The 144179-nt window shown below is 42.4% G+C and overlaps 2 protein-coding genes across 6 annotated transcripts; both read left to right on the forward strand.

The window, feature by feature from the left end:
* The first annotated feature begins 4650 nt into the window (after nt 1-4650).
* LOC139760542 (uncharacterized) lies at nt 4651-77952 on the forward strand. 5 transcript variants are annotated; one of them, XM_071683861.1, is made up of 13 exons: nt 4651-4669; nt 42121-42654; nt 53018-53072; nt 59935-60061; nt 60210-60286; nt 61696-61875; nt 66499-66516; nt 69234-69356; nt 69703-69793; nt 69962-70112; nt 73690-73873; nt 75102-75309; nt 76062-77952. In XM_071683861.1, the coding sequence occupies exons 2-13, from the start codon at nt 42152-42154 to the stop codon at nt 76211-76213; spliced, it is 1869 nt and encodes a 622-aa protein (XP_071539962.1). In that variant the 5' UTR covers nt 4651-4669; nt 42121-42151; the 3' UTR covers nt 76214-77952. The 5 variants fall into 5 exon arrangements, with proteins under 5 accessions (XP_071539962.1, XP_071539961.1, XP_071539960.1 ...); XM_071683860.1 differs by lacking the exon at nt 4651-4669 and adding an exon at nt 19823-19955; XM_071683859.1 differs by lacking the exon at nt 4651-4669 and adding an exon at nt 32184-32487.
* Nucleotides 77953-82666: 4714 nt separating this feature from the next.
* On the forward strand, nt 82667-118637 carry mib1 (mind bomb 1). Its single transcript, XM_071684276.1, has 12 exons — nt 82667-82852; nt 84509-84650; nt 89295-89466; nt 89789-90023; nt 93037-93162; nt 98776-98930; nt 109397-109571; nt 112370-112514; nt 113790-113890; nt 114141-114281; nt 117481-117678; nt 118482-118637. The coding sequence occupies exons 1-12, from the start codon at nt 82751-82753 to the stop codon at nt 118635-118637; spliced, it is 1848 nt and encodes a 615-aa protein (XP_071540377.1). The 5' UTR covers nt 82667-82750.
* Nucleotides 118638-144179: the final 25542 nt, after the last annotated feature.

The following is a 144179-nucleotide window of genomic DNA, read 5'->3' on the forward strand; positions in this document are numbered from 1 at the left end:
AGAGAGTTCGACGGTGTTACCCTCGGGTAGGAGGGCGTGATTTTTGCTCTGACGATTAAAGGTTACGTTATCATCATACCCAAGGGATATTGCGTCGTGGTCGAGATTAACGAACTGTAGCAGATAAGCTGACGATTCAGATTAGTGATGACATGGAACATTATTGAAGATTATTTCCTTTAGAGCATACTGATTCCTCTTCTCGGTATCCTGGCGTCGGCCACAACCCATCGCCGACCAATATTCTTGCTCGCCTCCAGTGTACCGTATATCATGCCACTTTTAAGAGACCGAGAAGAAATTGTGCCGTATAAGGTGGTGGTCATCAGATAATGACCTCAGTCTTGGAGGATCTAGTCCCAGTTGTTTCGTCTTTTTTACGCGTGCGAAGCGACGGCCACCCGCCTGTATACGGCCATGGTGTCTTTATGGGCTAGGGATGCCGCGCAGATGCAGACGACACCCGCATTGTTTACTGCGGCGGGGAGATGACTGGCTTGTCCTGTGTGTCCTCTGGCTGCCATCTGCCAAGTTGGTTTGTTTCGTTGTTTCTCTTGCCTCTCTTTTACTTTACTTTTCTGTAACTGTGTCCGTTGATAAGTTCATTTTCATATATATACTTAACGCAGGTTCCAACTACCCTGACATACTTTTATAACCTTCATATCCTCACAACAGGACTCAGGAGCGTGGGAGTGGTCTGCTGCTGGCGTGCGCTCCTCCAGTCCGGCTCCCACCACGGACACCTGACTGACACTTTCAGGGCACGGCGGCTGATAACCCGCCTCCCCGCCACGATCCAAGGTAAACTTGCGTAATGCCTCAGGAAGTACTTATTGTCGCCCTGCTGGTACGTAGCGATTGAGAGTTTTTGAACGTGTGCTTTGTTTCACTGATTAAAAGAAAAGTATCCAATTTGACTGAACCTTGGAGATGTGAAGTTCATCCCTCGGTTATTAAAGATACCCCGGACAACGGCAGAGTTCGACACACACTACGGAATAAAACTATTTCAAGAAACACCATCTGGTATTCTGATAAGTACCTTCCGTCTAAGTCTGGGGCCAGGAGAGCTACGTGTACTTGGTTCGTCATCGGGTCATACGATGAATTCGGGTCTTTTGATTCTGCCTTCAGTGAAGGTCCAGTGCACCTAGGTCTCCTGCTGCAGGGTGTTCTGGATCCTGCAGGGTCATCACTGGAACTGAAGCTGCGGTGTTCAAGTTGACTGCGTATCTGACGCACTAAAGTTATAGAATCTTTAATTGATACGCAGTGCCGATGTCCGCGGTAAATACACCAACCACAAAGAATTTGCACAGAACATATGCAAATCCGAGTTCTCCGCGGTGGTTTTGTTAATAGCAAACATGATTGATATGAATCACAAAATCTGTTCTTACAGAGATATAAATGGTGTTCCCGTCTCTTGAAACACATCAACAGCTCGTTGATGACCCCTTCTACCCTAACATCCTCCCCTGCGCTATCCTCTGCAGACTTGGCAGTAAACAGCCCTTGTTACTATGGAGCGTAGCAGAACAAGACCCGCTAAAGTGAAACGCAACAGTGCAACGCCTGCTACCATGGAGTATTACAAAACCTGCTGCACTGGGACACAGCAGTACAAAACTTGCTACCATAGGACACAACAGTACAAAATCTGTTACATTGGGACAGAGCAGTGCAGCACCCGCTACCGTGGGACAAATCAGTACAACACCTGCTACCACAGGACACCGGTAAAAAACCTGTTATCATAAGACGCAGCAGTAAAACATTTGCTTCTGCTTGAACTGCCGTTTTCGTATTCAGAAAGCTAGGCTTTCTGCTTTATACAATAAAAAAAAGAAAATGGTAATTCGTTGAAAATTTTGAGCGTTACTTTTACCCTCTGTCATCGTTTTGTACAGCGAATGCTTACTATCTTATCTACATTCCATTTAGTGTAAGATTTCCGTTGGTTCATACCCCGAAGTAAACAATCGAAAATTAGGTTGAAAACTATCAGTTCATTTTATTGATGTGAATAAAAAGCATTCCAGTGTTAATTAGCAAGCCTTTAGACGTAAAAAGATTAGTTTTTAGTTTTGTCCTTTTGTGTATTAACGAACCATTTCATTTATAGAATAGATTAAGGTTGCATAGCTAATGGTAAACGAGGACAAGTATAAAACGTACAGTGAGCACAATACATCGAACTAGGAGGATAACAGGGACACTTTAAAGCCCTCGTCCAGTCAGTAAAGTAGTAAGACCTATAATGGTACTGGTGTAATACAAATTAAGGTAACATCGGGTGTACAAACAGAGCATCAGGCATTGGTTAAGCTAAAGATTACCTTTATAACTGCTGACACTGTTTTGGAAAGTGAAAACAACTTATATGTTTGGTGTACAATATGTAGGGTAAAGTTTATCTAGCAGTGATAAGGGGTTTTAGAGTGCATCATATATACATGGTACATAATTTACAGGACACAGCGGTACTGACATGGTTGCTGTTAACTGCCCAGCCTAGTCGATGAAAACCATTACTTAAGAAGCAGTTTTCACTGGGTAGGAAGTAACGTCTTACCTAATATAATCATAGCAAACGTAATTGACCGAGCACCACTTATGTATAGATAAAATGCTCTCTCCAATAAAGTAGAGAATAGATGATTTGGCTTGCTCTTAGATGGTTTGGGTCTGTTTCGATCGTTTTCATTTTTTGACCAGCAAGTTGGTAGCATCTTTCAATCTTCCTTAAAAAGATATTAGTCCATCTTTGACCATTTCCCTCACAGTTATGTGAGCGGCCAGGTATGTGTCATGTCGCTGTGATCATATTTATTCCTGTGTTAGGCCGTTATCGCGGTTGGAGAGGCCAGTATGGGAGAGACTGATCGTTATCAGCGAGGTGTAACGTACATAAAGCAAGCGCGGCGCCGGAACCTGTTTAGTGGCAGGTTAGTGCTGATCCTTCCTCCCACATCACCTGCTTCATTCTCACCACCGTCAGGCAAGTTGTCCGTTCCGTACTCCTGTGTCAGTTCACGACTCGTATTCGTCTCAAGAGAGTTACACATACTAAATTTATCAAGGGTCAACTTTCTGTGGCAGATAGATTTTACCTCTAACTTTTTAATTCTAGGGTGAAAAAAGATAGAGATAAAATCCGGCTCGGCTCCTTTCTGTGCTCCATCTTTTTGGAAAATACAGGAAGGGAGAATTCCCAGCGCTCCTCCCGTTCCCGCACCTCTTGATCTACGAGAGAGAATCAGCAGCTATGAACGCCTGTGTAAGGCCTGATTCCTTTGTTAGTTTGATTCCTAAATACTGCTCATGGAAAGCTGTGTAAAACCAGAGGCAGAATTATCGTTCTGTTGATATTCTGTCCCATCTACGAAGGTTTGTTTACTTAAGTGTACATCGTAGCAACATTTACGGTGTTGTATGATATTGAAGTATAAAGTCAGACCTATTTCACTATCTGTGCTGACTACACTGCCCAGATGGTCTCACTTCTTAGTGTCGTAAACTGTAGCTGGATTGAATCTTTCGTCACATCCTTCCTCTTCTCGAACAAGTGAACAAATGCTAAGAAAGGTCTTGTACAAATTCCTTGACCTAGTAGAATGTAGAGGATGTCTCTTGACCAGGGCCTCTGGGATACATTGTTTGATATTATAGAGATGGCTGGACTTGGAATTGGATTGCCTGTTTTGCATTGGTCATAACTCTTGCATCGGATAACTTATGCTCAGACTTTCTTTTTCTTAAGAATCCATGTAAATGCTGCAAATACAACTCTGTAAGATTATTTTCTTGTTTACGTACAGACCAGTTATGTATGGGATATACTAACCACTCCACGTAAGATAAATTTGGGTATTTGTAAGGGCGATCTCACAGCAGAATTATGCGACAACAGTTTGGAATGTTTAGGGAGAGAATCAAATAACTCATTTGCCTTTGTTACTCCTTTTGGCTTCTAGAGCAATGGGAGCCTCTTATGATAGGGAAAAATATGATTGTTATAGCTACTTGTGTTTCAGTTTTCGAAGTAAGAATTAGATTGTGATGAGAGAAAACTAGATATTGACCATTAAAGTGAAACGATCCAGCACGAATCGTTGAGTCAAGTTCCGTGACTATGAGCGTAAGTCGGGCAGGAAAAAATGAAATTTTCTTAAAGGATGATTACATTTATGTATGTGTTTATTATTGTGTTATTGGCAGGTTAGTTTTTTCTTTTATTACTTTTAACTTTTTGAACGTTTTACTCTTACCAAATATGCGTAAATTAATGACTCAATTGAATGTTGACTGCTTCTTGAGTTTCGGTGCTTCACTTTCACCTTCTTGGTATGAACTTCGGTAGCGTTGGAACTTTATCGTCTGGTGTGCGATGAATTCCTTCCAGTTATCGTCCATCCTCGCTTCACACGATCATCGCTGGGAATTCTTGCCGTGACCAAGACACGTAAATATTACAGTGAAGTGTTCAGCAAGTCAGACCTGGCTATGTTCGACAAATTCACATCGATATCTTTGTGATGAATGAAGGAGAGTGGATCACAGTGCATTACATGGCCATTGTTGGTTGCCTAACTTTTGCCTCAACCTAGACAACGATATAAACGTTCTTGTTTACTTTCAAGGGTCCTCTAGCCTCCTGGATATGGTGAGAAATGTTCGTGTAAATTTGTCTGCTTCATTCTAGTCCAGACTTTTTAATTTTTTGTACAATATTCGAAATTCTGGACCGTACATTTTTCTTGATTTTTAAATCCCCTCACTTTGTTAGATTCATTTAAAAGGTATAATAGTGGAATGGCTGAGAAATGAAACACCAAATCGTACGTTCGGGATAAAGTAGGAGAAATGATAAAGAGGATCGATCCATAAGTTTTCGGAGCGAGTCAGTTGATGTAGAGTTCAGACTACCTACTTTTCTGGAGGCTGACGGGGAAGAGTTTGGTGCATCATGTTCGAATGAGGAGTGGAGAAATTGATGGGGGATTAAAAAGTGGGAAAAATGATTTACTTTCCGTGCTGCACCTATATGCAATGTTACCAAGGATTTTTTTGGAGGAAATATTGAAAAAAAAAAAAAAAACATTCGTTGGAGGGGAATGACGACACAGCCTTCACGAAACAGATTTATGTACAGCGCAGGGCATATGATGCTTGTTCCTTGGTGTTAGAAGCATTCATTCATGATTTTATGTGGCGCATATAAATTTTGGTATATTGACGGTTTAGCTACGCATCTAAACTAGCCTTGGATAGCAAGTGATTTGAAATGGTAGTGTTGTGTTGACAATACAAGAAGAGCGGTATATGATATTCAGCACCATAATTTATTTGACGATATTAAGTAAAGCGGTAATAGTGATGGTCATGTATATCAGGGAAACTAAGGGATAATTGTAAAATATAAAAAAAACACGTAAAAAATAACAGAACCTATGATAACTCCATTAAACCTCTCGTAGCAGCTGAGACATGTAGTTGAAATATAGCAAAATTAAAGTGGTCCACGTCCGGTGCCGACATGGAATGGCTACTTCTTGGTAGGTGTAGTGGTGGCAAGATAAGGTCTTGGCCGCTCGGTGTTGTGCCTCTTGATATTCGTCGGCAGGCAGCAGTGTGCTTAATCTTTGATATGACTGGTATACTTTTACTCGAATATTGGAATATTAAGGTAAACTCCCATGATAGGAAAGAGATTTACAGGGGCTCTGTTGGTAATCTACGAAAGTTTCACGTGCAGGTGCATTACCTACATTTTCCATGATATAACCCATACAATTATCGACTTGTTTACTGAGTGTGCTTGTTTTTTTTCCGCTACACGGTATTGTTGGTCTATTTCGACTATAATATTGAAAATTTAGGCATACTTGGTCCCTAAATGAGGCTTTCGTAGATCAGTTACATATGCCTCAAATTTCTGTACAGTCAGAGCCGTCCCCACTGTAACTACCTCTTTGTCCTTTACGAGGAGTCTTACACTCATGTGGCCTTTTCTTCGACTTTCTCTGTCATACAAATTTCTAGCATGAATCCAGTTTACATTCACAGTCTCATAATTCAGTATCATATTCATCCGCTACCCAAATGAAAAAAAAAAGTTCTCGACCCATTGTCTCCTATCCCTGCAGCACCTTATAACCTTTTTGTTTACATTTGCTCTTGCCGTTCTCCTTTCGCACACTCTCCCAAACTCTGTCAACAGATTCTGGAGTTCCTCTCTGGGAGTCTGCCACCAGGGACGTATTATCTGCACACAGCAACCGATCTCCCTCCCACGCCACCTCCTCCACACCCCCAATCCATCCATAAATTATACATTAGAATATGTATTACTTGCACGTGCATTACTACTTATTTAAGCCAGTCTCAATAGAAATTAGTTCACACCAGATTCTATGTATAGAATACGGATTATATGTAAATTCATCTGGTGTATGTACACCACTTGATTTCATATAAAAACAGACGAAAATGTATAGGAAAGTCACCAGTGGCATACAGATTTGGTAAGAATCTTTAACAAATAAGTCAGGTGTCCGGATTGAATAGGCATTCGTACCTGGGGACACCTAATTTGCATAACGAATTGTAAGCGAGCGCGAGCTGAAGGCATATTTGGTGTGAGGTTGACCGGAAGCCGCTGGCGTTGCCTTGACACCCAGCGCCTCCCACAGGGGTAGGTCAAGAGCAGCCTTCACTCCGCATCCCTGACGTTAAGTCGTGCTGCTCTGTTGTAAAATCCTTAGCTCGGAAGCCTGGTATATCAGGAAGTGTGGCATCTTTATTGTGATAACTAGGAACGATATTTCCATAGAGCAGCGGACGTTTGTTGTCGCTGGCATTTGGGTACGCTATTGCTGGCGTGGGGTCAACGGAAACTTGAGCATGTTACCTCTGTCCAGAGTTAAGCTAGAACTCTGAGTGGTGTATAAGAATTCACTTGGTTAGGTGCACCTTCATTCTTATGGACAGACAAGGAAAAAAAGATAATTGTTAAGGATTAATTTCAGAAGAAAGAAATCGAGTTACTACATGGACCAAAGGGAAGTTTCTCTTTCGTCGGTTCTCGCACATCTGACAACTCTCATATCTGTAAAAACACAAATTAGTCATGATGTTATTTTGTTTGTTCTTTGCCATTGTTGAAACTAGCCGAGAGATATTACGTGACATTGTGCTAGGTGACGTAATAGTGTAGCGTTGCTGCTCTCAGCCACATGTAAATACAGCCTATTATCTGCCTGTGTAAACAGAAGCCACACGAGGAAATGTTGAAAATGATGCAGTTTCCTAAGAAGATAATCACACAGATTTTTACACGAGTGGTTGATTATGATCAAGAGAAAAAAAAAGGTAGTTTAGAGCGCTTTTGCTTTAGTTTATAATTTTCTTGATTAGGATACTACTTGTTGGATAATCTGAAATTGTGATTCATTCCGAATAGACGATACCGAGGACATTCTGGACTGTATGATTTTAAGAAAGGTTTATACCCCGGCTTGTTCCTCAGTAGGGCAGCGGTCGCCAGTGATCGCCAATGGCCATCAAAATAAAAATGTTTATGGTTTTGAAGTCAGGCAGCTGAAAGTTCATCAGGGATCAGCTGCAGGATTCGGGAAGTGACCTTCCGGTAGGGAACACAGTAACAAAAGATGTGTCCTCATGTTGGCTCTTCAGTCACCAAATATATCTCAAGCACAGGAAGTGGTCTGTGGGCAGGCGTTCAGGGCGACCGCCCTCCCGCCGGGTATAAGGTGGCAGAGAGGTCACGATGCCCATCTCGTCCCTCCCACAGGTCCTCCCATGGTGGGAGTGTGACGCCCACAAACACCAGCATGGTACCCCGTCTATAAGTCCGCCCACACGCCTGCGCGTTACCTTCCCTTTCCTCTCGCCTCACGGCCGCACTTTGTCGTGCTTCCACGCCAAGGAAAATCTATACGTTCCTTGCTACACGACCACCCACACTCTGCGCACTACCCTGCCGACATACACCCTACTACACTGCCCTCCTTACACACCCACCCACACGATCGTGTCCAGGCCCGCCTACTGCCCTCCACACGCCGGCCTTCTTCAGGGCAGTCATGATGAAGGTCGCCACTTGCCTACATCTTGAACGTATCAAAGTGTATTTTTCATCCTTGTGTATATTTAGGGGTTTTGCTTGTGTATAAGCGCTTGGCTGTACTGATTTTGTGTGTGTCATATTTCTATAGTTGTAAATGTACAGACATGGGAATACGTATGCTTATAGCCTGTTTGTTTGTGTGTGGAGGAGTGTGTCGCTTCTGTGTATGTATGGACGCAGCGAATACAATGGTAATGGAAATAATCGTGGTAAAGATAATATTGAATAAATTGTAGACAAAGACGGAAAATGGAGAGAAATTACGTACAATAAAACAAGAGGACGACTATAAGAAGAGGAGAGGGTTACATACAGACAGTCTCACAACGAATTTAAAGGTTATTGAAGATATTCGCAGCGGTTAGAATAGGTCTGTTTCAGCAACTTGTGCGATCTCAGACGTGCTCATGTGGTTGTGGTGCGGGATCATGTGTGTGTGATTATTCTTTTTTATTGGGAGGGAGTCTTACACACATGCCCTGTGTGTGTGTGTGTGTGTGTGTGTGTGTGTGTGTGTGTGTGCGTGCATGGACGTGTGTCTCCTATAATATGTATGTGCGCTTGACCATCACCCTTCAGCTCCCACGGACGTGTTCAGGAATCTGTGTCAACTTCCCCCCCCCCCCTCTCCCCCCTCCAGTCTTCCTTCCTTCCCCTCGCCTCTTCCTCCCGCCGCTTCAAGATGGTGGCCAAGGCGCTTTCATGATGGTCTTTTTACACGATAATCGTTCTCAGACAGAAGATTGTTGTGTGTGTGTGTGTGTGTGTGTGCATATTTTTTCGTGGCATACGAGGAAGGCAAACCTTGAGTACGACGGTACGAAGTTAAGTACGACAGTGCGAACCCTTGAGTGTGATGACGTGCTCTTGACCTGAGCCTTAGTAAAAAGGTCGTTGTTCATGACTTCGCAACGGCTGACCTGTTTGATAGGCTCGGACTTCAGTCGCTGCTTAACCGTATATTATTCATGGCTGATTTGGTATGTAGTGTTGTGGCTGGCTACTCACTTGAACTGGTCAAGAGCCCACGTTGTCTATCAAGTTCTGTTTAACTCTTCATTGCACCGCCGGCAAGCGTGTTTACGCCTGCTGGTGAGTGTGTTGCAGCCCCTACCACACAGCAACACTTGTAGGTTTAAGTGCATCTCTAAATCAGCTGGATGCTAAAGCTTTCCCTGTGGTGTTGGACTCGACATGCATCAGTCCATTAATCATCTCGTTGACAACGGTAAGGCAATGCTAGGCTGGCCTAGTATTGTCGTGAAGCAAGACGTAGTCTCTTCCTTTGGTAGAATGACCAGATAACTGCTATGACGGCAGAGACCCCGTGTTTAAGGCCGCCGTGCCCATAGGAACGAGATTCCATCTGATACTAGGCCACACCCGAGGCCGTTTCCGAGGTAACTCTGACGACTGTAAAGCCTCAAGTGCCGCGCGTGAGGTTGTGTTCAGGGTTATACGTGACCATGCCTTCAATTCACGTCAGAGGCCGCGTATGAGGTAAGACTTGAGTTCTGAGTATGGCCTTGGGTGCTGCTGTAACTCGCTGATATACAGAAATAGTGAAACTGTGCTGGTAGCAGTGGCAAAACAAAGAATAAAATGTATACCCTTGAAGCACCGAGAAGGCCTGCAGCTAGGCCAAGGGAAAAGTTCTGCAACAGAAACTCGAACTATCGTCAGACATTCCAAATTAATGCAAGGACATGACTAGGTTGTTGCCTGCACTAGGTGTTGTAATAAAGCAGGTTGTTACTGGGTGTTTGTGTATATATATATATATATATATATATATATATATATATATATATATATATATATATATATATATATATATTCTTTTCTTTCATACTATTCGCCATTTCCCGCGTTAGCAAGGTAGCGTTAAGAACAGAGGACTGGGCCTCTGAGGGAATATCCTCACCTGGCCTCGTTCTCTGTTCCTTCTTTTGGAAAATCAAAAAAAAAAAAAACGAGAGGGGAGGATTTCCAGCCCCCCGCTCCCTCCCCTTTTAGTCGCCTTCTACGACACGCAGGGAATACGTGGGAAGTATTCTTTCTCCCCTATCCCCAGGGATATATATATATATATATATATATATATATATATATATATATATATATATATATATATATATATATATATATATGTATATACATATATACGTGTTGGGTGTCCACCGTTTGATTGCCATGAAGCCAAAATAAGCATTGTGCACGTCAACTGTGTATAATCTGAACAAAGTATTGTCCCGGCCACCTCACTCCTGATATACAATTGCTTTCGGCACTACGTACGGCTAGTCACTATGTACGTGTCATGATCTACACCAGTTATACTGATATGCGATAGTTATACAGTCGTACTAGGTAGCGGGCTGCCTTCGGGATTAGTAAAATGAAGGATTTACGAGTAACCGATTTGATCAGGGCTTGACTGTTTCTCCATTCCTTGATCATAAGCAGAACTAAACTGTGGCTCGCCTCCCTGGCGGACTTATCATCGTAGTTAGGTATGTTATGATGTCTGGCACGACGATAAGTCAAAGGTAAAAAAGAACTCGCCACGCTTTATTGTGCAGCAAGAGGGGGGGAAACGTGGCACACGGTATATTACACTGGAGTATATGAGCCTCCCAAGCTTCTGTGTCAGGGTGTCTCCATAGCAATACTTGAGTCTGTGTATGAGGTCAAGTGTCTCAGGTTAAAGCCGTCAAGATGATTGCTGCACCTGACAGTATAACGTGAAGTGTTACGTCTGCTGACGGGACTAGGGGGCTGCCCTGCATCTATGTTTAACCTCAAGTGCCATGACGCACCCTTCTCTGATCTCTCAAGGTTCTCCTAAATGTGTACTTCATTTTTCTTTTATCCCTTTTTGGCGGAGATTTCCTCTCCAGCAAGTGAACCGAGGCATTCGCATGTTGACTACAGTCCTCTGGTCAAGTGTAATGCCTTCAAACTCTTATTTATGTTCCGTCTCTTTTAAATACTCCTCACAGCTGTCCTGCCTCCTTCGATGATTCTGTAGATCCACCCCTCAACATAGTTGAACATATTGAGTATCACTGTATCATCTAACCTTAGGAACCGCGTATCATACAACTTGCTAACTCTCCTTTATGGAAACTTTGTATGCCCTCTTCTGATGCCGTAAAATCTTTTCGTCTGATCAGTCATTTGCTTCGATAACACAAAGAATTGGTTTGTTTGTTTTTAGACAAGGTGCTGTTCTTGCGTCCGGGGAGGCTTTAGCTCTGCATACGTACAAGACAGGTTCGAGACTAAAAACGGTCCGACTTACCAACTTGACTTGCCGTGACTCGCTCAACATACATTGCAATGCTGAGTAACTTTTCCCATCCTATACATTAGTTCTTTGGTTTTTACTGGAGAGAGCTGGCTGCTTGTGAGCCTCCATCATTATCAAGACCACTTGATACTGAGTTACATCGTTGCTGTGTGGCCGTTAGCTACTTAAAGATGGACCGCTATGATATCTGTTCCTTTCCGACACGTGACGTTTTAGGAAGTCTCTACATCCTCTTTTCTTTCCCTTCTTGAGAAGCAGATTTCCCTCCTTAGAACTCAAAATCCTTAAAACATATGTCCCTTTCTCACCTTATTTGTCTTTCTCATTAACCCTATATCCTAATTTGGACTTTTGTCTGTGAACAGTGCTTTATATATATATATATATATATATATATATATATATATATATATATATATATATATATATATATATATATATATAATATATATATATATATATATATATCGTAAGGTCAAGTGTCATTTAGGAGGCAGAGGTGACAATTTTTCCATTATGCTGGAGGGTTGTTGGGCGCTCACAGCAGGTGTCATTACGAATGGACTGATAGTATCACGCATATATAGACGAAAAGCTAAGTCACCATATTTTCCTTATATAGATTTATGGTATGTAGAAGCTTGGCGGTAGTAATGGTAGATGAATGATGGTGGTGGAAAATGTGCTTGGCGTATTGTGTGGCTTGATTTTCAAACCTGTCATGACTCGGATCTCTGCTTTGTCTGTCTTGGTTGGAGGTGACGGCCCACGTTCGGATGTTGCCTATTCTGCTGGGGATTTAATGTTATAATTAAGAGACATCTTCGTATTGTTCAGTCGGCCTGCTCTCACGTGCAACGTATATGCTTTAGAAATATCGTTTCAGCCTCGATCTAAATACTCTGTGGTATTTAATGATTCTGTTTGGAGAGAGAGAGAGAGAGAGAGAGAGAGAGAGAGAGAGAGAGAGAGAGAGAGAGAGAGAGAGAGGTGGGGAGGGGGGAGAGCTTAATCATGCTTTTTGTAGTTAGTGAGAAAGAGGGTGAGGGATGGGGTTGGAAGGGTGAGTAAGAAAGCCACGTCCCGGAAATTAACCTAATTAGATAATCACTGTGCCAGACATGGTATGCTGCACAACATACAGTATCACTCTAGTTATCCATGAGACTTCATTGCTATCCTCTCACTCTAGATGGAACTAAAGCCTCGTTGTATTATACAACGCATCGACTATACACATGTCTCTTTGTTTCCTGATTGGTTCAGGCTGTCATTTCACGCAGTATTGCCAACAGAAAGATCACAACACAGCAGTATGGTTTTCACGTCCAAGATAATGAAACTGTATCTGATATTGTAATTTTGGCTCCATATTCAGTCACATACAAATAAGACTGTATTAACCTGTGAAGTAACGACTATGTTATTAGGCATATGTCGTGAATCTTCCAATTCCAGGATTCCTTTTCTGAGGCTCCCGCATCGCCTAGGAAGTCAGCTGCGTCCATCGTTCGGAAGCGTAGTGTTATGATTAGACAGACGTTCGTAATACGTACCACATCTGTGTCGACATTCATGGTGTGTACCGTACCCGTGTGGACATCCTGGTGTGCACTATATATATGTGGGCGTCCTAGATGTGTACCATACGTGTGTGGACGTTCGTGATGTGCACCATACCTTTGTGGATGTCCTTGATGTGTACCGTACTTTCAGACATCCATGATGTGTATAGTACCTGTATATGTCTGTGGTGTGTACCATACCTGTAGATGTCCATGTTGTGTGTCATACCTGTAGACGTCCATGGCGTGTACCATACCTGTAGACGTCCGTGATGTGTACCATACCTGTAGACGTCCGTGGTGTGTACCATACCTGTAGACGTCCGTGGTATGCACCATACCTGTTGACGTCCGTGATGTGTACCATACCTGCTGACGTCCGTGGTGTGTACCATACCTGTAGACGTCCGTGGTGTGCACCATACCTGTTGACGTCCGTGATGTGTACCATACCTGCTGACGTCCGTGGTGTGTACCATACCTGTAGACGTCCATGTTGTGTGCCATACCTGTAGACGTCCGTGGTGTGTACCACACCTGTAGACGTCCGTGGTGTGTACCATACCTGTTGACGTCCGTGTTGTGTACCATACCTGCTGACGTCCGTGGTGTGTACCATACCTGTAGACGTCCATGTTGTGTGCCATACCTGTAGACGTCCATGTTGTGTGCCATACCTATAGACGTCCGTGGTGTGTACCATACCTGTAGTCTGTAGTGTGTACCATACCTGTAGACATCCGTGGTATGTACCACACCTTTGCACACTAGCTAACCATGGATAATTGTTTTTCAACGACAACAATAACGAGAATACTTACCTTGACTAAGAGTTAAGTATGGTAGTTACATTCTTATCCGAGCATTTTTGAAAGACGGTGACTGTTAAGAACATATAACCCGTTAGCTTCTTCATGCGTGGGTGTAATCGAAATATATATATATATATATATATATATATATATATATATATATATATATATATATATATATATATAATAACTGAAGTACGCAGAATAATTTCGTGTATTTGTTTCCTTTAAATTATCTTCCTACTGTTGCGGTTAAAGGGCCAGAGCTGACATTAAACATCACAGGAAGTGGTTTGACCCTGAAGTTTGTGAACGAACTCGCGTGTTCTGATGGTGTAGCCAGAGGACTCGTAGCCCGTCCTCAGAATTTTGTTGGTCAGCCAGGTACTGAACGTTGTGGACCATCAAGTAAGTGCCTCGGGGAAAACTTTGCATGCGGTGAGAGACAGCATTCTCCATGATAAGCCGCTGGATATTTTCGCCAAATCTCAGGAAGAACTAGTCTGTGTTTACGGCAGATTGGTATGTATAGTTTAGTGATAAACCTCAGGCTTATGGCGTGAAGCTGCATTTCCCAGGTGGATGAACAGCTGCGTTGACTGTGGATCGACTACCGCGACTAGGATTTGAACCGATACGCTCGAACCTCGGGCTAGCCTGTGAGTGCGCTACAGTCAGGAACGCCAGCTTCTACACCACGGAGGTCCACTTAAAGAAGCACAAGGATCTAATTGAGAAGATCCAGAGCAAAGCAACAAAAAAAGTACTTGATTTAATGGCTGACCTAAAGAAAGAGGCTACAGACACTTGATACGCCCAGCATGGAGTAAGGAGCGACCTAATCACAGCCTTTCTATGTCAGTTTGATGGCGTTCACTACGTTCATTGTGATATGCGGTGACAGGGCTAACTAAAAGGCAAAGCAGAAAAATACTAAAGAAACCTGTTGTAAAGGATGTAAAGATAAAGCTTCAGTAGTAGAGTGGTAGTAGTGAACAACAAGAATAAGTTATATGACTAAATGTTAAATGCTGGCAATATACGTGAGTTTAAAAACATAACTAATGGGAAAGTTCAAAGATGTTTCTCACCCACTAGTGCAAAACTCTCAATCCGCTCTGTACAAACAGTTAGACACACACATGTGTAGATTTATAAAATCTACTTTAAAGACTTGCAGCCTTGTAAAATCACAACCACTGTGACAACAACGTGCTTTGCCGTCCTGAGGTAGCATTTCAAGGTTTCCTTTGTTATCATTAACTTCAGATACTCAAATGTACGCAGTGTCATGACGCATTGAGAATAGTTCAGAAAGTATTTAAAAACTTGACACATTGCTCACCAACGGTACATTGAGCATGGAGCTAATATTGTGATTACCCCTACATCTCCAGCTTGTCCCCCATTCCACCCATTAATTTTCCGGTCATCGTTTCGCGAGGTGGAAAGTTAACACCACATTTCCCTTGGCAGGAGAGAAGGCAGGCTGGACAGCATCACCGGGTGGCATGTGTACGTACGTAGCAGTCCCGTGGTGGCTGGTTCGGGCACCAAAGGGGTTTCATTGCCCGTTATTACGCAGGAATCTCGCTTGACATCAGGCAGGCAAACGTGTTTATTTTGTTTTCTCCTAAGTAAAACCTACATAATCAAAGTCTGTAATTAAATCGAGAAATATAAATGTATTTTCTGAATTTATTACTGGAAATAGTTTTCTGGGGTAAAAGTATTTATCGTTTTTAACTTAACCCTGTTGCCTTATAAAGTGTTGTGAAATATAAGTTACTTTTCCAATGAAAATCAGGTATAAACTGAAATCCCTTAGCTCTTGGCAAACGTAAAGGATAATATGAAGTAAATATCAACCATCAGTGTGAGGCCCCGCACGCAGCGAGACGCGACGCCACCCACCTCCCGACCAAGTTTCTTTCCAGTATGAATGAGACCGTTTGAATATTCATGGTATATATAAGCTTTGCTAAGTATATATAAGCTTTGCTAAGTATATACATAAGATTTATCTGGCTACACAGACCACAATCATTTTGCCCACTCGTTTTGTTTTTTCACATATCACGTTCGATTCGCTGTAATTGAGGAAAGCAATGCCTACGTATGTAAATCCTGGGATAAAATATCTCCGCCCCCACGTGTCACCACTCGGACGGCCGACATGTGAGAACCAGCGGACCTCACCCTGACATCATTTAGTGATCGCTGTATTTACCCATGTTTAAGCCGTTCACATTTAGGATGTCGTGTTACTATAGCCCCGAATGTTGTGGTGATGAATAAAGATGTACCATAGCCTTCATTGTCAGCTTCACACACATGACTTCATCATGCGTCAGACACCAATTTACATGGAATTTATGACCTGAAAGTGAAGGTACTGGCGCCTCCTGCTTTGGCCTCCGCACTCCCTCCAAAGGCCATCACAAACATAAACCTTACAGTTGAGTTGGTGTTAACGGCACCAGCTGGTGGTGACGGCGGCCCTAGGAGCCAGACCAGAACCCAGTGACACATGGCAACGAGGAGGTAGTGCATGCTGTACAGGTAGCGACCGTTCTTACCGGAACCATCACAGATGAAGTGTGCGGCAAGGATGACTGGATTGTGTTTGGGTCCATCGTTGTGGTGTCGCACAGCTGAGGCGGGAAGTAGCTGGCCACAACTCGCGTCGTACCACGTCACATATGCATTGTTGATTATATCATAAACTAAATATGAAGCATATTTCCCCTTTTCATGTAAGGACTCGTGCGTAACGTCCATGAGCCAGCCTGGTGTCTGCGTGTCTGGCAAGACAAACAGACGAGATAATTTGTAAACAAACCAGCGTCACTGCTTGACCATTTTGTCAGATGATTTATGAGCACATTCAGGTCTGGTGAAGCTCAAGGTTTATTGATTTGTCACCAGCAGTAGGAGATAATGGTAATGAAGCAATAAAGTTTGGCTGAAGGTAACCGCTAGTGCTTATCGCTGCCGGTTTGCGAGACAAATGTCATCGGTGACTACGTATCCTGAAAATGAATTATTCCTCCGAGGTGTCGTCTAAAAGAGATGAAGAGAAACAAAACAGCCAACTCGAGACACCAGTCTGTACACGTCAAGGCCACAAAACGCAGTAATGCTACACAAACATCGGAAATTTAACCCCAGTTCAGACACTTGAGGGCATGTATCGTCAATCAAAACTATTCAAAACACACGACTGAAAACCAATGTATTTTTGCCTCAAAATATAGTCCCTTCTCACTCCGTCAGGTAGTAAAGGATTCTTGACGTTCATCTTACCTTTCCAAGTCTACCACGTCCTTGTCCTCCTAGTGCTACTTCTGAAGGCAGTGCTAATCTTAGTTACATTTTCAAAGGATTCAACTCTTAACCTGGCTTCAAGAGTCCTTATTGCTTAAAGCTTGATTTTATGATCACAATCTTTTGCCTCATTTTCAACACAAGAAGGACCCCATCAAACTAGACTCTACTTCGGGCGGCATTCCTACTCTGGTTCAGTTGACTGTATTCAAGAGTTGCTCCCAGACGTGTAGAGGTTTTTCAAATGTTCATCATCCCACTTCTCTTATCCCTTCCTTCTGCAGACTTACAAACGTTTATGCAGCCCATTCCTTAAAGGTTGACAACTTCGCTTTCATAATGACTGTCGTTTTTATAATGACTGCAGGCTACCACCTATCACCTCAAGTCATCTATAGCCTTAGAAAGTGTCATGGACAATCCATGAACTCGATCTCCCTGAACTTATATGGTATCAGGTACGACCACTAGGTTTCACAGCAGCCAATCCTTGGGCAGATTTCCGTTCTTTCCTCACCGAAAAAAAATTAGACTCTGAAATTTGGTGATTCCTTTCTTCTTGTCCTGCTCATCTCTAAAACTTGGGCGGACTTTGACTTCACATAATTTCCAGATTTAGGTGTATCTTATTTGGCTGTATTCCTAAATCTAGTTTTCCCACTTTTTTGTGTGTGCAGCCGGATGACTGACGTTAGAAAAAAAAAAAATCCATCATCACTACATCTTACTTTTACTTTCTATTTACGCCAGAATTTTAGAATTGACCATGAATCACAATATTACCTAAAGTGAACTTGCTCATTTGTCCCTATATAAAAACTTACATTTACATGTTCGTCCCATTCCCCTTTTCCAGTTGTTCCTCGGTAACTAGAGTATTATGCTTCGCCCTCGCATGGATTATTGTAAACATCCGAGGGTTGTGCATCTTGGTTCATCTTGAATCATCCGGTCCAAGGCTCCACCCTTATAAACGACCCAGCTGCCATTTCTAGCCATCCTGCTTATCGTGTTTCTGATTATGTTTCTGTTCTTTCCTGCTCTCGTGACTACTTTTGCGGTCATTTTTTTTTTTTCAAAATCCGAGATTCATTGCTGGATTGTTGAAGTCCGGACGCATTATTCAGTTCATTTTTTGTATCACTGTTGTTCAATCTCCATATAACTGTCGTCCCTCCAATGATTTATTCCCTTCTCTTTATATAGCTGGAACTTCATTTGTTGTACATCTTCCCCACCCGTAGCCCTTTCAGAAAGTAAACAAGTAGCTGTCGCCCACCTGAAAGCGCAAGGTAAGCTTTGTATATAGAGGGGGAAAATATAAATTACATTTCGATCATATTAGATGAGAAATCAACGTACAGATACACTCATCATGTTAGGTAAGTGGGAACTAAGCTTTAGGATTTTGAATTGCACCTTTGTTGAAGATGGCCATTGAGTACATCAATATACATGCCTTCAGAAAGCTTCATTTATATACTAAGAAGTTTAGAATATTCAGGCGCCGGTAAAGCTTTCAAACAGTAATAACTAAAAGCACGTAAAAAGTTCCATCCCTCACCCCTGACAGCACTGTTTGAAAATCTATAAACATGTGCTCACAGTCTGTGATGGGCAACCAGAGAGCATCATATTAGTTTTGAATGTGAAGAGTATGTTGGCTGGCAACAGTTCATTGCCTTGCACACTGTGGGTCAGTAAAAGTCAACCTCAGGGCTAAACGCTTGTGAAACTCTGTGACCCGACGTTCGGGGTGCGGCCAGGCGGCAGTGTTGCTAATCAAAGGCTGGAGGTTGGCAACTGCTAATCGGTCATGGGAGGATGTTAGCGTCGGTGACATGGTGTGTGTGGATGGTTGCTGAGTTGCACCGTGGGTTCTACACGTTACTTTCCCCAGGCCAAGGGTGGACAGACGGAAGCTGCTTGCCGTGATCATAATAGGATCCAACTCAAAAGTATGATTTGTCGTAAAGGGCGGTAATCTGTAACAGCTCTACCCGTTCCGAACGTAAGAACATCATTATGTCTGTTTACGTTACACCGGGAACGGGCGGAGAGGTACATCAACAGCAGCAGAGCAGGGGAGGGAAGCAGTCAATTGAGGCAGTACTGTGAGAACCAACTTCACGTAAGCTGTAATCACTCCGCCTTGGCAGATTTCACCCAGCATCATTTACTTACCCTTATCAGTTGAAGTCTATCTGTACCAGACGGTTAATAAGAATAACAGCTGCAATGCTTGGTTGCGGTTTAATGAGGAGCAGTGTGAGGTAATTACCAGCCTCGGGAACCAGTGGGCGGGGGCGGCATGAATCATCAGTTCACTATAAACATCCCATGGTATGCTGGACTTGTCCGAAGCTACACACCCTTCACACAGTGAGACATTTTCTCAGACTATTACACACAGGATCGGCCAACTAGTTACAAGTATTTCCAGGAACCTACGACTACAAATTTGATAGAGGTAAACTGGGAGGCTGACGCTGCGAGAGAACAGAATACAAAGAATTGGTTCCTCATTTTTACACTGAACGAGCCAAAATACACAAGGTCGATCTAATCTGTTTTCCTTCGTTTAAAGAAATTTCCCTACAGATACCAAGGTTTCTGAGAAGTGAAGAGTTAGTAAGATGGTCGGTGTTCCCCTCATAGGCTGGGGTGGTGAAGCGGCGTCCGTCACCACGCGGCTTCCCGCCCGCTCCTCAGTACCGCCTCTGTCTGTTGGCGAGCGAGGGACACTGCCCACACCGCCGGGACAGCCTTGGCGCATTATAATAGTGAGAGTTAGGGACAGTGATTTCAGTGAGAGTCACCACAAGTCTGAAAGAAACGATAGATACTGAAAGTGTTGCGAAATAGTTTAGTAGGAAGTGTGGTGATAATGTTTGCAGGAAAAAAAAATTGTTTATTGGGTTGTTGGGATAAGACGGTGGGTGTTGTGATAGGGTTGGAAGAGGGAGTTGTAGATAGGTTGAAAGTCATGGGAGGAATGTTTCTTGGGGATGGATGTATGTTGGGACTGGTTCTGAGACACGGCTCGGTGTGTACCCGACATACAACGCGTGCAGAGTTGAGTTGCTCTCATGGAAAACAAGCAATAAAAGTTTGTTCACAGTATAATGTACCTATGAGTCAAAGAGTAAGGCTATAAACGAGAGGTGTGGGGTCTGGATGGGTTAGCAGGAGAGGGTGAGAAGGGGAAAAAAAAAACTACTGGGTGGTGAAAGAGAAAACGTGCCCACCGCAGCGACCCCCCCCCCATCCCACCCCCCAAGGAGCACACGGGGAGGCAGAGGTGGCGGCGGTGGGCAACGTGGCGCAGCAATAAGGTGAAGGAGAACGAGGAGCGCTGTAAAGAAAGTTAATTTAGATTTCTAAGAGAAAATATTTGATAACGCGTGTATGGGCATGGGTACGTGCCAGCGCCCCTATGAAGTGTGTGTGTGTGTGTGTGTATTTTTTTTTGTGTGAGTGAATGCATAAACGTGCGCGGTACATTTAAGCCAGGTACCCATTCATCGGCCATCACCGAGTGGAAGGATGGAGTCAGCTACCTTATCTGGGAGTCGAACTTTGGGCTCGTGAGATTCATGAAGCCTAACCTCTGCACTACGTGTGTGTACATGAGATAATGCTTGACAGAGAATACGTACTCTAGTGTTGGGAAAAAAAAGAAAAAAAGGATGGGGGAGGTATTGACGATGACTAGTAATAACAAGGGTGGCGTGGGGTTCCCCGACCAACACAGCCCAACTGTTTGATTGTTGACCCTGCGTCAGTGTGAGGGTGGGGGGTGTGCATTGGTTGGGAGGGGAGTATAAGATAATGAGTGTTGCCACTGAGGGGAGAGTGAAGGGCAGTGAGTCCTGGTTGGGAAGAGAGAGGGACAGTAGAAGTTAGTGCAGTATTAGAGGTGAAGTAAGTTGGCAGTGAGTGCTGGTTCGAGTAGTGTGTTGGGCGGGAGGGAGAAGTGAAGGGCAGTGGGTACTAACTAGGAGGAGAGAGTGAAGGGCAGTGCAGTGAATGCTGGCTGGGATGGAAGAGCGAGTCAGTGCTGGCTGATAGATCTGAAAACACACACAAACACCCACACACTTACAGACAGGTTATAGAGGCCATTCATATGTCCACCATGGTAGAGAGAAGAGTGAGGGGAGACTTGATTACAGCTTTTAAGTTTTCATACGTTTGATGGCGTCAACAGTGAACAGGTTTACTAAATACGCAGAAAAAAGGGGAACTAGAGGTCCTTAACATGAAACTAAGCAAGAATCGTGTTCGAAAAGATGTCAAGGAGTGCTTTTATAGTCAGATATATATATATATATATATATATATATATATATATATATATATATATATATATATATTTGTGTGTGTGTGTATTAGTAGTGGTCATTAAACCAACAAATTCGACAAATATACGTATTGGCACCGATGAGTCTATGACTATTATGCTGACATTGTTTCTCTTTCTTTGTGAAACTTTAGTACTGGATTTATTCGAGGATGGCCACGGTACGGTGGGGTAAATTTGGTTGTGTACGTCGGAAGGGGCAGAGCTCAGGCCTCCTGGGTAGGGGTTGGATGTGATTAAATGGTCTTAATTTTAACTCAATTTCCTTGCACTTACATTGGCAATTTTTTCTCCTTTTTGGCATTTCTTATATGGGAATATCGACAGCCAGGGCCATTAAAGTGTCAGCGTCGTTACAACTCTGTTTTGAAAAAAATTCAGCTTATGGTGTAGGAAATAATTGTAATACCAAAGTTACATTTATGGTTGGTTCGTGGTGGAAACAGGAGAAAGCTCTCAGACGACTCCAGGGCTCCGACCACCTTTGACTTACTGAAATTGATTGACTTTCGTTTGTCAAACCTGATAAGTGTATAACTCGACATTTGAATAAACTTTTTTTTCTATGGTAAAATTCCATAAAGTGGGAATAGAGAAGATAAACTAAGTACCGTTTAAACGCACAGATGGCATACAGTTTGTCGGCAATATAACCACTTCCTTGTTGAGAATGTTAAAAACGAATTCATTCAACAGCTTCTTGTTTTGTTGCCTATCCGTCAGCTTATCGAGGAATGACTGGAATGTTCTTCTTCCCCGGCTGCGGTTAGTCAGTTTCCGTGTCAACGGCGGCCAGGTACACTGGCAACCTTGTGATGATGACAATAACATTGGGCTTCCCTTAACGTAGCCTTCACCATTCTCCGATCCCAGCTTACCATTGAGTCGATATTTCAATTCAACATTTAAGTGATAAAGTTAAAGGTGTGGGTGGTGGAGACTGACTGTACATTCGCTTGTTTCAAAGTCACATCCACAGCTCGGACGCACGTGGCTGCTCCGCCAGTCAGCAGGTGTTCTGGTTCATGCAAGTGTTAGCGCAGGGGTGTATATTCTCGTATGTGTCCCTCTCATAGTGTTCGTATTATTTTGTGCGGCATTACGGCAAATTCGTTTACTATGTACGAGTGAGGTGTCAACAACGTAGTACCACAACGTAGTTTTTGTTATTCGTCTGAGTGTAGAGTGAGGTGCCAGCTGGTTGAATCAGGTTTGAATTAGATACCTGTATCATGGTCTTAATGTGTGTACGTTATTTGTCAACTTGTGTTTTTGTCAGTTTCATAACTGTAGAAATTTGGATGAGCATTTAAAGATGTTCGCAGGGGAACGGTGATGTTACTGTGTATTGTGTAGCTTAGCAAAATCTGTGAGTAGATATCATTGTATATGCATACGTGAGTGTTTATCGTGTATATTTTAAACAGCATTAAGATTTATTTCACATGTTGGGCACAGTAAAATGGTAATTCCCATCTTACCAAAATAGTCAGGTTAAAAGAGCTTTATTGTTTGCCTACAATATATTGCCTCTTTTATTCATTGTATTCCGATGTTTAGTGCTCTTGAGTTTTTCGACGACGAGTTGTATGTTTTTGGCGTTACACATGACCCAGCGGGAATAAAATATATCTTTACGATGATAGAGTAAGAGCGTCTAATTTGCAATAGGTTATATGCTTTTCAGCGTTTAAAACATACCCTCATCACCGAAAAAGTTGAAAGATACATTATCTGTTGCCATTAAGGCGCAGTAAACTATATATCTTTCAATTTTGTGGTTATAAGGGCGATTCTATTTCTTTTTTTTAGAATTCTCTCAAAAATGAATGAAAGAGTTTTTGATATTCAACTATTTAATCGTGGCATCTGTTGTAACCTTGATCAGACGTCCCAGTCACAGTGCAAATGAAGTTCTTTAACAACTTCACCCGAAGCGAATTAACTGAATATGACTTTGCCAACTGCCTACATTTGTCATCATCCTTTCTGAGAAGTTTCAGATTCCATTCGTCCGAAGTCATTATTATTTGAGTTAGTCACGTTACCCGGATTACAGAGAAGTCAAAAGAAAGAAACGCTTCTAGACTTTATGCCAAGAAACGAACAGAAAACCATGTTTGCTTCCTATAAACCCGATTAGCAATTCTTTGAAGTTTGAGAATTTGTTGGTTAATGCTACAAGGTATGCGACCAGCTACTAACTGTGTAGAAGTATTATGGTGACTCACACCGTAATAAATTGTGTTGTCTTGGACAGGTGCCAAATTCACAGGGAAAACTTGGCTGTTAAACTTGGATTGCCGTCTTCATTGTAAATCTAATAACTGTTAGGAAAACGTGTTTGTCGGTTTCATAGAAATGTACTAAGGCTAATACTTGGGATTTAGACGTGAAACTTTCCGAAATCTACCGCGTAAAGACCAGCGGCGTCGCTAGCCACTACCCTTCCAATCTATTTTAAGAGCACGTCCAGTCCTGGTCCAAGTTAGGGGTCAGGAACAGGAATGGTGTGGTGTATTCAGTCTCTCCATTTAGGATTTGATGAGTATTAGACATACGAAATGTTATGATCAACATTTTTTTTTTTCGTATGTGCCGCTATGCTCATTTCTTCTTTTTTTTCTTTTATGGAGGGAGGTGGGGGGAAGGAGGAAGTTCGAGTGGGCACGCCACAGATTCTTTTTCGGCAGCTAAGACACCTCTGCTAACGACAGCTTATATTGAAGATGTCAACAGAGAATGATGCTTCGTATCGACTTCCAACCATTGATTTAAAGCCCCCCGCCCCCCCTTTTTCCCCCTGTTAGGTTCCACGGCCTCCTTTTTATTTTCATCATAAATTCTACAGACAATCTGGATTATTGTCAATACCATTTCCTTGAACTTCTTGAGCCGACTGTTTACTATCCGTCGAACTATTTGTAGCATTTGTGGTATCGTTCCAGTTCAAGGACACCACAAGATTATACATTATTGATTTCGATGAAACGTATACCAGTGGACTCGGAAGTGATGTTGGCCGGGGTAGAGTGATGTCAAGCATTATTATGTCAAACAAATAAATGAGGATAGTGAGGAGGGGTACACCTAAGTGAAATTACTTGAAGCCCAAAGAAGATATTAAAACCTCATCCTAGGGGACGATGTGTATCTTACTTTTCTGTGTTATTGTCGAGATGCAACCAGCGACGTTGTCTTCATCTTCTCTCTGCCTTAATAGTTGCATGTAGATGGAGGATGTAAAAACACACGGCAAACAGTATGTGAACAAATTACCCAGCACCAATAACACTTTTTATAATGGCATCGCAATTAGCTTAAATATGGGTTGCTAGGGTAAATTAGGTGGAAGTTTTCATGGGTTCTCTTCATTCTTAGACGTGTTTTATTTACTTTTCCCAACATATTCCTTAACCATCATAGCTCTCTCCAAAAATATTGCTGTGATAGAGAATGAATTCATCATGCTCTCCTGGTTTTAATCACTTGTACTACATATAAGGAGTTCGCCTATATGAGTCTCTTCCGAATCCTTATAGTGTCTGTGGTGCCCCTAAACAGGAACTATATTGCCAGGGTTGTCTGTAGTACGATGAGCGTTGTGCCAAGCGCTACCAGAATCTCTGCCCACATGATGCTGCTGTTCTCCCTCCCCCAGCCTGAGGTGCATGGCCAAGGACGCCCACCTCACTCTGGGTAAATCTTTCTCTTGTCGTGAGGCTTTTATTAAAGGACTTCTTCTCATGGAAGTGGGTAAAAGAAGAAGAAAATTAAAGGACATCAATATGCCTTCATTTAATAGAAGCAATGATTCATTTTCAGTTCCAAGTGGAATCGGGAAAGCAGTTTTGTTTGTCTTGGTTCATGTTAATCACGTATCAAAACGAACATTTCTTATTTCAAAATTGTTTAATACAAGGTTTACACTGCATTGTGTATATTGTCCCAGGGCGACTGATGTTGTAGCCGAAGCTTGGATAGGAGAGGGCAGTCGGGTTCGCTTGCTTGATATTTCGATATCAAAACCATTTGATATACACACATTTTTTTTTCTTGCGTTGTGCTATCAGGACGCAGAACGTTGTCACACACGTCTGAAATGTTTTTTTCTACTCGATCTTTACTTGTGTCTGGAAACAAGCCTTGTGAGAACCATTAGTCGGTCTACTAAACAGGATGTCTTAGTAGCGAGGCCCAGCACCGACCCCTCCTGGTAGAGGCAATGTGGGTGCGGCAGGAGCCATGAACCTCTTGCCCACCTGACGAGGTTGGGGGAGATGGTTTTTGTTCTCTTTACCCGATGTAGTTGTTTGATAGCTTGATCTGATAAGCAAAACTTCATTTATTGTCCGCTTCTTTCGTAGAGGCACTAGTTTGATTGGAGATGGTGTATGCACAGTCATCTTATAACCCACGGAATGAAGTAGGGGATGAAAGTTTTCGCCGACGGTGTTTACTACAAATGTAGGCGCAATAGGGTATTCCCGGGAGCATATGACAAAGTGCGAGTGGAACTTCTCCTAAGGTGGCGCCACATTCATCACAACTTCGTACTCGTTGGGTATCTGGTAGTCCGGCAGCACCAGACCGCGTCGGTAGCCTTATCTCTCGCCGTTTATGAATACGTGCTAAGAAATTACCATCCTAATTTCAGTGGACGTCTGGTTGCCACGGAATACGTTCTTTATTTCCCCTGGCTGTCATGCGGTACTTAGTCATATTCATTAACTCCTTTCCACCTTCCGAATGCTGCGACAGTACCTTCTTGTCTGTCTTGACAACTTTATTGGCTGTGCTCGTCCGACAACTTTATTGTCTTCTCTAACCGCAGTACCCGGGTTGCGTCTCTCATCATCGGTTATCAACCGACGCCAGCTGTGTAACGTTCCCACTCGCTCATGGTATGAAATTAACTACCACGTCTGGCAATTGTCTGATTGGTACCCTCATCGTTAAGATATTTGACCACATGCCTCAGGTTGCCACTAATGAAGGTGCTTTTCAGTCACAAAACGTGATAAAACGAACCTGTAGATTGTACGTGCGACGCTGGTAATTTTCATTTGGGTTGATCTTGGAAAGTAGGCGGTTATTTTGAGTTTTACACGCCACAGTTATGAGCGGAAGTTTAATGACAGGTTGTGCACTAGGCTGTGGATTTGAGGGTGTGCGTTGACCTTGGTGATAATCAAGCATAGCCACGAGAGTCATTGGTGGTCACGGCCATTGACCGTGCGGCGCTATTCAGAATGGTTTACGCACGCCTGAAACGTGTCACGCCTTAGTTTGATGACAAGCTTCAGTGGTATTTCAGAACATATGACACACAAATGTTACTGCCTGTCAATTGTATGTTATGAATGTATGTAATTTTTTCAAGAGAACATTGCATACATATATATATATATATATATATATATATATATATATATATATATATATATATATATATATATATATATATTTAGAATCTCCGCGAGACCACTTTATATGAAAGTGTCCTGGTGTTACCCGGGACCTTTTTAAAGACTTGTGCAGCCTAAGGTTGCGCTTCTACCAGTAACAAGGAAGTGTAGACTCCTTTAGAATGAGAATTTCTTTGACGAGACTATTCCTAACGATATAACCTTTCCAAAGGTGTTTTTTTTTTCTTTTCTTTCTCACTTGCGGTGTAACCTCGAGCAGGCGGAGTCTTGTAACACTTTATATCACCTGAATCCACCAGCATGTGTATACACCTCGACTGGAGAGTCACCTTCAGCAGGATTGCAAGATCGTCACTGGACTGAAAGGAGCGCAGACATGTCAAGGAAATTCTTGCTCCAAGGGAGTGCATCACTCCTGCGTGGAGTGCAACCCTGAAGCTGCAGGAACCCCGTAAAAGGGGTCCTGGGGTTGTATATGTATTTATATTATCATAAAACTCTAGGAACCCTTTCAGACTCTGTAGGAGGGCTCCTCATGCAGAGGCTCCTGCAGCTTCAAGGATGCGCTACACTTAGCAGGAGGGACAGGATGGATTCCTTGAAACGAGTTCTTTGACGAGACTACGTACTTTGTTTCGTTGACTGATGATGGTATAGCTTCGCAAAAGGAGACTTCTCTCGTTATGTAACCTTACTCAGGCAGTGTCAAGTAATATATATATATATATATATATATATATATATATATATATATATATATATATATATATATATATTTGCCTTTCATAGCATTAGCGAGGTAGCGCCGGGAACTGACGCAGAAGCTGCATTCGCTCACATCCATCCTCCGGCTGTCATGTGCGATGTACTGTGACTATAGCCTCCCATCTAAAAACAGGCACCACAGACCTTTCCATGGTTTCCCCCGGCCGCCTTACACGCTCTGGTTCAGTCCATTGACACACACACACACATATATATATATATATATATATATATATATATATATATATATCCCTGGGAATAGGGGGGAAAGGATACTTCCCACGTATTCCCTGCGTGTCGTAGAAGGCGACTAAAAGGGGAGGATCGAACCCGGGACCGCTGCGTGTGGCAGGCTGGCTCTTGGAGTTTTGTATGTTATGTGGAAGTGCGCGTTCATTTGTCCTTTATGTGTGTGTGTATATATATATATATATATATATATATATATATATATATATATATATATATATTCCAAAAGAAGGAACAAAGAAGGGGGCCAAGCGAGGATATTCCCTCTAAGGCTCAGTCCTCTGTTCCCAATGCTACCTCACTAATGTGGGACATGCAGGAGATGCGTGGGAAATATTCTTTCTCCCTAATCCCCAGGTATAATATATATACATGACAGCTAGAGTCTGAGTGTGAACGAATGTGGCCTCTGTTGTCTTTTCCTAGCGCTACCTCGCGTGCGGGGGGAGGGGGTTGTCATTTCATATGTGGCGGGGTGGCGACGGGAATGAATAAAGGCAGCAAGGACGAATTATGTACATGTGTATACATGTATATGTCTTTGTAGGTATATATATGTATTCGTTGAAATGTATAGGTATGTATATGTGCGTGTGTGGACGTGTATGTATATACATGTGTATGTGGGTGGGTTGGGCCATTCTTTCATCTGTTTCCTTGCGCTACCTCGCAAACGCAGGAGACAGTGACAAAGTATAATAAATGAATAAGTATATATATATATATATATATATATATATATATATATATATATATATATATATATATATAGTGATTATAATCATTAATATTCATAGTGACCTTGACTGTTTTAAGTGTCGAGAAAGTGGGTGCAAGTTTATTCACGTGTGATAGTGAGTCACCAACCATATACTCTCGTTAGCTAGCTAGCACCAGGAAACAGACGAAGACACACATCTGCTCACATGCACATATATATACATATATGCATATGCTCGTACATATATCTATACATACATTCATAAATACATACATACGTGAACAGGTGTGTGAAAGAAAAGAAAAAGTAACATCCATTCTCCTCTTCCTCACACCCGATTGCCGCCCCCCTTTGTCAGCAAGGTAGCGTCAGGAAACAGATGAAGAAAGGCTACATCTACTCACATCCATACACGAGGTGTCACGTGTAATGCACCGAAACCACAGCTCCCCATTCACATCCAGGCCCCACAGACCTTCCCATGGTTTAACTCTGACGTTACACATCCCCTGGTTCAGTTTACTGACAACGCGTTGACCCCAGGACATTCTTCGAGTTCTCTCTATTTCCGTGCACGCCTTCACCCTCCTGCATGTGTGCAGTAATGGTTTGAACTTACGGAGAGAATGAGTGAGGAGAGGTTGACAAAGAGGATGGAAGTGGAGAGAACAAGAAGAGACCAAACTGGAGATAAAAGGAAGGAATGAAAAAGATTTCAAGCTATCAGGGGTCTGAACATGCAAGATGGTGAAGGGTGTGCTCGGGTTAGAGTGAATTGGAACGATGTAGTATACAGGGGTCGACGTGCTGTCAGTGGATTAAACCAGAGCATGTGAAGTAACCTAGTAAAACCATAGAAAGGTCTGTAGGGCCTAGTTGTGGATAGGGAACTGTGGTTTCGATGCATGACGTCGGGAGAATGGATGTGTGCGAATGCGGCTTATCTTCGTCTGTTCTTGGCGCTACCTCGTGACGCCTCAAACTGCGAACAGGTATGAAATGCACACACACACACACACACACACACACACACACACACACACACACACACACACATATATATATATATATATATATATATATATATATATATATATATATATATATATATATATATATATATATATACACGCAGGCGTTGTGGACTCCATGTGGCAGCGCCGCGAGTAAAAACTCACTTTCGGTGATGTGCATCATCAAGGGTACATCTCGTCGAAGAACCTTTCACTAATGAGCCCTTCCTTTCCTTTTTACTGATTAAAGTGCTGCCTTTGTTGTCTTTTCCTAGCGCTACTTCGCGCAGGTGGAGGGGGATCATTTCATGTGTGGCTGGGTGGCGACGGGAATGAATAAATGCAGCAAGTATGAATTATGTACATGTGTATATATGTATATGTCTGTGTGTATATATATATATATATATATATATATATATATATATATATATATATATATATACACGTTGAAATGTATAGGTATGTATATGTGCGTGCGTGGACGTGTATGTATATACTGTGTATGTGGGTGGGTTGGGCCATTCTTTCGTCTGTATAATAAATAGATAAATATATATATATATATATATATATATATATATATATATATATATATATATATATATATAGTGATTATAATCATTATTATTCATGGTGACCTTGACTGTTTTAAGTGTCGAGAAAGTGGGTGCAAGTTTATTCACGTGTGATAGTGAGTCACCAACCATATACTCTCGTTCTCTATATTAGGCGTCATATACTCTAGCCACTTCATTCTTTTCCGCATGGTGTTCACGGCAACATTGTGGTTAGGTTCTCCATCGTAAACAAGACCACATTTCTACAGCCCTCCGGTTCTCTCTATTCTTATCCCTGGGCTCAACAGACTTGCAAGGTTAACATGTACATAAAAAACTGAATCGGTCGATAACCAGCCGTGCCCTCGTCAGGGGTATCATGGCCCGCGGCAGGTTGTAGGGCTGCCAAAGCCTAGCAGTTGTGGCATGGTGGGTTATTGCTAGCTGGAGCTGCCAGGGTAAATTGCATGGGGAGTAGTGCGGCAGTAGTGGGGGATGCCACTACTCGCCAGGTTTATTCCAGAAGTTGCCGGGTGTGATAAGGTCTTTCGCGAGAGCTTTACGAAGTCAGTGGTTACAGATAGCTGAGGTTTTAGGTGTGTCATGACTGATCTTGACGTGCTCCAGGTACGGCTTAGAGCGCCAGCTGAAAAGTGGGACGTAGCGAGCGTTGTGGAGGGGAGGCTAGAGGAGGGTGAGGGAGGAGGGGGACTCGCCACATGCCACCATACAGGTTGACTTCCGGTGCGAGGTGATGAAGATGGCTCGCACTGGTCACCTCGTCCAGCGTGGGAAGGTCGTTGTCACCACCATTGGTGTCATTAAAGCCATAACTATTCCCGGCTGCAATAGTTGCCCTCACCGTCACATCAGGAAGTATACACCGCTTCAGTCGTGTTTATTTGCATACTCCCAAAGTTTATGGTTCTCTTAAAATGTCGGGTACAAAACCTGAAAATGAATATGGGATTATTCACAAAATATTCCCCTGGTCTCGATCATTATCCGCTGAACTTCAGACGTGCTAACCCCTCAGTTTGTTCTGTCGTCGGTAGCTTTAGAAGTTGCAGCAAACTTTGTATAAAGTTCTTCATCTGCAGCCGTTTCTGTAAAGACTGGAAAAAAAATCGATCCCTTTGAAAAATAATGGCAAAATTTATGTTCAAAATCGTGTTTGCATAACGACATGATATATCATGGCCGCCTTTTCCAAACTAAGAACTGGATGCGTGTAAAAACATGGTAGCTGTTCTCTCTGCCTAGCCTTAACCATGAGGCGCCAAGTGCCTCCGCCACACGCTATTGCCCCAGATAACACAACACCCAGTCTTTAGTTCCGTCTGTTGGTATAGTCTAACCTTCTTGTCTACATGTTTATCACAGTCGTTTATTCCTCGTTATGCATGTGACATTATAGGCAGCCGTTTATTGCCCTCAAACTTTGAAGTGCAATGCATCTTCAGTGTTTAATCATTTTCGTTTTTGTTGCTGGCAGTGTTTAAAGAGCGCCAAAACATGCCAACTTCTGATGAAAACAAGGATATGTAAATATAAACAGGCTTGATATCGTCATTTTTTTCCCGTGTCAGATTTTTATTTCAGACACGATAATCGTTGGAAGAAGTAGCCCCTGTCACCACGTTTTATCATCATGAAATTGCCCAAAGTAATTTACAGTGTCCAAGAGAGGCCAGATTCCGGTGCTCTTTGCAAATTGTACGGAAAAAGTTAGTGAAAACAGAATTCATCAAGGTTGCCGTAAATGTAATAACCCACATTTTAGACGTATCTGCGGGAGAAACTCCATAAACCGCAAAACATGTGGCCCGAGGAGCGACTAAACCTTGTGCGGATGTTTCCGGGCTGGGAGTGTGGCCGCACTCGTCAGTTTCCCGCCATAAGTTGGTGGCACAGCAGCGTCTGCGTCAGACCCTCTCGTGACGCCGGGCCAGCAGCACCACGCCATCCCGTCCTCCCTTACACGATACAAGATATTTCATGTGATAAAACTTACTGGAAAAAAAAAAAAGATAATCGTGAACCTTAACAAGAATAGTCTGAAAAATAATTCTTTCGTGAATAAGAAAAATTATTAAATCGAATATTCTATGGTTCATATTTTTTTGTATGAAATAAAACGAACTTAATGCAAGCGTAGAAGAAAATAAATTGTATAGTGATGTGTAAAGTTCCTTGCGTCGCGATGTGTGTCAAGGTAGGTCACGTAAGCCAGACGTCGACTATCGGGGTTACCCTTGCGCGGATTCTGTTGTACTTGTAGCTATGGCCAGGATATGATACTCGTGGCCTGGGATGCCTCTCTGTGTGCTGACGCTGTGTTATTTACATGTGAAAGATGAAAAACTAATTACTTATTTGTATGGATGTTACGATCAATGATTATATATATATATATATATATATATATATATATATATATATATATATATATATATATATATATATATATATATAGTGTCTGTGTCTGTGTTATACATGACAGCCAAAATATGAATGTAAGACACTAATTCTTCGTCGGCTTTTGGCGCTACCTCGCTGAAGCGGGAAATAGCGAATATATATATATACTGCTTTGTTTTAGCAACATTGTTTTGGAACCACATAGGCAGACGTCTTGATTTGACTATTAAGACGTTTGGCAACTTTAGTAATGACGGGTAAGGCAGCTTGTTTTATTACCCACATCTGAACTGTATCGGCTGTATGGGAGGTAGAGTCTGCCGGGTTTTGACTTGATGCAAGTTGATTACCAGGAAGTGTAACAGTAGAGAAAAAAAATCTTCCCCATTCATAATTTAGTGGTCGGTGGCCAACGAATTTTTTTTTTTTTACTGAGAATTAAACAATCACATTTTGTAATACATCCTCAGCTAGAATATGGTCATGAGGTTACGTAGTTGGGCGTTGACAGATGAAAACGAAGGGCGTACTACGAGAATAATTCCTGGGTCGGATACGGTCCACAATTAAGATGAATATTATTTATAGTTCAAAAACATATCGGGCCTTTGCTGTTGACTTAGATATGCATTACAGCGGGGAATTTTTCCCTTCAGTCATGTAGCGTTTTGGTAATCATTTTGATAAAGGGGTATATCCATGTGGATTTTCTTCAAAAGCGGGACACTTTAGAGTTCCCTAAAGTTCCTAGGGGATAGAGAGACATGCAAATCAGAAGTGGGACTATCCATCCAAAGTCGGGATAGGTGGTCGGCTTTATCTGCGACATGTGTGGGACGTGGTGAGGAGGAAGGGTACACTTGAACGCTAAGTAGTAATCAAGAATCGGTATTAGATTTTTTTTTTTCTATGGTATGTTTGGTTGCTTAATTTTGCAAGAAAAGAAAATTACCTGTTTTTTTTTAACTCAACAGTGACGTTTTGCTCGGATATGACAATACCAAGTTGTCAAGTTGTGAAGGAGGGAATTATCCTTACAGTTATACCGATGCTTTTCCGTGGGGAATGTTTATCAGTATTACAGAAAAAGTAATGATATATCTGTCGGAGAACCATATCGTCTTTAAAGTGGGAGGCAAGAGTGAAGACAAATGCGTCATTCGACCCGTTAACGTATCTGGAGATAGAAAATTTTGAGTTTCATTCGTCATTCACCAAGACTCTTGCTTCGTATATCTAGGAGTTAGTTCATCTGTAAAGGACCGCTTTGATTCACGATTAACATGCGTGATTAGGTATTACTGAGAGAAGTTATATATTGCTTGAGGTCCCCCCAGTCCCAACGCCACAGGCTGACTAAAGGGCAGAAACGCCCAAGTCCCTTGTTATGGCTATATAAGGCGCATGGCAAATGGTAGGGTGGTGAGGAGAATACATGGTATAGTTGACAATAAAAGGTGATGTACAAAATCAGCAAGTCACTTTTTTGCCATTGGTTGACTTGTGTATTTTACACAATGGTAACAGTGGTAAATGAATTGATCGTGGACGATGGAGTGGCTTTGTGTGTGAGGTTAGAAGTGCGCGTGGAGACTTGAAGGCTTGAAACTTACCACTGTCGTATGCAAAAAGAAAGCAGAATTGTTCGTGATAGTATGGCGGCCTTTTTGACTTAAAACAGAAAATGAGATGAATATATGTCTCAGTGGACGGAGAGGTTGTATGACCTTGATCCACTGCATATAAATGGGAACGGATGGAAAGATGATAAATGTAGAGAGATGCGAAAGAACAGAATAAAGCCTTCACCTTCGGCAGGCAGTAGAGGTGGTACTCAGTACAAGGCAGCAGTCTCATAAGTATCTCCGTATTACATATTCCTCCCTGTGACTGACCTAGATATTGACAAAATATAATAGGCATTTGTTAGACAGAAGACATACTAACGAAACAACGGAAATCAATATTTTATACACAGTAAAGTTGCGCAAGAATACGTCAGTAGCACTCACGGTTTGGGTTAAACAGTAAGTCGTCAAGCTGTTGTACGTAACTGTCAATTATCAATTCTGCGAGCTATATCAGAGGGTAAATTATCTCCTGTGAAAGATTTTGACGTAAGATGAGACGTTCTCTCTTGGGGCGGGGCACTTAGCACTTTTTAGCGCATTGAGTGATGAAGTTTGACGTTACGGGCATAACCCCAGGTAGACTCCACCCTTCATACATTTCAAGTCAATAATATCATCATCAGCTCTACCAGTCTGACCAGTCTTTCTCTGGAACCTAGTTATTAAAGAAAGGCTGTAGGAGGCGTTTACTACACTATCTAAGGGGGGGAAAAAAGGATATATATATATCCTGAAGATTTTCGCTCTCCAGTCATTCCTTTAACGTCTTATTTCTATTCTTCATTTATGACTAAATGATTTAATAGACTGCCATCAATTTCACAAATCAAACATACCAAGGGTGTAAGGACTGCGGCATGAGTTAGCCCCAGGGTCATATCTACAGCGACTCTATTTTCACCTTTACTACACGAGTGGAAATGGTATATATTATCCTACTACTATATTATTATGTGCTGGTAGAAAACGAGGCGCTTTACGGGTAACTATGTTGGGATATTTGGGTGTGTTTGGTGAGACGAAGGTTCACCTCTGGATGCTCCGTGTGGCGTGTGCTTGGGAGGAGCATGCAAGTAATAGTCTTGGGTTATCACAAGGTGGAAAGGAACATGATTACAGCAGTATTGTATTAGGATATTGTGGATGGGGAACTTGTAAACAGCAGTCGTGTATTACCACAATGTGGGTCAACTTGCATTATCACAGTATGGGAGAAACGACTGAAATATAGTGGTGCAACCACAGTGGAAGGAAATCTTTAAACAATAGACTTGCATTGCCCTAATGTAGAGACAATAGTGTGATAGCATAATGTTGTAACAAACATATGCAACATTTACTCTACCATAGTGTGGGGACATTCGAACAATGATGATGCGCTACGGCAGTGTGGAGACGTAAACAAGTGATGCATTACCACAGTGTTAAGACGTGTAAACAAAAGCAATGCGCTGCGAAAGAGTGGATACGTTTAAACAACAGTGATGTAATACGACAGTGTGGGGACATATAAACATTTGTGATGCACTACAGCTGTGGGTACATGTAAACAATAGTAATGCACCATCACAATGTCTGTACATGAAAATATTAGTGAGGCACTACCACAGTGTAGAGACATGTAAACAAAACATAGTGTGGAGATGTAACTAGTAATGGTGTACTTATCACACGGTAGAGGCGAACATAAACGATAGTATTGCTGCACCACAGTGACCATCAGAACGTGGTGAGGTTGAGGAAGGCGGAGAACTCGCCTGTGGGCTGCAGATGTCACCCTCAGGGCAAGTGGAAGGAGGTCTGGGCCACCACTCCCCCTTTCTCTGATGGTACCTTAAGACATTTTTCATCCTAGATCCACTTAACTCAAGTGTGTCGCACACGCGATTGTGGAACACACGGCACGTACTTACTGTACAGTTGGATAATTACACCTGGATAATCACACACACTAATTGGTGACCACACTGTCTGCCTATGCCTTTGGCATTTAGAAGCCAACGAGTACGGATTTGTCACATTCAAGACAAATTCAAAGAGTCCAGACTTGCCACCGAGAGAGAAATTCAAGGAGTGTCCAGGGACAACTTGTGACCGAAATCTGAAACTTAGAATTGCTACGCCTTCCTTGTAAGGTACCCAGGATTCTGAGAGCGAGCTCGCGGCAGACTCAAGACGTAGCAAATTGTGAACAATATACCCAAGACACATTAGTAAGCAAATCACACATGTGGCGGAAGTCTGCTGTAAAGAATCGCATTGATCGCCATTATGATCTGTAGGAAAGGACTCCATTTACTTCGTGATGGGAATAGCTGACTGCCAACTCGTTGTTCATTCAGACAGTGGACACGACAACTGGGAACTTCCTACGCATTTTTTTTTTTTTCTCTCTCGACCCTTTCTCTCTCGGTTCACCTCACTCGCCTCGACCTTACTCAAGCTGACTACCGCGACAGCCCACACTGAAGGCATTATGATCATTATCGACAAAATGATTAGCTTCTTTTGGAATTTATAATCCATCGCTACGTGGCATAGATCATGGCGGTAATCTGTGGGGCGACCTCACAGTAAGAAAACGTTTAACTGAATTGGTGTCTGTCCGTCTGAAAGTGGTGGTAGTCTAGGCCGTAAGTGGAGGCAGCAGATTGGGCGTTGTAGATCATTCTCAGACGAAGGATGAAGCCAAAAAAGGTCTTGAGGTGTAGGTTATGCTGTAGTGTAGCCTTGCCTAAATCAGCTGGCTCGAGGGTTTGGTACCTGCTGTGGGTACTGGGAAGGTGAGTTTGTCTTCAGCTGGTTCTATTATTGTGAGTGTGACCTCAGCTGGTTCTGTGATGGTGAGTGTGACCTCTGCTGGGTCAGTGATGGGGAGTGTGACCTTTGCTAGTTCTGTATTGACGAGTGTGACCTCTGCTGGTTCTGTGATGGTGAGTGTGACCTCTGCTGGTTCTGTGATGGTGAGTGTATCCTCAGCTGGTTCTGTGTGATGGTGAGTGTGACCTCAGCTGGTTCTGTGATTGTGAGTGTGACCTCTGCTGAGTCTTTTAATGGTGAGTTGTTCTATGCTGGTTCTGGGATGCGAGTGTCTGACCGCTGGCAGTACATACTGGTATAGTGAAGATGTAGTATGTTTTGCGTGTGCTCTGTTATGTGTGTATGGTGTGTGTGTGCAACAATGGCTCTGGGACTTTTATGTGTGTATTGGGCGACAAGATGTTGAGTTTTCAGTGTTCCTGTCGTTGGTGCAAGATGCCAAAGATGTAGTGCGATTAGAACTGATCTATGACATCTAGTTAACGGCTTATATAATGAGCCTTTTGCAAGTCTAATGTTTGGAACGTTGAGCTGGGATGTCGAGTGAATGACTAATCCACAGCCTCTTGCTAATAAGGTTGTGGTTAGCGAGAGAAACGGGAAGGTAGATCATCACAGCATTACCCTAGAACCTGGGGGTAAGTCTTGGCGCTTGTGTCGCTGTTGGCTAAATGATCGTTACACTTCCAAACGCTTCAGGACTCGCATAGATCTTAGAAATTATGAAGCTCTGAAATTGAATGAAATTGATGGTAGAGTTGTATGAGTTCCCATCTTGATTTCTGTGAAGTCTTGGTCGTTGATTATCCTACATTACTGAAAGGTTATATATATATATATATATATATATATATATATATATATATATATATATATATATATATATATATATATATATATATATATATATAGTCGGCGCCTTCACTTGCTGCAGATATTGTTGGTCTCTCTGTTTAAGTGGTCAGGTAACTAAGGAATAACTATGGCAAGGAGTGATAGCTAACGTGGTTGATTCTGGGTTCAGGCTGGAAGGAGCGTCTGGGGAGGGACGCGGGACTTTCTCCGAGACGGTTTTCATTAGGTACCCTTCACTTCCGTCCTCCAAGGTGATTGTGACTTCTTTTTGCTCTTCGACGAGTCCTTGGCTTGCAGGGGGTCTTGAGGGCCCAGAGTTGCAGCAGTAACTCTGGGACGTGAACTTTATGGTCGGCCTGTGGGATACGCGCCGCTCTGTCGCAGCTCTCTGTACATACCCACGTTAGCACACACGTACGCACTGGCAGATATGCCCGGTATTGATTATGCGTAAAAACCCTGAGGATGCTACCGGTATACGCTTGTTTTGACGTTACACCGTCATTTGACGAGAGTACAATCTCGTCAAAGAACTCTCTTCTAAGGGGATTATCCTGTCCCTTATCCTGAGTGTAGCGTAGCATCAGGACCCATTCAGATCGAAGTCTTGGGGTCATTATAAATAAAGTTCTTAAGAGTGGACATTCACTAATACATGTAAACAGTTGCGTGTTATCTTACACCCATTAAATTACATTAACACAGACCGACTCGTACACATCATCAAATTAATCACAAGTGCGACGCACGCTCCTGTACGGACGGACGGACACACACACACACACACACACACACACACACACACACACACACAAAGTACATACTCTTGATATCCGTCTGGTGTTGCCGAACATCGTTTCTCATGAACACTTCACTGTAATGTCAGCACGTGAGGCATATGCGTTCTTAAGAACATTAGTTACTTATTTCTACTTCACTCAAAAAAAGCTTCCAGTAATGCTCTCCTCTGTGCTGCAGTGATAGAGGCAGGCGGCTTGTGTTACTTGAGCTTCTTTCTTTGTGTTGTTACGAGAAATGTTAACCGCACACCGGATGAGTTCAGGTTAGCCTCTCAGCTGCTGCCTCACTATTCATCATCTTGCCTCAATAATCACAGCTGCTCTTTAGCTACACAAGCCCCCCTCTCCGTTCTCTCAGTAGGCACAGCAGCTCCTTCCCTCGTACACAGTCCCTGATCTAAGTCAGAAGGCACAGTTGCCCCCTCAACGGTTCCCCGCGTATCTCAGCCAGTCCCTCCCTGTTCCCTTATCAAGTATATCCTTATATCATATGACTTTGTCCCGTCAGTGAGGCGCAGTTTCCCCTTTGCCTCAACTGTGTTATCTTGTGTGAACGAGTGACGTTGTGGCAATACTGTGCAGTAAACGGGTATCGTGTACTTTTGCACATTACTGGTGATCATACGAGATGGAAAACGAGGAAACAAGTGAAAAATAAAAACACAAACGACTGTGAAAAATGTGAACAAAAAAAAATTGCTTGTGAAATTATGTTCAGTGAAGTTTAGAAGCTAAGTGTTATTCCTAATATAGAGAGTCCTGAAGGAGCACCACAACAGTGAAGGTGGACTGGTGTGTGAGTTACCATAACAGACTTCAATGGAGGGACTTTCTATTTGATGCCGAGTTCAGTTGCTTCCTGAATTTATGGTTTAATGTTGCAGCCGTGGCGAGATGTGACTGTGGGTGTAATGAAGGACTCAGTATGGAAGCTTAGTACACTGAGGATGGAGTAGTTGTGTAGAGTGTGGGAGCAGTGATGGGAGAGCGATGGAAGCGATAAAACGAGAATGGGTAGAGTATTGGTGGTGTGTGTGGGTGTGAGTGGTGGTGGTGGGGATGCAAGTTCTGGTGGAGAGACTATGGCAGTAGGGGGTTTTTGCAGATTAATTCTGTTGATTTGAATGATTTATTTTTTTTTACGTGCTCTTGTAATCTCCCTCAAGAGACAGAGGGGGGAAGTATAGCATGAAGCGTTATTCAGGCCAAACATTCACTCCGTCGTAACACTGAGGTTATGTATGTCACACAAAGGAAAGTGTAACGGAAGAATCGATTAAAAATCCTTCCGCTTTGTACAAAGGATGTCCTAACAAGGGTTGCTATTTACTGCCATGTCCACTGATGTCGTCTTTCAAAGTTTTTTTCTACTGCGTTTCGCATTGAGGTATTGATAACACGTCAACCGTAGTAAGTCGTTCTGCAGAAATTAGCTTCTTTAAAACACAAACAAACGACGCAAAAATCGGTGAGCGTGGCGTTGTCAGGACAGATTCAAAGCTCCTGAATAGAATATGGTGCACTGTGTAATCGTCCCCGGAAACTGTCGACAACGTGTGTTCGAGCCAATAAATACGGTGTGTAGCCTAGGCACCATAGTGTAGTATTTCCTCGCAACGCTGGGAACCATAGTGTAGTATTTCCTCGCAACGCTGAGTACCTCAGAGAACCCGCGTAAGGAATCTACCATTATTCGACTACTAATCTTTAGGTGATAAGACCCCTTTTCCACTCTAAGCCTCTTTATCTAAAGCTTTGTAATAACTAATTCCATATCATTTGGTGTTCTCGGAATTCTTCGTTTCGGTGCGCGGTTCTCTCGTGTTCATCACACTGGTATTTGAAGACCATCCGTGTGCTACGGGGAGAATTTTTTTTTTTTCACACCCATGTTGACCCGTCTATTAACCTTGAGTATTTACGTATGTACCATGACTTTGCTCGTGTGTGCGTTTACACATACACATACGGACCCCCCGTGGTGTAGTGGTTAGCATTACTGACTGTAAATCATCACGGTCTTGCCCAGGGTCGGACTCGCATGGGTTCGAATCTTGAGCGCACAAGTCGAGTCTCTACCAAACCCAGCTGTTCATCCTCTCCTCGTGGATGGTTGATAATTTGGTACCTAGCGTAGGCTGGTGTGTGTTTGTGTTTGGGTGTATATACATCACCTTGCAGTATACAAACTGTTTTAAGAGACGAGGTAGTATGAGTATAAAACTCTACTCCCGGAACAAATACAATAGTAGCAAATACACACACACACACACACTCTAGCCTATAGGTTGTCCACGTATGTAACCAATACATTGGGATCTTGATGAGATAACTGTTGCATTCCGTTGACTTGTTTATATATGAGATAACTGTTGCGTTCCGGTGACTTGTTTATATATGAGATAACTGTTGCATTCCGGTGACTTGTTTATATATGAGATAACTGTTGCATTCCGGTGACTTGTTTATATATGATGAAAGCGGTTTCGCCAGCGACAGGCGAAGATATCAGAAGGAAGGACGAAGGTTACTTGTCAATCCTACGCGAGTTATACGGTGTAGGTGACGAAGCGTTTCATACCGTTAACGACTTTGGCGTCCTGTATCCCTGTTCCTATAGGCCAATTTTGATTCTATGAGTTCATACCTCCATGACTGACTGTGGTTAGTGTGGTCTGTGTGACATACTGATATCATAGATTACATTACTAGCGATATCAGACTTAATGAATCGTATTTTATGGCGCCATGATTGGTAAGATTGTGAAACTACACGAATTCCTCTCGGCCACTCGGTACAAGCTTTTCCCAGGAACCGATAATTCACCAACCCAAGTTCAGATTTAGGTATACGATTGTAAAACTTGCTGTGGCATGGGCCATACACATAGCGATAGTGTCTGTAGACTTAACACCTGGAGAAGGTGTTAGTCGTTCTCCATTTGGTGGATATTTATATAACTTGACGTTCACGGCCTCAGTGACCCTGGCAGTCGATAGGCCTAAAGCTGGCCAACCAACGAAATGTCATGGGGTTTCCGTCGGTATGGTACTGTTTATCACTGTTAAGCACAACAAATGTGTGTGTGTGTGTGTGTGTGTGAGAGAGAGAGAGAGAGAGAGAGAGAGAGAGAGAGAGAGAGAGAGAGAGAGAGAGAGAGAGGCAAGACGTTGTCTTAAGAATAATAGCTGATGTTAGAGAAGCACACTGAAATAGGTAGAACGTAACAGTACGTATGTTGAAGGGAGGGGGAAAAAAATATGTCATACAAGTGATTGTGTTAAGACGGTATAACCGCCTCGGCCTTTATTCCCGCAAAGGTTACATATCAGAGCACCGTCGCTCACCTGAATGGGTAAATGTTGCTCCAAACCTCAAGAAGACTACGAGAGCAAGGGGGAAACCCACGAGGTCCTGCTAGAAGTCGACCCCGGTGGCGGCGGCGACGACGATAACATGACCGGAGGAACACTGGTAGTGAGATCTCCTGGGCGGTGGGGCGTCACCCACAGGGGTGCCCCGACCACCAAGAAGCCCATCATCGTCTCTGGTCCAGGGATCCACTCCAACAAGAGGACGACCATCACTAAAGGCCCGGGCGTCGAGACGAGCGCGGGCGGCACCGTTGTCAAGACATTCCGCTTCAGTAGCAACGGTACGGCCACGGAATCGGTGAGCTACAATGCCCCGACCGGCAGCTATAACAGCCGCTTCACAGCCACCAACAGCAAAGGCTATGTTTGTGGTGCAGTGCGGCAGACTGGCAGTACCAACATCTTCACCACGAGGAACAATTTCACGAATGAGGGCAAGAAGAGTTACTTCGGCACCACTCCATCGCCACTCAGCCAGAGGTAATATGCATGCAACCACTAAGCCAGTGATTTTTTTTTCTTCTGCACGAACATCACAAAGGCTTAGAAAGGTAGTAGTTTTCCTTAACACATTGTCTGAACTACAATATGCATGTTGTACTAACTTCATCTAATCTCATTATAATAATTTTATTCATCAAAGGCTAATTTGAAATTTTTGAATACATAGCATGTTGGTAAAGCCAGAGGTTACCTACATGAGGCGGAGGACTGCTGCTTCTCCTCAGAATTCCTGACTCTGGTAGGTAACTCGAAGGAAATCATCCTGGCCCTAAATGCAATGTTGTCGCACGTTACCCAAGGTTTCGCTCGGTCACTTCTGTCTTTCTCACACATCTGTACCATCAACGAACTCCGTCCATCAGCCTGAGCTTCATAAGCTCCTCCTCCTTCATGATAAATTTCTCATTTGCACTTCTGAACTCGCACGTCACTGCCTTTTTAGGACATTTTTTTTTCCTTGATGTATTTCCTTGTTCTCTGCCGCTCCGCTTATTCAGCTACACACTTGCCTCTCAGTCCCGCCTACTCCTGTTACATGACGCTCTTTGGTCTTAGTTTTCCTTGGCAGGTCTAAATCCAGACTTCACCTCTGTTTTCGCCTCCAGCCGTCTGCAAGTTCCCCTCCCTCTCAACACGAATTCTTTGTCATTTACTCTCTTTAGACCCAGCGTCTCTCTCTCTCTTCCTCTCCTCTCTGCCTCTCTCATGACCTTGGCAGAGCGTTATCAGGTGGTGCGTGTTGGTGGTATAGTCTGGGTGGTGCATGAGCCGTCCGTATCTGGACATGTTGCGTCCCTCGCATGGGTCAACGGTGCCGTATAAGTCTTCTCGGAACCAACTCCTAAAATTACCTTTATCTCTTGGAAATGAACTGCCATGCGTTCAGTCTGCAAGATACCATACAAACCCTCCTCAATAATCCCACAACCTGGACATGAACGGCACCACCGTCATGGTGGCTTCGATGTAGAATCGAAGTACGTTTGATGAACTTGATGATGATGCAAGCTATTAACTCGCAGTTACGATATGTTAACATGCAATTAGCGTTTATCAGGTCATTTTTTATCGCACTATCAAGACGATTTCATGCCCTAGTGTTCGATTTAAAAAGATTTGAGGACCCGCTAAGATGCGCTAGTGCTGCGCGGTTGCCTCTCACGCCTCCTCCGTTTCCCCAGAATCGTTGACACTTTCATCTTGAAATGTAATCGTTGGTGCATCTCGGGTGTCCTCTCTCGTGCAGCATATCCCCGGGTGTCAGTGAAAACCTATAGATCGATAATAACTGTGGGTGGAGCTCGACAGCATGGAGCCAGCGACCAAGTTGCGTGCAGCCGAACATAGCTGGAGCACGTTCATCAGTACGAATATGGTCGTTTGGAAAGACACATATATACATATATATTTTTTCTCTAAGCCATGCATCAACAGTTTATATATATATATATCATGGTCTTTAAAGCAGTGCTAAGGTTTCCATTGATAAAGAGAAGTGCATTGGTGCAGTGCGCGCACGGTTTCCCATTGGTTTCCTAGCAGGACCCAGCCGGCAGTGTTGGCCTAGCCGCCGAGAGACGAGCAACTCGTGCCATTACTACCATACTTCATCATGCCGCACTTCGACCAAGGCCGTCTGGGTATCCACAGCCCCCGTACACGGTACCTATTGTCCATATTGTTCATCTCAGTCCATTACCTGTATTTTTTTTTTTTTTTTAACAGGACACCGAGATGTGAAGGTGACAACTGTGCATGGCTTTCAACACACATCCGTTTTTATGGGATACTGCCTATGGCTGTATCATGCATTCATGCACTTAGCCTGACGCGTCTGAATTTCATGTGATGTATTTAACCTTTATAATGAATCATCCTTAATGAAGGGGAAACGCGTGAAAAAATATATATATATAACACTGGATGGTTTGTCTGTTGGTCTTGAAGTTGTAGTCATATTTCTGCTCGACGCAGGTCATTACCCTCGCTGGTAGTACTCACTGAGCACTCTACCGTAGACACATGAGTCGAACAGTGGGGAGAGTTATTGTATGATATTGATCAGCTGAGTCGCTGGCGGGGGCTGGTGTCTGGCTCGCCTGAGAACGCCGAGTAGTATACGCCTCTTCCACGCAGGACCTGGACGCTCCGCCCCGCGCGGCGTGTTACCTGTGGCCACCAGTTGACGAACTCGCATAGGTGTTCCAACACGTCGCGCCGGAGCACACTTTTGTGATGAACATTTGCTAAAGGATAAAGGGCCTATATCATGAGGAAACCGTGTAAATATATTAAGCATATGAGAATGGAACACGGTATCCTACACCGTTCACAGAGTAACCCGTCTTAGTAACTAGAAATGTGCCCATCACATGTCCAAGCGCACGACTCTAGCCAGCACGGTAACAAAATGCACATTAAAGTTGCTGAGGCGCCTCATGGCACCCAACGACTCCAACCTACCCCCATACAGCCTCACTACCACATCCACTACCACTACCCCTACGAGACACATTCCCACCATGTCCAGCATGGCTCTCCTTCCTTCTCGGACATCATACCATCGCATTTCACTAAAGGGGGAAACGGCAAGACATGGGTCCAGTGGTCGAGACATTCCTCTCCCCAAAACGGCGGAACTTTTCGCCTTAATTGGTCAAGACGAAAATTGACCACAAAACAAAAGGCAGAACGCAAGACGCCCGGAACTGGCACTCAGAGGTGAGGTCGAGATATGTTTGTGGTTTATGTTCCACCGTAGTTCCATCACTTTGTCCTCGCTGACAAAGCCTAGCTCACTCTTGCACGACATCATGTAAACATAGACTCAGTAGCTGACGGTATGCTCTACTCAGCATTTGCACAAGCAGCGACACACCTCGCACGAGTTTCCAGTCCAACTAACTTTCTTGAGAGAGTAATTTTGTACTTTTGTTAAAGAAAAAAGGAAGTGTCGGTATGCTTCAGTGGAGAGCAACAGGCGATGCGTGTATAGAGATTTCTGCAGTAGATGGTTGTGTATGGTGTTCGTGATGAGATCGGTGTTGCTCATGGAGGAGGCAGGGAACATTCCCGTGTCGCTCCAGCATATCCTCAACTCCCACCAGGCTCTGACCCAATTGATTTACATTAGCGAATTACAACACAGATACTGATAGCCAGTATCTGTGTTGTAATTTTTGTCGTAATTTTTGTTGATATGTTGTCTGTAAGAGACTCCCTTGCACAAGTCACTCCAGCACTCAACATAGTCCCGGACACTGTTCTTCATAACAAATTATGCTTTTGTGGTCCATCACAACACTGAGTGAGAGGTGGTAAACAAATACTTTGGGGGAGTGACTTCGGGCTGGAGGGACTGTCCCACACTGAATGGTAGGTCCTCGTGGTATTGGCGCAGGTAGCTCCGCTTCCCTCCTCACTTTACCTTCCTGTAGATCTTCTTTCACAATGTACTTTTGTCGTTTTATAGCTTATTCCCCAGGCAGTCTACTCCGACTCAAAGGCCAAGGTATGATGATGTAATTCCTGAAATACACTGACCCTTACCAGTTCATGAACCATCGCGACACTACCTCAAGCGGGGAAGACACGCTTACTCCTCCTCCTCCAAACCCCCTCCCCCCCTCCCCGAGCCACAAGTATCCTAGACGTGCTCCTGCCACGCCCTCATACCTCCCTTCCCAAGCACTACATTCACTGGCTCCGCCCCAGCCACCTTTCCTCCATTCACCGTCATTCCCTCCACATGCACTTGCTCCTTGTGTGTGTATGTCTACCTAGCATCCCGTTGATTCGCCTTCATAAGATTACACATTTTTAACATAAGATTCACATCTTTTCTACTCGTTCAATCAGTCGGTGAATACGTTAACTCTACACTGCTCAGGACTGGACAACTAATCGGAGGACTGTTAGTTCTGTTGTCCGTTCCTGACTAGGTGAAAATGCAACTCGTTCCCGGAGTGGTGTGCAAAGTGTAAAGAATTATAAAACAGGACGAACATATGAAACTGATAGGTGATTACTAATATACATGACTGCATTTGTCGTAAACGGATTGAAGGTGGATTTCCAAGTGTGATAGACACCTGGTTAAGTTTAATGCCCTCTAAACTCAGTTATTGCCTCCCTCTTTCTAATCTCTCCTCACAACTTTCTCCACCGATGCCTCTTTAATTCCATCACTCACCACAATGAACATAGTATCATCGTAATATCCAGTTTACCTTGCAAAGCCCACATTACCAGGATAACTAAATCAGCTTTTAAGCTGGAAATTCTGTTTTGATGCCGTAAATTCTCTTTTGAGCAGCTGCTCCGATTGTATGGAGTACTGTTTTTTAATATTATTATTATTTTCACATTGAGAGGATCTGGTTCTATATACTTGACCGAAGATTCGAGTCCGAAAGCAATCCAATTTACGAACATGTCCTGTTGACCCATATTGCCCTATATTGTATTGTTAATATTCTCTCATATAGCAATTACTCCGGTTTCTCCTGGGCCCCAGATAACCAGATCCTAAGTATTCTGGGACCCAGATAACAAGACCCTAAGTGTTTGGGACCCCAGATAACCAGATTCTAAGTGTTCTGGGCCCCAGATAACCAGATTCCAAGTGTTTTAGGCTCCAGATGTATCGAGTCGTAGGCATCCTCTGTCCAGATGTACCAAGCTTTGGAAGATTGAAGTCCAGGTGTTCTTTGGGTTTCAGAAACGAACTCCAAGTGTTCTAGGCTTTGCATGACCAAATTCGAGGTGTAATAAGCTCTGGAAATTAAGGCCCAGTTGTTCTTCATTTGGGGATCTAAAGTTCGTGTGTAATATATCATGGCTAACAACGTTAGGTGTACCTAGACCTGAGAGCAAGTCTTTAAGTTTAACTAGGGTCTGAATTCTGAATCATTACAGTTCTAGTGGTCCAAACCATCGATAAAGATTGCTCGATGCATGTTACCTACATATCTGTTGTTGGGTACACTGAAAACCCTTTGATCAGGGTTAACATACTGCGTCCTCAGTAACTAGTTTAAATGGACTGGGAACCCAGTGCCGGAGGACCTGACCGAGTAACCCCGAAACGTAGAGTTACGAAACACAAAACATCGCACTGGAAGCTTAAAGGCGCAACGTTGTTCGGGGTTTGCCTCAGCTACGGTCAGCGTCCTCAAATACATGCGTTACTTGGAAATGTATTTCGGCTTTCACGATGCTGATGAATTCCCAACGTAATTTCTTTTTGTTTGTTGTGATGTCATAGAATTGGCGGCTTTGTTATACTTGTGTAAACTTTAGCACACAGCAGACGCTTCGTAAGTCTGCTTCCCATGATCCTCGCGGAGAGATATACTCAGGGGTTTCCATTCCAGTTTGAACATAGGGAACGAAATCTATGTTAGAGCCTGTGTTAAGTCGTTGTGACAGTATGGTTATTAAACTAAATAAAAGACAAATCCTTACATGCAGACAAAGCTATTTCATAAACGTTGGTTAATGATGATAATAAAAATGATGACAATGATAATAATGATGATGATAATGATAATGATGATGATGATGATATTAGTGTTATTGTGATTATTATCATTCCCTAGTGCAACAGATCATCGTATCAGTGACACAAGTCACAATCACTTGGGAAGCTGAGGCTGATCCCTTGATGATAGAGGATCTTAGACTTCTGACGATGAGACAATTAGTTCATCAGAGTGATACATGTAATCGCTGATGACACTTGCCGTTCATTGGTCTGGATCTTGACTATTCTAAGACTGCCTGGGTCGTTTGCCGAATACTTCTTTCTCATTAATGTAGGTTTCGAGTCGAACTCGGGTCTCGCGTCGCGGTTTCAGTTTACCGGAAATGAGCTAACGTTGGAAGTGATGTTGCTGCTCCTCTTGAGCGTGCTGGGAACTCCGAGAGATATAGAGGCCAGTAAAAACCATCATCTTACTTAACTCGCTCCCCAGTGGCTTAAGAACACATCTTGATGCTTTGTTGTTTCCATCTGGGTAACATTTGTGGAGAGGAAAAAAGCTTGGCTGAGAAGGAACAGATGCATCACACACTCCACGTAAGAGTGATTCATCAAATGAATACGACAGCAGCAACAGATGTAGATTATTTACCCCTCGAGACGTTCGATAGAGAAAAGTCTTTTAGACGATCGTCCGCGGGTGTGTGGTAGCCACTGATTGCTTCGTTTGATTCTTGGTTTTCTACATTAGGTAGACCGCTTTAAGATATTCTGACCAGAGTGATTACCTATTCGCGAATTTTGAGTCATGAAGCCACAATCTAAAACATGCGTAAAAAAATCTTAAATCAAACCAGATTTTTGATAATTTGAGATCGTGTGTCTTGTGTAAGTCGAGCTTCTCGGCAGAGCGTGAGTCGGCTGACTCATCTCTACGCCACAAGCCTGGCGCCCTGGCACATGCAACACGATCGATCATCAGCTGTTCTTGACACAGAGTACCAGATGCCATATCATGGAAAATGGGAAGATGATCTTCAGTATCCTAATCTTAGTCCACAAAATTCTGTCTCGTCTCGCAAATAGTCGGAGGATTTTTGTCGAGGTTCAAACAAATATGGCCCAAGGAATTACTGCAAATCCTGGTTATGCAGCCTTAGTTTCATACTAGGTGCCACTGTCTACGCTGCCTCAAAATGATTATGAAACTCCGAATCCAAAGTCAAATGAGCTTCGGTTAAGTCTTATGCTCGAGGTCTAATTGAGTGCAACCATGTTTACCAGGTGGGAAGTTCTTGCAGTCTTTATAAATGATCTATTACAAGTTACTTCTCCCTCAGTATTTAGAGGAGGGAAATGCCCATTGATCAGGATCATTGATGTGCATTTGTTGTTGTCTTTCAAGTCCCCCACTCACGCGCCAATGCAACATTCACCTTCTCGGACACTATCACATTAAATATATTTTCATTGAAAAAGAGGAAGGGAAGGGGGAAACCTCAGATGTTGCCTGAGGTTGTATGACATGGTTGAGGCTGTACCTGTTACAGCGGAAGCTTGCGACACAAGGTGGGTCTATACGATGTGGCGAGTGAGGCAGCGCGGAACATCCGGGTGTGCCAGAAAGCGATTCCCCGCCCGCCGCCGCTCCGTATTATAGTACGATTTCATCACATGGTAAGCTTTGCAAATCGTACTGAGAATTAGAGCTGTGCGCAGTGCGGGTCTGCGCTGCCGGTCCCGACTATAGTGGCTGTGAATGCGGGCTGTTTGTGAGCATTTCCTGTGTGCTCTTATCACCGCAATGCATCTTGAATAACATGCAACCTACCTACTTATCAGAGGAGCTAAACCTTTGCTCATAGATTTGTACCCTCCATCAGTATCGATGTCCTTATGTTTTCTGTAGAAATGTGCTTGAAAAATTCCTAACTGGTTGGTGCTTTCTAGATCTATATAAGTTAGTGCATGGGGATCATTTCCTGTCTCTGTCATTCAACTGGTATATTTTGAATCTACACTAAACAGATTGCCATCATTGTAACAATGCTGTTCTTATACTGTCTATTAAATATCAAGGTATATATTTGCATTCTTTTTCATTTCCATTGTCACAATTTTTTGTTGGAGGCAACATTCAACAAGTGAGATACGTGTGCTCTACATATGCAGGTAAGATTTCATGTCTGATGTTTTTTTGTGTGTGATTCAGTAGAATATTTGACGAACAGAATCTTGTATGTTCTGGTCATAGTGGGTTTACATGAGAAGTTTTGATCGTGTGTCTTGAAGAGCTGGTCATGTCTTGTGTTTTTTTTTTTTACTGTCATGATAACGACTCGGGGAACATTCTGTTGAGCACATGAAGAATGTTTCATTGGAACATCTATGTGCGTCATCTGTACAGTTACTGACTTTGATGTACATTCTGTAGTTTTTATGTTTTCACATTAACGCTTTTTCATTAATGATGTGTACATTTCAAGATACATTAAGAATTTTAAAGTTGAAATTAAGCATGCTATCATTTGTTATAGATATTGATCCAATCTCACTTATATATACACATTCTTTTACGTTAAAGTGTGCCCATGGCAGCCACCGAGGGTTGCCCGTCACTGACGGGTTAAACTGCTTAATATTTCACTATAACCGACTTATTGGTTGATACGAAATGTTTGAAAAAGAACTACTTCATTGGCCTCACTGGGTAGAGTATGGTAACAGTATATGACCGAACTCATAGTAATGGCTAAATTATTTCACTGTTGAAAGATGCAATAACTAACTAAACTAAACTAAACTAACTTTATTTGAGTGAGTGCTCAAATTACAGAGGTATAAGTTTGTTGAGTATTCCTGGTAAATTATATGGGAGGGTATTGATTGAGAGGGTGAAGGCATGTACAGAGCATCAGATTGGGGAAGAGCAGTGCGGTTTCAGAAGTGGTAGAGGATGTGTGGATCAGGTGTTTGCTTTGAAGAATGTATGTGAGAAATACTTAGAAAAGCAAATGGATTTGTATGTAGCATTTATGGATCTGGAGAAGGCATATGATAGAGTTGATAGAGATGCTCTGTGGAAGGTATTAAGAATATATGGTGTGGGAGGCAAGTTGTTAGAAGCAGTGAAAAGTTTTTATCGAGGATGTAAGGCATGTGTACGTGTAGGAAGAGAGGAAAGTGATTGGTTCTCAGTGAATGTAGGTTTGCGGCAGGGGTGTGTGATGTCTCCATGGTTGTTTAATTTGTTTATGGATGGGGTTGTTAGGGAGGTAAATGCAAGAGTCCTGGAAAGAGGGGCAAGTATGAAGTCTGTTGGGGATGAGAGAGCTTGGGAAGTGAGTCAGTTGTTGTTCGCTGATGATACAGCGCTGGTGGCTGATTCATGTGAGAAACTGCAGAAGCTGGTGACTGAGTTTGGGAAAGTGTGTGGAAGAAGAAAGTTAAGAGTAAATGTGAATAAGAGCAAGGTTATTAGGTACAGTAGGGTTGAGGGTCAAGTCAATTGGGAGGTGAGTTTGAATGGAGAAAAACTGGAGGAAGTGAAGTGTTTTAGATATCTGGGAGTGGATCTGTCAGCGGATGGAACCATGGAAGCGGAAGTGGATCATAGGGTGGGGGAGGGGGCGAAAATTTTGGGAGCCTTGAAAAATGTGTGGAAGTCGAGAACATTATCTCGGAAAGCAAAAATGGGTATGTTTGAAGGAATAGTGGTTCCAACAATGTTGTATGGTTGCGAGGCGTGGGCTATGGATAGAGTTGTGCGCAGGAGGATGGATGTGCTGGAAATGAGATGTTTGAGGACAATGTGTGGTGTGAGGTGGTTTGATCGAGTAAGTAACGTAAGGGTAAGAGAGATGTGTGGAAATAAAAAGAGCGTAGTTGAGAGAGCAGAAGAGGGTGTTTTGAAATGGTTTGGGCACATGGAGAGAATGAGTGAGGAAAGATTGACCAAGAGGATATATGTGTCGGAGGTGGAGGGAACGAGGAGAAGAGGGAGACCAAATTGGAGGTGGAAAGATGGAGTGAAAAAGATTTTGTGTGATCGGGGCCTGAACATGCAGGAGGGTGAAAGGAGGGCAAGGAATAGAGTGAATTGGAGCGATGTGGTATACCGGGGTTGACGTGCTGTCAGTGGAGTGAATCAAGGCATGTGAAGCGTCTGGGGTAAACCATGGAAAGCTGTGTAGGTATGTATATTTGCGTGTGTGGACGTGTGTATGTACATGTGTATGGGGGGGGGGTTGGGCCATTTCTTTCGTCTGTTTCCTTGCGCTACCTCGCAAACGCGGGAGACAGCGACAAAGTATAAAAAAAAAAAAAAAAAAAAAATATATATATATATATATATATATATATATATATATATATATATATATATATATATATATATATATTCTGCTTGCAGAAGCTATCAGTGAGTCGCCTTTGGGATATATATATATATATATATATATATATATATATATATATATATATATATATATATATATATATGATTGTAGAACTAGGACGTGGCACAAATTCAAAGCCCTACTGTGCATGACCAGACCCAGCCTAAAGGTCTTATCGCCTCACGTCATTAGTTAATTTCAAATCATCGCCCAAGTTCGTGTCATTCCTCATCTTTAAGGGTAACCAGAAACCTCAGCACGAGTGGAGAAGCAACAGTCTCATGTGAACCAGTGAATATGGTCATCAGTAGCCTAGTCAAAATTTCACCTATGTGAAAAAAAAAAAAAAACGTTGATCCGGTACAAGATATTTTTTTTTTTTGCCATTGTAGTATCGTGATGTAGCCAACCATTGGCGCAGAACAAGTGTCCTTACTGTTTCCTTTTGCGCCTCTTACAGGATGGGAAAGACGAAGACGGAAACCACTACCCGCACTTTCACCAAGGACGGCAAGGTACGTTTGTTGACGTGCACGATGTTGACAATAGTACGAGAGAGAGAGCTTTTACTTCCTCATGTACGATAATGATAATTCAAGGTACGGATTCATTTTATAGGCATTGTATGTGTTGCAGTAAGATTGTTTTTTGTGTGTATGACAGTACAAGGTAGAATGTTTGTGTGATTTTTAAACCTAAGTGTTGATGCCACTGACTGACGAATGTTGTCAGTACTGTGTGCGGTGTTTGGGATGTGAAAGGTTACTTTTGGTCGAGTCGCAGTAGATTATCATTGGTAGTGTTATATAAACCTGTTTAGGAGTAGTGTTGATGAGATGGAGCGGCTGGTAGAAATGCGAATTTTGCCAGATGTTTTTCAGTAATTGCTGTGACGAACTTAAAGAAATGATAAATATATTTTCGTTAGTACCTCTGATGTTATGCTTCGTATGAGTGAAAACGTTTTTAGATAAAGGCTTTGTGAGTCTCCTCGGAGATTCATGCAAGATATCTTGACCAGAAAAAAAAAAAAAAGACTTTCAGCTTATGATTGAAAGGCATATATCACCACACTGACACACACAAGTGTAGTCCAGTGTGCATGAAGCCCTTGACTCATCCAGGGAACCTTGTTAATTTTACAATGTTACAATTTCGTTACCTAGTTGACTGAAATCCACTGCGTTATATGCTTTTAAAACCTCTCACTTAACTCTCTTGCCCTTCCATGCTTGTCGTTTGTTAGTCGTATAAAGAAAAATAATTGAACAATAATTAGCCTTATGTCCTACACTTACCCGAAAAATTCTCATTATTATTCAGTTGGAATTATACACGTTGCATATTTTACGCCCTGAAAATTAGTCGAAAGAGCCACTCTGTATGTAGCCACCATCTTTTAGGGAGTTTCTGTTGCTTGTTTTCACCAAACAATAGTGAATAATCATTTTCCAGTGAAGATATACTGCGTATAGTGACGAGAAATGATGGATTAACTCCTCTTTAATTATTGTAAAATCTTTGTTGGTAAGATTATTTGTGTGATGGCCGTTTTCAGCGTGTCATCTTGCTTCAACTGAAGCGATGGTGATGATAGGCAAGAGCTACATCCCCTCGCTGGTGCACGGCTAGTGTTAAGTTTTGAGGAGCCAACCTTTACGCGCTAGTTTTTCTTGCAGTCTTCAAGGTCAGAGGGTAAAAACAAACCTCATCATATTTTACGTATATTCGTCTCGAAGAAGCAACAACAACGTACGCGAATCGTGAAAACTACTTAAGGATAAACATGATAACGAAAAGACAACAAAAGATGTGTACAGTCGGGCTTGCTTAAGGAACTCAAGACGAATAAATTACCGCGATTTATTCCAGTGGGTGTGCGTGTTAGCTCCTATTGTAGGTTCCAGCGGCCAGACAACGCGGCCTTGACCACACCTGAATCATGAAATCTCGATTGATCGATGTTAGAAGGTCTAGAGAGTTAATTCTTCCTTGAAGAATAATCCCAGACGAAAGATAGATTGACTACGCTCAGCGCTCAGAATCGTAATTGGCGGACGGAGTAAGGGTACGATCCTGCTGGCTGGCAGTGACTTAAGAGCCACCCTTCCAGCTAGCTTATGTTGTTACACATCCATTTGTCCAGTTTTGTACTTCTGTCCTTACCTAGTCATACACGACGAGATTTATCACCTGCTTTTCGTGATCACAGTGCATTAGTCTTTGGTACACCATCTTAATCATGCGCGCATTATGATGCGCTAGGATAAAACGAAGTAGTCAGTTTTAGCGTAAAATGTGGTTAGATTTTTAAATCCTCCAACAATCACCGTGGCCGGTCAGAGTATGCTGGCATATAGTCGCTTGTACCACAGAACGAACCGAAGAAGTTCTCGCAAAGACCATTGTCTTACACATCCCAGTAGAATTAAAAGCTTCCTTGTCCGTTCTGATAAAGGGAAAAGATTCAGCCAGTGCCGTTAGGTCACTATGGCAATAGATTGATAAAAGCTGTTACCAACGTTATCTGGTCTCGGGTCTAATATTCATTACTTGTCGCGTTATCACTGACGACCCGTCAAGCACTGTTCTTCACAAACACCCGCGACTTACTAATAGTAGCGTTGGTCAGCTGAAAAGTACAACCCTGTTCGACCCTCTCTACTTCGGGTAAAGCAGTAGCATTCCTCTCACTACTCCTGACGACCAAGTTTATGTCACCAGTCCTCTCCACCTACCTAATTGAAGACGCCATTTATCTCGACCCCGACTGTTAAAGGGCCTGAGGTTCAACATGCGGCATATCCAAGATTTCCACTTTTTTTTTTCTTCCAAGTAATAGACATGAACTTGTAGGGCCGTGTGATTAACAGCTTCATTAGCACCCTCACTTGGAGGGTACAAGTGCCAACGAGCCAAGCCTGACTAGTTAGAGAAGCGACAAAGTAGCTGCTCATAGAGTAATCTACTAGATAAGAGGATTCTTCGAAACCAACTTGTTCTACGTAAGGCAAGTTAAGCTTCAGGAAAAGCCCTGACGGTTAACCTTATAAACGAAACTGGTAAACAGACTGAGTAACGAACGAGAGGCAAACTCTTGCTTTTGCCTCGTGGTAGCTGGAGATACGTGGTCTCCTATAGAGCAGCATGTAAGTAGCCTTCGTCTTGTGGATTCACGTGGACGGATCCAGACGAGGCATGTGGCTGTAGCACAGTTTGCTGTACTGATTAAGGGAATTTTGGATGTCTTGTTGACTACGACTTATGAAAGATGTAATATAGGAAAATACAAATGTGATGTACAAGTTTGATAATGATAAACGGATGTACAAGTCTGATGATAATTAATGGACGTACAAGTCTGATAATGATAAACGGACGTACAAATCTGATAATGATAAACGGACGCAAACAGTTATCTAACAGAAATAAACACGACTAGATAGATTGTGGAAAAGTATTTGCGCTGTTTCATTTCTACAGAATGAGGCATTTGGTCTTGAAATACAGGCTAAAATGCTGTGAAATTCACTGTGTAAAGGGGATTGATAGGTTGACCCTTTAGAAAAAAGTGGGTAACATGTGCCTAACTAACTAGACAAGTGGACCCCTGCAAACCATGAAAACAGCTTTGGCTATATAAAGACACGATGTCCCTCGAACAGTGTATATTAGTCGTCCATATTCAGGATACAACGACATATTGGTTAACTGTAGTTATCTGCTGACCAGAATACGATATCCCATGTAATTTGTAACTCGTGGGATTCATCAGTAAACTCTGAACAGAATTGATCCACCACATTGCTGCAAGATGCGAGAAAGCGATTCAACGACTTAGTCCTCTTAGAAAACAGAGACTCAAGAACTAAACGGTTTCAAAACGACACATTTTGTTGTGATTTTTGTTCTGTAATGGAATTTTTAGAGATATCCTGGAATATATTGTCAACATGAAGCAGTTACGTAGCCTAGCAGCATATTTTTTTCTGCAATGTTGTCCAGTTATTTTTCCATTAAGATCAGACACGGTTGATGTTATGAAGAAGACTGTGTGATGTTTGCATAAAGAAACGTGTTGACGAGTCTGGCGATGGCATGAGAACCCCCTGGACTGGCTTGTTGCTTCACGTTTGAGGTTCACATTATGTTTATTGTTCACGCCACCGTGCAGTCACGATCCTGCATTAGAACACCTGTCCCCTTCACGAGTATCATTTTATCTTAGTCACTAGATTTTATAAGATATACGTTACCTTAGAACTTCGAGAATTCCTATAATTTTCAGTAGTGTACGTTCTCGTACAACGTAATTCCTGTCCTCTGTTCATCACCGAGAAAGTACAGTATTACAGTAAGGAATTCATCACTTACATGGCCCTTGCGTTGGAAGGGCTCCGCGCCTTATACGTTTGATGAAGTGCATTTCATGAAGGATGATGCTGCTTTCTCAATATTGCAAGGTAACGGCGCTCATTTGATTTCACAGGACAGTCGGTCGCACATCGTCAGCCTATGTAAACAGGATGGGCTTTTCTTTCTTTTTTACGAGTATGCCGGCGGTTCTTCAACTTTTTACCTCGCGACCCAAAACTAGATCGTTCATGCATGCTCGCGACCGTGCATGGAAAATAAATCGATATTTTTCTTCTTTTAGTTATACCAGCTATAGAGCAGCGTAATACAATATGACAAATTGATAATACGAGTATGATATCGTAAATTGATATGTAAATAAAGACTTCCAGTTAATGAGAGGGATGACTTTATTTCGTCTTAGCCACGTCTTCAAAGCGAAGTATTGTGGGAGACAGGCGACTCATTCGAACAGCTCAACGAACCAAATTTGGGTCGCCGCCCATACTTTTTTAAGAACCACTAGGGTACACGATAGTGTCGGCTCAGGTGGACAGGATGAACCGTACTGCGGGTGTACGATAGTGACAGCTCGGGTAGACAGGATGTTACTCGATATAACGTTAGGGTACGTAAACAGAACCTCACTGTAGATGGTGTCAACTTGGGTGCGTAGAATCTCACCACAGTACCCAGATAAGGACGATGTTGATGTGGATGTAATATCAGTGCTGGTACATAGGGTCTTTTTGCTTTGTACTTTGTGTCCGTAAGTACAGATCAATCTGTGGTTGTAGTGTGTCACCTTCAGTACACGGGTTGTAGATTTAACCTAGATACAAGAGAGATATATATAGTGGACTTACTGTTGCTCAAGTTATGCAAAATTATGTCTGTAATTTAAGTCAACGTATACAAGGAATTTTGGATGTTGTCTGATTATACGTAATCTTTCTGTGAATGCAATACCAGTTTCGATATGCAAGTACTTCTTTGTGGGTGTATCTAATCTAGGTTTATAGGAGCTCCAACTAGAATATGCAACGATACCCATGACTAGATTAGTGGCTGTGTTTAAGAGAGCTTTGGTGCACAGGGGTCTTGCTGAGGGTGCAGATGTTGTGTCCTACTGCGAAGGTCAGAGACTTTCTTCTTCCTTAATAACAAAGGCATCAATAGAGGAATGTTGAAACTCTATCCTCTTGTCATGAGTGGATGAAGGAAATACAATGAGATATAATGAGGAAATAGATGAATGAGGAAGAGGCTAAATAAAGCTGAATACAGTGTCGTTGATGGATTACAACCTCGACACTTTAGTGGTGACTCACTTCCCTTGTTGCTGATGGTGACACGTCCCGCGGTGGACATCCGTCCATCCTTGTGTGTGGCGCGGCCTTGCATGACTCCAGCCACAACAAAATTGTGTTGTGTACAACCAGAATCATGTTCTTGGTGGTCCATCTCTTCCTCCACAACTCTGTTGCTGACCAAGCTACGCTGTTGCCTCTTTGATCATTCAGGTTGTTGGAATATGCCATCTGATATCGAACATGACACTCGACGTACACTTCCCTTCAAATATCTTCGGATTTGAAAATCTTGACCTCATTGCTGCACCGTATGTGTTGTTCGGAGCGAGCTCGCCTTCTGGTCATTAGCATTGTCGGACAAACACTGGGAGTGTTTGGTAAACAACTTCTGTTTGAGATTCTGATATCAACATTGTTATGGTGTTTTATCAACACTGTTCCCTCGGGTCACACCCCTGCCGCGTGACACACACACTGTATGACGTCATACGCGTGAGGAGTCAGTAATTTCGGGTCAGGTTAAGACTCATTTGGTATGTTGGTTTGTTCTTTGATTTAGCCTTTAAAAATCAAGTGAAAGATCATGCCTTCATATCCATGGGTTGAACAGTCGCGCCTAACGGTCGTGTGGTCGTGCTCAAGGGTTGTATGGTCGTGCTCAAGGGTTGTAGGGTCGTGCTCCAAGGGTGTGTGTGGTCATGCTCCAAAGGTGAGTGGTCGTAATCAAGGGTTTTTGGTCGTGCTCGAGGGTGTGTGGTCGTGCTCAAGGACTGTACCGTCGTGCTCAAGGGGTGACCTTCGGGCCAGTTCAGTGATCTACGTCTCCAGCCGAGCATTCCACATGGAGCTGTTTTTTTTTGCAGATCTTAAGACATGCGTGCCACTGTGAAAGAGAGCCTGAATAAAACAAAGCGGCCAAATGCCAACGAACTGTGCTCGGTGGAGCGGCCAGTAGCACGTGACTGGCTGACGCTGTGGTAACACGTTTATTCATCTCCAGCTGGGTTCCGGTCACGTGTGGAAGTACTGTGCTGAGACTGGACAGTTAGAGGACTTATGTGCAGTACAGATATCTGATATTGTTGCAAATAAAATCGTGGTCTTATTTCAGTAGTTTGGTTCTGCGAGGCGACGCTCAGATGCTGGAAGCTATTGATTACCCATCTTTCACTGTCCCCAGTCCTCAAGGCGTGTCAGAGATAGAAGGATAGACGACGTGGAAGCAGGTGTTCTGAGAGAGAAATACTGTAAGGTTATTTAGTGTATACTTCTAAGAGACGTTAATTACTTGCTGGATACACAATGTAACATTACCGTCGCTTCGTTGCTTGTCATACGAACTGACATCGTCTTCTGGTATTCGTCACAACACTTGTGAGTATTACGAAGAGATTCATGATTCAATGTGGACTGTGTTGGACGAAAATGGGGTAGACTCAATTTTAAGGAACATAGAGCAATCGTTTGCTATCTCAACGTACAAATGAGATTCATATGAATCGTTGTTATTCCGTATAGGCGAACGAGAGACAACTTACAGCACGTATTTGTGGCTATGAGAGAGACTCCTGGTTTTCACGCTTTCCGAGTGAATGTTAACTCTCCCCTTGTAGACTGAGTGACGCGTTAGAGACAGTAGGAGTGGTCATTTTGGCAAAGGCTCTTGTACCTGTTCTTTTTTATACTGAGATGAAGTTGTGTGTTGCAGCGATACGAGGAGACTGTCGAGGTTGTGACCAAGGAAGACGAGCATGGGAACGTCAAGACCACTACCACCACCACCACAAGGGCCCTCGACCCCTTCTCCACAAAGGAGATGGCGGCAGCAGTAAAAGGTTCGTCCACTCCCTCTCTCGCGCTTTGCTCCATCCGCTAACACTGCATAGATGTCATACACCCCACCGTAACCTTCAGAGACGAGACCTATCGGTCACCTTCAGTTACCAGTGTCTAACTAGATGTGTTTTTTTTTTTGGTCGACAGACGCCAAGGCCCCTTCGGGACGCCGCAAGTCGTCTTCGAGCAGTGACTCTTCCCCTGACCGCAGCAAGACTGTTAAGGTGGGTTGAAAAATTAAATCATTTAAGAATTTATGTGAAAATATGAAGAACTGTAAACTTAACCGATAGTGATGATAACAGTAACACTTATTCCTTATTTTACAGTATAAGGTAATTTATATAACTCATATGAATGTTTATAGTTGGATCATAATCTTGATAACACACAGCAGTAGAGGTCAGGTGACCCTCGGACTCCCTTTATGGGTCTCCTGCCTGCAGCTTCGAGGCTGCGCTTCACGCAAGGAGAATAGTAAGGTGGGTTCCTTTTGGGCAAGAAGGAACTTGACGACACTACACTCTGTTCCCTCCACTGGCGATGATACAGCCTTGTTGAGGGGAAGTTTAAGCTCCTGGTGTTACAACTTATCGGCACATTCCGCAAACACCAACGATAAGAGGAGTAAAAAAAAATTTACCCACATCTTCACACTCCAACACCCTGTACTGCTTACAAATTGCCCCACAACAAGCACGACACAGGGAATCCAATCGTAAACACTACTCCACCAGACATTCCTTTCATCTGATGCCACATTCCCCAAGCATGTACGAGTCGTCCCATCTACATTGTAGACGTAACCACGAGCGGGCGGAGTCCGGTATCACCGGAAGGTGTGTTTGTGTCTAGTGTGTGTGTGTAACGGAAGGTAGGAAGTGTGACTCTGTCTGCAAGTACTTGCCAAATATGTTTCCATCATCTCACCTCTGGTCCTCACCTGAAGGGCGTGGCTCGCCTCATGAGCGCTGCGGGAAATTCATAAACGGTGATCCTGGAACAAGAGTATTTATAGATGTCCTAAATAGTTACATATTTTCATTACCCCGTGATGACTTTAAACAGGGTAAAAAGGTAGTCTTTGGAAGATTCTTATCCTTATTTGTGGACGTAATTTTTCTAGAATTTATGATAACGTAAAGTTAGGGAACAGTGAAGCATTTTATGGTAATGTAAAGTTAGGAACAGAGAAGCATTTCACATTAGACAGTGTCCCTGGCTTGAACCACATATTTCTGCACTGTACTTCAGTACACGTTGAAGGACATGTGACGTATTTACCCAGTCAGTTGGTGTAGCACGGTACACTCTGGTAAAGCCGACAACCTACGTGGTAATTGATCAGCCCGTGTTGACGCCCGTGTCTGAGATCACTGTATAGAGACGCATCATACACCACAGACATTCACCTAGATGCACACAACACACACACACACACACACACACACACACCTGTGCCAGTCATGGCACACCGGGCTGTCATTGTCAGAAGCCATGCCAGGTTAGACGTGGCCAGTCTTTACATACAGAAACATATATACACACACACGCACTGTATATGGAGACAGCTGCCACACGTGACTCTGACCACAGCATCACTCACGCTGGATTGGCATTCATTCCCCAACAGGAAAAATCCAAGTCCGCGACAGAGTCCGGTAAGACTGGCCTCCTCAGCAGGATTAAGGCCAGCAAATCCGCCGACGGTGAGTGCAGTGACGACGAGGAGGAGTTCGTGAAGGACGTCAACAAGTACGTGAACGATTACCGGGTCAAGCATGGCGTCGCCAAGCTCAAGCTCAACAAGGAGGTGGGTGTGGGGTTGGGTGTGTGTGGCTGTGTGTAGGTCGGGTGTGTGTGGCTGTGTGTAGGTCGGGTGTGTGTGGCTGTGTGTAGGTCGGATGTGTGTGGCTGTGTGTAGGTCGGGTGTGTGTGGCTGTGTGTAGGTCGGGTGTGTGTGGCTGTGTGTAGGTCGGGTGTGTGTGGCTGTGTGTAGGTCGGGTGTGTGTGGCTGTGTGTAGGTCGGATGTGTGTGGCTGTGTGTAGGTCGGGTGTGTGTGGCTGTGTGTAGGTCGGGTGTGTGTGGCTGTGTGTAGGTCGGATGTGTGTGGCTGTGTGTAGGTCGGGTGTGTGTGGCTGTGTGTAGGTCGGGTGTGTGTGGCTGTGTGTAGGTCGGGTGTGTGTGGCTGTGTGTAGGTCGGGTGTGTGTGGCTGTGTGTAGGTCGGGTGTGTGTGGCTGTGTGTAGGTCGGATGTGTGTGGCTGTGTGTAGGTCGGGTGTGTGTGGCTGTGTGTAGGTCGGGTGTGTGTGGCTGTGTGTAGGTCGGGTGTGTGTGGCTGTGTGTAGATCGGGTGTGTGTGTGTGGCTTTGTGTAGGTTGGGTGTGTGTGGCTGTTTGTAGGTCGGGTGTGTTTGGCTGTGTGTAGGTCGGGTGTGTGTGGCTGTGTGTAGGTCGGGTGTGTGTGGCTGTGTGTAGATCAGGTGTGTGTGGCTGTGTGTAGGTCGGGTGTGTGTGGCTGTGTGTAGATCGGGTGTGTGTGGCTGTGTGTAGGTCGGGTGTGTGTGGTTGTGTGTAGGTCGGGTGTGTGGTTGTGTGTAGGTCGGATGTGTGTGGCTGTGTGTAGATCAGGTGTGTGTGGCTGTGTGTAGGTCGGGTGTGTGTGGCTGTGTGTAGGTCGGGTGTGTGTGGCTGTGTGTAGGTCGTGTGTGTGTGGCTGTGTGTAGGTCGGGTGTGTGTGGCTGTGTGTAGGTCGGGTGTGTGTGGTTGTGTGTAGGTCGGGTATGTGGTTGTGTGTAGGTTGGGTGTGTGTGGCTGTGTGTAGGTCAGGTGTGTGTGGCTGTGTGTAGGTCGGGTGTGTGTGGCTGTGTGTAGGTCGGGTGTGTGTGGCTGTGTGTAGGTCGGGTGTGTGTGGCTGTGTGTAGGTCGGGTGTGCGTGGCTGTGTGTAGGTCGGGTGTGTGTGGCTGTGTGTAGGTCGGGTGTGTGTGGCTGGGTGTAGGACTGGGGTGTGTGCGGCCGGGTGTCGGCTTGATGTACATGTTTGATGGGTATGGGCTTGGTGTATGTGGTAGGGAGTGGACCTGGTGTGTTTGGACAGGATAATGAGTAGATTATGAGGGATGGATGATGAGTGGTGGGGTGCGTTGATAGGTGGTTGTGTGGGGAAGGTGTTTAGATGGAAGGGCGGTTGTATATGGATGTTGTGGGTCTCGTCATGTTGGCCCTCTTCTCATAGTGCATTACTGGACCAGGGTGGGAGTGCAAAGAGAATGAAGAGGGATAAGCAGGTGGATCACCGTAATGGTAAGAGGTAGAGAGAACGAGATAGAGCGGTAGGTAGTGAGGGGTAACCCTGAGGCAGCAAGGCCAAGAGAACTTCGGTAAAGTAGACTGAGTAATGTGTGGGCGGAGGGAGGTTAGGCAGCCAGGCTTTGTTCCCTACAAGTCACCACCACCCCTACCCTGCAGTCAGGCGGGAGGGAGTCGGAGCTGTTGTTATGAAGGTCGTAAACAGAACAAAGGTAATTTCTTGTAAAGATTGATTATTATTTAAACACTGGGAATGTGTTGGCCACTGGTGTGTGTGGTGTGATCGCGTTTCGCCGCAAATTATTTACCATCAGTTCCCAGAATAAGCCTTGACTCTGCAAAAATGTAACGTGTCCACGAATGTCTAGACCAACCTGCACTCATGTCTGTGGGGCTTCTCGACCTGCCCTCCACCATGAGTAGAGCCAACTCAAGTGCCCCTCCACTCACCCTTGAGCGCTTCCTCCAGAGTGCGTGTGGGAGTAACCAGTGAGCGTAAAGTAGCTGCCAGAATTGGTGTGGGGGCAACAAAGGAGAGCGCAGGAGAAGCTAGGATTGTATAGGATTAGCCTGAGTATAGGATGTATACGGGAGCCACCATAGACTGAGGTGTAGCTACAGTGCGTGTGGTAGCAGCCAGAGCGTGTTGGAAATAGAGTGCATGTCTGACTGGACAGAACTCGTTTGTATAGCCAGAGTGCGTGTGTGAGGAACCAGTGTGTACTAAGAACTCGCTTGCAGTGGAGTAACCAGCTAGAGTAGGTGTATCTTTGTGTGAACAACTAGAATGTGTTTGTGTGTGGGTATGAGTACATCTGGAAGTAGCAGAATTTCGTGGAAGAATAACCAGAGTAAATCTTTAGTGACCAAAGTGAGTTGTGTGTGTGTGTGTGTGTGTGTGTGTGTGTAAAGGAATAGCCAAAGCGTGTTTGGGAGAAGCCGTAGTACTCGGGGGAAAAAAAAACAACTGTGGAAGAGAGTTGCCGGACTGCTCATGAGAGTAGTCTAAGGGCATGTGCTGGAGGCCAAGGAGGAGGGAGCTGGAGGTGGGTGGGAGTAGAGAGGTTAAGGGTGGGAGTTAACGGTGAGAGCGTGTGTGTAACCGGCAGAGTGAACGTTGAGTAACGACTCTATCGACCGTTCATGACCCTCTTTCTTGGTGCTGGCCATGTGCACCTACTGAAAATTTCATAAGTCATAGGTATGGATTTACTTCGAGGCGCGCGCGCACACACACACACACACACACACACACACACACACACACACACACTGAGTAGATAGCTAGTTAAAGAAGCTGTTAAGTGTTAGGACTGAGGGTGGTTGTAATAAAGTTCCAAATGTGACATTGAATGCTGGCAAATTTGTCAAGGTTTACAAGGCTACTTGATGGCTTAGATGGTTCAGGAGAAGGGGACCCACGTGTATAGAACTCTCTCTCTCTCTGTACTGTACAAGTTGGTGATTACGAATAGATAATTAAAGTAGATGACTTGATCACAGTTTAACCAGTTTGTTGATAACAACAGTGAACATTCTCTTCGAAAGATGAAAAAAAGTTGAAGGATCATAGGCCATAACATGAAATAAAGAAAGAAACATGTTAGGAAATATGTAGAATAAAAAGTACTTTTGTAGTGAGAGTAATAAAGTGAATGGAACACACACACGCACACACACACAAACACACACACACACACACACACACACACACACACACACACACGCACGCACCAGGAATGAGAGGATTTTCAGTTGTGACACTTGCGGTTTCTGGGAGTGATAGGAGCTGGTGACTTTTTTCGTGTAAGGCATATTTCAGTGACCATCAGAATGGATACAATGGTCATTGAAACGTTCTTCACCTTGTATACTGTACTACAATCATCCTCATTTGCCGCTGCTGTGATTCAGTAGCACTTTAAGACTAAATGATCAGATAAAGCCACTGTTAAACGTCAAGATTGAGCAGTGTAGTACGATAAGGAGCCTGCGAGACCACTTTGTAGCACACTGACGGACGGAGAAGCTAAGCTTTACATACCTAGCTCCCTCAGGATCGATTCTTTTTGCTTTGTGAGCTTCATAAATCACGCCACACGACCTGGGTCTGCTCCCTAAACAAGCTTAGAATTTTCTTCTATATATATATTGTAGACAGTTATAACTTTTAAGCTGAACCTCCTCTTTACAGACTCGGTATTCAACTGTCTAACAGGATTGCATAGTTCATGGAATTTAGGTTTTCCCTCCGCAAGACGTAAAGTAGGTTAGTGTTGTCATTATTGACAATCGAGTTGCAGCTTCAGGAGCAAACAGCCTGAATATGTTGACTAGGTTGCTGATGCTGCCATCCCGGTCACGTAGCCTGAGGTCCCGTTCCGTGACCCAGTGCTTGGTGACTGAGCACCATTCATCCCTTGTGTAGTATCCTAGGTTCACGTAGCGGAGGGTAGGAGAGGCTTAGTGGCCTTATTAGCCTAGTTGCGCTTGAGACGTCTACACTCAGATGCCGCGGGGGTAAATGAGGAGGGTGGTGATACATTTTGGGGCGGGTTATGGCCGAGCGAAGTTGTGCACTAGTGTAAATACAGAAAGGTTAAAAGTGACCAGATGGATGTATGAATGGTGGAGTGACTGAATGAAACTGAGAGAGAACAAGGTCATGGTATTCTTTTCCAGTACGACATTATTATGACTTTGATTATTAGTTTTTTCTTCACTTTGATTGCCATCAGTTGTGACTACTTTTATGGATGCCTTGGTGATCTTGATGCCCAAATATGTGCGCAGTTTAATTTAGATAATTTGGTCCTTGATTATACCTTTACCTTTATGGAGGTAATTGGCTATGCATACAACGTGTCATTTACTGAAGGTTGGTGAGTGATAACTCACCCTTTTGGGATAATATATATGAAATGTAGTCAGTGATATATTCTTACTTGTGTTTTTTTTTTATATGTTTATTGTGATCTTACAGATAGTTTGAATGGGCAGGAAGTAGACATTGTAGAGGAACGAACATCCATAAGATACCTGTTCCTTCTTATGTTCAGGAAGTATAGTGGTGCTGGTGTAACCATTTTGTTGAAGCATAATGAGAACAGAAATCTTTTTACCCAGGTGTTCGGCACAACGATGGTGAGAGGAGTCTCAACACGTACAGTATGATTGCAATTGACAGTTTGCTCTAATCTAATAAGGAGCCAAAGTAACATGGGCGCTGTGGTTGAAGGGTACACAGTAGATGCTAAATTGTTCCTGGTTTAGATCGTTTCATTAAAAGTAGCGAGTTTTTGTATCTAAACTGTGGTTAATGTGATTGATTTGGACGTGCAGTTGGTGACCGTTACAATGTCATCAACTGAGTGATTAAAAGTTATCAATAATATATGACTATGGCTTCTAACTTGTGTACAGATCATATATCCTTAACATTGGTCTGGGTTTCCTTGTTTCATCACATAACACTTTCATGTAAATTCTTTTGCGAACAAGTAAACCCCGACTTGGCAACTGGGGACACGGGTGGGGGGGAATCAAGGTTTGGGAGACCGTGGGCGGGGCTTGGTAGGTTAGCCACTAGCATGCATGCACGGAAACATTAATAAATACGGGGTAACACGGTATTATAGTCTTAGGCTGCTGCAGAGTGTGAATCTGTTCAACACCCTATAACCTCTGCGTCTTGGTCGTGTATCATCACCCTCTCGTATACATCGATTCACTCTTGATGGAGAGTAGTTTTCTTCCACATCAACTCGCTTAACCCCGTTAACGACACAATAGTGGGCGAGCTGTCCTACCGTCCTTGGCCCAGATATTGCTATATGCCTGACCTTGCTGCTATCAGCGCGGCAGGCGGGTAGTTCATGCCAACATTCCGTGACTCCCGTTAATTTCCTGCTATTAAGGTGTAGGCAGTAAACATAGTTTACCCGACTAGGCAACCTTAACCTACTTCAGTGTGAGGCACAGTGTCACAGAAGCGTGTTCCTCCCTTGGTCATACTCCTTATATGACTGTTGTTCCTTAGTACATTTTGGGAAAAGCTTTCACTGCCTGATGATACAGTGTCCCAGAACTGCACAATGTATCGACCACATATACTATTCATATTCCCGTGCCGTAATCCTACATATAACCACAGCTACATTTGTGCACACACGTACACACCTATATATATATATATATATATATATATATATATATATATATATATATATATATATATATATATGTATAGACTGCCTGTTGGACGTTACTCTGGAAATGAAGATTTACCTTTGGCCTGTTATCTCTGTTAGCTGGCTGCAGGGGTCGTAATATGAGATCCAGGGATTATAGCTCCAGGACCCCTTTCACAGAGACCCTAGATTTGTGATATATATATATATATATATATATATATATATATATATATATATATATATATATATATATATATATATATATATATATATATATTGCCCTGGAATCCGTTTTGCAGGAGCTCCTGCTGTTCCAAGGCTGCGCTACTTCCAGTAGCAGGGAAATGATGTATAACTTTGGAGTGAGAAATTCTTTTACAAGACTTTACTCCTGATGATACAGCTTTGCCAAAGGTGACATTTCATTCATGATGTGTCCTCTAGCAGCCGGATTCTGGTAACACTTATGTATCATCCATCCCTTCAACACTATAACAACCGTTTCAGCATATCTTAAGACATTTCATGTCCGCGATGCATCTGCTCTAACGAAAAGACCGAGCACCGACGACGCAAATGGCCGGCACACACTGTACATAGACGCACACATAACGTTAGTACACTTTATTACTCATGGTCCCGATCTGTGGGGTGGACTTGGCCGACTCCCTGTGCACTGCAGGAGCCTTCTAGATGTAGAGGGGACACTTATGGAGGAAGTGTATATATATATATATATATATATATATATATATATATATATATATATATATATATATATATATATATATATGATAGTAATAATGATAAAGGAAACCCAAGAAAGGGAATCCCGATGACATGAGCAAACGACATTAAAACGCGGCCGAGGTATTAACTTACTGGGTTTTTATGGATCAGCTGCTTTGTATTCAGACGGTTTAAATACGTACAACGTCCTGTGGCAGCATTCTTTTGACAACCTTCCCCTTAATAAACGCGCACGTAATTTCTGCAACTTGAATTAAAAAGTACAATGACGGCGTAGATTAAGCAAATTCTTCAACTTGGTGTAACTTCTCTTGTAGGTGGAGACGACCTTGCCCACAGGGATACTAGCTCACATATGTAAATATCTACAGACTTTTTTTTAAGGTTCACATCCGCTGCAGTACTTGGTTTAATTTAGAATTAATGGTTTTTGAAGAAAAAAAGACATGGTTTAACTTTTTTTAATTACAGTGTAGAATAAGTGTAGATCAGGTGTGGGTGTTAACACACTAACATACTAACGATGTATTATTTATCCCTTCTAAACCCGTCATATATTATCCTTCTCTGGGCTCCCGACCCCATGATCCCTGTATCCAAACATCTACTCACTGTCACCTCACAATGTCTACCGATCATTGCTCTTGTTGTACCATATCCTCGCCACGTACCGTGACCCACGTATTATTTCACGTAACGTCTCTTTATTCTTCTACTTTTGAATCTTGACTTGATTTCCCTTTATGTGTCCCTTGTTGTATTTGGTTCCATCCCTTTTCTCATATTTGTTTTTTCTTCCTGTTATTCCTCCTGTTGTTGTGTGAGCATATCCTCTTTATCCACCTTTGCCCTACCAACGTCTTCCACTCCCGCCCTTGTCCCGTACCTCCCCGTGGCCGTCCTGTCCCCCACCTGCAGATGAACAAGTTCGCTAAGGAATGGGCTAAGAAGTTGGCGGCCGACGACAAGATGTCTCACCGGCCGGACAGCAAGTACGGCGAGAATATCTTCTGCCTCAGTTCGAACACCAGGAACTTCAAGGTGAGCTTTCCCCTAGGGGGTTGTATTCGATAACCATCATCTTCATAGTGTGGCATAGGACTGTGGTAGTCAGTGGGTGTATTGAGGTCATGGCCTTTATGTAATATGCAACCGGAGCGAAAACCACTCTCGGTAGTAAGAGAGAGAGAGAGAAAAAAAAAAAAGATATCAACGAGGGCGATATTATCGTGACGCAGCACACGGCTGGAGCCCGCCGTGACCTAGTTCAAGGATTCAGATCATGATTTTGCACGAACAGTGATAGCGTGAGGCAGCAGCAGGAGCCGTGTGGCCGGTGCTGCAGGTAGGAGAGTGAATAGTGACAAGGCGTGATTACTTTTCCCAGGTGAACGCGGAGGAGGTGGTGGGCAAATGGTACTCAGAGATGAAGGAGCACAAGTTTGGCGAGGAACCGAAAGGGACGCTGCTGAAGACTGGTGAGTATGAAAGATGTGCTGATATTGACTGTCCCCCTCTCTGTGGTAACGTGGTATTGACCTCTCTAAGGACCGTACGGTAAAATTGACTATATTTTACCATATGGAACAGCAACACTAAGACCTGGTACTTTGCGGTGGTTGGCTTGACTCTCGATACCTCGACAGGTCACTTCACGCAGATGGTGTGGAAGGATACCAAGCAGATGGGTGTTGGCAAGGCGAGGAGCGCCGCGGGCACCAAGGTCTTCGTGGTGGCTAACTTCGACCCCCAGGGCAATTGGATAGGCCAGTTTGCTGATCAGGTCCCGCCCCTAGGGTAAGATACAATTCGCTGTGATCCCAGGATGTACCATTGGTTGATCTCTTCAGTAATTGCAGCTAAATGGTCTACCGTCGTAACTTCCCTTTTGCTTCCCTGATCCTCTCTATTCTCTGCTGTAGCTTCCTCACATGTCAGTCTTTGGAGTGACGTACCCCCGTTTACCCAGTCAACAGTGGTATCTTCTCTCCTTAAGTTCTAATCCTATTCACGATTACGCTGATGATTCCACTTTCCACGCTTTATTAACTCTCTTTCCCTCCTTCCCTCGCTTTCCCTCCTTCCCTTGCTCGTACTCGTTTTCCTTCCCGTGCTGAACATATCTTCTTTCTTAATTCAGACCTGTGCAACATCTCGGAATAGGGAAGCAGTAACCTGGTTGAATTCAGTAAAGCTGAAGTGCCATTTCTATCTGTATCTTTATCTGAATGTCACTCATTTCCCTCTCTTCTTTTTCAGAACACCACAGTTCAACCCTGCAGTTAACATGACAAAAACTGTAAAAATCTTTCTTGTGAAAAGCTATTTCACGCTTCCAGGATATCATTTGTCCCATCGTATATCTAGGGTGACGTTTCCTTCACCTCTATTAGCTTAACAGAATTAAAAGCCTTCTCTGAACATCACCTTTCTAACCGACCCTCTCTGTTTGTCGTGATATTGCTGCCTTCTTCCTGTTCTAAAGGAATTACCTCGTCCACTGCTTTCATAAGCTGTTCGTGTGTGACCCACACATTAAGGCTTGGACCCGTGGCATAGCTTCTGTGTGGACTCTGACCACACGAGGATTGACTGTTATGATTCTTTCTTTCCTGTAACTGCGAAACTGGAGTGCTCTTCCTTCAGTCGTCTTTTCCTCTTATGACCTTCTACCATTAAGAGTTAGGTTTTACAAACGCCCGAGGAGCTCTGATGATTTTTTTCTTTCGTGCCGTATTTTTCTCTTCATGCAAGATGGTCACGAGTGTGGCATGCTTTCCCCGTGCCATGTCGGGCAATATCTCCTATTATATATTTTTCATACGTGTTCCCGTTTCCCGCGTCAGCGAGGGAGCGCCAGGAAAAAAGACGAAGAAAGACACATCTACTCGCATATACATATATGCACTTACACGTACATATACATGCATACATACATATATACATACATATACATACACTTTCACATTGCATATACATATATACACAAGTACATATACATACTTGCTCGCCTTCATCCATTCCGACACCACCCCACCCCACAGGAAACAGCACAGATGCATGAAGGAAAAGAAAAAAAAAAAATAACATGCACATTCTTTCCTGCTGCCCCACGCTCGAACGCCGTCCCCTGCACCAGCGAGATAGCGCCAGGAAACACGCGAAGAAAGGCTACATCCGTTCACTCTCATTCTCTAGCTGCCCTGTGTTATGCACACACACACACACACACACACACACACACATATCCTTTCAACACATAAGTACCCACTTAGAAGTACACTTGAAAACCTGTGAGTTTTTTGAGTTACGAGGTAGATATTAGTTAATCATAGAGCTCTCCTACCATTTAGTTTCCCCCATTCCTCTTGGTTCATTCTGGAAGCCACACCTGCCGTAAAATACGTTCTTCACAACGGTAATTTCTCGACAGTTCCCTTCCCTAATAATAAGATTTCCGATCAGAGTTTTACCCCAGAGTTTTACGTGAGGAAGTTAAGGCCTGGATATGTAACACAAGTATTCACAACATGGATGACTTCCACGGTTATGTACCCACTGTATTTTTTCCTGTAAAGTGTGTGGGTAATTATCTGTTTGTATACTGTATGGGGTGGAGATTCGACCCTTATGGAGCCCCATTTCTTTAACATTCTCATTTATCGTATGGCTCCCTAAATTTCTGTTTCATTCATCGGCCATTCTTATACTATAAAAATACTTCACATCTTTTTCAACACGTTTTTTGCTTGATTTAAAGCTATGTTCTCTGATTGTTGTATCCTTACATTCACGAAGAACTGTTCACTGTCTACGTCATCAGTATGATCAGGTCCCACCCCCAACTACTGTTCTCTTCCCAAATAGTCAAATTTAAGGCCTCTATCCCTTCCCAGTAATTCCTTTCCTAGCAGTTCTATCATCATCTTTGCTGCCCTCCTCTTTTCGCCCTCTGTGCCTTTTTTTTTTTTTTGGTGGGGTGACCAAACTTGAGAAGTATACTCAAGCTTTAGCCTTGCGTATGACATGAGAAACTTGGTACATATTTTCTTATCCGTGAACTTTAATGCATTTCTTAATATTTGCTGGAAGATAGCTGGTCTCTCTAACTATTCTCCTAAAATGGGACTCTGACGACAGGTTAGAAACAGTGTCGACTGCCAAGTTTTTATCGCGCACAGATTCTTGCAGCTTATTTCTCGATGATGATATAGATATCGAGGCCATCTGTCCCTGTAACCCATTCTCAAGTGTCTTACATTTGCTCTGTTTAAATTTCACCAACCATGTATCATACCAACTTTGGAGTCTATCAAGGTAACCTTGTGTCTTGGTGCAATCAACCTACGCTTTTCACTTCCCTCATAACCTTTGCATCTCCCGGAAACATATTCAGATATAAGTCCATACCTTCTGGCAAGTCATTCCCATAGATCAGTAAGAAAATTGGTCTCAGTAAGAATGATGGTCCCAGAACAGAACCCTGCGGCACGCCACTGGTGTCCTCAACCCATTTCAAGAAGGCTCCCCTGTCATGCGTCCTTTGTTCCCTTCCTCTAAGATACTCTGTCCATCTCTCATATTCCTACCTGGAGATCCAGCTTCTTAATCAGCCTCTCATACAGTGCAGTGCCGAATGCTTTTTTTGGCAGTCTGGATAAAGCAATCTATCCAGGCTTCTCTTTTGCCCAGTCATGATCTCACTCTCTCGTGGAAATTTAAGAGGTTCGTTACGCATGACCCTCTTTGAGGCTGTGTTGTTCTCTCACTGAGGTACCTTCTTCGCTGGAGGAAGTTATCCATTTGTTTTCTACTTGTCTTTTCCAGAACTTTACTGACCACATTCATCAGGGAGACTGGTCTCTAAATCGCTTCTTTTCCACTATCTTGGCACGTAGACTCACTCTCTCTCTCTCTCTCTCTCTCTCTCTCTCTCTCTCTCTCTCTCTCTCTCTCTCTCTGACTAGAATCCCAGTGTTCATAATTACTGAAAAATTCTTAATGTAAGAGACAGTTAAAGACGATAAATATATTTTTTATTTCGTAGCCGACATAGATGATTTATAAAGAAAATTTCAGAAGCAGTTAACATAAGGCGACGACTCGGTTTATAGCTACTGTCAATACTGCCTTACCAACGTTTCCTACATCTAAGAACATATCACTTTAACTTCACTGTTAGGGAAATACATTTAGTTTCCTGCTGATGTTCCATTCACGCTTAAATGAACTCTTAGTAACTTTTACATTATTCCTGTCACTGGAAACTTACATCAAGCTTTAGAAATACATTGCATTCATTAGGTAAACACTCATGACACATTGTTGTAAAACTGACATTCATTTCATTTATTTTCTTTTTTCCTCCGGGTAGCGGGTTCAAGAAGCTGCCCTCATCGGGCAAGACTTCCCTGCTCAGCAGCAAGTCTCGCAAGTCCTCCTCGTCCAGCGACTCGGAAGCCTCCTCCGGTGAGGAAGACTTCGCTGATGACTGTGTCAAGGCCCACAACGACTACCGGAAGAAGCACGGAGCGCCACCTCTCAAGCTCAGCAAGAAGGTTGGTGTCGGAGGGAATAAGGGTATGACTGATCACTTGGCGGGTCTTCATCAGAAGGGACGAAACGTCAATAATAGTTGGATATTTTAATGTCATTGGTCTACATTTTTCTCTTATAGTATTTTATTACACATTTTTTTTTCGCTTCCGACGCCTTGGCCACTCTGGGGGAATTTACCAAAATCGCGAGGAGATCGCCGGTGAGAATAACGGCCCATGGCTGGCAAGTAACCTGGAGAATCTTACAAAGGGAACTTACAGTTTAACAAACGTAATTGAAAGTGAATCCTAATTATCTAGATGATTTTTTTGGTGAGATGTGAGAAATTGTTTATTTTCAACAGAGTTCGTAATTGAACGTCAGTATGTTAGTCGCTTTTGTTTATTATTATCATTATTGATTATTATTATTATTACTATTATCATTATCATTATCATTATTATTATTATCATTATTATTATTATTATTCATTGATCTATGACACACTTGGGCCTGGTAGGCAGGCATGCTGCTTGATAAATGTACCTCCGCATTTGGAAGACAGGCGATGCAGGTGGATAATTTTCTCCATTGTATCCCCGCGGCGTGGGGTCTGCCCTAGTATAGACGTTAGCGTGTTGCCCTGAAAGCCTTGACTTCTTTCTTCATTTCACGTCTGAAGTGTAAAATAACGTAAACCCGCTTGAGGAATGCTGATGATGTGAAGCAGTGAAACTGTGATAGGATTTTTCATTTGATCATTTGAGACACATAGTTAAGAACAACTGATGATGAAATCATCTAGAATCAGGGCTGGCTCAGTCATAATGGATCATTCATATCCATAACACAAGCAAGAAAATCAAAAGCAAATCCATAATAAACTAAATCTATGCGACCCTAAAGTTTATTAGCTCCCTCTTCTTATATTAGTCCATTAGCTCACACACTGGGTTGCAAACTCCGGGTGTTATGAAACAGTTCATGTGTGTTTGTTAGTTTTTATGAGAGAGGAATGTGAATATTGGATGACTTGATATGTGGTATAATTTTTCGTATGGAACATCTGTTGGGTCTGCCTCATTCTATGACCAACCTCTAGGAGAGAGACACTCCATTGTGTTTCAGTTCTGCCCATTTATGTTTTCTCATCAGGTAGTTTGTTGTACTTCCACAAACGTATTGTGTTGCCTGTCATACAGTCATTATGTTAACCAACAGAGTACTTAATCTGTTCTGGATTTTCAGCTAAACAAGTATGCCAAGGAGTGGGCTGTAACGATCGCTAAAAAGGACGTGCTACAACACCGCTCGAATTCGGAGTACGGCGAGAACTTGTACTGCGCCTGGTCCTCCAACCCAAAGCACAAGATCAAGGCACAAGAGGCTGTAGACTCTTGGTACAGCGAGATAAAGGACTTCACCTTTGGCAGGGAACCCAGTGATCTCAGAGCTGGTTAGTTCAAGTGACCGATGTATGTATGTATGTATGTATATATATATATATATATATATATATATATATATATATATATATATATATATATATATATATAATTTTTCCTTAGTTACCAGGTTAGGGGATTATATTGCATTGTTAAACCTGATTTCACTGTCATGAAAATTTCATTTTCATTGTTTTACAAGGAAAAATTTCTTTCCTGTGTAAGATGCAGTAGTGTGAACTTTTCCCAACTGCCTACTGTTGTCTTGTCCAGATGTACAAGACAGAATCGCTGTCGGTCTGCTTCATATTCTCAAGCTCCTTTTGGTCCCTCGGATATGGATATGTATATCTGTTTCTTTACGTTTATTTGTTTCCCTCTCCGTTTATTTATGCTTCTTTACTTTGTTTTTTTCTGTGTATACTTATAGAAGAAATTTTTGTTCATCAATTATCATTATTATTATTATTATTATTATTATTATTATTATTATTATTATTATTTGTGAGCAGGTAACACATACTCTTTGTGCAACATCCAAACAGTTTTACTAAATTTCTCTGTTTTTCAGGTATTTTGTCTTGTAACACCTGTAGATAGAGAAATCTTCAGAAGCCGAATTATTTGAATTTTGTATGTGTAACCTGCCGTGGGAGCAAAGAGAGGCACATGATATATTTCTGGATTGATATTGTCTAGTTTAGTTGATTGGTACAGATGCATGTAATTGCATGACCATTAATTGTTCCTTGTGGTTCCCTAGGTCACTTCTCACAAGTAGTCTGGCTTGACACCAAGGAGATTGGTGTGGCTCAGGCTCGCTCAAGGTCTGGCAAGATCTTTGTCGTCGCTAACTACAGCCCAGCAGGGAACTACGTGGGAAGCTTTGCCACTAAAGTCCCCAGACCCAAGTAACTCGATCGTAAAGACACAGCAGAGTGACTAGAGGCTAAGATACTACATCAAGGTATCCAGCAACTGCAAAAAGGCATAATGGAAGCAACTGACTCACCATATAAGCATCATGTTATTACCACCATGTCTGTTTCTGATCTTATTTTATTCAGGTTAGGCTACAGTGCTCCTCAAGGACTACTTTCCTTTAACCCACAGCTAAGAGCATTGCTACATTTCCTTAGATTTTTTCTCTAGGACTATCCGTGAGTTCATATATTCCATGGGAAGTTTGTGGCAAGATGATATTTATGGTTCAGTAAATAATTGCCCACATTGCAATTGTTATAGTTTAGTTAATTAATGCAATTTACTTTGGTTATGCTTGAAAAATCTTCGTCAAAACAGATAATTAATGCAATTTACTTTGGTTATGCTTGAAAAATCTTCGTCAAAACAGATATACACAGCCAAATCCCGTCTTTTGAAGGAAGAAGGATTCCTGTAGTGTCCATTGTTGCTCAGTGTTCTTGTTTCGAAGCTTTCTGTAATTCTTTTTGGTACGCATTTACCATGTATGTGGCCTTTGAATTATGATTATTTATAGACCTTGATATATCAGTTTGATGAAAGTATTATATTTATTTATCTTCATACTTTTATATTGTAATCATTTAGTCAAGTGAATGTTTCAGAAGCTTCAACGTCAGTGAGGCTTTTGTACATGTTTTGTGTTCCTTCTTTAGTTACCATGATGATCCACAGTTCCTTGATAACCAGGATATACCCAATACCGTACTTGAGAAAGTTTCCCCTCACTCCAAAGAGGTCCTCAATCACAAAAGGACCAGAGCCTTGAGGGTTGAAGTCGTGCTATGCTCGGCTGCTTGTCTCTTTATGTGTATATATATTGGAAAGGATCATAATTTTGCGCGTGATCAAGTATATTCCTATGAGTCCACGGGGAAAATGAAACACGATAAGTTCCCAAGTGCACTTTCGTGTAATAATCACATCGGTAGGGGAGATACAAAAAAGAAATACAAGTCAATTGATATACAACGAAGAGACGTAGCTAGGACGCCATTTGGTAAACAGGTGATTGTCCAAGACAGACAACGAGCGTATCATAAACATGTGGACAAGAAGGGGAATTGTTTACCAATTTGGAAACAATTCCCCTTTTTATCCACATAAGTTTATGATACGCTCGTTGTCTTGGACAATCACCTGTTTAACAAATGGCGTCCTAGCTACGTCTCTTCGTTGTATATCAATTGACTTATATTTCTTTCTTGTATCTCCCCTGATGTGATTATTACACGAAAGTGCACTTGGGAACTTATCGTGTTTCATTTTCGCCGTGGACTCATAGGAATGTATATATGTGTGTATATGATTACTACTAGATCATTCCCGCATGTATGTAATTCATTGTAATATATGTGTATATTGAGATAATTACCTTTAGCAAGACTTGACAAAGACTGAAGTAAAAGAAAGCTTAATAATTGAATTATTGGCATGTATGTCAACTAACTAGTCTTAAGACATTTTCATAACTTCCAAGGAATTACTTAGTGTATTTCTACCTAATTATTGAAAGAAGACTGGTATTTAATGGCACATCAACGTTTCTTCAGTGTTTGTTATTGCCACTATTTATTGCCTAAGATGAATTATGCATGCAATTCATTCCCCACTATATAACTATTCCATATAATCTGTGATTTATTAGGATTAATAAAGAGATGAATTAACCGTTGTTTTCTTGGAGTGTAACCTCTTTTAACGAAACTAATTGTATGCTGATATTCGGCAACTGTATGTACCTGACTCTCCGTACATGATTGGGAATGGAGCATAGGAATAGATATATTGTTTACTGGATTATTGTATAACTATAAATCAAATAACAAATTTAAGTAGAAAGATTTTTTGGAATGGGGGAAGTATACAAATGAAAAAAGACAGACAATAAGGAATAATAACTGATTTAGAATAACTTGCTGAAAGCAAGCTTATTTATAAGGAGGCTGTGGAAGCTGTATTTTAAGGTTATGTTAAAGTCTCTGATAAAGATGAGATTAATATGGATGATGAAGCCTTAGTAACATGTAACTGGGGAATGAAAGCTAGGAAGGTGAGATGTGGATTTAGTAGTTTATTAGACAAGAATCACCATTAACGGTACCGAGATCTAGAACCTGCTGTGTAAGTCTGGTTGCAGCAGGCTAGGATGTCCCGGTAACAGTCATCCTCAGATTCTGATTTGTACAAAATTTACTGAACAGATCAAAGTGAAAGTAATCACCAACAACATGATGGATTACTTAAAGAGAGAAGTTCTTTGAGGAGACTGTGCATTATTTTAGATAAGTGATACATCCTCGCCAAAGGTAACTTCACGCGCGATGTATCCTCAATCCGGAAACGCCGATAAGCATTTATATATGTATGTACTAACAGGGTTACTGCATAGAACAAAAGATAAAGAATGGTTTTCATCAAACGGCAGTTTTTGGCTTTTCAGTGGCCTTCAAGGCCGACTTTTGAAGAATGTGTGGTCACTTCTGAGTTGAATAAGTGCCGTGAAGCTAGCGTAGATACACTGAAACAACTGGCATGTAAGGCCGGGTTCTGGTACCCTTAGATCCCGGGGTAACTTTACAATGAGTTGATGATGATGCTAGGTCACCTATTCCATAAGGGCGCAAATGACTAAGTGCAATCTGTAAGGCTTGGGTAGATATTCCTGGCCTTTGGTAGTCTCAAAATGGCTTTCAGGGCCAACGTGCGGTACCTTGAAACCCCGCCCAGATTCTGAAGTACCGACACCAAAAATCTGGGGCCTCTGGGTGCTACTTGCTGCTGCAGTAAACCAGCCTTGAAAGGTAGCCACTGGTGGCCTCTAATGCTGCAATACATGTCCTGAAAACGGCTTTCAAGGCCAATCCGCCTTAGCTTAAAACCTTGACCAGATTCTGAAGTACCTATCTCCAAACTCTGGGCCTATATGTGCCACATAAAATTTTATTAATTCTAGGATTATAGAATATCTTTAGAATAATGTTAGGTTACTTGGTTGCCTCTGTTGAACGCGTGCACTGAGCTGGACGTAATCTATAAAGCTGGAGTGGCATTCGGAGGCCTTTAGTGGCCCTCAAAACAGCACTTCAGGTACAACGACCTGCGATAGCTTCAAACCTGGCCCAGATTCCGAAATACGTACATTGAAGTCATCAGTTCATTGGGGAACCAGATACAAGAAACAGACGCCATTTGTGTTTATTAAACCTACTACATAAGTTCCACTAAATGTGAATCAGAAGCAGGTGGACATTCCCCCACGCATTCCGATGGTTTCAGTGTAGTATATACCTCCTATCTCGGAAAGCAAAAATGGGTATGTTTGAAGGAATAGTGGTTCCAACAATGTTGTATGGTTGCGAGGCGTGGACTATGGATAGAGTTGTGCGCAGGAGGATGGATGTGCTGGAAATGAGATGTTTGAGGACAATGTGTGGTGTGAGGTGGTTTGATCGAGTAAGTAACGTAAGGGTAAGAGAGATGTGTGGAAATAAAAAGAGCGTAGTTGAGAGAGCAGAAGAGGGTGTTTTGAAATGGTTTGGTCACATGGAGAGAATGAGTGAGGAAAGATTGACCAAGAGGATATATGTGTCGGAGGTGGAGGGAACGAGGAGAAGAGGGAGACCAAATTGGAGGTGGAAAGATGGAGTGAAAAAGATTTTGTGTGATCGGGGCCTGAACATGCAGGAGGGTGAAAGGAGGGCAAAGAATAGAGTGAATTGGATCGATGTGGTATACCGGGGTTGACGTGCTGTCAGTGGATTGAATCAAGGCATGTGTATGGGGGTGGGTTGGGCCATTTCTTTCGTCTGTTTCCTTGCGCTACCTCGCAAACGCGGGAGACAGCGACAAAGTATAAAAAAAAAAAAAAAAAAAAAAAAAAAAAAAAAAAAAAAAATTTTTTTTTTTTATACTTTGTCGCTGTCTCCCGCGTTTGCGAGGTAGCGCAAGGAAACAGACGAAAGAAATGGCCCAACCCCCATACACACGTACATACACACGTCCACACACGCAAATATACATACCTACACAGCTTTCCATGGTTTACCCCAGACGCTTCACATGCCTTGATTCAATCCACTGACAGCACGTCAACCCCTGTATACCACATCGCTCCAATTCACTCTATTTCTTGCCCTCCTTTCACCCTCCTGCATGTTCAGGCCCCGATCACACAAAATCTTTTTCACTCCATCTTTCCACCTCCAATTTGGCCTCCCTCTTCTCCTCGTTCCCTCCACCTCCGACACATATATCCTCTTGGTCAATCTTTCCTCACTCATTCTCTCCATGTGCCCAAACCATTTCAAAACACCCTCTTCTGCTCTCTCAACCACGCTCTTTTTATTTCCACACATCTCTCTTACCCTTACGTTACTTACTCGATCAAACCACCTCACACCACACATTGTCCTCAAACATCTCATTTCCAGCACATCCATCCTCCTGCGCACAACTCTATCCATAGCCCACGCCTCGCAACCATACAACATTGTTGGAACCACTATTCCTTCAAACATACCCATTTTTGCTTTCCGAGATAATGTTCTCGACTTCCACACATTTTTCAAGGCTCCCAAAATTTTCGCCCCCTCCCCCACCCTATGATCCACTTCCGCTTCCATGGTTCCATCCGCTGACAGATCCACTCCCAGATATCTAAAACACTTCACTTCCTCACTGTCTACCTGCCTCGTGTAAGCCTCCTGCTGCCACGTACAGAGAAAAGAGTCAAGTATTCATAATCTTTGATTCGTTTGTTCTGACACTTGGAGGAGAGTTTCTGTCATTAGCTAGACTTGTTTAATGTTATTACACCAGGCGTAGTAGGAGATCTTTTAAGACGAGGGACAGGCAGAGGAAAAAATCTTGAAGAGGAAGGAAGTGGAAGTTGATATTGTATGGGGGAAAAAAAAAAAACCTCATGTGGGGAACTACGTTTGGATAACCACTCGAGATGAAGAAATTAAAAGAACGCCAGAATTAGCGAGGCGGTTATGTCTGAAAAAGACACTGAATTTCAGATATCTGAGAGGGATATTTACTGAAAGTGGAGGAATGGACGCCTAAGTATGGGAGAAATTGTTGACAATTCTTATTTTGAAGAGCAGGAATGTGAAAATTAACATGTTTGTTGACTCGAGCCACAGAGGTTCTAGAGTAACAGCAGTGGATACGGATATCGGAAAAATAGAATCCAGATAAGTAGAGCGGACAGTGAGAGAAATGGGACATAAAGAATATTTTTCTTTTTCATAGAGTGAAGCTTACAGCTGGCTGGGGTGGGGTACAGCAGTGGAAAAGATGGATGTGGAATGGACATTGGAAGAGTGTTTGTGGCAAAAAAAACATGGGGAGACCCAGGTAAAGGTAACAAGACAGTGCAGAAGTATGGGAGAAAAGAAAATGGGAGCAAAGCATGGCGGATTTATTGTATGAAGCTCTTTAGCGTTCAGTGGCAGACCATGAGGAAAGCCTCTCTGCTAAAGTTGGGAGACGGGCTACTGGGACTTATAAATATGGACAGGGGACGGGCGCAGAATGCTGGGGGTACAAAGGGGACACTTACCCTCTCTTATATTAGACCTGTGTATCATTCGCCTGCAGTGACCCATGTGTGTGTGTTTGTTTACCCTTAACAATAGGGTAGTGATGGACAGTCTTGCCCAATGCGTCATAATCGCTTCTCTGGCGTATGTACAAACTTGATTCTGCTACAGATACCCAAGTCTGATGCAGGAAGGGTCCTTCCTACTATCAAATAACGTTGGCTAAGCTTAACTGTCAGAACAACAACAAAAAAAAAACCGTGCGTTCAGCGTACGTTGCATCCGAGTTGTCGAGCAAAGATTAGTTTAAAAAGCTTGCTCATAATCTTAGCAGGATTATCACAATATAGTAATTTGACATCCTTTGCCATCTTAAAACCTTAGATTTCATAAGGTATTTGCTTATTTGTAAAGAAAAATAAAGTAAAGAAAAATTTGAGGCCTGTGAAGGTATTAAATGAAATTTCTGTCATAGTTAAAATAATGTCCAAAAATAACGCATCCGTACGAACGTGTAGTGTTCACAGCTAGAGTGAATTACCTCACCTCTGTATTATGATCATTTTACTTTGAAGTATGTCTTGTTGATAAAATGAATGGTACTATTATTACAATGATAATATCATATCCGTATTTCACATTAACTTTTGGTTCATGTTGCAATGCAAGGACGTTCATTAAAGATAATTTTTGTGCCTTAGAAATTATTGGATTGAGAGTCAATCATAAGAATATCTATCATATACATGAGAATATTTTGTGAGCTTTATTCAAGATATGAATATCTGAGTATGGTTGTATGAAAATATTGTACCCATACTCGAATGCAGTCGAACATAAACAAGTTCTCTGACGTCCATTCTGCCTTAACACTCGTGTTTTTACCCATCTTCCACTCCTGCCTGGTGGTCGTTGGGCCATGGAGGCTGCAGGAGCGAGCACTGGGAGGAATACGAGATACATGATGGAAGGTGTTGGTGCTAGGGTTATTAGAGGGCCAGACTGGAAGTGGGGTAAACAGGTAGGTGTATCCCCGAATAGTTGTGCTGAGTGTGTAACTTCTGCTGGTCGTTTCAGTTTATTATTGTGTTATTGCAGTGGATTACGTCTGGCTATTAATTTGGCTAATTCATCATAGGTGTAGCGATTTTAACTTATCAATACCGGGCATGGACGAGTAAATCAGTGTCTTCACTTTAGTTTGCAGAACTCTCCATCTGCAGCGATTACTCTAAAGGACGTTGGGTTGCGATCGGTTTTGTGTCTTGTGTTGGTTTTGTCTCATTGGTAAAGTTCAAGTTTAGGGGCACCACAGAAATAACTTATGGATTTAGAAGAAACTCATATCCTTTGAACACCATTTACAAAGTAGAATTGATGTATACGGAGGGAGCATGGAGTGCATCACTTTTTGTTATTTAGTAATTAATAATGTTAGCGAGGAGTGCTATAATGATATGCAAATAAGTGGGGAGAAAATAAGTTTAACACATGGAAATCATCTAAGCCTCTGAAAACCTTACTGGTACCTATCATCGTTTAATAACGTAAAATTACTGTTTTAGTATCATTTAAAAAAAAATGAATTATATGATGTTTGCAGTAGGTTGATGAGAAGTATGTTCTCTCATTGTCTTTATTTCCTCCAGCCACATGTAATCATAATGGTAGAAGGAAGATGACAATTTCTTTGTTATATTTATATATAAGAATCACCACCAAATATGTTGCACCCCCAGTCTAGCAGGAAATTTCTTGGAAAAAAGTTTCTCAAGCATGCCACATAATCCTAGTTTGCTATACAGTTAATATCACCTTTAGATTAAGAGTTGCTTTGTAGTTTCTTTTTCCCAGAGGATCCACTTTCATTGAGCTGAATGCTTTTATATAGGCTTGTTTCAGTAGGATTGAGGTTGATGGAATTGGGAAGTATGTAACTGAAAATGTTGCGAGCACAGTGTCAGTATAGATAGATGGATGTGTAACATACCCCATATATAAGTCTTGCTTAAAGCCGATTATTAATAACAATATTGTTGTAGATTGATGAATTATCCCAAGTCAGCATTTTGAGGAATAAAAAGGTATGCTTTGCTTTATGAACATGGTTAATCCTTCAAAACTGGATTATCAACATCATTCAGCTTGTAGAAAATTAATATAGTATAAGAATGTAGTTAACTATTCAAACCTGATTTTCGTGTGTGATACTGTGAGAATGATAAATGATTATGTTTGCATTTTTTGTTTTCATGTTGAATTAAAAGCAGCTGATTAGGTACCAGTATGCTGAGGTTTAGTTGGATTCCTTGAGTAATTTGTAACATTTTCATATGTAAGAGATATGCCACTATCTGTATCCTTGTTAGGAATTCATAAGACACATCTCAGGTTGTGTGCAGTCTATTTTTTTTGTAAATGATTATTCATGAAAAGAACCAAGATTGCATAAATCCTAAGTATTGTCAGTTTTCAAGGATTACAAGCAGACAATGAGTGACCCATTTCACTGTTCTTTAAATGAAATTAGAAAAGTTAAAAAAAATTCTTTTTTTAGATTGTTCATTACTGTATATGCTTTGAGCTGCTTTGCATTATTATTAGCTCTTTACTGTAAGTTCTCTGCACAAGGTATCAGAGGGGCTGCTTTTTGATAAGGGCATGATATCTTCCACAGGATGGTGGCGAGGGGCACGTTGGAACTGTAAGAAATTTTGAATCTCCAGAGGAGGTAGTGGTTGTATGGGACAATGGAACTGCTGCAAATTACCGTTGTGCTGGTGCCTATGACCTTCGTGTTTTAGATTCTGCACCTACTGGTGAGTCTTTTTGATATTTATTACTTTGAAGTCTTTAGGGAGTCAACGTCTCCTTTCTTATTGTTGACTTAATGAAAGCACTTTGATTTGATATTGAATACTGGTAATTGCTTCTTTTTCCCTATATTTTATATAGCGACAAAGCAAAAAAAAAAAAAAAAAAAAAAAATATATATATATATATATATATATATATATATGTTCCATTTTTTTTTTTTTTTTTTTTTTTCATTCATTTCAAGCTAAAAGTTTGTTTCTAAATTGTTTCTTACATTTTTCATATGTATATATATGTATGTGTGTGTGTGTGTGTGGGTATGTGCGTATGTGTGTGTATGTGTGTGTGTGTGTATATGTATATATATATGTATATTATCCCTGGGGATAGGGGTGAAAGAATACTTCCCACGTATTCCTCGCGTGTCGTAGAAAGCGACTAGAGGGGACGGGAGCGGGGGGCCGGAAATCCTCCCCTCCTTGTATTAACTTTCTAAAATGGGAAACAGAAGAAGGAGTCACGCGGGGAGTGATCATCCTCCTCGAAGGCTCAGAGTGGGGTGCCTAAATGTGTGTGGATGTAACCAAGATGTGAAAAAAGGAGAGATAGGTAGTATGTTTGAGGAAAGGAACCTGGATGTTTTGGCTCTGAGTGAAACGAAGCTCAAGGGTAAAGGGGAAGAGTGGTTTGGAAATGTCTGGGGAGTGAAGTCAGGGGTTAGTGAGAGGACAAGAGCAAGGGAAGGAGTAGCAATACTCCTTAAACAGGAGTTGTGGGAGTATGTGATAGAATGTAAGAAAGTAAATTCTCGATTAATATGGGTAAAATTGAAAGTTGATGGAGAGAGGTGGGTGATTATTGGTGCATATGCACCTGGGCATGAGAAGAAAGATCATGAGAGGCAAGTGTTTTGGGAGCAGCTGAATGAGTGTGTTAGCGGTTTTGATGCACGAGACCGGGTTATAGTGATGGGTGATTTGAATGCAAAGGTGAGTAATGTGGCAGTTGAGGGAATAATTGGTATGCATGGGGTGTTCAGTGTTGTAAATGGAAATGGTGAAGAGCTTGTAGATTTATGTGCTGAAAAAGGACTGATGATTGGGAATACCTGGTTTAAAAAGCGAGATATACATAAGTATACTTATGTAAGTAGGAGAGATGGCCAGAGAGCGTTATTGGATTACGTGTTAATTGACAGGCGTGCGAAAGAGAGACTTTTGGATGTTAATGTGCTGAGAGGTGCAACTGGAGGGTTGTCTGATCATTATCTTGTGGAGGCTAAGGTGAAGATTAGTATGGGTTTTCAGAAAAGAGGAGTGAATGTTGGGGTGAAGAAGGTGGTGAGAATAAGTGAGCTTGGGAAGGAGACCTGTGTGGGGAAGTACCAGGAGAGACTGTGTACAGAATGGAAAAAGGTGAGAACAATGGAAGTAAGGGGAGTGGGGGAGGAATGGGATGTATTTAGGGAATCAGTGATGGATTGCGCAAAAGATGCTTGTGGCATGAGAAGAGTGGGAGGTGGGCTGTTTAGAAAGGGTAGTGAGTGGTGGGATGAAGAAGTAAGAGTATTAGTGAAAGAGAAGAGAGAGGCATTTGGACGATTTTTGCAGGGAAAAAATGCAATTGAGTGGGAGAAGTATAAAAGAAAGAGACAGGAGGTCAAGAGAAAGGTGCAAGAGGTGAAAAAAAGGGCAAATGAGAGTTGGGGTGAGAGACTATCAGTAAATTTTAGGGAGAATAAAAAGATGTTCTGGAAGGAGGTAAATAGGGTGCGTAAGACAAGGGAGCAAATGGGAACTTCAGTGAAGGGCGTAAATGGGGAGGTGATAACAAGTAGTGGTGATGTGAGAAGGAGATGGAATGAGTATTTTGAAGGTTTGTTGAATGTGTCTGATGACAGAGTGGCAGATATAGGGTGTTTTGGTCGAGGTGGTGTGCAAAGTGAGAGGGTTAGGGAAAATGATTTGGTAAACAGAGAAGAGGTAGTAAAAGCTTTGCGGAAGATGAAAGCCGGCAAGGCAGCAGGTTTGGATGGTATTGCAGTGGAATTTATTAAAAAAGGGGGTGACTGTATTGTTGACTGGTTGGTAAGGTTATTTAATGTATGTATGACTCATGGTGAGGTGCCTGAGGATTGGCGGAATGCGTGCATAGTGCCATTGTACAAAGGCAAAGGGGATAAGAGTGAGTGCTCAAATTACAGAGGTATAAGTTTGTTGAGTATTCCTGGTAAATTATATGGGAGGGTATTGATTGAGAGGGTGAAGGCATGTACAGAGCATCAGATTGGGGAAGAGCAGTGCGGTTTCAGAAGTGGTAGAGGATGTGTGGATCAGGTGTTTGCTTTGAAGAATGTATGTGAGAAATACTTAGAAAAGCAAATGGATTTGTATGTAGCATTTATGGATCTGGAGAAGGCATATGATAGAGTTGATAGAGATGCTCTGTGGAAGGTATTAAGAATATATGGTGTGGGAGGCAAGTTGTTAGAAGCAGTGAAAAGTTTTTATCGAGGATGTAAGGCATGTGTACGTGTAGGAAGAGAGGAAAGTGATTGGTTCTCAGTGAATGTAGGTTTGCGGCAGGGGTGTGTGATGTCTCCATGGTTGTTTAATTTGTTTATGGATGGGGTTGTTAGGGAGGTGAATGCAAGAGTCCTGGAAAGAGGGGCAAGTATGAAGTCTGTTGGGGATGAGAGAGCCTGGGAAGTGAGTCAGTTGTTGTTCGCTGATGATACAGCGCTGGTGGCTGATTCATGTGAGAAACTGCAGAAGCTGGTGACTGAGTTTGGTAAAGTGTGTGGAAGAAGAAAGTTAAGAGTAAATGTGAATAAGAGCAAGGTTATTAGGTACAGTAGGGTTGAGGGTCAAGTCAATTGGGAGGTAAGTTTGAATGGAGAAAAACTGGAGGAAGTGAAGTGTTTTAGATATCTGGGAGTGGATCTGTCAGCGGATGGAACCATGGAAGCGGAAGTGGATCATAGGGTGGGGGAGGGGGCGAAAATTTTGGGAGCCTTGAAAAATGTGTGGAAGTCGAGAACATTATCTCGGAAAGCAAAAATGGGTATGTTTGAAGGAATAGTGGTTCCAACAATGTTGTATGGTTGCGAGGCGTGGGCTATGGATAGAGTTGTGCGCAGGAGGATGGATGTGCTGGAAATGAGATGTTTGAGGACAATGTGTGGTGTGAGGTGGTTTGATCGAGTAAGTAACGTAAGGGTAAGAGAGATGTGTGGAAATAAAAAGAGCGTGGTTGAGAGAGCAGAAGAGGGTGTTTTGAAATGGTTTGGGCACATGGAGAGAATGAGTGAGGAAAGATTGACCAAGAGGATATATGTGTCGGAGGTGGAGGGAACGAGGAGAAGAGGGAGACCAAATTGGAGGTGGAAAGATGGAGTGAAAAAGATTTTGTGTGATCGGGGCCTGAACATGCAGGAGGGTGTAAGGAGGGCAAGGAATAGAGTGAATTGGAGCGATGTGGTATACAGGGGTTGACGTGCTGTCAGTGGAGTGAATCAAGGCATGTGAGGCGTCTGGGGTGGACCATGGAAAGCTGTGTAGGTATGTATACACGTGTGCGGACATGTGTATGTACATGTGTATGGGGGGGGGGGGTGGGCCATTTCTTTCGTCTGTTTCCTTGCGCTACCTCGCAGACGCGGGAGACAGCGACAAAGTATAAAAAAAAAAAAAAAAAAATATATATATATATATATATATATATATATATATATATATATATATATATATATATGGCTCTATGCAATGAATAATAAAGGAGAGAGATGTCTTAGAAAGAAAGTGGGTCTGATCCTTGATGAGAATTATGAAAGAAAGAGATTTGACAAGAATGTATAAAAAAGTATTGTGGGAGAGTATAGTTCTGCCAACCCTAGCCCATAAAAAGAATTATTATGATATTATAACATTGATTGTATTAGGCATTGTTTAATGCAAATTTGTTACAAAATGGTAGTAGGTTTCACATAATAGTATAGATGATTACTTGCTGAAGTTGAAGTTAGCATGCCAATTAAATTTGTCAAACCACCCACTGCTTTCATGTAATCTTTCTTTAGATTCTGGTACAGATTTCTAGTTGTTCTGAATAAGCCATAAATTCAGAGACATGTGGCATTAAGGTGTCTTCCTCATCTGATTACTTAAAGAACCTTTCCATTTCAACTTGTATCGGAGCCCTCTTTCTACTTAACTTTACAGCAGTAGTTGCAATATTTCAGTATTTCTTTTGCTATAATAAGAAATATTCTTACTGGCAATCCATCCGAAAACTGCACTACAGTCCTTACATTGACATTCACTTTCTTCAGTATGCTGAATTTTATCCAATTCAGCCACTTAAGAGCATTATAGCAAAAATCACTGTGAGGTAATCAAATTAGTAAAAAAGAGGGCTACTTTCTTGCAAAACAGTGCTGAGGAAGATAGTGCATAGCAGGACTGTTTGTACTGATTGTGAAAAGATGAAGCTTTTTTGATACTATAATACAAAAGACTATATTGTTGGGAATGTGCATGCCGATACTTTAGTGATTTTTCAAATTTATTTGGTGTAATCCTGTCTGCTTGCATCCTTATTACAAAGTTTTTGCATTTGATTTGACTTTGGCATTGTGATTGTTGCAGGGGTGAAGCACGAGGGCACTATGTGTGATACATGTCGGCAACAACCTATTTTTGGAATACGGTGGAAATGTGCAGAATGTAGCAATTATGACCTCTGTTCTGTTTGCTACCACAGTGACAAACACAATCCAAGACACCGTTTCTATCGCATAACTACTATTGGGTGTGAAAGGTATATGATTTTAAGGTGTCACATTAGGTATTTCTTAAGAGTATCCAAATGACATTTAAATGATACTTTTTTAATAGTAATTGAATAATAAAGCACATTTATACTTGATGATTTCATTGATGGTTGGAATTTGTAAATGAGCAAGGCTGTGATGATGTTTTTGTTATAAAATCTTAAGACTAGAATGCTTTGGTTGATTCACTTTTCTCACTTTAAGATATCTCTACAAACTTTACAAATAGCAGTAATATATCTGTAATAAAGATGGTTTATATATCAACCCCAGTTATCTCATTGATTAATGGAATTGCATTATCCACAGAGTTTTACTTGAACCTCGTCGTAAAAGTAAGAAAATTGGTATTCGGGGTATTTTTCCTGGTGCAAGAGTGGTAAGAGGAGTGGACTGGCAGTGGGAAGACCAAGATGGAGGAAATGGGAGACGAGGAAAGGTCTCTGAGATTCAGGATTGGTCTGCAGCATCACCAAGATCAGCTGCTTATGTTATTTGGGATAATGGTGCCAAGAACCTTTATAGAGTTGGATTTGAAGGAATGGTAAGTCATTAGGGGCTTGCACTGTTTAGTGTTTGCAGTATTGATTTTGAGTATGATATATGAATTCCTTATAATGTTCCGTGCTACAAAGCAGCATTTGTGCATGTGTCCATGTGTGCTTGCATTCTATTCTGATGTACTTGATATCTCTTGACTGGGCAGTTGTTTATGGATCAGAATTGTACTACTGATATAGCATACATAGTTAAGTTTTACTCAGGATCATGTCTTCAAGGTTAAGTGGGTGAGAGTTGTCAGCTACCTCTCTAGTGGCAGGCTTTGAAAATTTAGTGTTCTAATTTCATTACAAAAGTGGAGTATGTTTAGGCAGTAGGTAGCAATATATTGCTGTCTTTATTATGTTGTAGAGTAGATAAGAGTTAAGTGATAAAACAGAACACTAAGGGACACCACTGATGACAGGATGATAGGAAGAAATTGCTTCATGAGTGGCTACCATGATGGAATTGTTTGAAAGAAAGTTATGCATTAGTATAAAAAAATGATTCAAGAAAGGGGAAAAGTTTCAAGGGCCATCATGCTTTGTCTTTAATGTGACAGGCATCTGAGCAAGAATCATCTAGTAATGATTGGTGGGATTAAGTTTTAGTATGGGAAGGGATGTTGGGCTTCATCCCATCCAATATGATGTTATTGTTAAGCAGTACTGGTCTCAAGAAAAGTCAGAATAGATGCTATGGAAGTGAGACAGCTGATCCTTCGTAAGGTGTCAAAGGTGGCATTTTGTGTGGAGAAAAAGGGATGGATGTGCCCAGAGAATAAGAGATGGATTGCCCAGTTGGAAGTGATAAAGATAGAATTGTGATCAGAAGACCTTAAGGGGGGACCAAAAAAGTGTATCTTACATGATAGGTACAGAGGTAGCAAAGGGGTCAAGTCTGTTTGAGGATTGGTTTTGATGACCAGAAAATCATGCTCTGTGATTCATTAGAAGGTTTCCAGACATCAAGTGGGAGGAAAAAAGCCGCTCTCTCTTTGTCAGAGAGAGTTTCATTGTGTAGATGTACAGACAGGAGGTCAGTTTGTACATAGTTGGAGGAATTGGTGAGGGAATACATGAAACTTAAAAGCAGAGTTATAGATGTTTAAGAAATCTTAAGCCAGTTGGATTCAGAGTTGGGAGATTTGAGGTTTGTGAGGTGAGTAAGTATGTATTTTTTATATTACAGGAGGTACAAATACTTCCCATTGGAATGGAAAAGATGGTAAAAATTATACTTGGAAATTCGATAGTGAACAGGAGAGGTAGCCTTAGTTGAGTTTAATAGAAAAGATCAGGTGACAAAATAGTCAGATGGTATTCAACATAGGGAAGGTAGAATCTGAAAATGAGAATGATGAAGAAATTCATAGAAACAGGCAGGTCTAGGAGCACTGTTGGTAGATGTGAGGTGGTCTCATTTCCTTAATGAAAGTAAAGGGTGCTCAGGAAACCTTTTAGACCCCTTCAAACAATGGTGCTGTTCTTTGTCAACATTAGAGAAACATTATTTCTACTTCCTTTTGTGCTTTTATTGAATTTCAAAAGTAAATTTGTGTTACATATTAAAAGTTATGTGTCGCACAGAGAGTTTATGTTTGTAGATCGAGTTCCAGCAGCCTGTGTTTATATGCTACAGAAAGGAAAGACAGCATCTTAGGCCAGGGAGGGGAAATGACAACCAGTGATGTGCTGGCACATCATGTGTTGTTGCAAGCCCTTCCAATATCCATGTTGAAGTACCTCTGTGGTTGATTGTTTTTTTTGCATGCCACCTATTACACACTGCCAAATCATGGCATATTGATGTGGACCTAACTTATACTACACATGCTTCATAGAATGTTGTGCTTGTGATTTCACTTTTGTGCATCATTAGTTAAAAGTCAAGGCCACAAAGTGACATACATTAGGGAAGCACAAAACATTTTCGAAGGGATATAAATGTTTTATAGATATGCTTTAATGTTATATTTATGCAGATAGGGATGTGGAAAATGTAGAACATTTTGTGTTGTTTTAGTGATGTGCTGTTAGTGGTCTGAGGTTGGGCATATTAAGTAGACAGGAAACCACAGAACAGTCCGTGGGGCTTGGCTGTGAATGGGCTCTGGTTTTGATGTTTTGTACATGACAGCTAGAGAGGATGTGATCGTGTGGGGCTATTCTTGTCTGTTCTTGGCACTTCCTCACTAGTGGAGGAAATGTGGACGAATATGAAAAAAATGGTAATATATTCAATGAATATTATTGGAACAATGTGGTATACTGGGGTCGACATGCTGTCAATGGATTGAACCAGGGCGTGTGAAGCGTCTGGGGTAAACCATGGAAAGTTCTGTGGGGCCTGAATGTGGAAAGGGAGCTGTGGTTTCGGTGCATTATACATGACAGCTAGAGACTGAGTGTGAATGAATGTGGCCTTTGTTGTCTTTTCCTAGTGCTACCTTGTGCACATACGGGGGGAGGGGTTGTCATTTCATGCGTGGCAGGGTGGTGACGGGAATGAATAAGGACAGACAGTATGAATTATGTACATGTGTATATATGTATACGTCTATGTGTATATATATATGTATACGTTGAGATGTATAGGTATGTATATTTGTGTGTGTGGACGTGTATGTATATACATGTGTATGTGGGTGGGTTGGGCCATTCTTTCATCTGTTTTCTTGCGTTGCCTCGCCAACGCGGGAGACAGCGACAAAGTAAAATATGTATGTATAACGTTGAGATGTATAGGTATGTGTATGTGCGTTTGTGGACGTGTATGTATATATATATGTATGTGGGCGGGTTGGGCCATTCTTTCGTCTGTTTCCTTGTGCTACCTCGCTAACACGGGGGAGAGCGACAAAGAACAATAAATAAGATATTTTGCAAATGTAAAATGGAAGTACGTAGTAGATAGTTTCATTACATTATTTTGATGCCAAAATATACCTTTTTTCACAAGAGCTGTGCTACAGCATGGTGTTGCACTTTATTATTGTCATGACTAACTTTCAGGCTGACCTCAAAGTTGTGAATGATGCCAAGGGTGGTACTGTATACCGTGACCACCTTCCAATGCTTGGTGAGCAAAATCCTGGCCGTTCGGGTCCACATGGGTTAGCAATTGGAGACCAAGTAAGTGTAAGAATTGTTCCATGGCTGCTGTTGTCTTGTTTTAGTTGTTATTGATTGATTTATGATACATGCATGTATAGCAGTGGAATGATACTTGACAAAGTTCTTATGGAGTCAGTTATGTACTTAGCAGTAGGGACATGTTTTGTCAGCAGATGTGTATCATGCTTCATACCACAGTATTTGTCTGCTTTGCATTTTAAATAAAATCTTTGTGATTATTTCATAGCAACTACAGTATTCCCATGGATATTAGAGACACCTCAGTGATTCTTTTTGTAACTGGCAGATGCTATGACTGCTTTTACTACTGGCATTTTTTGAAGTTAGTGATTACCATAATACAGGCAAAATCTTTTCTTTGGAAATTGTTTATGCTTAGGAAAGTGATATAAATTTTTAAGAAGAGTTTCTGCCATATATTGGTATCATTGTTGGTGTTTTGAGTGTAAATCTTAAATATTTTGATGTGTAAGTGAGGTTTTTTTTGTTTAACATCCCATGCTCTTTTGCTTTGTGAGGTTCACTGTAATTTTTGACAAAAATTTGGATCATATGGTGCATAAACAGACTTTAGCAGGTGATTTTGGTGGTTACTGAGTGGCTAAGGTGAAGAGATATGTGTAAAGTTGTGGAAACATTGACTGAGATGCCAGTAATTGCTTCTTGAGTTACTTTCTGGTGGGATTTTTAGATGCCCTGAACTGTACACAGCATTATCTTAGCCATCTGGTGAAAGCAGCCCATACCATACATGGCACATTAGCAGTTGTTGGTGTGATAAATTTTAGTGTACCTTTTAAGTCTTTATGCTTCCAGAAGAAATTCATTTGGCCATAGCCTAGAATAACTTTTAGCCTAGAATAACTTTGTCAGGAAGACTCAGCTCATAAAATGTGGGAGATAGAGTTACTTGAACCTTTGTATAGGTATCACTAGCCATGCTAATGTTCCCTATAATTTTTATAAGGATTGTGTTTTTCTATACAAAGTCAAATGTCTTTTATTTAACATAATATTTTTGTTGCATTTCCTGAAGGATATAAACATTTGAAAAGAAAGTGTATGAAAGTGATGTGATTTATTGGAATTATTATTGGCAGAATAGTTTTATTCTACTTGGGATGTCATTGTTTTTAGAAAAAGATGTGTAAAAGAAAGTTTGAGAAATGTTATAGAGAATTTTGTGGAATATCATAACTCTTGAATATTACTTTAGGAGAGGATCTTTCTTAGATTTGCTCTTTGGGTAATTGCTATGTTGTTTTATCAAGATGGGGGAGTTTTATTTTTGTCAGATGTTGATGTGTGTCACCTGTATTTTGGCATTAGTCCTTATCTTTCCCAATTAAATGTATATACTTGTTTTTAACAAAAGGCAACCTCATGATAGGATGATTTATAGTTAATCTTATTTCAGTTGAGGTTCATTGGATTGATTTAGGAAAGATGGAATTAGCAATAGAGCTGTTGGCAGTTTATACTCTTAGCTTGGCATCATTTTGCCAGGATTGTAGAAGGGCATTCGTTGTGGGTATTAGTAGTCAGTTTGCTTGTTTTAGTTGTTTTTAGCAGTGACGCTGAAAGCATCCTGTGCTTATGACATTAACTGAAGGAACTCTGTTTTTTGCACAGAATCAAAATTTTTTTTTGTTTGGTTTGCATATAAAATACAGTGCACTAGAGTTCAACAGGCATGGAAATCTTTTGCCCTGGCCACCCCCTCAAGGGGGTTTTTAAAAGGAACAGACATCAGAGATACAGATTGCTAGATCACATGTGAAAACAATAATTTTGAATTCTTTTTTATCTAGTCATACTGACTGCTGTCTTTTCATTTGTTCTTTGTTCTCCTTTGTTTTCATTTTTTCCTGTGCGATTGCTCTTTCCTGCATTAGTGGAGTAGTGCTTGGAACAGACGAAGAAAGGCCACATCTGCTAATAATCCATTCTCTAACTCATGTATAATGCATCAAAACCACAAACCAGGCCCCACAGACCTTTCTGTAGTTTACCTTGGATGCTTCACATGCTCTGGAACAGTCCATTGACAGGAAATTGAACCCAGTATACCACATTGTTCCAATTCACTCTATCCGCTGCACACCTTTTACCCTCCTTCATGTTCAGGCTGCGATTGCTCAAAATCATTTTAGCTCCATCTTTTTATCTCCAATTTGGTCTCCATGTTTTCCTGTTTCCCTGCACTTCTGACACATCCTCTTTGTCAAACTTTCACTGCTTATTCTCCCCATTCATCTCTTCTATGTAATTTCATTATTTCCATTTCATTCCTGAATTTTTTTCAAGTTCTTCCTGCCTTTCTTTTTTTAATATTGTTTTCTTTTCCTTTTCTCATTCTCTTCTGTTCATCCAGATTTTTCTTTCTCGGTCATCATCTTCATTCCCCATACTTTCTCTTCAATTGGTTTGAAGCAGCTTCAGCTATTTATGTTTTCTCATGAAATTTGCTGTGTTACCTTTTGTCTTTTTCATGGGAGTTAACATTCCAGTTTATTTTTGTTATAGAATTATCCATCTCTTCCCAATTTGTTTTGGATGGGATAGGTGATTTGATAGCAGAAATAAACTGGATTGACTCCTCTTAAGAAAAAGATGTAAAAGGTAACATTAGTTTTGATCTTTCTATATTCCCATCATTCATTACAGAAACATAACTGGTATCTTTACATTCAATCTGTCATGGAAACCTCATATTAAACAAAGAGTTCAGTGTGTGTCTTTTGTAATTAGGATTCATATTCATGAGCTGAATATTCTTCTTTTTGTAATAGTTACTCTATACAAAGTATAGATTACTTCTTTCACGTTGGGGTTGGTTGAAGTTGTACAAGCTAACTTGACATAGCACAGTCTAAAGCCATGTGACTTATCACTTCTTCCAATGTGACCCCAAAACGTGATGAGTTCTACTTACTCGTTGTTTAGTTCCCTTTTCCTAGTCTTCAGATTCTGCTATACTTTTTGTTTCAGGGACTGGCAATTTGTCCTCTTCTTTTCAAAGCTAAAAAGATTTAAGATATTTATTTGGCTTTCATTGTATTTATTCCTCAGTCCAGGAATCATCTAATTTGATCATCTCTGTACTCGCTTCATTCTATCTGTATTTTTTCAATTAGGTTAACTAAAACTAAACACAAAATTTGAGCTGGGAATGCACCAGTGACTTGTAAAGTGTGAGGAGAATTTTCCTGTACTTGAATTCGATAGCTGTACCTTTTTTTTTTTTTTCATACTATTCGCCATTTCCCGCATTAGCGAGGTAGCGTTGAGAACAGAGGACTGGGCCTTTGAGGGAATATCCTCACCTGGCCCCCTTCTCTGTTCCCTCTTTTGGAAAATTAAAAAAAAGCGAGAGGGGAGGATTTCCAGCTACCCGCTCCCTCCCCTTTTAGTCGCCTTCTACGACATGCAGGGAATACATGGGAAGTATTCTTTCTCCCCTATCCCTATAAATCCAGGAATTTTATTCACTCTTTTAACTGTTTCTGTGTACTGCTTACTTTAATAAAGGTCACCAGAGACTCTTACACCCAAATCTTTTTCCTCATTTACCTTTTGTAGTTTAAGAGGATTTGTAATGTAGCTTGCCTTTTGTTTTTACTACTGATGTGTAAAACTTCATGCTTATCTATATCAGAATCCATTTGCCAAATGTGGGTTTAGTTCATCAGTTTGTCTGTGTTTGTTTGAAAAGTAGATGTTTAGTTTCTGTTGTAGCTTTATTTCAGACTTATTATCATCTGCATTTTAATACCTTAAAATGCAGCCCATTATCATCATCAGTTATGCTGATGAGAAAGAGATTCTGTCCAAAGACTGATCCTTGTGGCACAAAACTTTCTATGTCTAACTATTCTGAGTCTTGACCAATGATAATCACTGCTGTTTGGTAACAGCTGGTCAACCAGTTTCATAAACACCAAAGTCTACTTAGTCCTTCGATGTGTTCTTATCATGAGTAGGTTTTATCATCTAATTGTATTAAGGCACTTTCAAGCAGATTCAGGTAGAGCCCACACAGGGTTTCTTCTTATTTAGATTACAGTATATTGAAATCTCCCATCATGATCAAACCATATTCATTTCAAATATCTGCTGTCTGATCATAAAGTGTTTTGTTTACCTCTGTTTTCTGTGCTGGCAGCACATAAACTAATCCTGTAGTTACTTTCATGTGAAATTGACCTTTGATGTCCTTGATTATCCTTGATTGGATGAGAGGGGGCTAAGGTCCTGGGCAGTTGAGGAGTGTGTGAAAACAGAGTTCACTGTCTGTGAGAGCAAAGATGTGTATGCTTGATGGTATAGTTGTTCCAGTCGTGTTGTATGGATATAAGATGTAGGCCATGATTAAACAAATACAGATGAGGGTGGATGTGCTGACGTGCTGCAAATGATATATTTGAGGACAGTATGTGGTGTGAAGGTGTTTGTCAAGTAAATGATGTAAGAGAGAGGTGTGGTAGTAAGAAGAGTATCTCTGAGAAAACTGAAGAGGATGTGCTGGAATGGTTGGACATATGAAGAAGATGACTAAGAGGGTATACATTCCAAAATTGGAGGAAAAAAGGCAAAAGGGGAAAACTAAGGAGGAGATGGAATGATGGAGTGAGAGATACTTTGAGTGAACAGTTACTGAACATGCAGGAAGGTGTGAGGCATGCAAGGGATCGAGAGAATTGGAGTAATATGGTATACAGAGGGCGATTTGCTGCCAGTAGGCTAAACCATGGCTTATGAAGAATTCAGAGGAAACCACAGAAAGGTTTGTGGGCCTGATTGTGGATAGGGGTCTCTAGTTTTATCTCATTATACATGTAAGTTAGATGGTGAATTTGGACGAATGAGGCCATTTTTTCATTTCTTTGTCTGCTTCCGGTGCTTCCTTTCTGATGTGAGAAACGATGAATAGATATGAAAAGATATATTCACTTATAATGATAATCTGTTGCTTTGAGACAGCCTGTAGAATGAGAGGACCTTGAAAATAATTTTGCAGTATAAATTTTGAGTATAAATTGTTCTAATGTTTGGAAGCATTACAATTATATCTGTGGATAATGGTGTCAACAAGAAGCCTATTGGTTGAAAGCATGCAGTAGATTTTATGGCCATGATCAACTGAGTGGTATTATAATGCATTTTTATGATTGGCTTTGGTATTTTCCCTGTTTAGTGTGCATTCTTGATTATTTAGAAATTCTAAGTGTTATAGAAGGAGTTTTGTTATAAAAAGTCTGACCAGACACCATTTACCTCTTAATGAAATAAAGTTCATGGAAAGTAGATGTTTAACAATTCAACTGATTGTGTGAAACATTATGCAAAAATTCTCAATTGAATGGTCCTCGAGTGTACATGCATAGATATAGAATGTAGTTGTCTGTCTGTATTTGTTTAATATCTGCATGTCATGACTATAAAAGGATTTATTTTTGTGTTTTTATATATAAATGTGTATGTATAATATCTTATGAATTAGAGACAATGGGATTTTTTTATTTAGTAAACGATTATTGTAGTTGTTTTGTACATTTTTTCAAAACTGTTTTGATTAAAAGTTAGACATCAAATCATCTATACTTTTATTTTTAGGTAAATGTTGATTTGGAACTGGAGATAGTGCAGTCCCTGCAACATGGACACGGTGGCTGGACAGATGGGATGTTTGAATGTCTGGGAACCACTGGGACCGTGGTTGGGATTGATGAAGACCATGACATTGTTGTAGCTTACCCATCAGGAAACAGGTAAATTTTTGAAATTGGTCATGATTTTGATATGTAGTTTATACAAAAATGGTTGAAGAAATTGTTTTGCTTCATATGTGTTGTGTCTAATATGTTTATCTTAGTCTTATGTATTTTTTTACCTCAGGGGGATAACTTGCTTGCAGTCATCTGACACTTGGAATTCCTTTAGTGCTTGCATGATCTATGGTCATGCCTCCACCTTTTTTTTGTGCTTTGTGGTCTTCATTCTGTATTGTCCTTTACTTAGACATGAGCTTGTATGGATGATAATCTTTCAATATGTATCAGTATGACCTACATACTACCCATATGAAATAAGTCTTTCTTATCAAACCTTTCTCAACCTTCGTTATCCATCCATCTGTTCACTATCCTAATGTCATCTCTTTTCCTTCATCTTGTATTTTGTATACTACTTCTTACATTCACAGCTGGGTAGAACAAAGAGAATAATCTTTTGCAACATTTTGGTTACCAGTGATGTCCTCTATTATGTTACAGAACCCATTAGTTATTCTCAAGGCATTTTTTGAAATTTTCTGTACCTTGGTTTGTGTATCATAGTGTTGAAGTTGTCATTAGCTTACATTCTGATAAATAGAATGTATGTGAAAAAGTAATGAACATATACGAGACAAGGGGAAAGTGGAAGTCACTTGAATGGCTGGTATTCTTTCCACAGACGTTCAGTCTTTCCTTGTCTCACATAACACTTGATAACGTTTAACTCACACAGCTCATTTTTTGTAATTCTAGATTTTCTTGCAGTGAGTGCAGTGTGCTTGCCCTGCCTTTCATCAAAATGTTAGGAGTGTTAGACAGGAGCATTAGATAAAATCATTAGTTAGACATTCGGTAGAAGTAGTAGATAGGAGCATTAGGTACAAGTAATTGGTGGAACATTAGGCAGGAATGTTAAGTATACGCATGAGGTAGAAGTAGTTGGTAGGAACATTAGATAGGAGCCTCTGAAAACACTGTGCTAGAGTTACCATCTGCCAGTGGTAGAAGTAGATTGGTAGGAACATTAGATAGGAGCCTCTGAAAACTTTGTGCTAGAGTTGCCATTGGCCTGTTAAAGGGACAAATTAATTGGGAGGTAAGTTTGAATGGAGAAAAACTGGAGGAAGTGAAGTGTCTTAGATATCTGGGAGTGGATTTAGTGAAAGCAGAAGTGAGTCACAGGGTGGGGTAGGGGACGAAGGTTGTGGGAGCTATGAGGAATGTGTGGAAGGTGAGAACGTTATCTCAAAGAGCAAAAATTGTGGGGGGGGCAGCAAGTATGAATATGTACATGTGTTTATATATATGTGTGTTTATGTATACTTATTTGGACGATTTTTGCAAGGAAATAGTGCAAATGACTGGGAGATGTATAAAAGAAAGAGGCAGGAGGTCAAGAGAAAGGTGCAAGAGGTGAAAAAGGGCAAATGAGAGTTGGGGTGAAAGAGTATCGTTAAATTTTAGGGAGCATAGAAAAATGTTTTGGAAAGAGGTAAATAAAGTGCGTAAGACAAGAGAACAAATGGGAACATCGGTGAAGGGGGCTAATGGGGAGGTAATAACAAGTAGTGGTAAAGTGAGAAGGAGATGGAGTGAGTATTTTGAAGGTTTGTTGGATATGTTTGATGATAGAGTGACAGATATAGGGTGTTTTGGTCGAGGTGGTGTGCGAAGTGAGAGGGTAAGGGAGAATGGTTTGGTAAAAAGAAAAGAGGTAGTGAAAGCTTTGCGGAAGATGAAAGCTGGCAAGATGGCGGGTTTGGATGGTATTGCAGTGGAATTTATTAATAAAGGTTGTGACTGTGTTGTTGACTGGTTGGTGAGGATATTCAATGTATGTATGGTTCATGGTGAAGTGCCTGAGGATTGGCGGAATGCATGCATAGTGTTCAAATTACAGTGGTATGTTTGTTGAGTATTCTTGGGAAATTATATGGGAGGGTATTGATTGAGAGGGTGAAGGCATGCACAGAGTATCAGATTGGGGAAGAGCAGTGTGGTTTCAGAAGTGGTAGAGGATGTGCAGATCAGGTGTTTGTTTTGAAGAATGTATGTGAGAAATACTTAGAAAAGCATATGGATTTGTATGTGGCATTTATGGATCTAGAGAAGGCATATGATAGAGTTGATAGAGATGCTCTGTGGAAAAACAGATGGATTTGTATGTAGCTTTTATGGATCTGGAGGAGGCATATGATAGAGTTGAGAGAGATGCTCTGTGGAAGGTATGAAGAGTATATGGTGTGGGAGATAAGTTGCTAGAAGCAGTGAAAAGTTTTTACCGAGGATGTCAGGCATGTGTAGGAGTAGGAAGAGAGGAAATTGATTGGTTGCCAGTGAATGTTGGTTTGTGGCAGGGGTGCATGATGTCTTCATGGTTGTTTAATTTGTTTGTGGATGGGGTTGTTAGGGAGGTGAATGCAGGAGTTTTGGAGAGAAGGGCAAGTATGCAGTCTGTTGTTGATGAGAGGGCTTGGGAAGTGAGTCATTTGTTGTTCACTGATGATACAGCGCTGGTGGCTGATTCAGGTGAGAAACTGCAGAAGCTGGTGACTGAGTTTGGTGAGGTGTGTGAGGGAGGGAAGCTGAGAGTGGATGTGAATAAGAGCAAGGTTATTAGGTTCAGTAAGGTTGAGGGACAAGTCAATTGGGAGGTAAGTTTGAATGGAGGACTGGAGGAGGTGGGGTGTTTTAGATATCTGGGAGTGGATTTAGCAGTGGATGGAACCATGGAAGCGGAAGTGAGTCGCTGGGTGGGGGAGGGGGCGAATGTTCTGGGAGCGTTGAAGAATGTGTGAAAGGCGAGAATATTATCTCGGAGAGCAAAAATGGGTATGTTTGAAGGAATAGTGGTTCCAACTATGTTATATGGTTGTGAGGCTTGGGCTATAGATAGGGTTGTGCGGAGGAGGGTGGATGTGTTGGAAATGAGATGTTTGAGGACAATATGTGGTGTGAGGTAGTTTGATTGAGTAAGTAATGAAAGGGTAAGAGAGATCTGTGGTGATAAAAAGAGTGTGGTTGAAAGAGCCGAAGAGGGTGTATTGAAACGGTTTGGTCACATGGAGAGAATGAGTAAGGAAAGATTGACCCAGAAGATATATATGTCAGAGGTGGAGGGAATGTGAAGTGGGAAACCAAATTGGAGGTGGAAGGATAGAATGAAAAAGATTTTGAGCGGTCAGGGCCTGAACAAACAGGATGGTGAAAGGCATGCAAGGAATAGAGTGAATTGGAACGATGTGGTATACTGGGGCCGACATGCTGTCATTGGATTGAACCGGGGCATTTGAAGCATCTGGAAAGTTTTGCGGGGCCTGGATATGGGAAGGGAGCTTTGGTTTCAGTGCATTACACATGACAGCTAGAGACTGAGTGTGAACGAATGTGGCCTTTGTTGTCTTTTCCTAGCGTAGGCTACCTCGCATGCATGTGGGGGGAGGGGGGTGCCATTTCATGTGTGGCAGGATGGCGACGGGAATGGATAAAGGCAGCAAGTATGAATATGTATATGTGCATATATGTATATGTCTGTGTTTGTATTTGTATGTATTCGTTGAAATGTATAGGTATGTATATGTGCGTGTGTGGGCTTGCATGTATATACATGTTTATGTGGGTTTGTTGGGTCATTCCCTTGTTTGTTTCCTTGCACTACCTTGCTAACGCAGGAGACAGCAACGGAGTATGATAGATAAATAAAATGAATATAGAATGTATATGTATGTATAAATTGAAAAGTATAGGTATGTATATGTGCGTGTGTGGGCATTTATGTATATACATGTGTATGTGGGTCAGGTGGGCCATTGCACTACCTTGCTAACACGGCTTCATGTGTGGCGGGGTGGCGACGGGAATGAATGAAGGTAGCAAGTATGAATATGTACATGTGTATATATATATATATATATATATATATATATATATATGTCTGTATTAAGAATATATGGTGTGGGAGGCAAGTTGTTAGAAGCAGTGAAAAGTTTTTATCGAGGATGTAAGGCATGTGTACGTGTAGGAAGAGAGGAAAGTGATTGGTTCTCAGTGAATGTAGGTTTGCGGCAGGGGTGTGTGATGTCTCCATGGTTGTTTAATTTGTTTATGGATGGGGTTGTTAGGGAGGTAAATGCAAGAGTCCTGGAAAGAGGGGCAAGTATGAAGTCTGTTGGGGATGAGAGAGCTTGGGAAGTGAGTCAGTTGTTGTTCGCTGATGATACAGCGCTGGTGGCTGATTCATGTGAGAAACTGCAGAAGCTGGTGACTGAGTTTGGTAAAGTGTGTGGAAGAAGAAAGTTAAGAGTAAATGTGAATAAGAGCAAGGTTATTAGGTACAGTAGGGGTGAGGGTCAAGTCAACTGGGAGGTGAGTTTGAATGGAGAAAAACTGGAGGAAGTGAAGTGTTTTAGATATCTGGGAGTGGATCTGTCAGCGGATGGAACCATGGAAGCGGAAGTGGATCATAGGGTGGGGGAGGGGGCGAAAATTTTGGGAGCCTTGAAAAATGTGTGGAAGTCGAGAACATTATCTCGGAAAGCAAAAATGGGTATGTTTGAAGGAATAGTGGTACCAACAATGTTGTATGGTTGCGAGGCGTGGGCTATGGATAGAGATGTGCGCAGGAGGATGGATGTGCTGGAAATGAGATGTTTGAGGAAAATGTGTGGTGTGAGGTGGTTTGATCGAGTAAGTAACGTAAGGGTAAGAGAGATGTGTGGAAATAAAAAGAGCGTGGTTGAGAGAGCAGAAGAGGGTGTTTTGAAATGGTTTGGGCACATGGAGAGAATGAGTGAGGAAAGATTGACCAAGAGGATATATGTGTCGGAGGTGGAGGGAACGAGGAGAAGAGGGAGACCAAATTGGAGGTGGAAAGATGGAGTGAAAAAGATTTTGTGTGATCGGGGCCTGAACATGCAGGAGGGTGAAAGGAGGGCAAGGAATAGAGTGAATTGGAGCGATGTGGTATACAGGGGTTGACGTGCTGTCAGTGGATTGAATCAAGGCATGTGAAGCGTCTGGGGTAAACCATGGAAAGGTGTGTAGGTATGTATATTTGCGTGTGTGGACGTGTGTATGTACATGTGTATGGGGGGGGGGGGTTGGGCCATTTCTTTCGTCTGTTTCCTTGCGCTACCTCGCAAACGCGGGAGACAGCGACAAAGTATAAAAAAAAAAAAAAAAAAAAAAAAAAAAAAATATGTCTGTATGGATATGTATGCATAAGTTGAAATGTATAGGTATGTATATGTGCGTGTGTGGGCGTTTATGCATATGCATGTGTATGTTGGTGGGGTGGACCATTCTTTCTTCTCTTTCCTTGCGCTACCTTGCTAATGCGTGAGACGGCAATTAAGTATAATTAAAAAGATAGAAAATATATGAAGGTGGAAGTAGATAACCTGGAAAAGATGGGAAAATGTATATATAAGGGAAAACACAAGGTGGCAGTAGCCATATGGTAGTCAGTTTTAAGAAAATATGATTGTACGTTACTTTGAGCAGTGGTGTGAATGTGGTCAAATAATTGTTACTTGGTAAATAACACTAATATTGCTTCTTTGAGGAACTGCTGTTTATAAATCTACTGGAAATTGTTACAGAATGAGCATAAGATACAGGAGTTTAGAATTTAGAATATTTTTTTTAAAGAATAAAGGAAGAGTGTATGAAGAATGTTGGTTAGAATGTTAGACTAATTGCTGGCTCATTGTTAAAGTAATGAAGGAAATCATTTTGATTTAGTCACTGTCACTTTAAGGAGTGGTATAGGGCACAATAGTGTGTGTAAATGAAATTCTGAATTGTGATTAGGAATGCTTATAGGGTGCAAACAGATTTTATTGATATAGGGGTTTATACGCTAAATAGAATGCACTGACTGATGAATAGAGTTAATGAAAATATACAGTTATGAAGGAAGTAGTTTAGTAGTAAAAGCAGTGTTCTTAGGTCATGTGGAAAGATAAAGTATAAGAAGTGGTACCAGGAAAATAGTGAAGAGATGAAGTAAGTACTTTTAAGTACTTTGAAGGAAAATTGTTGAATGTGACGAAAAGGTGGCAGATGTATGATGTTTGCATTTTTTCTAGACCTCTAGCCTCTTGTTTTTTATATCATCCAGTCATTTGCACTCCTGCCCTTTAAGTATTGCCCATACACTTTTCTCTTTCACCAGCAACTTTACTTCTTCACTTTTTTTTTTTTTTTGTCTTTCACTAGCAACTTTACTCCCTCATTGTACTACTCACTACCCTTCCCTACCTGCCCGTCTCTCACCTTCCTCGTGCCATGCACTTCATTGCATATGTTATCGCTGCTTCTCAGAATACCCTCCATCCTCGTCCACTTCTCTTGCTTCATTTACTCTCACCTTTTGCCATTCTTCACTCCATCCCTGCTGGTATTTTTTTCACATCTCATATCTCACCCATATCATTTACTCTTTTCTGAAAACCTCCACAAATCCTCACCCTTGTCTCCAGCAGGTAATACTTAGACATCTTATCAGCTGCCCCACTGATCACAGTCACATCCAACAATCTCTCTCTTGGTTACCTATCCATTAGTGTGTGATACAATAATGCCCATGTGCCATCTTTTCTACTTGCCCACATATACTTATGTGTATTCCTGGGGATAGGAAAATAAATTCTACCCATGTATTTTCTGTGTCTCTCAGAAGTCAGTTAAGAGTGGGGGGACCTCCCATTCTTGTATTTCAATTTCTAAATGATGGAACATAAGAAGGAGCCAAGTGAAGAGTGCTCATCCTCCTTTAAGGCTCTGGCTGGGTTGAGCCTACAGGTAGTATGTTTGAGTAAAGAAATCTGGCTGTTCTGGCTCTGATTGAAACAATGCTAAAGGTTAAGGAAGAAGAATGATTTGAGAATGTTTTAGGGGAAAAACCAGGGGTTGCTGTGAGAGTTAGAGCTTTACAGACCAATCCATCTTGTTGATAGTGTGCTTTTCACTCATTCTTGATTTGTGCCTACATTGCTGTTTCTTTTATATGTGTTTCCTTTAGGAAACCATATATGCTACTTTTTCCCCTCAGTTTTCTTAGCCTCTTGCTTCGGTGTGACCTTAATTGTACTGAGATATCATCAGTAATTTGCTACTCTTTATCACTTGTTTCTTTGTACAGAAACTGATTGGCTAAATCTTACTGCTCACCAACTAATAAGGCATATCCTCTACTTTAGTGTTCCAATCTTTATCATCAGTACATCTTCTAACTTGAAATTTTCAGCTGCATTGTTGTGTACCTGTTTTGCTTTACTGTCATTTTCTGTTCAGAGTTATGTTACAATTCTATCTTTGATTTTATTGATACTTATGTCAATCTTTGCACTTTGCTTTATTCATGCAGGGTAATTAGGCTCTTTTTCTTTCCCCTGCTATTGCTTTAGAACTTGCCACTCACTCCTTTTATGTACTTACTGTAGAACCTTTTAGCCTCAGTTCTATTTTTATTATTTATTTTGCTTTGTCGCTGTCTCCCGCATTTGCGAGGTAGCGCAAGGAAACAGACGAAAGAAATTGCCCAACCCACCCCCATACACAATGTATATACATACACGTCCACACACGCAAATATACATACCTATACATTTCAATGTACACATATATATACACACACAGACACATACATATATACCCATGCACACAATTCACACTGTCTGCCTTTATTCATTCCCATCGCCACCTCGCCACACATGGAATACCATCCCCCTCCCCCCTCATGTGTGCGAGGTAGCACTAGGAAAAGACAACAAAGGCCCCATTCGTTCACACTCAGTCTCTAGCTGTCATGCAATAATGCCCGAAACCACAGCTCCCTTTCCACATCCAGGCCCCACATAACTTTCCATGGTTTACCCCAGACGCTTCACGTGCCCTGATTCAATCCACTGACAACATGTCAACCCCGGTATACCACATTGATCCAATTCACTCTATTCCTTGCCCTCCTTTCACCCTCCTGCATGTTCAGGCCCCGATCACACAAAATCTTTTTCACTCCATCTTTCCACCTCCAATTTGGTCTCCCACTTCTCGTTCCCTCCACCTCCGACACATATATCCTCTTGGTCAGTCTTTCCTCACTCATTCTCTCCATGTGCCCAAACCATTTCAAAACACCCTCTTCTGCTCTCTCAACCACACTCTTTTTATTTCCACACATCTCTCTTACCCTTACATTACTTACTCGATCAAACCACCTCACACCACACATTGTCCTCAAACATCTCATTTCCAGCACATCCACCCTCCTGCGCACAACTCTATCCATAGCCCACGCCTCGCAACCGTACAACATTGTTGGAACCACTATTCCTTCAAACATACCCATTTTTGCTTTCCGAGATAATGTTCTCGACTTCCACACATTCTTCAACCGAAGGGAATTGGGTATCCTTGCTCTTTGCCAGTCTTTGGGGATTAGGGACTCGAATTTAGCGAAATTAATATCCCCGAAAGGTGCATACTTGTTAAGACTTGATACACTCCATGGAAATATGAATGGATTTGGTGACAAGAGAATAGGTGGATAGATGTATGAGCACTCTTTCTTGTATGTTGCATTTGCATACTTTTAATCCAGCCTCCTTTCAGTTATTGTGATCCCCCACATTACCTCATAACTTTTCATGTGTATCCCTTTCACACAGCTTATCTGTTATTTGCTCCTGTTTTGTATTACTTTTTATAAGTTTTCTTTTGTGTATAATTCTATTATTTACTGTACTGTAAGGTCTAGAATTTGTTTCTTCTTGGAAATCAGAAAAATAGTCTCCATATCCCTTGTTTTTTATTTTGTTTTTGTCAGTTGACCCTCCTTCAGTCTTTGTGAGTGTCCCTGATGCTGTACCTTTTTTGTTTGTCTGTCTTTTTAATTGTTTGTTGGAATGATGCATGCTTATGTGTAGGTGTGTTCATGCACAGTCCAGCTTCATTATTACTGCAGTGGAATGTTTTCCTATTTTAGTCCCATAATGTTTTTTATGTGAACATATATCTTCTTGTGAAAGAAGAAAGCTGAGAGTAAGTGTGAATAAGAGCAAGGTTATTAGGTACTGTAGAGTTGAGGGAAAAGTCAATTAGGAGGTAAGTTTGAATGGAGAAAAACTGGAGGAATTGAAGTGTTTTAGATATATGGGAGTGGATTTAACAGTGGATGGAACCATGGAAGCGGAAGTGAGTCACAGGGTGGGGGAGGGGGCGAAGGTTCTGTGAGTGTTGAAGAATGTGTGGAAGGCGAGAACAGTATCTCGGAAAGCAAAAATGGGTATGTTTGAAGGAATAGTGGTTCCAACAGTTTTATATGCAGAGGAGAGTGGATGTGTTGGAAATGAGATGTTTTAGGACAATATGTGGTGAGGTGGTTTGATCGAGTAAATAATGAAAGGGTAAGAGAGATGTGTGGCAATAAAAGGAGTGTGGTTGAGAGAGCAAAAGAGGGTGTATTGAAATGGTTTGGTCACATAGAGAGAATGAGTGAGGAAAGATTGATGAAAAGGATATATGTGTCAGGGGTGGAGGGAACAATGAGTAATGATAGACCAAATTGGAGGTGGAAGGATGGAGTGAAAAAGATTTTGAGTGATCAGGGGCCTGAACATGCAGGAGGGTGAAAGGCGCGCAAGGAATAGAGTGAATTGGAACGATGTCATATACCGGGGTTGACATGCTGTCAGTAGATTGAACCAGGGCATGTGAAGCATCTGGGGTAAACCTTGGAAAGTTTTGTGGGGCCTAGATGTGGAGAGGGAGCTGTGGTTCCGGTGCACTACAAATGACAGCTAGAGACTGAGTGTGAACGAACGTGGCCTTTGTTGTCTTTTCCTAGTGCTACCTCACACGCATGAGGGGGGAGGGGGGTGCCATTTCATGTGTGGCGGGGTGGCTACGGGAATGGCTTGGGGCAGCAAGTATGAATATGTACATGTGTATGTATATATATGTATACGTTGAGATGTATAGGTGTGTATATGTGCGTGTGTGGGCGTGTATGTATTTACATGTGTATGTGGGTGGGTTGGGCCATTCTTTCATCTGTTTTCTTGCGCCACCTTGCTAACCTGGGAGACAGCGACAAAGTATAATAGAGAGGTAGATAAAAAAATATCTTGTAATATACATTTACATAGTAATGCAAAAGTTTTGTTATAATAGATTGTCATTGAAATTCCCTTATGTGTTTTATAACATTACTCACACTGTCACATGTTGCCCGAGGCATCTGAAGTCTCCAGTTACACCACATGCATGAATGTACTTTAGAACTTTTGTTACCCTTTGTAAAATAGATTAATATAAATTTTGTAATATTGATTTCTTTTGCTAGTGGAGGTGAACACCGAACTTTTTATTGTTTATGATAAACTGAAAACTTGGAATTATTGTAGTAATATCCATGTAAATCTTAATCAGATTTTTTTTTTTTTACCTTTTGCAAGGTGGACCTTTAATCCAGCAGTATTAACCAAGGTTGGTGGTGGAGTTGTTGTTAGTAATGAGACCAGCACAAGCCAGCAGTTCAGTGTTGGTGACCTTGTACAAATATGTGCTGATTTAGAACGAATTAAGATCCTTCAACGTGGGCATGGAGAATGGGCTGAGGCCATGGTGCCGGTAAGTTTATAGTTTAAGCTTTAGATGTGTTATTTTTTTGGTCCTAAATGATATTGTTTAAGAGAAAGTGTAGTTGAAGGGCTGTACTTCATGAGCTTTTTTTTAATCACAGACTCCCAGATGATTTAAAAACTTCCTAGTGCTAATGTCATCCTTTAAAGGAAAGGTTGCAGTAGTGATAATGACAATGATGATTATGATTATAGTAATAATAATGTTAAGGAGACCAAATTAGAAATGGAGAGATGGAGTGAATTTTTTTGAGTGATTAGTGCCTGAACATGCAGGAGGGTGAAAGACATAAACGAAATAGAAGGAATTAGAATGATGTGGTATACAGTGGTCAACATGCTGTCAGTGAACTGACCCAGGGCATGTGAAATGACCAGGGGAAACCACTGAATAGTTTGTGGGTCCTGGTTGTGAATTGGGAGTTGTGGCTCATGTGCATTGCGTACAACAGCTAGAGAATGGGTGAATGAATGTGGCCTTTCTCTGTCTTTTTCTAGTGCTTCCTTGCTAACATGGGAGATTCGATTAATTTTATAAAAGAAGGAAAAATAGTGATAGTAATAATAGTAATAACGATAGTTCTGCCACTACTGTTACTGATGGTAATGATAATTATGTTAATGATAATGAAAATAGTGAAAGAATACTTCCCACAAATTCCAAGTTTTTCACATCAGGCGACCAACAGTAGCAGGAGTGAGGGATTATAAACCCTTCCATTCTTATATTTTGATTTCCAAGAGGTTTTTCTAAGATTTTTCTTATACATTATTGCCATTTCCCACATTGGCATAGTAGTGTCAGAAACAGATGAAGAATGGCCATATTTGCTCTCATCCATTCTTTTGCTGACAGTTAGAGAATGGATGTGAGCAAAAGTGGCCTTTGTCTGTTCCTGGTTGACTCACTAATGCTGGGAACAGCAGTTAAGTATGAAATATAAAGAGTTGGAACAAAGGATGAAGTCATGCATAGAGTGCTCATTCTCCCCAGAGACTTAGCCTGTGATATTTGAGGTATGTGCAAAAGTAATTAAGAGAACAGAAGGGAGAGATAGGTTACATTTTTGAGGAAAGGGACCAGGATATTTCTAGCTCTGAATGAAACAAAGCCCAAGGTTAAGGGGGAAGAATGGTTTAGGAATGTCATAAGGGTAAAGACTGGGGTTAGTGTAAGGATGAGAGGTAGTTGGGGTAGCATGCATGCTGAAGGAGGAGTTGTGAGAATTTGTAAAAGAGCTTAAAGAAGTGAGCCCCATACTTATGTGGATAAGAATGAAAATGGATTATGAGAGGTGGGTGATTATTTGCACATGTGCACCTGGCCTCGAGAGGACTGAGGAAGGGTAGCAAGTGTTTTAGGAGAAGCTGAGTTGAGTCTATCAGCAGGTTTGTTGTGAGAGATTGGACAATGGTGATGAGTGATTTGAATGTGAAAGTGGGTACTGTAACACTTAAGGGTATAATTAAGGGGTTTGGAGTATTCAGTGAGGTAAATGAAATGATGAACAATTTGTGGAGTTGTGATGAAAAAGTTCAGGTGAATGGGAATGCTTGGTTTAATAAAATGGACTTAGATAAGTATTCATGAGTGAATAGGAAAGATAGAAAGAGGGCATTATTGGATTATGTATTGATGGCATCCAAAGGTGAGATTCTTGGATGAAAATTTGCTGAAAGGGGTAGCTGGTGGGATGTTTGATAACTGCTTGGTAGAGGCGAGGGTGAAGATTTGTGGAGGGTTTAGGGAAAGAGGAAATGATAAGTGAGAGAAGAGGGTGGTGAATAAGCAGCTTATATGAGGAGATTTCTAGAGAGATTGAGTGTAGAATGGCAAAAGGTGAGAATAGATAAAGCAATGGGAGTGAGAGAGGAATGGGAGGTATTTAGGGAAGTAGTGCTGACATATGCAAGGGAAATGTGTAGCATGTAGAAGTTGGGTGGTGGGAATATGCGAAAGGGTAGTGAGTGGTGGGATGAGGAAGTAAAAATTTTTGTGGAGGAGAAAAGAAAGGTTTATGGGCATTACTTACAGCGAAGGAGTGTAAGTAATTGGGAAATGTATGAGGAAAGTGGCAGGAGGTCTAGAGGAAGGTGCAGGGGCTGAAAAAGGGGGGAAGTGAGAGTTAGGGTGAGCAAGTATCAACAGACTTAGGGGAAAATATGAAACTGTTTTGAAAGGAGGTTGATAGCATAAGAAAAACAAGAGAATAATTAGGAACATAGGTGAAGGGGCAAATAGGAAATGATAGGGAGAGATGAGGTAAAGAGGAGATGGAGTGAGTACTTTAAAGGAATGTTGAATATATTTGATGATATGGTGGCATATGTGGGATGTGTAGATTTAGGAGTTATGCAAAGTGAGAGTCATGGCAAGTGGATAGGTGAAAAGAGAAGAGTTGGTGAAAGTCAGAGGATGAACAAAGAATATGATGGTATCCATGATGTTGGCTGAATTAAAGCATGAAAAAGAGTGTTTTCCTAGAATTTTTGAGGAATTTAATTCTTTTTCTAGATATTCATTTAAAGATATTTGTACAGTTTTCATGAAATGACCCAGCAGGATTGTGTTTTGTAAGATGATAAAGGTTGATAGCATTGTAGCTGAGAATGAGATTTAAGATGTGAGATATGATCTGTAATATTTTTGTACTTTGAATGCCCTTTAGATATGATTCAGTGTCTCTTAAGTATTGTGTTATTTGTTTAGGTTTAGACATTATACTGCTCTGATGAAATGCTTTGCAAAACTAGATGTTAAATACAGTATCCACTGATTTTCATCAGACTTTAGGTAAGATAGGGAGAGTGCAGCAGATTTACCATGACAACGATCTCAAAGTTGAAGTCTGTGGCACCTCGTGGACATACAACCCTGCAGCTGTTACCAAAGTTGCTTCTGATGGTGCAGTTCCTGGTGCTGCTAGTGGAGGTAAACTAAACTCAGTTTTGAAATAATAGAAACGTAATCTTTTTATTTTACAGTGACTAGATTTTGACGTTAATCTATGGGTTACCGTAATTCTCATTAACTAGCCCTTTGCTTGCCATACTTGGCGCCACCATTTCATTGAACACTGGTATCACTGACTCATAGTTAGCCAACCATGGATGTTGCATCCCTGTTTGGAGGCAGTGGATCAGCTGGTCTGTTGTTCAGTTTTCTGCTCTTAAGTTAACTTCTTAGTCAAAAGAAAGTAAATTGTTGCTGCTGCAGAATGAGATTATCTTTAAGCATGGCTCTGCTTGATTCACTGTGGTTATTCAAATTGTTAGAACTAAAATGTTGCAGTGTTCTGAAAATCCTGCAAATTATGTACAGCTGTGGTGGTTTTTGAAAACTTTCTATTTTCACAGATTCACAGGATTCATAGCCACTTCACTCTCAACTTAGTTCACAAACTTTTCAAGCTCCACACTACTTGCAGGTTTCACATGCTATGCATTGGTTCATGATTATAGGGAAGCACTGTTACAGCATGGATTGTTAGAGCTCTTTACATGGTTAGAAGGTGGTTCATTATTCAGCATCCGGTCCTCATTGGGCATGGTTAGATTCAGAGAGAAACTGACATCTGTGGTAACAAGTATTTAGTGTGAATGTGAAGTGCTGGACATAGGAAATATGTGGTTTTAGTTGAGAGTACTGTTTACTTTTGGGAAAGGAGCTGTGGGGCAGGGCTTCTTAATTTCAGGTGTTTCTGATGCACAATGAAGCTCACAGATTAGAGATTCTTTGTGGTGAGGTGATTGATAAACAAGAGATTAATAAATATAAGTATTGGTATCCCTGGGGATAGGGGAGAAAGAATACTTCCCACGTATTCCCTGTGTGTCTTAGAAGGCTCCAGTGATGGACAAAAGTCCACATGAAGGTCGGCCATAATTGAAATATAGAGAATTATGAAATGAAAAAGAAAAGACAAGGGAAAGTAATTACCAATTTTGGAGAAAGTGAAAAACCTATTTTGTGGGGTTTAGTTAATCTGCTTGTTTTTTGTAGTTATATCTGTTAATATATATATATATATATATATATATATATATATATATATATATATATATATATATATATATATATATATATTAAAGAGATTAAAGGCATTGTTGATGTGATAATTGTTGATATATGTCATTACAGCCTATACTTTTTCAAGTCTAAAGATTGGAAGTATTATTAATTCTTTTGTCATCTTATTCTCACCAGAAAGATTAAGTGCTTTATTGAAGAAGATATTTGAAGCCCATGTCTCTGGGGATCTGAATGAGGAATTAGTAAAAGCAGCTGCCACTGGTGATGCACAAAAGGTATTATATAGATTGATGATTTCTCTCTTTTGTATCATATCAAAGGTTCTGGATATTTGATGGAACTATACCTTAAATTGTATCAGACTTTCTCTACAGTGTTAATCGGCTCAGGAAGCAGATTTATGCTAATACATTATGGGTGAAAAGAATTAAGTATATTTCTATTTTTTCTATGTTGTGTTATTTTTTGTGGTTTGTTGAAACAGAAGGATTGCACCTGTAACATGACTCTTGTATATTCCTTAAGGTTGATGAGATTTTGAAGAAAGGAGATGTAGATGTAAATGGTGTCTTTGCGGGACACACAGCTCTGCAAGCAGCCAGTCAGAATGGACATTTAGAAGTCATACACATTTTACTTCGGCACAGTGCTCATGTTGAGAAAGAGGTATGTGTTACAAGTCTTTGGGTATATTTAAATGGCTTTTATGATAAAGTGCCTAGGTAGACTACAAATGCTGAGTCAATCTTGAAGCACATTTGTTTCATATTTTGGATCACCTGAAGATTCATTCCCATGTTAAGTAAGTTGTTTTAGGAAATTTATGTCGCATTGCTAACAAAAGTATTATTTGGATCAGTTCATGGTGTCCACTGAAGGAATAGGATAATTTTAATAGGATTTTTTTTTTTGTTTACTGGTGTTTGCAACTCTTTCTGATTCTCATACTATTAATGCATTGTCTGAAAGCAGTAGACCTTACTTCCAGTTCTTCCACCAATCTTTCAAGTTGCACATATTCTTTTACTGCTATCCATGACTTTTCTCTCTGAAAATGATACTGATTTGGTAGTCTTATTATTAGTAATTACATATCATCCTTGAAGGCTTAGGCTGGGGTGTCTGAATTTGTGTGGATGTAACCAGAATGAGAAGAAGGGACAGAGAGGTGGTTTGTTTTGGGATAGGAACTTGGATGCTCTGGTTCTGAGTGAAACTAAGCTCAAGGGGATGAAGTCATCCTTACCATATATGTGAACTATTTTAGGACACCCTCTTCAACTTTCTCAACCACTTTTTTATTACCTCACCTCTCTCTTACTCTTTTATTACTTACTCACACCTCACACCACATATTATCCTCATACGTCATATTTCCATTACCTCCACTCTCCTTCACATATCCTCATCCCATACCTCATATTCATATAACATTTTTGGGACTACTATAGTTTCAAATTTACCTATTTTTACCTTCCCAGATAGCTACCTCTCTTTCACATATTTTTTGATGCTCGCAGAACCTTTCCCCCCCCCCCTCACTTACCCTATGACTTATTTCCGTTTCCATTGTTCCATTTGCCACCATATCCACTTCCTGATATGTAAAACGCTTTACTTTCTCCAGTTTTTCTCTCTATAACTCACACCCAAGTGTGCAGTCTGTTATGGATGAGAGAGCTTGGGAAGTGAGTCAGTTGTTCGGTGATGATACAGAGCTGGTGGCTGATTAGGGTGAGAAACTGCTGAAGCTGGTGACTGCATTTGGTAAAGTGTGTGAAAGAAGAAAGCTGAGAGTAAATGTGAATAAGAGCAAGGTTATTAGGTACAGTAGGGTTGAGGGACAATTCAATTGGGAGGTAAGTTTGACTGGAGAAAAACTGGAGGAAGTGAAGTGTTTTAGATATCTGGGAGTAGATTTGGCAGCGGATGGAACCATGGAAGCGGAAGTAAATCATAGTGTGGGGGGGGAGGGTGCGAAAGTTCTGGGAGCGTTGAAGAATGTGTGGAAGTCGAGAGCATTATCTTGGAAAGCAAAAATGGGTATGTTTGAAGGAATAGTGGCTCCAACAATGTTATATGGTTGCGAGGCGTGGGCTATGGATAGAGTTGTGCGCAGGAGGGTGGATGTGCTAGAAATGAGATGTTTAAGGACAATATGTGGTGTGAGGTGGTTTGATTGAGTAAGTAATGAAAGGGTAAGAGAGATGTGTGGCAATAAAAAGAGTGTGTTTGAGAGAGCAGAAGAGGGTGTTTTGAAATGGTTTGGTCACATGGAGAGAATGAGAGAGGAAAGATTGACAAAGAGGATATATGTGTCAGAGGTGGAGGGAACGAGAAGTGGGAGACCAAATTGGAGGTGGAAAGATGGAGTGAAAAGATTTTGTGTGATCGGGGCCTGAACATGCAGGAGGGTGAAAGGAGGGCAAAGAATAGAGTGAATTGGAACGATGTGGTATACCAGGGTCGACGTGCTGTCATTGGATTGAACCAGGGCATGTGAAGCGTCTTGGGTAAACCATGGAAAGTTCTGTGGGGCCTGGATGTGGAAAGGGAGCTGTGGTTTTGGTGCATTATACATGACAGCTAGAGACTGAGTGTGAATGAATGTGGCCTTTGCTGTCTTTTCCTTGTGCTACCTTGCGCACATGCAGGGAGAGGAAGTTGTTATTTCATGTGTGGCGGGATGGCAACGGGAATGAATAAGGGCAGACAGTATGAATTATGTACATGTGTATATATGTATATGTCTGTGTGTGTATATATATGTATACTTTGAGATGTATAGGTATGTATATGTGTGTGTGTGGACTTGTATGTATATACATGTGTATGTGGGTGGGTTGGGCCATTCTTTCATCTGTTTCCTTGTGCTACTTCGCTAATGTGGGAGACTGCGACAAAGAATAATAAATAGAATACAAAAATAGATAATTTTGTGATACATGCTTGCCATTTCCCACGTGAGCAAGGTAGCATTAAGAACAGGTGACATTTCTTTTTCTACACATCCACTCTCCTTACAACCCTATCTATAGCCCATGCTTTGCAACCACATAATATTGTTGGAACTGCTGTTCCTTCAAACATACCCTTTTTTGCTCTTCGAGATAATGTTCTCTCATTCCACACATTCTTCATTGCTCCCAGAATCTTCACCCCCTCCCCCACCCTCTGACTCACTTCTGCTTCCATGGTTCCATTTGCTGCTAAGTCCACTCCTAGATATCTAAAACACTTTGTTTCTTCCAAGTTTTCTCCATTCAAACTTACATCCCAACTAACTTGTCCCTCAACCCTGCTCAGCCTAATAACTTTGCTGTGATTCACATTTACTCTCAACTTTCTCCTTTCACACACTTTCCCAAACTGAGTCACCAACTTCTGCAATTTCTCACTCGAATCAGCCACCAGTGCCGTAACATCAGTGAACAACAACTGAATCGCTTCCCATGCCCTCTCATCCCCTCTCTCCAAAACTTTTGTTTACCTCCCTGACCACCCCATCCATAAACAAATTAAACAACCATGGTAATGTAATGTATATTGCGTGGAATATGGTGAAAGAGATATGTGGAAAGAAAGAGTTAAAAGAATACGTAAGAGGGTACCAGAGAAGAGTCAAATGAAGGCGAAAATTGATGTGATGACTAAAGTGAAAGAATATGTGCTGAGCAGTCACTTGCTTGGATGAATGTATTTAGTGAACAAAATGTTTGGAAGAGATATTGCTTGGACTGGAAAACTTTATAAAAGATGGTATATCATTTATTGATGGATTTTTTATTGTTTATTTATAGTACAGGAATAAGTTTAGTCTGTCATATTGCATACGATAAGTTGTCATTGTCATTTCACCTTGTAGGACAAAGATGGAGATCGTGCCATCCATCATGCTGCCTATGGTGATGAGCCAGGTGTAGTACAAATCCTTGCTGCAGCTGGTGCAGATTTGAATGCTCGTAGCAAACGACGGCAGACTCCTCTGCACGTTGCAGTCAACAAGGGTCATGTTGGAGTTGTTAAGACACTTCTTGAACTAGGAGGGCACCCAAGTCTTCAGGTGAGTTTACTTTGTTGATTAATTGAGTATCAAGGAAACTGGGTATCAGAAGGGTTAGTAACAGCTGCATAGTGAGCTAGCACTTTAGTAATTAAGTCAGGTTGCACTACTCTAGTCCAGGTAGCTTTCTTTTCTTTCTACATGGACTACTAGTATTCTGTTCACAAACATTCAGTCTCTCTTTGTCATACATAACACTTGACAACACTTAACTCACACGACTCATTCTTTGTAACTAGATTTTCCTGTGTTGAGCTCTATGTGCTAGCCCTGCCTTTTGGTAAAATGGTAGGAGGAGTAGGTAGAAGTAATTAACAGGAATATTTAGGCTGGAGCATTAGGTAGGAACATTAGGTAGTAGTAATAGGTAGAAGCATTAGGTAGAGATAGTCACTAGGAACATTAGATAGGAGCCTTTGCAGACACTGCACTAGAGTTGCCCTCTACCAGTGGCCTGCTAAGAGTGAGGTACTAAAGGCTGAAAAGTGGGACTGGGGTTCACTAGATATGGAGACTTTATTCCCATGGCCACCCCCTTGAGGAGTTGGAGACTATTGCCATGGCCATCCCCTTGAGGGAGTTCAAGTTGGAACACGTGTCAGAGATATAGATTGTTAAATAGATTGATATTACATTAACTGGCAATTTAACTGTCTCAGAAATGTAGTCATGCAAAGGAATTCAAACAGTAGCGGACCAATAGGTCCTTTCCAGGAAAATGAAGTCATATTTGTTTTTGTTCCATTTCTTAACATAGATATTTTGCTTGTATTGAATAAGACTAATAAGGATCTTATTTTTAGGACCATGAGGGTGACACTCCTCTTCATGATGCTGTTTCAAAAAAACGTGATGACATTCTGACTCTTCTACTGGATCATGCAGCTGACATCACCCTTACCAACAACAATGGCTTTAACTCCCTTCATCATGCAGCTCTTCGTGGCAATCCAAGGTAAGAACCAAACCTCTTAATTGTATAGATATTTGATAAGATATTTGATACTGGGGATATGGAAGAAAGAATACTTCCCAAGTATTTCATGCTTGTTGTTTAAGGTCACTAAAAGGGATGGGACTGGATGGCTGTAAACTCTCTTCCTCTTATATTTCAATTTCTGAAAGTTGGAACAGAAGCTGAGCTGCTGAAGGAGAAGTTTTGGGAATGTTTGTAACAGTGTAAGGAATTGGTCCCCTAGACTCATGTGTGAAAGATGAAAGTGGATTACAAAAGGTGAATGATTATTAGTGTTTATGCACTTGGAGATGATAGGAATAAAGAAGACACACAAGTGTTTTGCAAGGAGCGGATGGTAATCAAGGCTAAAGGAGAGTTGACAAAGTACTAAAATGAAAGTGTGACATTGTCACAGAAAATATCTAGGGAGATGGACAAGATTTTTGTAGGTACTGTATGAATAGGAAAGATGGAAAGGGGTTATTGTGATGTCTGATCATTACTTGGTGGAGGTGAGGGCGAAGGTCTGTGTAGGTTTTAGGAAAAGAGGAAATGGTACAGATGGGAAGAGGGCTGTGAAAGTGATTGGGCTTGTTAAAGAGGCTTGTAAGAAGAGATACCAGGAAAGCTTGAGCAGAGAATGACAAAAGATGAAAGTAATGAAGCTAGGGGAGTTGGTGAGGAGTGGGATATGATTAGGGAAGCACTGCTTACATGTGAGAGATAAGTCTGTGACATGTGGAAGGAGGGAGATGGACTGGTGAGATAGGGTAGTGAGTGGTGGGATTAGTTAGAGGCAAAAGAGAGGTGTATGGAATTTATTTGAAGGAAGGAGTGCAGGTGATTGACTTATGTACAGTAGAAAGTGGGAGGAGGTCGACAGGAAGGTATAGGGGCTAAGAAAGAGGATAAATGAGAGTATAGGTGAGTGTCATCATAATAAAGGGAGAATAAGAAAATGTTGTAGATGGAAGTTAATAGTGTGAGAAAAACAGGAGAAGAAATGGAAATATTGTCAAAGGAGGGGAAATGGGGAAGTGTTTTTTCAGATATGAGAAAGAGATGGAGAAAGAATATGGAAAAGTTGTTAAATGTGCTGAGTGATAAGGTATCAGATGTGAGATGATTTTGATGTGAAGGTATGTGATGTGAGGAAGTCATGGAAATTGGTTTGGTGAAAAGAGAAGAGGTGGTGAAAATTTTGTATAAGATGAATTGCAAAAGACTGTTTGGAGTGGATGGGATTGTAGTTGAATTTTTAAAGAAATGGTGTGATTGTGTTGTTGATTGGTTAGTTAGGATTTTCATTTTATGCATGGCTCATGGCGAGGTGCCTGATGATTGGTGGAAAGCATGTATGGTGCCATTGGCATAAAGTTTAGGGGGATAAAAGTGAGTATTCAAATTACAGAGGTATGAGTTTGTTGAGTGTGGCTGGTAAGTTGTATGAGAAAGTGGTGATTGAGAGGGTGGTGATATGCACAGATTTTCATGTTGGGGAGGAACAGCATGGCTTTAGGAATGGTAGAGGATAACTGGATGAGATGATTACTTTGAAGAATGTGTGCACGAAATTCTTAAAGAAACAGAGGGACATATATGTAACATTTATGGATCTCGAGGAGGTATATGAAGGGGTTGATAGAGATGCTGTGTGGAAGGTGTTGCAAATATATGGTGTGGGAGGAAAACTGTTAGCTGTAGTAGAGAGTTTTTACCAAGAGAGTGAAACATAATGTTTCGAGTAGGATGAGGGGAGGGTGAGTGGTTCCAGATGAGGATGGGTTTGAATCAATGGTGTGTGATGTTGCCTTGGCTGTTTTTCTTTTTTATGACTGGGATGGTGAGGGAGATGAGTGTAAGGGTCTTGGAGGATGGAATTTGTTGGGGGAGGGGCAGGGGCAGGGCAGGGCATGCCTTACACTTCTCTTGCACTTGTCAGCACTGCTTCCCTAAATATCTCCCTTTCCTCATCCACTCACCAACCTTCATTTACTCTCATCTTTTGCCATTCTACTCTCTTTTTATATCTTCACACAAGTCTGTTTACAAAGCTCACATTTTAACCACACTCTTCCCTAAAAACCATCGCCTACCTTCACCCTGCCTCTACCAGTTCGTGATCAGATGTTCTGCCAGCAGCCCCTCCCAATATGTCATATCCGAGAGTTTCTTTTTCGGCTTACCTGTTAATTAATACATAACCAAATGATTCCCAATTACCATCTTTCCTACTCACCCACTTATACTAATGCTTGTCTGTTTTTTAAACCAGGTGTTCTTGATCACCATTCCTTTTTCAGCACACAGTTATCGGTACTGTTCACCATATTCTTTTACAGAACTGGGTACTCCATGGCCCCCAGTTATACCCTCAACTGCCACATTACCCATTCTCTCATTCAAAACACCTATCACTAGTAACTGATTTCTTGCATCAAAATTTTTGACTGACATGCTTACCTCCTCCCAAAACATTCACCTTTTGTCCTCAATCCTGTTTTCAGGTGCATGATCACTAATAATCACCCCATTCTCATACTACAATTTCATTTTTACCCACATATATCTGTGGCTCATTTCTTCACACTCATCCACACCTTTCCAGACATCCTCCTTTGCCCTCACACTAAGTCCCTGATTTTATCCCCAAGACATTTCCAAACCATTTTTTTTGCAAACCCCTGGGCTTTTTTTTTTTTTTTACTCAGCAGGAGCATCCAGATTTCTCTCCTCATACATACTTCCCATCTCTACCTTCTCATCTTGGTTACATTGTGCACAGGATAGAGTGAATAGGAATGATGTGCATACAGGTTCGACATGCTGTCAATGGACTGAACCAGGTCATGTGAAACATCTGGGGTAAATCATGGGAAGGTCAGTGATTGCTCACGACAGCTAGAGAATGGATGTGAGCTAATGTGGCTTTTCTTCGTTTCTAGCACTACCTCCCTAACTTGGAAAAAGGTGATCAAGTATGAAAAAAATAGATATAGTAAAACTGAGGGAAGCAGTTTAGGGGAAAAGGTAAGAGTTATGATATTGAAAGGGGAAGGGGGAATAGAGAGAGGAGGGAGAGGAATGTAGAGTTTTGCTAAATAAGAAAGCAGTGAAAGAATATGATAGATGTTGAGAAAATTGAGAAAGGAAGGGACTGAAAATTCAAATTAATATCTGAACTTAAAGAACCTGTCTACTAATATTGTTTAGGTGTAATGTTGCACTGTTCTCTTTCTCTTAAAAAAGTTAGAAACTATTCTGCTGCAGGGTATAAGAAAATGAGAATATGTAAATAAGCCTGTCACAGTTTCTCAAAAACTTTACATATGAACCAGGAAGTTTGGAGTTCCTTGACACCTATTGTCTGTCACCTCTTACACGCCTTTGCCAACTTCAACAGTTGTGTACTTCATCATCTAATCATATGGTCTACTAGTTTTTATCTCTGTCATTGGTCATGTACCCAGCCAGTTTACCAATCGTCTCTCCACCGGAGTTTTTATCTCTGTCATTGGTCATGTACCAAACCAGTTTACCAATCATCTCTCCACCGGATCTTTCTCTATCCTTCAGCAACCAAGTGGTATGCCGCTAACTGTTATCCTACCTATGATGAACTATTTACCACTGTTTCATTGCTAACTGCTAGTCATTCCAGTTCTAACTTCCATCCAACTTTGTATAATTTTCACTATCCTTTTCACCAACCAGCCAGCCATCCCACTTCTCACCACCAGTCTTCTAACCTTGACCAGGCGTCTAGCTTTCAACCAACCACCAACCAACCAGCCCGATTTTGGTCACCAGCCAGTCTTCCACTAACTAGCTGTTTTATTTTCAACTTTCAACAAATATTATCTAATGTTCTATCAGCCTTATGGTCCACACCCGACGAGCCATTACCCATCTCCCCTTTCATTACCTCTATCACCCTCTGCTACGTGATAATTACCCAATCACTTTTGTAACCATCATTGCAGCACTTAATCTCTTTTTTTTATGTTGTAATGATATTCATATCTACAGTCACTGATTTTCTGCTAATCAGTGATGGACTTGCATTTTTGTGTGAGAGAAAATAGTTATGAATGTTTGTTGCGTAGTTGAACACTTTTGGCACAGCTCTGACCTTGGAATAGTATGCGAGGGTCGTGAGAGTATGAGGTATGAGGGCTGACTTTATTTGTTGAGTTATAGGTGATACACTGCCTGATGAAAATACTTATACAAATAGCCCCTGGTCTTGTGAGTAGTAGTAATGTTGTACCTCGTGGAAGTGGTTTTGGTTAAGCCTTGATAACAATGCCTCAGTAACTCGATATTAAACGTCCAGTTGTTCAACAAGTTGGTCAACCAAGGAGCCGTAAGAGAATGTTGTTTGTGGTAACATTGCAAAATGGCCAGCTACGAACATTTTATATTGGTCTCCCTCGGCAGCCCTGGGTAATAGTTTTCTTGGATGATTCCTGGATAATGATCTTTCTAGTTAGCCTTGGATGAAGGTTTTCTTAAATGAGGGTCTTTAATTGATGACCTACGTAATGATCTGTCTGGGTAACTGAGGATTGTGGCCTTGAGCGGTAACTTTACCGAATGGACCTGTGAATAAACTTGGAAATTGGCGTCTGCTGGGAAGCTTGGATGCGGTATTCTGGTTAGGCTTAGATAATGGCTCCCCTGAGAGCCATGGACAGCGGTCTATCTGTTGATAACTTCCCTCAAGGCGACAGTAAGTTTGTTTACGTTATCATCAGTGGTGTTTCTTGTGCCATTCATTTGTTTAGTGTTTTTGTTTGTTTTGTAGTGACGTCATGAGTAGTGTTCTTTAGCCCACATTGTTATCTTTTTTTCTCCATCCAGTTAATTGTTAATCGCACAGTCATCACTTGTGTACTTGTTTAATGGTCATTAGTCTGTAGGCGCACACACACACACACACACACACACACACATTTGTATACATATATATATATATATATATATATATATATATATATATATATATATATATATATATATATATATATGTATATATATATATATATATATATATATATATATATATATATATATATATATATATATATATTTTTTTTTTTAAACTATTCGCCATTTCCCGCATTAGCGAGGTAGCGCTAAGAACAGAGGACTGGGCCTTTTTTGGAATATCCTCACCTGGCCCCCCTCTGTTCCTTCTTTTGGAAAATTAAAAAAAAAGAAAAACGAGAGGGGAGGAATTCCAGCCCCCCGCTCCCTCCCCTTTTAGTCGCCTTCTACGACACGCAGGGAATACGTGGGAAGTATTCTTAAACCCCTATCCCCAGGGATAATATATATATATATATATATATATATATATATATATATATATATATATATATATATATATATATATATAAAGATTTATCTGTTTGTTTTCACCTGAATAGCCGTTAAAGAGATTTAGGTCCTCTTGACCACGATGAGCAATACCTCTCAGCTGATAATTGAGCCATAAACGAACAGTCGGGTCCCTCAAGAATACTTGGAATCCCATTAAATTACCTTGGAGAGTTCCGTCAAGTCCCTTGATAACTTAGTCCCCGAACACCTTTCCAGATAATGTCCCACACGGGGCGAGGGTGGTGCTTTATTCCGGGGAATGACCGGAAACGTCGATTAGCGGAGAATCTGGAATTCTCTGACGTAGTGGACTGGAAAGTGGTTGCTGAGGAGGAGAGGACGGAGCGCGGGAGAGGAAGTTGAGGGGGAGTGGGGTTAGGAGGAGAGAGGGCATGTGAGGGGGAAGGGGAAACTAGGGAGAGAAGAACGAGTATTAGGGAGGAACTGGTATGATAAGGTGGAAGGGAAAGGAAGTAGAAGACTGATGTTTTAGAAGTGAGCGAGGAAGTTGCTGGTGAAGTTAGATAAAGGAATGAGTGGAGGAAATAAAGAGATAGAAGGATATAGTTTTATAGATAGATTATAGAGATAGAAGGATATAGATTGATATATAGATTTGTAGATAGATTTATATGATTAGGTAGGTAGACTGTGAATAAGGTGAAGATGCAGAATGGGATGAGAAGCGAAGTTCCTCTCCATGGAGGAAATTTGTCGTTTTAAGGACAGATAGTTTGGGTGTAATGTACGAAGAAGAGACGTGTAATTGATGATCGTTTACGATATCGTTAATTACTCGTTAGATCTCAACTTCTGTGTTATGAGATGATCGTGATGTGTCTGTCGTCTTGGGCACAACCCTTTACACAACCCACTTTCCTGCTTTGGATATTGATAGCCCACTTACACCAGACCAACGCATCCCAACATAATCCCCTGGCAATTATACAGCCCTGCTGCCTTCCAGCACCCCTCATCCTGACCTGAAAACCTGACAACTAAACACAGAGCCCCACCGCACGGGAGGTCACTCCTCTAACCCAGCAATAAATATGCTTCATTCTCTGCACTGCTGCAGTGCCTTTACATTATCTCATGTACAAATGCCTGGAGGTATCCCAGATACACAGCTTTTCGTCCACAGCAGTGCCATCAGTGTACACCATCACTCCTCACATCTTACACTGTCTGTCAGTGACCTACTCCTACCACCTCATTGCATCACTGTCCCCAGCGCTGCTCCCAGGAAAATGTAGCACACTGGTGATATGCAGCCGTTACGGTGCCGCGGAGAGAACTCTCTCTCTCTCTCTCTCTCTCTCTCTCTCTCTCTCTCTCTCTCTCTCTCTCTCTCTCTCTCTCTCTCTCTCGTATACAGCAGGTGAAATAGTGGAGAATGAGAGGAGAGACAGGTGGTGGAAAAAAGTGTCGGGGGCTCCATAGGATATTACGATCGAGGAAGAGGTGGGAGAGAAGAGCTGCGAGGCGCTATTGGATATTGTGATCGAGGAAGGAGGTGGAACAAAGATAGCTGAGGGGTCTTTTAGGATATCAGGTCATAGTCCAGATATCAAAACCTTCATTATGTTATCTTCTAGCTTCTTAAAATGCCACAAAATAGTCCATAAGGTATTGTCTTGCCCTTCAGCATTCTTTATACGTAGCTTTCATGTCAGATCACACGGTAGGTACCAATGAACGTGCCGAATAAGATCTGGGGTTTTATAAGTTGTATATCAGACTTTTTAGAAGATGATACTTTAGTATCAAGAGTGATAAAACCATTCATTGGGCTTACAGCCAGTAGTAAACACGCCGATTAACATAAACATTTTACGACTAATTATATATACCTAAATATTTTGATACACTTCTATTTATATATTTGATTGATTCTCAACGGGTGTGTGTGTGTGTGTGTGTTTGTGTGTGTGTGTGTGTGCGTGTGCTTGTTATGTGAGGAGGTATAGACTTGTCTAGCTAGAACCGTAAACTTGGTAAGATAGAGAGATATGTATGAACAGGTGTGGGTCGCCGGTCAAAGACTGTGGTCACCCAGGCCTCTGCGAAATTCAGGAACATCACCTCCCGAAGGACTGTGAGTGAGTGGGCTTTGGGGTCCCCTGGCGGCGGTTAATTGACATGATTGTAGGAGTGATGCTCTTCAACTTTTAACCATCATCACTGTTACCTTCACTTACACAGTTGTGCGGCGCGAGGAGGAGAGGGGGAGGCTAGAGGAATTAGCAGATTGATAGAGGAGGAAGAGCTGGAATAGGAGGGGGATGTGGAGAGGAGAGAGAGGACAGAGAATAAAGAGGATGGCAGGTAGAGGGGAAGAGGAATGCTAGCAGCAGCAGTAGTAGTTGTAGCAGTAGCGATAGTGATTGTAGTATCCTTGTATTAGTAAGTGTAGTAGTGATAGTAGGTGTAGTGGTTGTAGGAGCAGCTGCGCCAGTGGTAGTAACAGGTAGAGTTAGCAACAGCATCAGTTGTAGAGGTGGCAGTGTTGACGGACGAGGAGAGGTAGGTAGACGTAGGGGGGATCAATATTGGCGCCGTAGGCCTTTTTTTTTTTTTTTTTTTTTACGTAGGCCTGTTTATTACTAAACATTAGAACACACTAGAGGCCTCAGGCGAAAGTTCCTCTTAAACATCGATAGTAGAAACGGAGACGGACGGACTCCCTACCCGCCACACACACCCCCTCACGCGCGTGTGTGTGTGTGTGTGTGTGTGAGACCCACCAAACAATCGTCCCGAAGTGGACGCCGAAATCAGACGATCATGTCACATGTACCGAAGAATTCCTGGGTGATGGTGGTGATGGGGTAGACGGCAGGGATCGATGGAGGGCGGACAATGGAGGCCCGTGTTGGAGTGACACATGAAAGACGTGGTAGATCTCGGGAGATGAAATGAAACCTGCACACGTTGGGTTGTGGGGTTTACACAACAACAACAACAACAACAACAACAACAACAACAACAATGGCGATTGTGTTGACTGTCCGTTTGGGTATTCAGAAGTGTGCTGATGTGTATTTTTGGTGTATGATGCATATTTGACACACACACACACACACACACACACACACACACACACACACACACACACACACACACACACACACACACACACACATTCATAATTATGCAGTAAGGTCACATTGATGTGCATGATCTAGTATATACCGATTACATCGATGTAATTGCAACGAAAATGCACTCGGGACTTTATCGCGTTTCATATTTCCTCGTGGCGATCAGCATATTCATACGTATATTTAGTTGGTGTAAAGAGGGTCACAGCGTAGCTGTATGAAAGCAGCAAGATGATATTCACTTACGCGAGGACCATCTTACTGAGCTGAGGCAGGTACGAGGCCGTGGGCGGTCCCGGTAGGATTGTGACCAGGTGTTGTGGCGGAGGAGGAGGAGGAGGACCAGCTGGTAACGCAGGGTTAGGAAGGGTTGCGGCGGCAGGGGAGACCACCGAGCCCCGGGGGAATGGGAACAACATTCATGTGCACAGTGGATGGCCGGGGGAAGATAGTGTCAGCAGGTGCCAGAGTGTAGCGGAAGGGCAAGTTGACATGGGGGATGGGGTCAGTCTGGGCTGGGTGTGTGGTGTGGTTCAGGGGGCCAAGTGCTGCGCAGGACCAGTTGATGTGGGGGGGGGTGATCCGAAGTTGGAGTGGAGTGGAGGAGACCAGTGTTAGGGGGTCATCTAGTTGTTGACGGGTCGACCACCATTTGATGCGGTGACTGCGAGAGGATGTGGTCACTGTCGGGTGATGGGCTGATTGCCAATTGATGGGGGTGACCACCAAATGATGGGATGACCATCAGTTGATGATGGTAACTACCGGGGGATGGGATTGACCATCCGTTGAGAATATGGTGACAGTATGTTGATGGGAATCATCAGTTGATCAGGTAGCCATTTGATGGGGATGATCAGCAGTTGATGGGATGCCGGTTATAACTGTAGTTGGTGTGGTGAAAAGTTAGTGGATGACCACCAGTTGATGTGAATAACCTCCAGATGATGGACTAACCATGAGTTGTGGAGGTGATGGTCAGGTGTTGGGATAACCTTTTACTTGACGGGGTGAACGCTAGTTTGTGGGATGACCACTAGTTGATGGGGTAACCACCATTTGAAGGGGTGATCACTTGACGAGGTGACCACATAATAAATCAGCAAGCTAATGTCTCACGACGAGTGAGGCAAAGTAGGTTTCCCCTCTGTAGGTTTTCGTAACGTATGAGATGATTTACCAGTAAGAGTAGGTGAGAGTAATAACAAAAACACTGTTGTAAGTTAACATATACCTGGCTTCCAATTTTACGACTGACATTATTTACGTCCTGGTCGCTTGAAAGTTTACAAGCATTTCTCCCTGTCATTTTTTTTTTTTTCACCCATAACTCTCTGATCTCTTCTGCTCTCACAAATTGCTTGGAAAGGACCAAGTGGTTCGTTCTGTTTTGCATTCGTTTGTATTCTCTTGTGACCTAGAGAGTCTGGGTATACTGGTGTCACCAGTATCCCGGGCAAGGTAGGAGGAGGCAGGGGCTGTGTGAGCTACCCTGGGGATGGGCACTGCATTGTCGTGTTGGGGGTTGGAGTGTTGGGTTCATGCGTCCCCGTGCTCGCTTTGCTGGCCGGCTGGATTAGGGTTGTCTGCTGGGTCTGACTGGTGCGGGTGCTAAAGTAGGATTGGAGGAAGGGGGGAGAAAAGAGGTTTGGAGGAAAGGGGACGAAGAGAAGGGAAGGAATGAGAGTAGGATGCACTCGAGTGGTGCTAGTTAGAGGTGGAGGGTTTGGAGGAGACAGCGAAAGATGGACGATACGGATGGAGGAAGGGGAGAGACGGTAGGAGAGAGGGAGGAGGGAAATTAAGAGCCCGGGGAAAAAGGAGATTATCAGGAAGAAACATAGGGAGGAATTGATGATGAGGTGGAAGTGGGAGAGGGACAGATGATGATGAAGGACGGTAGGTAAAAAAACGTGAGGAGAGACGGAAGAGGGGTCGATAAAGAGGGGGAGCTGATGAGAAGGAAGGACGAACGAATAGGGGAGGATGATGTCGGTGAACAGAAATAGATGAAGGGAGTCGCTCAGGAGAATTGTCGAAGACCAGGCGAGACAGACGGTTAACACCGGAGACTCGTAGGACCGAGGGCGCGGTCGTCGTTCCGCTGGGTCGTCTGCTCATCATAACAACACCACCTCACTCCCAGCAGCCGTGGCGCCTCGAGGACCACTTGAGGGATAGATTATGATTCCTGGTCTTTCTCTACTCGTGAACTTTACTGATGATTGGTGTTTATGGTTCCAATGGCCTCCAGTCTTGGGGGATCATGGTTTGTTGTTGGCCCTCTTCATGTACCTCTGTATATATATAGTGGCCATCTCAAGTTTCATAGCGGAGTAAAGCAGTTTCATAGAGTCAGTTTATATTCTGTATTACTTACATGTTTAGTTGATTTAATCCTTTTTTTCCTTGTGTTTAAATGTGGACCCCCTTACCAGGGGGGGTTCTGTCATCAGTAAATCTCTCTCGTGAAGGTTGATAGAGAAGCTCTCTTGAAATTACGGAAAATATCATTTTTTTCAAGGTGTATAGTCCATGCAGTGTCGGTTCTTGTATCTCTGCCTGACACCACTCATTATCGCACAAGACCTCACTGGTAACCCGCACTACTTCGGTTATTACCACCTCTCCTCCTCCTCCTCAACTCTGTGTAACCTCTCTGTGTAACTGAATCGCAGGTTCTGCCTCACATATCTTAATACATCTCATTTTTTTTTCGCTTTATACCTCTGTATCTCTGATTGGTTTCTTGTTTTCTTCTTTCATTATCATGATATACCTCCACTGTAGTCTTCGCCTTTCATGGATTTACCGAGTATTTGCACCTCTCTGCTGCTCACCATACACCAGCACTCTCCATTGCTGTGTCCACTTTACCCCATTCTTTGTTTTCACCTTCCTCCTACATCCAGATAGAACTATGTGTCATACGCTTTACCTCACCATCTCGCTTGCCAAAGTGTACTCCCCGTTGCTACGGTACCCTCTCCCTATATATCACTTATCATTCTGATCTCTGGCCAGGTTGCCGTAACACTCCCTCCTCCTCGTTACTCTTCCCTCTCACCAGTTCATCGTTCATCCTCTATTTCCTTCTTCCCCCGCCACCCTCCCTCAACTTTATCCCTCTTTTTTTTCGGTGAAGCTGTTGTTTACCCTTCAGTCTCTGCTGATGGTCTCGTGATGTGCATTGTACTCTGACACACACACACACACACGCAGCAGCAGTGCAGTTGGGTGTAGCTTGGGCGTCATACACCACTTGAGAGTGTAAGGGTGTGAGGAACTGGGTCGTCAGACATCAGCAGTAGTATCGCAGGTGGGTGGAGGAGCTAGGTCGTCATGCACCGGGAGTAATGCAAGTGGTTGGTGCCGGGTCGTCGTACACCAGCAGTAGTCGTCGTGCAGTGCGTCCCAGGAAGAAAGAGACCTCTGCCATGACCACCAACACCACCTCTGTAACCCATCGCCTGACGATCTCGCCAGTAGACTTTTCCCGCATAAAATGACTCAGGCTAATTGTCGAATGATTAGGTGACGTTCGGTATGTGGATTAAGGGCTCTGTGTTCGTTTCTTGCCCTCCCTGTGATTTGATATCTTTGTAATAACTCTGTTAGACATTATGTATTGCTAGGGGTGATGTACGTGTTTTCTTTGGTGATGTGTTGCTAGGCATGATGTACGTGTTTTCTTTGGTGATTTTTTTTAGAAGTTTTCTTGTAAGTTTTGGTGTGTGTCGGATCTCTTGTGCTCCACCGAGCTCAGTGTTTTGAGATCGTCAGATGGAGAGATGACCGATCATTTATATACACATTGGCACGTAACAGCTGGTAACTTATAGACTCTCCAAGACACGAGGTGTTTCATAGCTTGCCAAGTTATTCTCATTCAACTAACCGAACTTCACATATTTCCCCAACCTTTAGTGAGTTGTGTTTCGTCTTTTTGATTGGCGGCGAGGGCATTAGATTTATCTCCACACTTTGCTGGTTTGTTATAAGGAAAGCCAGTTATTTCCAGTATGGCTTTACCGCAAGGTTTATTTACCTGTGTTTAATATGTCGGGTCGGCATCAACATAGTCGTCCGCATTCCGCTGGGAGTGAGACGCTCATCCTGGCCTGGTGTGGGCGTTGATCACACAGACGGCAGGAGCACTTTGGAAGGCCATGTGATACCTGTGATGAGGTTGCTTTCTGGAAGACAGGGATATTGATACCACGTTCATAACCTCTATAGATGGAGAACTGCGGGAGGACGCCCTTTAGGGAAAGGCATAGCCGGGCGGACCGCCCAGGGCTCCCGTACACTGTGGTACTCTAGGGTTCGCCAAACTATTTTATCATTTGGATTAGTTTACATTCTTTGTATTATCATTATCATGTCAAGATACTTTCATTCTAGTTTTAAGGATAAAGCAAACTGAAATTCAGACTGGAAACGTTTGACCTGCTCATATTATAGATTAAATAAGGCGCTCCATATAACTCTCTCGCCCATGGCTCCGACAACACTTAAGGTCAACCACAGCGGCTACCCCCGCCCGTTCATTCCATCTCCTCTGTATTGCGCGCCTGGTGCTTGGCATGTTCATACCAGCATCTCCCCTGCATGGCGTTGGGGTGGGTGGGACTCTGATGAAGGCTATCATGTGGCTGGACAGGGATAGCAAGTTATCATGGCATGCACGGGGTTGGAGACCTTTTTCGATGGGAAGGTTCCGGCTTTGCTTACCATCTCCTCGGCCCACACACACACTAGAGATACACTCTCGTACTTTATCTCTTGTCATGGGTGGACACAGATCTATACCCGTGTCTTTACATGGAAGAGCTGGTCTTTAGTGTATATTAAATGTCACTTTACTTTATTCAGTACATGGTGAAATGAAGAGTCTCGTTAAGTATACGAGTTAATCTTGAAGATGGCCTGGATTCTTGGGTTCAGTCTTAGACTGATGCCGGGCGGGACCATGGCTGATAGAACCCAGTTTTTGACAAGTTGTCTTGGAAGGAGACGGATGTCTGTTTGCGTCCCGCATCACGTCCGGGGAAACATGATAACAAAGAGACATTATCTTATTTTGTTAACGAGACTTGCGGACAGTTAGCGTGGACCTGTAATATTGTCGATGATATCAGATGAGGAATGAGAGACTAAATCTTCTTCACTAACCAGCTTGTCATCTGCCGACAACCCATCTATATAGCGGGGGTATTGGTGGAGTAAAAGTCTTATTGATAACATTAATTCTGTCTCGTGGTATTATAGGCCGAATCATCCCCTTGAACATACACTGTGCTGTGAGGTCCATTGCTCGATAGCGACTCGATCATCCCGCCTTGCAGTAAGTGCTGTTGGCTGGTGAACGTAGTGAGTATGGTCTGTGGCAGCCTGAGAGGCTCTAGAGCCCCGAGAGCTAGCCCTCCCTCTCCCCTCTGAGAGGTTCGTCACCATTATACAGGCGTGGCCAGAACTTGTCTCACCCGTTAGTCACCCTTGATCAGGTCAGCGTTGCTGTATAGGATGTTTTTGCCTCTGGTAGTGTTATAGCAGGCTGGCAACGGGTGCAGGAGTAGTAACACTGATAACAGTAACGGCAACGGTATAAGTAACAGCAGCATTAGCAGCAGTAACAGCAGCATTAGCAGCAGTAACAGCAGCTGTAGCTGCAGTAACAGCAGCTGTAGCTGCAGAGGCTATATCAGCTTCACGATCGCTGTCATCACTCGTGCGTGTGTGCGGTTTTAGGGCGTGGGAATGTTGGGGTGAGGGTGTGGCGGTGAGGGAGTGTGGGGCTTAGGGAGTGTGGTAGTGAGATAGTGTTAGGGTGACGGAGAGCACGGGGTGAGGTTTTGGTAGTGTAGGGAGTGGTTGGGTGAGTGAGTGTGGGGGTGAGGGAGTGTCTGGGTAAGGGAATGATGGGATGAGGTCTTGTGGTGGGAAGGGAGTGTGGTAATGAGGGTGTGTGTGGCAGTGGGGATGTGTAAGGTAAGGGGTGAGGAAGTGTGCCAGTTGTGGCTAATGGATAGTGGATTTGCTTAGGGTGTCTGTGGCTGTGTACTTCCCGCTGACATGTAAGTTGTTCTTCTTCTCTCACTTCCCCCCTCCTCCCTTCGTGGAGCCCAGTCATACTGTTTCTTCCCTCCCTCTGTCATGGAGACTGCTTTCCCTCCCCACACTTCCTCTTCAGTAAGTAGTTCCTCTCTCCCTCTCTCCCTCCCTCTCATGCCATGCTCTGTGCACTTATTGTCTTCCGTGCAATCTCCCTTCTTCCTTTTTTTTCTCTGCAGTTCTCTTTCCCTCCCCCTCTGATACAGTTTTCCCGTCACCCTCCATGTTCCATACATCTCTCTCTCTCTCTCTCTCTCTCTCTCTCTCTCTCTCTCTCTCTCTCTCTCTCTCTCTCTCTCTCTCTCTCTCTCTCTCTCTCTCTCTCTCTCTCTCTCTCTCTCTCTCTCTCTCAAGCCGTCCTTCCCTACCTCTCTGTGTCATTTCTTCTCGTTTCCTTTCCGTCTTGTGGCCCGTGACGTGAGTTATTCAGTGTAAGATGCTCTCACAGGATTCCCGTGGGCATCAGTTCTCTGAGTGTGCTTCCTTCCTCTGCTGTAAGATGCAGCAGCAGCAGCAGCAGCATAGTGTAGTATAGTATGCTGGTGGCGCGAGCTCTTCGGTAATCCCGGCTTATCGCCCTTACTGCTCTCGGGATCCTGATCGACCATGTTGTCCCTGATCCCTTCTGTGGTGCTGCTGGCTTCCTAATCCGCCATGTTGGTCTTGTTTCCATCTGGTGGTGGTGGCTGTGGTGGCTGTGGTGGCCATAGTCCTGCCGGAGGGGCGGTGGGGTTAGGATGGTTAGGGGGGGTGAGCGGTCATCACGTCTATCATGTGAGGATGTTGGGCCAGGCGGTCCTGGCCACTTGTACCCTGAGGACCTGTCGTGTTATTCCCAGGAAAATCCATGGGGTCTGGAGCCTCTCGTATTCTGTCGCACACTCCGGGGGGAAGGTGAGGGGGGACCCCCAGATTTTTTTGTGACCCCCTCCTCCCTCTCTCTCTCTCGTATGACTTGACGGAGAGGCTAATGTAACACGCTGTAACTAGCGGCGTTCCTTGGGCGAGGTGGGGGCGCGGGAAGGGAAGGCCATGGCCTCAAGTAATCCCTGTTGACAGTGTCGTTCCCAGAGAGAGAGAGAGAGAGAGAGAGAGAGAGAGAGAGAGAGAGAGAGAGAGAGTGGAAGGAAGGTAGACTCCTTTCTGCTCTTAACTGATCGTAACCTGTCGGTGTAACAGTGGAGGGAAACTTCAGTAACCCTCCGTTACCACGGGAGGGGAGGAACCGAGGCGGCTGTAACGTGCTGTATCCGGAAGTTATCCAGGGTAATCCTGGCTTCTATCTCCCCCTTCCCTTCCTCCCCGTCCGACGACACAACCTCCCCCCAACCCCACCAGAACGCCGCTGCCCACATTCCGTCTCGTGTCCGGAATTGGACTTTACATTGCAAATGCTGGATGCAAATTGTCCTGAGTGGAAGGGTCGCCAGTCCCGGCCCTGGGGATCAGAGGGACCCGTGGGTACTTATCCTACTGTGTGTGTGTGTGAGAGAGAGAGAGAGAGAGAGAGAGAGAGAGAGAGAGAGAGAGAGAGAGAGAGAGAGAGAGAGAGAGAGTATGAGTAATATATATATATATATATATATATATATATATATATATATATATATATATATATATATATATATATATATATATATAATATATGAATATAGTGCATGGTGATGGTGAGGGGAGAGGCGAGAGGTGAGGATGGAGAAGTATGAGGCATGAGGTGATGATGGTGAGGGGTAAGGTAAAAGGTGCTGATGAGGAGGGGTTAGGCATAAGGTGTAGATAGAGAGGGATGAGGCATGTGGTGAGGATGGTGAGGGGTGAGTCATGAGATGTTGATGGCGAGGGGTGAGGCATGAGATGATGGTGAGACATGATTTGGTAATGATGGTGAGAGGAGAGGCATGAAGAGGGTGCGAGGGACGGCTTATCTTGGTTGTGATAGGGCTGAGCCAAGGCTTAGGTTGATGGTGAGAGTTAAGACTTACAGTGATGGGAGTTGAAGACGATGATGATTTTGGAGTTGAAGACGATGATGATTTTGTCGGATGGTAAGTGTGGCAAGACTTGTTGTGATGTAGCTGGTGAGAGGTAAGACGTGTGGTGATGCCCCTGGCAAGTGAGGCTCCTGCTCCAGGTGGTGATGCCCCTGGCAAGTGAGGCTCCTGCTCCAGGTGGTGACGAAAATTCAGGTAGTCTTGTGGTGGTAGTATTAACAGCCGAGAGGCGATGCTGATGGTTGTGGTTGTGGTTTTGTGTGGTAAGAGGGCAAACTGGTGCTCATGTCATCTGCTGCACCAGGTGACCGAGCCTCGTGCAGGCATTTCCCACGTCACCTCCCAGACCTGAGGCTGAATTATGGATCATATATTGGATGGTGGGCAGAGGAAACCGAAACTTCGTTAATGATCGTCATCATCATCCGGGCGTTACCATGCTTTTTATCAGCAATATATATATATATATATATATATATATATATATATATATATATATATATATATATATATATATATATATATATCTTTTTTTTTTGCATGTGTTTTTGTGGTAGTCATGAGAGGATGAGTATGGAGAGACACTGAGGGTAATGTTGGCAGATTGAGTGGTATCAGATGACCTGAGGATGACTGATGACCATTGCTTGGGGTGTTGATAACAAGGTATATAACGTTCGTCTGAAACCACATTACTTTTTTTTTTGGGGGGGGGGAGGATTCTGTGTCATGGATCATGTTTACTTTTTCACTTCTGTAGTAGTGCTGCCAGGCTCCTTCAGGTCCCATTGTCATTCCCTGAGTTGGAGCGTCCCTCATTCATTACCATGTTCCCCGCCGTTGATGGTACGTACCGGTAGGTCGCGCTGGACGCTACTTCGGTCATGGCGATTGTTTGCAAGGTGAGCTCTTGAACCCGTGCTTGCGTTACGGCTGTGCTCAGCTGCTGGAACCCAACGGTACAGGCCTTGAGCATGATGACCGCACGAGCCTTGGGGTGAGTTAGCCTGGCCTTTGATCCGACTCTTACGTTGCCCTTATGGTCAAGGGAAGGTCATACCATCGTGCTCGAGAGGGTTTTGAAACTCCCAGCTGTAGTGCGACCTGGAGAAAAGTCTGGACGTGACTTATTCTGTGGGATAGGGAGGTGCTGCAGCCAGAGACTTGTGTTGTGGGGTGAGGGGGAGGGTGCGCTCCAGCCCTGAGGGTAGCCGAGGGCGATGTGGCACCGTCGGGTGGGGTTGGGGGTCAGGGATGGCCTAGTGTGTCTCCGCTTCAGGAGTCTGTGGACTTATTATCATGTGCACCATTTCGCTCGTGTTCGGTACTTACGTATTCCTATGTATACCATTTTCATTTGTATGCAGTGCTTACATATTCATATGTTCACCATTTTTATCCGTATATAGTACTTACATATTCTTGTGTACACTGTTTTCACGTGTGTAGTACTTACATGTTCTTAGGTATGCCTTTATCAAAGGTCTATACTACACAAAATTGTAACCCTTAGATTAATACAAACACATTTCCACTCACCGAGTGACATTTGTACACCCTGTACATTATCCTATATCGCATGCACACACACACACACACACACACACACACACACACACACACACACGTCATTTTCTTCCTGTCAAAGCTTGATATGGTATGACTTATCTTTCCAGTCCATCTGCTACTGTGAGTTACGGAAAATGACGTTTTTGGGAGGGAAAAAGCCTTTTTTTTATCCCTTAACCTCCAGATTTACCATCTGCTGTGATTGATAACTGACTCTTGTTTATCTTTACAGGTAAGACGTCTCCAATATCCGGGTCAGCTGGCCGTATGGGTGAGTGTAGATAAGTTTATTTTGTCTTACTTTGGCTCCTGCTCCCTGGAGTTTCCGGCCAAGTTATGTAATTAAAACTTGCTTGTGTTTTTGGTTCTCCAACTTGTTTCTGCCGCTGCTGGTGGTGGTTGTGGTAGCAATTGTGGTAGTCATGGTGATGATGATAGTGGTATTGGTGGTGGTGGTGGCGGCTGGTGCTGGGGAACGTTGGCACGATTAATTTCGGGTTGACTCGCTGGTGTTGGAGGAGTTAGAGGGGATCAAGGAAGACTTGTGGCTGCTGGTGAGGCCGGTCACTGTGGCCAGGAGAGTGGAAGGCGAGGGCTTGTTGCCTCCAGGGGGTGGGAGAAGGAGGGAAAGTGTTGAAGAGATACGTCGAGATGGGGGAGGGAGGATGCGAGACTCTAGCTCCTGGGGAGTTGGAGATGACGGGGAAGTGAGAGACTTTTATATGTTGTGGAGGCGGTGATTCTTCTTGCTCTTGGTTGCAAGGAGATGACAGAGACAAGTGAGGGGAACTGGTGTGGTGTGGAGGCGATGGTTGTAGGGAGAAGATTAGGGGCGCAAGACGGCTAGGCGGAAGAGTCGGTTAATTTTCTTGCGGGAGTAAGATGTGGCGAATGGAAGGTTGGGTTGGGGAAGTAGGAAGATGGAAGTGGAAGTTCCCTGTGGCGTAGAGACAGAGAGGGAGTGGTTTATGCTCGGTGTTAGGGATGGCGCGTGCATGGAGGAATATCCCTCATTAGCTGTAGCTTTATACTAATACCCGACCTCCCCCCGTGCTGCACTGCTTAATTTATTGTTTATCGTCGACCAGAGTGTAAGCTGGAGGTTTTTCGATGTATTCTGTCAGGTTTGTAAAGCCGCAGAGATGAAGGGCATCACTCGATGCCGAGTATCGTGGTCCACAGGAACTTTTTTGGGTGCGCCCCCCACCCAGGTGTGTGGCTGGTGAGGTATGGTTTGGAACTCTTGAGTCCTGATAGCTCCTGGTTCAGGAAGAGGAACTTTAGATGCCCCACCAGCATGCATCCCATGTAGCTCGGGGCTCGTTACTTGATGAACTTGTCATGTGTCTCGCTCTCTTAATAAAACTCTTAGTTTTGAAGAAAAATGAGATTTTCTTGATAAGTTGTGGGTCATGCCACTTTTTTTTTTTTTTTTGATAACTCGTACTATTCTTTATTCTTGCCATGTGTCGCATATATCCCGTTTTTGTTTGATATAACTTGAATTTCGCTGCGGAAACTATCTGTCGTGGTTCTGTATAGAAAAAAAAGTTTTTTTTGCAAATTTCTACATTATATTTTTCAAAGGATTTGTGGAACTACTGAATTTGAGGTATATGTTTATGTGGGATTGTTTTTAGATCTTTTGACATTTCAGTGACTTATGAATTTGAAAACAAGGATGTAATTCATTGTTACACATACCTGACCCATTCTTATTGGTTTCCTGCATATATCAAAGAGAGACAAAAAGTGAGCGAGGCGAGCTAAGTTATTCCTTCAGGCGTAGATTGCGGACCTTCGTTAGAGTAGTAAGAAAAATGTTTGAATCACTGATTTAATCAAGGAGTTGTTCAGCAAGGAATGTAGACTATTTTTCTGAAAAGAAAATATCGCGACCAACGCTCTCATCTTCACCTTTAACACACCAATCTGCACCACCACCACCACCACTACCACACAGCCTTCCTCACCACCAGCACTTACTCACCACCAGCACACACCCATCTTCACCACCACCATCATTTACTCATCCCCACCACCGTCACACACCCATCGGCACCACCAACATTTACCCATCTTCACCACCAACATTCACCTATCTTTACTACCATCATTCACCCATCTTTATCACCAACATTCACCCATAGACACCACCATCACTCACTCCTCTGCCCCTCAACATTCACCCATCTTTATCACCAACAGTCACCCACAGACACCACCATCACTCACTCCTCTGCCCCTCAAACATTCACCCATCTTTATCACCAACATTCACCCATAGACACCACCATCACTCACTCCTCTGCCCCTCAAACATTCACCCATCTTTATCACCAACATTCACCCATAGACACCACCATCACTCACTCCTCTGCCCCTCAAACATTCACCCATCTTTATCACCAACATTCACCCATAGACACCACCATCACTCACTCCTCTGCCCCTCAAACATTCACCCATCTTTATCACCAACATTCACCCATAGACACCACCATCACTCACTCCTCTGCCCCTCAAACATTCACCCATCTTTATCACCAACATTCACCCATAGACACCACCATCACTCACTCCTCTGCCCCTCAAACATTCACCCATCTTTATCACCAACATTCACCCATAGACACCACCATCACTCACTCCTCTGCCCCTCAAACATTCACCCATCTTTATCACCAACATTCACCCATAGACACCACCATCACTCACTCCTCTGCCCCTCAAACATTCACCCATCTTTATCACCAACATTCACCCATAGACACCACCATCACTCACTCCTCTGCCCCTCAAACATTCACCCATCTTTATCACCAACATTCACCCATAGACACCACCATCACTCACTCCTCTGCCCCTCAAACATTCACCCATCTTTATCACCAACATTCACCCATAGACACCACCATCACTCACTCCTCTGCCCCTCAAACATTCACCCATCTTTATCACCAACATTCACCCATAGACACCACCATCACTCACTCCTCTGCCCCTCAAACATTCACCCATCTTTATCACCAACATTCACCCATAGACACCACCATCACTCACTCTCTGCCCCTCAAACATTCACCCATCTTTATCACCAACATTCACCCATAGACACCACCATCACTCACTCCTCTGCCCCTCAAACATTCACCCATCTTTATCACCAACATTCACCCATAGACACCACCATCACTCACTCCTCTGCCCCTCAAACATTCACCCATCTTTATCACCAACATTCACCCATAGACACCACCATCACTCACTCCTCTGCCCCTCAAACATTCACCCATCTTTATCACCAACATTCACCCATAGACACCACCATCACTCACTCCTCTGCCCCTCAAACATTCACCCATCTTTATCACCAACATTCACCCATAGACACCACCATCACTCACTCCTCTGCCCCTCAAACATTCACCCATCTTTATCACCAACATTCACCCATAGACACCACCATCACTCACTCCTCTGCCCCTCAAACATTCACCCATCTTTATCACCAACATTCACCCATAGACACCACCATCACTCACTCTCTGCCCCTCAAACATTCACCCATCTTTATCACCAACATTCACCCATAGACACCACCATCACTCACTCCTCTGCCCCTCAAACATTCACCCATCTTTATCACCAACATTCACCCATAGACACCACCATCACTCACTCCTCTGCCCCTCAAACATTCACCCATCTTTATCACCAACATTCACCCATAGACACCACCATCACTCACTCCTCTGCCCCTCAAACATTCACCCATCTTTATCACCAACATTCACCCATAGACACCACCATCACTCACTCCTCTGCCCCTCAAACATTCACCCATCTTTATCACCAACATTCACCCATAGACACCACCATCACTCACTCCTCTGCCCCTCAAACATTCACCCATCTTTATCACCAACATTCACCCATAGACACCACCATCACTCACTCCTCTGCCCCTCAAACATTCACCCATCTTTATCACCAACATTCACCCATAGACACCACCATCACTCACTCCTCTGCCCCTCAAACATTCACCCATCTTTATCACCAACATTCACGACGACACGGTGCTGGAGCACGACACAACGACGGTGTGATTTCGAGCACGACGGCTTGGCCCTTTGAGAGCACGACGGTGTGACCCCTTCGTGCACGACGCTGTGACTCGACCACGCCCGGTACGACCCTGGAGCACACGGCGGAACGGTTCATGAGCCCCAACCACAAGACACGACACGACACTGTTTCGATAGAGCACCTAGAGCTCTTGTATTGTTGAGATCCGTGTGACGGTTGACAGAGAGCTCTTCGTGATATAGAGTGTGTTGATGGGTGACAGGGAGTGTGGTTACGGGTGATAGGGAGCAGGGGAAGTCGTGGCTGCTGCCGCCTCCCTGTCGTTATGGAGGCTGGGGTGTCGTGTGTTCGTGTATAATTCCCTTTGGTGGACATTATAAGGAAGGAGGTATTAACAAATATATTTTTCATTGGAGAGCGAGTGTGTCGACCATTACGGCCGGTGGATGTCCCCGTCTCTTGAACATTACGACTTCGTAAATTTATGCATGTTGACCTCAGTCATCTTATTTCATACATCTGCCACACTTATACCATAAAAGTACTTCTTTACATCTTTTCTTTTTTAACAAAATCCTTCAGTAATTTCATGGTACGCCTTCTGGTTCTATATCCCTACATCTGTGTAAGAGCTGTTCACTGTTTGCGTCATCAGACTGTTTTAAAACTTAAAGGTTGGGATTAAGTTGGCCCATTTTCCTGTAACTCATCTCTGTTGATTCTGGTACCATCTTATTTGGCCTTCTTTATCAACTCTTGCGATGACAAAACCTGAAGATGATAACTTAGTTTAGCTCTTAGGAAGGATATGAACTGCTTGCTGAATATCTCGTTATCCATATACTTCAATGCGACTTATTGGAATTCGATAAAGTTCGCCATCGGAGGTTACTAGTAGAATTCAAGTCACATGGTATAGATGGGGGGTGTGCTATGGTGGTTAGGAAATTGAGTAGTACTGAGTGCTCAGGTCACATAGTGGTCAGACGTGACAAGTGTTGTGCCTCAGGGATTAGTCCTGGGACCACTTCTCTTTCCCATATAGAGTAATGATATTAAGAATGGGCTCCATTGTAAGACATGGAAATTCGCAGATGATACTAAACTGTGAGATGAATATAAGGCTGAATGTATAGTCTTCGGCTTCAAGCTGCCTTAGACAAACTGGTAAACTGGGCTTGTAGGTGGCGGATGAATTTTAGTATCTGTAAGTGTAAAGTTTTATCTATTCGTAGTAAAAGCGACGAGGTAAACCACACAGTATGACTCGTCTTGAGCTACAAATGGTAAATGAAAAATGCTCGGGCGTAATAATCTCTGGTGATCCAACGCCAAGTGATCAGTGCCTAGAAGCTGTCAAATGAGCGAACAAAACTCTTGATTCATACGTTAGGGTTTTGAAATTTAGTTTAGGGAATTTAAGTCCCCTGACTGTGACTCATTCTCGCCGAAAGTGACTGATCTCTCCTCTCTCTCTCTCTCTCTCTCTCTCTCTCTCTCTCTCTCTCTCTCTCTCTCTCTCTCTCTCTCTCTCTCTCTCCCTCTCCCGGTGTAACTGCATGCAGGCGGAGTCCGGTAACACACACACACACACACACACACACACACACACACATATATATATATATATATATATATATATATATATATATATATATATATATATATATATATATATATATATATATATATATATATATTGACCCTTCAATAAAGTGTACAGTGTACATCCAGGTAGGGTGGTCTCCCCTTCCTACATTCCTGTTTCAAGCCTCCCCCTCGGAAACCTCTCATGCTGTCCCACTCTTTATATTCCAATTACTATCTTCCCCTAGCAGTCTTCCTCTCTATATCCCTTTCAGACATTCTATTTTTGCCTACTTCTCTTTCGTCTCATTCATCGTTTGGTTCTGTATCTATTAGGCCTCCCTCCCTCCTTCCCTTAACTTCGGTGTACCTTACGATGGGTTGGGGTGGGGGTTCTAGCCTCACAGCTCAGTCTAGGAATTTGCAATAATTACCTTGCGTTTTCGTCTTGATTGTTCCGATGGCTCTTGTACCTCACTGCTCGGCCTGAGACGTTACAATGTGGAACCTATACCGTACGAGGGTTTCTGAGGTCTTTTGCCCTCATAGCTTGGTGTTAGACCATACCTTTTTATCTTACCTTTACCTCACGTATAACTTACGATGGTTTCAGAGGCCCTAACCTTTGCAGCTCAGTATGGGAACTTATGTTTACCTACGTTGGCTCCCGCAGAGGTCTGTCTGGGATCGTATCTCATATGATGGTTTCGCAGGTCATCTCCTCCAGGGCTCGACTGGGACCAAGAGCCTTTGCCCATTTAGGCTTTTGGAGGTCGTGGCCGCGTGTGCCTACCTCCTGATTCTTGATCTGTTGTGGTGGCTGACTCCTTGTCTCTGTCTTTGTCTTATCGGGTTTGTCGTCTTCAATACTACAACTTCGCTGATCCATCACGATTCCGTTCCCTCGCTGCTCGTTCCCCAAATGACATCCATCTTTCCTACGATCCCTTAAGGCCTTATTTCTTTTCCCTCCGCCTCTCACGTTCCCTGCAGGTCTTTCCTCTTCCATCTTCATATGTTCTTCACGTTCCCTCTTGGCCTTCTCTCCTTTTGAACCTCCTTCCACCTCTCACTTTTGTTCATTCTTTTGAGGTTCTTCTCGTTGCCTCTCTTCCCAGCTTGTGTTCACTTATCATTCCATCAACCCCTCTTCCTTCTGTTCTCTGAGTTTCCTCAGTCCTGTACTGTTCCTCTTTGTTATGTTTCCCCAGCGTCTTTCCTTCATGACAATTGCCCCCTCCATCCATTTATGTTTTCTCCATTACATACTTCCTCCCCGGGTTCACTCCCTTTCCTGCTCCTTTCATTCTCTTCTCGTCTCTAATGATGTTATTTCATTTTCTCTCTTTTTATTGTCCGTCCCATCTTCCGCTGCCCCACCATGTTAAGTTCCGCGCTTCCCATCTGACGTCCGCCTTTCGTCACTTCGTTCCTTACGTCCTCTGCCGTCATTGCTACTTTCCCTTCAGACCTCTCGTGCTCCTCCTTTCCTCATCCAGGTCCCTCAAATCCTCTGCCTTCCTCTCTCTCTCTCTCTCTCTCTCTCTCTCTCTCTCTCTCTCTCTCTCTCTCTCTCTCTCTCTCTCTCTCTCTCTCTCTCCTTTTCCTTCTTCCCCGTCGTCCTTCCTTGGTCCCTTCCACAGCCCAACATATTTCAACTTTCCCTCCCTCTCTTTCTGACTCTCCCGTCCCATCTGTCAT

Source organism: Panulirus ornatus, chromosome 37, assembly GCF_036320965.1.
Source record: "Panulirus ornatus isolate Po-2019 chromosome 37, ASM3632096v1, whole genome shotgun sequence".
In the NCBI taxonomy this organism is placed as follows: Eukaryota; Metazoa; Arthropoda; class Malacostraca; order Decapoda; family Palinuridae; genus Panulirus; species Panulirus ornatus.

What these genes read in the sequence shown, in the direction of transcription:
- LOC139760542 (XM_071683861.1), top strand. Translation starts at nt 42,152, where the DNA reads ATGGGTAAATGTTGCTCCAAACCTCAAGAAGACTACGAGAGCAAGGGG. An exon ending in CGAACACCAGGAACTTCAAG is followed by an intron (nt 69,357 to 69,702) that starts GTGAGCTTTCCC and finishes TACTTTTCCCAG; the next exon opens with GTGAACGCGGAGGAGGTGGT. An exon ending in CTCTCAAGCTCAGCAAGAAG is followed by an intron (nt 73,874 to 75,101) that starts GTTGGTGTCGGA and finishes CTGGATTTTCAG; the next exon opens with CTAAACAAGTATGCCAAGGA.
- mib1 (XM_071684276.1), top strand. Translation starts at nt 82,751, where the DNA reads ATGGAGGCTGCAGGAGCGAGCACTGGGAGGAATACGAGATACATGATG. An exon ending in TTTAGATTCTGCACCTACTG is followed by an intron (nt 84,651 to 89,294) that starts GTGAGTCTTTTT and finishes TGATTGTTGCAG; the next exon opens with GGGTGAAGCACGAGGGCACT. An exon ending in ACTACTATTGGGTGTGAAAG is followed by an intron (nt 89,467 to 89,788) that starts GTATATGATTTT and finishes CATTATCCACAG; the next exon opens with AGTTTTACTTGAACCTCGTC.